This window comes from Ovis canadensis, chromosome 25, assembly GCF_042477335.2.
Source record: "Ovis canadensis isolate MfBH-ARS-UI-01 breed Bighorn chromosome 25, ARS-UI_OviCan_v2, whole genome shotgun sequence".
Classification (NCBI taxonomy): Eukaryota; Metazoa; Chordata; class Mammalia; order Artiodactyla; family Bovidae; genus Ovis; species Ovis canadensis.
The window spans coordinates 24,203,483-24,347,661 of NC_091269.1; the positions used below are offsets into that span (position 1 = coordinate 24,203,483).

The 144,179-nt window shown below is 43.1% G+C and overlaps 1 protein-coding gene and 1 long non-coding RNA gene across 2 annotated transcripts; one reads left to right on the forward strand and one right to left on the reverse strand.

The window, feature by feature from the left end:
• Positions 1-19,924: 19,924 nt before the first annotated feature.
• On the reverse strand, positions 19,925-23,215 carry LOC138429976 (uncharacterized). The gene is made up of 2 exons (XR_011252937.1): positions 21,057-23,215; positions 19,925-20,097 (listed from the first exon to the last, which is right to left on the reverse strand). It is a non-coding gene; the product is annotated as an uncharacterized lncRNA (long non-coding RNA).
• KCNK1 (potassium two pore domain channel subfamily K member 1) lies at positions 21,605-88,121 on the forward strand. Its single transcript, XM_069571567.1, has 3 exons — positions 21,605-22,294; positions 82,652-83,047; positions 87,230-88,121. Exons 1-3 carry the CDS (start codon positions 21,940-21,942, stop codon positions 87,487-87,489), a joined length of 1,011 nt encoding a protein of 336 aa, XP_069427668.1. The 5' UTR covers positions 21,605-21,939; the 3' UTR covers positions 87,490-88,121.
• The last annotated feature ends 56,058 nt before the right edge of the window (positions 88,122-144,179 follow it).

Sequence of the window (144,179 nt, forward strand, 5' to 3'; positions counted from 1 at the left end):
TGGTGTGATCACTCACCTAAAGCCAGACATCCTGGAATGCAAAGTCAAGTGGGCCTTAGGAAGCATCACTATGAACATAGGTTGTGGAGGTGATGGAATCCCAGTTGAGCTATTTCAAATCCTCAAAGACAATGCTATTAAAGTGCTGCACTCAGTATGCCAGCAAATTTGGAAAACTCAGCAGTGGCCACAGGACTGGAAAAGGTCAGTTTCCATTCCAATCCCAAAGAAAGGCAATGCCAAAGAATGCTCAAATTACCACACAATTGCACTCATCTCACACGCTAGGACGGTAATGCTCAAAATTCTCCAAGCCAGGCTTTAGCAACATGTGAACCGTGAACTTCTAGATGTTCAAGGTGGTTTTAGAAAATGCAGAGGAACCAGAGATCAAATTGCCAACGTCCACTGGATCACCAAAAAGCAAGAGAGTTCCAGAAAAACATCTATTTCTGCTTTATTGACTAGGCCAAAACCTTTGACTGTGTAGATCACAATAAACTGTGGAAAATTCTTCAAGAGATGGGAATACCAGACCACCTGACCTGCCTCTTGAGAAACCTGTATGCAGGTCAGGAAGCCACATGGAACAACAAACTGGTTCCAAATAGGAAACGGTGTACGTCAAGGCTGTATATTGTCACCCTACTTATTTAACTTCTATGAAGAGTACATCATGAGAAACGCTGGGCTGAAGGAAGCACAAGCTGGAATCAAGATTGCCAGGAGAAATATCAGTAACCTCAGATATGCAGATGACACCACCCTTATGGCAGAAAGTGAAGAACTAAAGAGCCTCTTGATAAAAGTGAAAGAGGAGAGTGAAAAAGTTGGCTTAAAGCTCAACATTCAGAAAACGAAGATCATGGCATCTGGTCCCATCACTTCATGGGAAATAGATGGGGAAACAGTGGAAACAGTGTCTGACTTTATTTTTTTGAGCTCCAAAATCACTGCAGATGCTGACTGCAGCCATGAAATTAAAAGACGCTTACTCCTTGGAAGGAAAGTTATGACCAACCAAGATAGCATATTCAAAAGCAGAGACATTACTTTGCTGACTAAGGTCCATCTAGTCAAGGCTATGGTTTTTCCAGTGGTCATGTATGGATGTGAGAGTTGGACTTTGAAGAAAGCTGAGCACTGAAGAATTGATGCTTTTGAACTGTGTTGGAGAAGACTCCTGACAGTCCCTTGGACTGCAAGGAGATCCAACCAGTCCATTCTAAAGGAGATCAGTCCTGGATGTTCTTTGGAAGGAATGATGCTAAAGCTGAAACTCCAGTACTTTGGCCACCTCATGCGAAGAGTTGACTCATTGGAAAAGACTTTGATACTGGGAGGGATTGGGGGCAGGAGAAGGGGTCGACAGAGGATGAGATGGCTGGATGGCATCATCGACTCGATGGAGGTGAGTTTTTGTGAACTGCGGGAGTTGGTGATGGACAGGGAGGCCTGGCTTGCTGCAATTCATGGGGTCGCAAAGAGTTGGACAGGACTGAGCGAACTGAACTGAACTCTAGAAAAGCAAAGAAAGGAAAGGACTTAATATTTTTTAAGTGAAGTATAGTTGATTTACAATGTTTTGTTAATTTTTGCTACATTTTAAAATATATATTCTTTTCCATGGTTTATTATAAGATTGAATGTACTTTATGCTACACAATAGGACCTTGTTGTTTATCCACATAATATATAAAAGCTTACATCCCCAAACTCCTGCTCCATCCCTACCCTCCCACCTGCCCCCTGCAACCACAAGTCTGTTCTCTATGGAGAGGACAAAGTTTTTCATGCTTATTTACCTCTTAAATCACTATGGGTGATTAGCTGATACAGAACAATAAGGTATAAGTTAATCATAGTTGGGTCAAGAATTTCTTCAGGAAGGGACTTTGGGGTTTTAGGTCATCTTTTCACTTCTGTCGCAGTCTCTTTCCTCTTGGAAACAGCTCAGACAGCATGAGCTGGGTGGGGATGAGTATCAGCCTGAAAAATTAAGAGCTGAAGTGCAGAGAAGGCCCTTGGGTTTTAGCGGTTACCTGCTTCAAAGAACGAAGAGACTGACCAAGGAGAAAAACCGAAGCTTTTATTTTTTCAAGGTTTCCGTAGGAGAGTGTGAATCACAGTGTAGGTTCCAACCATCTGATATTTTAGATAAATATTACTTTGACCATATAAAATTGCTTATATTTAACCATCATCTTATGCATAAAAACTGCAGTTTCATATGATTCAACTGAATATCTTAGAGTGTAAAATGCTTGCTAGAAAACCCAAGTAAATATTTGGGGTCATTACATGTTTATAAGGATTTATATATCAAATTCTTCATCTTAACCTGTTTTGCTTGAAGGCATGAACATTTGGGGCATTTTTACTTCTTATCATTCTGGCCAAGTTTGTTTGCATAAGACTGAAAATCAATTCAAAAATCTCTCCTTCCCTGATCTTCAAACACTTAAGTGCGGCATCCATTCTAAGAGTTGCTCATTCAGGAAGGTTTTGCCATTCTGAAATCTGGATTGAAAGGCAGTCTGTCAGAATGATAAAAAATCTTAGAAGCACTGAGGTCTATCAATGCTTATTTTTTTCCCAGTGACTATTTTGTGCTAACGAGACACCAAAACATGCTCATTGTTTCCAATGCAGCCACCGCCATTAATCATTCTCATTATTGATTATCTGTCACTTTCATCTGCATTTATGTGTTTTTCAGCAAAGAATAAATATATTTCTCAGCGATTTAAAAAGTCCTTGAAAGATGACAAAGTATAGTGACAGGAAACTATTATTACCAAGTCCTTGGGTTTCATTTTTAAATATATCACAAAGCACATCACCATCATTTTATAGGCATGTTTCGAGCAACCTTATAAACCATGCTCTATGACATTGCAATTCAAAGGACAGGGCTCCTCTAGGACACTGAAAGAGCATTGACCAAAGATGCTCTTGAAAAAGCATTTTCCCTTATTCTTTATTTACTCATCAGTAAAAATTGGATAATAATGCCTTACGTACTTCTACAGATATTGTAATGAAATTCCTGTAATGAATGTATCTGATGAATGATCCATATGGAAATGATCTACAGACTTTATTTATTTATTTGCTCTTTGGCCATACCATGACATATGTGGGATCTCCCCTGACCAGGGATCGAACCCATGCCCCTTGCATTGGAAGTGTGGAGTTGACCACTGGACCACCAGGGAAAACTCTATCTACAAACTTTAAAGCAGGAAATTAAGGTGAAGTTATTTAGGGAAAAGTAAAAGGAAAAATGAAAGGTGTTTAAAAGAAAAAAAGTGCTCTGAAATTAAGTTAATGGCCAAGCAAGAATGAAAACACGTACTCTATTTTCAGAGTAGAACAAAGATGGGGCAAGGCTGGTGCTGGTTTCCTGTGACAACGTTTTCCAAGTTGACAGTGACAGACTTCCCTGGTGGTCCAGTGGTTAAGACTCCATGCTTCAGCTCCAAGGGGGCATGGGTTTGATTCCTGATCAGGGAACTAAGATCCCACATGCCCCTCAGCACAGCCAAAAACATTCTTTTAATATTAATAGTAATAAAAGAGTTGGACACGACTGAGCGACTTCACTTTCACTTTTCACTTGCATGCATTGGAGAAGGAAATGGTAACCCACTCCAGTGTTCTTGCCTGGAGAATCCCAAGGATGAGGGAACCTGTTGGGCTGCCATCTATGGGGTTGCACAGAGTCAGACACGACTGAAGCGACTTAGCAGCAGCAGTAGTAGCAGCAATAATAATAGAAAGTGACTGTGTTCTTGCTTTGGCGAGCCGTGGGGGAGGGGTAGAGGGTAATGGGAAGGTGAGCAGAAGCAGAAAGCATTGCCTGGTGGCCAGGGTGACCACCAGCAGAACCAGCCAACCTCTGAGATTCAGTTGCACCTTCCCCCGAGCTTCTTGGCACTAGTTTGGAAACCTTGAGATCAGTTAGTTCTCCTCTAACTGATTCTGTCAGGTGGGATAGATAGAATCCTCTAACTAGTTCTGTCAGATGTGGTTCTCGATCTTCTTCGTCACCTTGCCAGATGTAGGCTCCTCTGTGTGTCCTTCCTCTCCGCTGCTCTTACCTGCAGGAAGGCCTTCTTGCTGCGGGCAAGTCTGGGCTTCCTCTCCTGTAACTGTGGTGTGCATTGCTACTCTCCGGTGCAAAGTCCCCCACCTGTCTTTTGGGATTTTCACTAAAGCCACTTTCCCTACTTCCTTATTCCAATCAGAGAACACCCTCTGCCTTCTTCCCTTCCTGAAGCCCAGACCTCTTGGTATATTCTTGACAGTCCATGGCAGATGCTGCCCATTCTACTACATCTCAGGGCTGGAGACGGGATCGGTGTCATTCTTAAGTTCCTCAATCAATTTGTCTCTTCAGAAAGAGGAATGGCAGCTGGGGAGTCAGTCTTTATGGTGATGCTTCTTCTTTTAATCATCATCTCTGCTATCTACTAACCTCCCACTCACTCCTGAAACTGAAGATTTCTGCTACTGGCACCCACTCTCTTTCTTGACCCCTGTCCTGGCATCGTCTTGTTTGTCTTCAATGTCAGCATACACAATCCTAGACTCAAGGCTCATCAGTGACTTAAAAAATTCTTTTTGGTCACACTGAATGGCATGTAAGATATTAGATTCCTAAGTAAAGATTGAACTTTTGCCCCCTGTATTGGAAGCATGGAATCTTAACCATTGGACCTCCAGGGAAGTCCCTACTCCAGTGACTTTCTTCCCTTCACTTTATCAATGGCCCTTGGACAGCAAGAAGATCAACCAAGAAACCCTAAAGGAAATCAACCCCGTATATTCATTGAAAGGACTGATGCTAAAGCTCCAATACTTTGGCCAGCTGATGCCAAGAGTCCACTCACTGAAAAACACCTTGATGCTGGGAAAGATTGAGGGCAAGAGAAGAAGGGGGTGATAGGGAATGAGACGGTTGGTGGCATCATTGATTCTATGGGAATGAGTTTGAGCAAACTCCAGGAGTTAGTGAGGGACAGGGAGGCCTGATATGCTGCAGTCCATGGGGTCACAGAGATTTGGACATGACTTAGCAACTAAAAAAACAACAAGTTCTACAAATTCATCACCCAGAGCTGCACGCTTCTGAAATAAATACCCTTCTCTGTAATTACAGTGTCCCCTCCTTTCATTCCTCACCACCATGTTTCAACTATTTTCAGCCTTTTATCTTATGGAGACCCCTAGTTGCTCAATTCTTCCATTGACATCGGATTTTTAGCATCTAATACCTTCATTTCCTTCCCTGTGAAAGTAAAAGTAGCTCAGTCATGTCCAACTCTTGGCAACCCCATGGACTATACAGTCCATGGACGTCTCCAGGCCAGAATATTAGAGTGGGTAGCCTTTCTCTTCTCCAGGGGATCTTCCCATCCCAGGGACTGAACCCAGGTCTCCCACATTGCAGGTGGATTTTTTTTACCAGCTGAGCCACAAGGGAAGCCCATTTCCTTCCCTCAGCAGCCTAGATTTCATGGTTCAGCTTTTAAACTGATCTGCTTACGATTCTACTTTTGATCCTCTTGTTTTTTTTACCCTTTTCTACAACTGGCAAAATCGTACTTCCGCATCACTCGGGAAACTGACTGTAGAAAAACAGTGCTGTAAACAATGGCAAAACTCAGTGGGCCACTGCCACCACTGACATAAAATCTCTAATCTCAGTGGTATTCAGAAAAGGTCTCAATAGTCTCCTTGGCTGCTTCTTTTGTTTTTTCCTTTTATGGATTTGAGACTGGTTTAATCATTATTTTGAAGGGCTTCTATAATTGATTCGTATGTCTTTATTTCCTCACATTCATTTTGTATTGGGGTTTAGTTGATTAACAATGTTGTGTTAGTTCTGCTGTCGTATACATTTATCTATTCTTTTTCTAATTCTTTCTTCCTGGGCTTCTGTAATCCGTTTTCCTTCCTGCTTATCTTTCCCCAAACTCACTGCTCATTATCTTCCAAATCACACATAACAACCTATCTCGCCTTCTATATGGCAGATAAAATAGAAGTCTCCTTCCACTTCCACTAGCTCTTTATGGTGGACATCACTTATCTTTGCTGCCTAGTATCCGTTTTTTATTCTTTTCATGAAAATATCTTGCCAGAGATCCTCAGCCAGGGGGAAGGGACCAAGAGACAAAAAGGTTCTATACAAGGTGAGAATCACAGTGCTGAATGAATGACTGCCCAGAGCATTATATTATTCAGGGCAGAAACTTTAGACACCTAGAGAAGCCCTCCTGCAGGAGCTTGTCCTTAGACGGGGGATGAGAGACGGGAAGGACAGTCGTTTCAGGTAGAGGGACGGATCTGAGTTAAAAGAGGAAGAGTGGAAATGTGTGTGATGCTCCTGAAGGTGGTGAAACCATAGACAGGAAGAACTGGGCCAGGGGAAGAAAGGTGTCACAGCCAGAGGGGAAGACATAGCAAAGTCAGCGTTCCCGCTGGGCAACACAGCTCTGCCTTCCCTACCCCAGTCCCAGCTCTGCCTTCCCTACCCCAGCCCCAGCTCTGCCTTCCCTACCCCAGTCCCAGCTCTGCCTTCCCTACCCCAGCCCCAGCTCTGCCTTCCCTACCCCAGCCCCAGCTCTGCCTTCCCTACCCCAGTCCCAGCTCTGCCTTCCCTACCCCAGTCCCAGCTCTGCCTTCCCTACCCCAGCCCCAGCTCTGCCTTCCCTACCCCAGCCCCAGCTCTGCCTTCCCTACCCATGGCCTCCTCCTGGAACCTCCACTCACTCATCCCACAAATGTTTCTTTCACACCTACTCCCTGACAGGCACTATGTAAGGTATGATTTTCAGGCCTTCAGCAGTGAAAGTGCAGAGTTCTAACAACTGGATCGCCAGGGAATTCCCTCTTATTCATTTCTAAATACCCAGAATATTGCCTTCTATCAGGAACAGGATAGATATTTAATACAGCTTTTTCTGTCACTTTTTTCTGCCACATTATTGCTGTGGCATAATTTACATTTCACCATTCATATTTTTTAAGTGAACAGATTATAACTTTTGCAGAGCACACACCTGTGTAACCACCAATCCAACCAGGACATCAAATATTTCCCTCTCCCCAGAAAATTTTTCTTGACACTTTTCAATCTGTCTCCCACCACAGGCCACTACCAAGCTGATTACTACTTTAGATTACTTCTGCCTGCTAGAATTTCGTATTAATGAAATCATATGGTACATGGTATTTTGTGTCTGACTTCTCCACAGAACACATTGCTGTTAGATTCATCCCTATTGTGTGTATCAGGAATTGATTTATTTTCATTACTTGTATACATACATTGTATGAGTTTATACAATTTAAACAAGCTGAATAATGGATAAAGCTACAATAAACATTTGAAAACAAACATTGTGGTAATTGTTTTCTTTTTCTTCTTTTTGAAGCTTTCTTGTTTTTTTCAGTTTTATTAAGCTATAATCAACATATATATTGTAAGATTTAAGGGGCATAATATATGATTTGATAAACAAATATATTGTGAATGGCTTCCCCCATCCAGTTAATTAACACATTCATCAATCACCTCACATATTTACCCTTTTTAGGGGGAAAACATTTAAGTCCTGGTGTCTTAGAAAATTTCAACAATACAGTACAGTGTTATCAACTATAGCTGATGATCATTTTCATCTCTCTTAGATACACTTAGAAAATGAATTGCTAGGTCACATGATAATTTACATGATTAACTTAATGAGAAAATACCGTACTTTTGTCCAGCTATAAAGTTGTTTATGTTAGGAAGGCTAGTCTGGTAGTTATGACATCAGGGCTAGAAGTAGAATAGACTTACTACATCTTTGTGAATGAATTAATGAGTGAGTAAAATAAAAGGAGGGTCTGATAAAAGATAAGTCTCTTTTTTACAAGTTACCACAAAGACACACAAGTAAGGTGAGTGTTGATGAGTTTTGGAGGAAGGTTATAAATATTCTGAGCATATAGTTACCAAAACTTTAATTTCTTCATTTTATATGTGAGAAAAATCAAGACCCAGAAGTTGAGTAATTTTTTCAGGTATTCAACGACCTGAGTCAATTAGGTCCAATTAGGCAGAGTAAGGACCGACACCTAGGATGATGGCGTTTTAGACCAGGTCTATTTCTGTACTAAGCTGCTCTCAATTGTGAATGAGTCCTTTAACCGGTGGGACCTTCTGGAACACTGGGAGTCACTTTTATTTCAGTCTTAGCCCACTGGTTTGAAGTTCTGGAATATTACCAGTCACGATACGACTGAAAAGATTTTATAGCTCTCAGTGACACAAGCACCCTCAACGCCCACACTGTGAGCTGTTCAGAACATTTCCTGGGCAGTCTCTTCTTCCTGCCTAGATGTTCCAAATTGGAACTGTCTCAGCCAAACTGAGATATCCAGTCATTTAGCTGATTCAAACTTGGTAGCTGTGCCTTGAATATAATATATAGAACAGGAATATATTCTATCAGGAAGCTGAAGAGTTCCTTAATATTGTATTTTGTTAGAAGTTCTGAGTTAGGTCTCGTGAAAGATACAAAGATTGGAAAGTTACCTTCTCTGCCAACCAGGAACTTGACAATCAAAAAGAAGACAAATCGTAAAATCAGACTGAAGCCTACAAAACCACAAAATGTCGAAGTAATGTAATCAACTGTCCTTTAAAAACCAATACAAAATTAAGAACAGAAAGCAAAGAGTCCTTTGGATGAACACAATCAATACAAATATACCTTAGCTTTATGTTATAGCCTGTAAAGAGAAAGATCAGAGAGGAAAGAGGAGAGGAAAAATAGGTTGGAGAAGAATTAAATAGAAAATGTGAAAGAAAGAGGCACTCAGGGAAAAAAAATCTGTGTGTCTGGCTACACATAGTTGTGTGGGATTTTGTTTATTTGTTTGGTTGGTTTTTGGCTGTGCTGGGTCTTCATGGGGGCACAGGGGTTCTCTAATTGCTGCGATGCATGTGGCATCTTGGGGCTTCCCAGGTGGTGCCAGTGGTAAAGAATCCCCCAGCTAGTGCAGGAGACGCAAGAGACACAGGGGTGTGGAAGATCCCCTGGAGTAGGAAGTGGCAACCCACTCCAGTATTCTTGCCTGGAGAATCCCATGGACAGAGGAGCCTAGCTGAGCACGCACGCACACAAAAGGCATCTTAGTTCCCCAGCCAGGGATCAGATCAACCTTCCCTGCATTGACAGGCAGATTGTTAACAACTGGACCACCAGAGGAGTCCGTCCATTTGTTAAATAAAGCAATAGATCTCTTTTCCTGTGTCCAGCTTCTATGCTATTGATCATAGTCATGCATGCTTCCTCTGGAACCATTCTTTATCAGTTGTCTCCCCTCTTCCCTCGTTTCTAATCCAGTTTCTCCACCAGTTCCTTCCCTGCAGTAAACAATCCTGTTCAAGTCTCAAACACACATGTCCACACCCGTAACCACACACCCACCCACACCCCTTCTACTCTATATGCCCATCAGTGAGCTTCCTTTCCTTCCATGGAGTCACTTGAACGAATGTTCTGGGCTTATGGATTTCACATCTCTGTCTCTTTCTCCTTAACTGGGCTAACTCTTGCACCCTTTAAAACTGCACTAGGTAAGGTTCTCAGCAGCTTCTTGGTTAAAACTTTTTAAATTTTACTGAAGAATAGTTGATTATAATGTTTCAGGTATACAATAAAGTGATTGTTTTATATGTATATATACATATATGTGTGTGTATATGTCTGTGTATACTTTTTCAGATTCTTTTCCTTAGCACAGTCTTGCTTTTTCTAGAATATGTAAAAGGGTATTTTGCTTTGTTTTTCAAGGTTATGGGAACAGAGAACTTTACTCGATATTTTGTAATAATCTATATAGAAAAAGAATTTGAAAAAGAATTGATAGATGTATACATATGACTGAATCACTTTGCTGTATGCTTGAGACTAACACAATATTGCTTTGTTGATTTGCAAACAAAATATACCCCAATATAAAATTAAAAACTTAAGCTTAAAAAAATGATTAACTTGATGGGTAGGACAGATATTCAAAATTAAAAGTCTAGTAGAGTATCTTTGCCTTCCATGGTAAAATAGCACCTGAAAAGTCTTCTTTATGTAAGGAAAAATCCTAGAATCCAATAGAACAAATTTACTCTCAAATAAATCACTGTCTAGGGCCCCTGGGGCAGGTCCTTGTGCTGAGAACCAGTTTCCTCACATTGAAAGCAATAACAGATATTTATTGTATAAACAAAGGGTGGTTGACCATCATTCTAAAAATATTTCACTCTAAATAATTTGCTGCCACCTGGGGAAAGTATAATCACTGCATTTATTCATTAATCAAACAATCAAAGATGTTTACTGTACATATATCATGTGAGAGAATAATCCTGAGTGCTAGCGAAGGTACAAAGAACTAAGAGACACAGGGATCCCTCCTAAGAAGGTACAGTCCTGCAGGGAGACAGAGTGTACTCATAAAATGAATGACACTATGGGGTAAACGTTAGGAACCAGTGACTCATACAGCTAATGTCTGAAGCGTGAATTCAGAGAGAGAGGGAGAGATAGGCTTTTGTGTTTTGTTAAGGAAAGAGACCTGAAAGGAGGATTTGCATGAGGTGTTGAAATAGAGGAAGGTTTATGAGGAAGTGGCCTGTGATATGGAGGAAAACTAAAGATTCTAAGATCTAGGGGAGGTCCGGACACAGCAAACTCAGCAGTGTACCAGGTGAACATTTGTAGACTTCACCTGGAGTCCTAGCCCTAGCATTCAGTGGGAGTAGGCAGGGAATCTCAGTGTGCCCAGACCTGAAATTTTTCTGAGTAGATGAGTTCTTGAAAAGGTAAAGCATGAAGCTTCAGCATGAAGCCACTCTGTGTGGGAAGCTTCCTGGATGCCAGTTGGCATCTGGGTCTCTGCTGCTGACGTGCTGGCTTGTATCACATGCAAACACAATGGTTTATGAGGGTATTGTCCTGGGCTATCAAGGAGCTTGCAGTTCGAGTGTCTCACTTTGGTAGAAATGAGACACAGCAGCCCCAGTGATGGCCAGCAACCTGGCCTGGACACTCCAGGAGGCAAAAAAGTTATTGTCCTGCTCTTTTTTCTCTCTCTTTCTTACACTAGGGCCATAACCCCCACATGGTGTAAAGGTCTGAAATCATGGACTAACTAAGCTTAAGGGAGTCCATTTCAAGCTGCTGAGACAAATGGCCTGATTTTGGAAGGAGTGAATGAGGTGGCTACAGGCTCTTTCCAGCTCACCTGCATGTGCGCACTCTGGGACCCTGGGTGGAAAGTAAGAGGAGGCACTGCCTTCCATGCAGGTGGGACCCGCTTCCAACCTCATTTGGCAGCCAGATTCTTGGACATCATTAGAATTTTTGTGTTGCTCTGTTCATTTTTAAAATTTTTTCAAACTTTACCTCCACCTTGTTTTACTTTCTTACTTTTAAGTTCTTTCTTCTGGTCCTTTCCCTACTTATCTTTTGTACTTCTGGAAATGAAGTGAAAGTGCTAGTTGCAACCGGCCTTTGGTGACCCCATGGACTGCAGCCAGTCAAGCTCTTATGTCCATGGAATTCTCTAGTCAAGTATACCAGAGTAGGTTGCCAATCCCTTCTCCAGGGGATCATCCAGACCCAGGGATCAAACCTGGGTCTCTTGCATTGCAGGTGGATTCTTTACTGTCTAAGCCACTAGGAAAGCCCAGTACTCCTGTAGGGCATGTTGAATAAGAGGTGAGCAGAGAACCCACTCCAGTGTTCTTGCCTGGAGAATCCCAGGGACGGGGGAGCCTGGTGGGCTGCCGTCTATGGGGTCGCACAGAGTCGGACATGACTGAAGTGACTTAGCAGCAGCAGCAGAGATTTGGAGGCACTGTTGGAAGACTGAGGGGAGGGCAGGAAAATTAGGAACATCCCCTCACCACGGGTGGACAGACTCTCACAGGCTTGTGTGGCCAGAAGGACCCTAATGGGAGTCATCTGTCACTTGCTACCCTTCCAGCAGATGCTGAGCATGTCTAGAGGCTGAGCCCTATCTGCTCTCTTCTCAGGATGGACGTCTCCACCACAACGGGGGAGGGTGCAGGGAATGGCAATACCCTTTGCCAAAGATGACAGAGAAGCTCCCTGACACCTGGGCATGGCCCCACCTGGAGTTAGGTGCTCCAGGGTTGGAGTACTGTGGGCATCCCTGGTTAGGAATCCAGCATTTTTCAAGCTGCTCCTCAGGGCATCTTTGTGCTTCATTTGCTTCACCACTTTCTCCCCATACCCTTGACCTTATAAATGCTGCAACCATAAATCTCAAACTTGGAAAGTGCCTTAAATGACCCAAGGCCCCCCATTTTTCCTTTCGAATCTGTAACTGTTTGCTTTCTGCTTGAACAGTCATGGCAGGGACGTTTCTAGAAGTGTCTCATCCCGTTGATAGTCTCATTATATGATTAGAATGTTCTCTCTTGCAGATGACATTACCGTTATGGCAGAAAGTGAAGAGGAACTAAAAAGCCTCTTGATGAAAGTGAACGAGGAGAGTGAAAAAGTTGGCTTAACGCTCAACTGCCAGGGTCCAGCCCCAGTGGATCCAGGGAATTCGGAGGGTGGACGGAGACAGCAAGGAAAAAGTTACTTATTTAGAAATATAAAGAGAGATTAGGAAAGAGTAGTATAGTAGGAAAATTAGTGTAGAAAAGATGCTGAATAACTTGGTTTATGCGGAAAGCTAATAAAACCTCAAGACAAGAGGTTTGCACTATCTACGTTAGGCCACAGGTGCCTGCTTGAATAGCGGAGGGTACCCTGCCTTGGCTCCCTCTCACGTGAGTCTTAGAAGCCCGGGCAAGTAAGTAGACTCGGAGAGCCTCCTCGCTCCAAGGGATCAGCCTGAAAAGGAGAGGGAGGGAGAGGGAGAAAGAGAGAGAGAGAGTCAACATGGGGGAAACCAGTCTTCCCAGAAACTGGCCCATTCTTTATTGTTCAGGAAAGCTTTTTATACTTTTGGTTGTACATGGAGATCAATGGATAATACAAAATTATGCAGTGTCAGCAGCCTTGACTCTTTTCAAGACCAGGCTTTCACTCTGCATACCTAGCTGTATACACAAGTCTTAGGTGATTTACATCATCTTATGGCCAGAAGGCCTATTAGCATTTTACGGCCCTTTTCTGATAAGGGTCTGTCAACCAGAAAAGTTATTTGCCTTAATAGTGTTGTTCTTTTCCAAAATCTGGTGCCACTCTCAGAAAGCACTAAATAAAGTTACATTCTTACATAGCAAGGACACAACAATTTATAACAAAGAAAGAGGAGTACAGTGATTTATAACAAAGAGAAAGTTCACCAACTCAAAAGTCTAGTGTTGCTAACATCAAAACTACTATATTCCTTTTTCTATATCCCAATTACATTGATTAATATTCTTCAGGTGCCTAAAAGATAAAGAATATGGAGGCCTGGCAGCAAACATTAACTCAACAATGAAACCCTTCACCAAACTAATTCTTAGCTCTAAAAGGCTCTATATCTTTAAGATGCTTTAAGCTTCGTGCCTCTCTTGGTTGGGGGGCTGTAAGCAATCACAAGTTGTAAAAGTCTCCAACTGTCAGGCAAGTTAGAGAGCCATCAGAGGGATTTGAGCTGAGACACTCCTTTCATATGCAGGAGACCAGTTGGAGCTCTGTTAACTTTTTCCAGAGAAAGGTGGCCGGGGATAGCCCCCTGTAATGTCAGAAGAGTATAGTATAGCAGACAGTAAACAGACAGATTTTGGTTTCAGGGTAGATGCTCAGGCAGAGGACTCCTTGAGACCTAACTCGCCTTGCCCCGTCAGGTCTCTCCGCATGACCTTGTCATGGGTGGGATCTCCCGTGCTGGCTCCTAGCACTCAACATTCAGAAAACTAAGATCATGGCATCTGGTCCCATCACTTCATTGGAAATAGATGGGGAAACAGTGGAAACAGTGTCAGACTTTATTTTGGGGGACTCCAAAATCACTGCAGATGCTGATTGCAGCCATGAAATTAAAAGACACTTACTCCTTGGAAGGAAAGTTATGACCAACCTAGATAGCATATTCAAAAGCAGAGACATTATTTTGCCAACAAAGGTCCATCTAGTTAAGGCTATGGTTTTTCCAGTGGTCATGTATGGATGTGAGAGTTGGACTGTGAAGAAAGCTGAGTGCCAAAGAATTCATGCGTTTGAACTGTGGTGTTGGAGAAGACTCTTGAGAGTCCCTTGGAATGCAGGGAGATCCAACCAGTCCATTCTAAAGGAGATCAGTCCTGGGTGTTCATTGGAAGGACTGATGCTAAAGCTGAAACTCCAATACTCTGGCCACCTCATGTGAAGAGTTGACTCATTGGAAAAGACTCTGATGCTGGGAGGGATTGGGGGCAGGAGGAGAAGGGGACAACAGAGGATGAGATGACTGGATGGCATCACCGACTTGATGGACATGGGTTTGGGTGAACTCCGGGAGTTGGTGATGGACAGGGAGGCCTGGTGTGCTGTGGTTCATGGGGTCGCAGAGAGTCGGACACAACTGAGCGACTGAACTGAACTGAACTCTTGCAATGATTTTTAAATCTTATGCCCTAAATCTTCCACCTGTTAATCCTAGCTCTGCCCTGTGAAGATTTACAAAATGAATTCACATACTGTTTTTTCTCTGCAGGCAGCTATCAGATCATCTTCAACTGTCTTTCCTCTGGGCAAATGCCTGGAATATTCCTGCCATTTCTCCAAGCTGAGTTTCCAGACCTGTCACTAGTCAGGCAGTCTCACCTGTCTACGTGCCAGGTCACTGAGGTCCTTGTCCTGTGTCCCACCTGGACTGTCCAACACCCTCCAGAAGTGAAGGATGTCTACTTCTTCAAGGGCCCACATCAGCAATACAGCCTGGAGCTGGTTGGAGGATGGGGAAGCTTCAACTCATTCTTAAGGCCTGTACCCTGCTGTCAACTCAAATGGGGATTTTTTTTTTTTAATTGTGATAAAATACACATAACACAAAATCGACCATCTTAGCCAATTTTTTTTTGGCTGCACCAGAAGGCATGCAAGATCCTAGTTCCCCACCAGGGATCACACCTGCACCCCCTGCATTTGGAAGTGCGGAGTCTTAACCACTGGACTGCCAGGATAGTCCCTGTCTTAGCCATTTTTGAGTGCAGAGTTCAGTGGCATTAAGTACATTCATATTGCTGTGCAACCGTCACCACCAGCCATCTCCAGAACTTTTTCATCTTGCAAAACTGAAACTCTGAACACATCAAACAAGAACTCTCCATTTCCCTCCCCCACCCCACCTCCCTCCAGGCCCTGACAACTATGAGATTCATCCTGCTTTCTGTCTCTATGAATTTAACTAGCCTAGGTACCTCACGTAAGTGGGATCATATGTTATTTGCCCTTGTGTGATTGATTTATTTCACTTAATAAGTGAAAGTTATTCACTTTCACTGAAGTGAAAGAACTTCAAAGTTCTTTTGTATTATACTGTGTGTATAATATAAAGAATTTCATCCCTTTTTAAGGCTGAAAAATATTCTGTTGCCTGTACATACTACATTTTGCTTATCTGTTCATTCATTGATGAATTCTGGAGTTGCTTTCATCCCTTGGCTATTGTTGACAATGCTAGGAACATGGGTGTACCTCTTTGAGTTCCTGCTTTTAACTCTTTTGAGTATAAACCCAAAGGTGGAATTGCAAATATTAACATTTTGTGTTTTTTGCTGCTGATCTATTGGTTTTTCCCAACCCTGTGCTTGTGAATTTCACTTTTTGATCCCCTGGTGAAAGACTTTCCTATAGAACTCCTGTCTCTACAAATGGTTCACATCATCTCAACCTGCTGAGATAATTAAAGCCATTTACATGAACTATTTGCCACTTATACCTAATTATCCTACAGTACAATGATCTTTTGCATCATTTGCTCCTTGTAAGATTGACTTGCAAGCTCTGTGCCAAGTGCTAAGTCAAGTTTGTCTCTCACAAAGCTTGGTCACCTGTTTCAAAATTATGTCAATTAATGAGAACACTGACGTAGAAAGCAACCTCGATATTGTGACATACTGCCTCTCTCATTTCCCACCCACTTCACCCTGGCCCCCTGCCCACTTCCCTTTCTACTTTGCTTCCTTCTTGGGAATCTGCACTCTTCTCTGATGTTTCGTCCACATTCCCCCCACCTCCCTCTTTTTTCCTGAGAAATACTTGGGAGGGCCTCTGGCAGGCTGGGTGGGGGTAGCTCCAGCTTGGATGGTCCCAGGAGGCCAGAAGGGAAAAGGCTTCTCAGCAGTGTGGTACCTAGAAATCATGTGGAGTAGAGGTTTAACAGAAGGAAAAATCCTAACATCACTAAGATCATTAACTAGCTCATCCCCTCCCCTACCCCCAGCTCCAGGTTCCACCCAACTGATGTCACATGTATGGCAATTTCATTTCTATATGTAGTGTGAAGGCAACAGGTTATTTTATTTTTTTGGTTTTTTAATTTAACACTTATGTTATTTTAGAATATAGTGGATTTACAATGGGGAGAAGGCAATGGCAACCCACTCCAGTACTCTTGCCTGCAAAATCCTATGGACGGAGGAGGCTGGTAGGCTGCAGTCCATGGGGTCACTAAGAGTCAGACACAGCTGAGCAACTTCACTTTCACTTTTCACTTGCATGCATTGGAGAAGGAAATGGCAACCCACTCCCGTGTTCTTGCCTGGAGAATCCCAGGGATGGGGGAGCCTGGTGGGCTGCCGTCTATGGGGTCGCACAGAGTCGGATACGACTGAAGTGACTTAGCAGTAGAGAAGACTCTTGAGAGTCTCTTGGGCTGCAAGGAGATCAAACTAGTCAATCCTAAAGGAAATCAACCCTGAATGTTCATTGGAAGGACTGATGCTGAAACTGAAGCTCCAATACTTTGGCCACCTGATGCAAAGAGCCAACTCATTGGAAAAGACCTTGATACTGGGAAAGACTGAGGGCAGGAGAAGGGGGCAACAGAGAATGAAATGGTTGGATAGCATCACTGATTTAATGAACATGAGTTTGAGCAAACTTCAGGAGATAGTGAAGGACAGGGAAGCCTGGTGTGCTGCAATCCATGAGGTTGCAAAGAGTCTGATATTACTTAGCAATTGAGCAATTCTTTTTCAGATTCTTTTCCCACATATGTTATTACATAATGTTAAGTAGAGTTCTCTGTGCAGTAAATCCTTGCTCTTTATCTATTTTATATATGTAATAGTGTGTATCTGTTAACCCCTAAACTCCAGAAAAAAACATAATCCGAAAAGATACCTGCACCCCAGTGTTCACTGCAGTGAAGACATGGAAGCAATCTAAATGTTCATCGATGGAGAAAAGGATAAAGAAGATGTACATATATACAATGGAATAAAACAGGTAGCTTTAAAAATTTTTTGTTGCTGAAGATTTCTTTTTGATATAGATCATTTTTAAAGTCTTTATTGCATTTGTTACAACATCGCTTCTGTTTCATGCTTTGCTTTTTGGCCACAGGGATGTCGGATCTTAGCTCCTCGACCAGGGATTGAACCCACACCCCATGCACTGGAAGGAGAAGTCCCCACCACTGGAAGGCCAGGGAAGTCCCCAAAGAGATGATTTTAAAGTATCAATATTTGGTATCCCTGGTCTGGTTGTTATACGAAACTGGGCAAGAGTCTCAGCCAGATTAGTGAAATATGTGAAAAGAACAGCCAACACATTGGAAGAAAACATCTCAAGACAAGTTTTAAAGTTTGGTATAGTCCAGATGCATGCTGTCCAGGGTTTTCTATCATTACCTGAAAAGCTCCCCCAAAACATCATGGCTGAAAACAACACCCACTTCATTACAGCTCATGATTGAAACCAAGTTCAGCTGGGGGATTTTTCTGTTGCCGGGGGTGGTGTTCAGGCAGATCTGGAGGGCTGAGCCTGGCTGCACTCGTGTCCCACGCCTCAGTGAGGATGGTGGAAAAGCTGGTTTAGCTCGAACTGTCTCCTGGAACACCTCCATGTGGCTTCTCCAGCTTGGCAGTTTACCTTGACTAACCTCAAGGAAACAAGAGACCTTAAGTGGTGGCTTCAGGCTTTGAGAGAGGAGTGTTCCAGTGAATGATGCCCAAAGCTGGGGGCTTTTATGTGCCAACCTTGAAATCACCGAGCGTCATCTTTGTTGACTGAGTTACAAGCCCACACAATTTCAAGAGTAGGAAACACAAAACCCTACCCTTTGATGAGAAAAGGGTCCAAGAATTTGCAACCATGTGTCAAAGCAGGCATACATGCGTATGTATATTGGAGTGTGCAGTGATCAAACCACACTTGTGTTATGCAGTTGTTAACACCATGTATGCCACAAAATGCGGCGTTCAAAGGGTCCTAGGGACTTCCCTGGTGGTCCAGCTGCCCAGAAACTCCCAATGCAGGGGGCCTGGGTTCGATCCTTGGTCAGGGAACTAGATCCCACATGCCGCAACTAGGAGTTTGCAAGCTGCAACTAAAGATCCTGCATGTTGAAAATAGGACTGAAGATCCCATGCACAGCAACTAAGAGCTGGTGTGGCCAAATAAATATTTGACAACAAAAAAAGGATTCTGTGGATTGGGTTGTTGTTCACTCAGTTGTGTCCAACTCTTTGTGACCCCATGGACTGAGGCACACCAGGCTTCGCTGTCCATCACCATCTCCTGGAACTTGCTCAAACTCACATTCATTGAGTCAGTGATGTCATGCAACCATCTCATCCTCTGTTGTCCCCTTCTCCACCTGCCTTCAGTCTTTCCCAGCATCAGGGGCTTTTCTAATGAGTCAGCTCTTCACATAAGGTGGCCAAAGTATTGGAGCTTCAGCTTTAGCATCAGGCCTTCCAATAAATATTCAGAATTGATTTCCTTTAGGATTGACTGGTTTGATTTTCCTTGCCGTCCAAGGGACTCTCAAAAGTCTTCTCCAACACCACAGTTCAAAAGCATGAATTCTCTGGTGCTCAGCCTTCTTTATGAGGAGGAAGAAATCACATCCCCTCAGGGCACTGGCAGTGTTGAGGATGAGGTATGGCATTTAAGCTGGGCACTGAAGGACAGGTACATGCAGTACGTTACAGGTTGGGGCAGGGACTGTCTGAAATACATGAGCAGAGACATTGAGGCCAAACAAGACAAAGAAACAAAAACCAAGAAAATAATGACACTGGGAGAAAAGCCATCATGATACACAGAAGGACAATGAGTGTGCTGCAGGAGAAGGTGACCTCAGGAGCAAGGAGGTCCCCTGATATGTCACACTGGCAGTGATCAAGAAGAATGGGGCAGGAAGAGCAAGCATTGCAAAGCAAGTTGGAGAGCATGTTGTAAGATAGCGTAGGCTGGAGGTGATATTTTGCAGAGAAAGGAGCTAGTAGACCAGGAGGGAATCGGGTTCTAAAAGAGCAGGGGACTGACCGGGGAGATCACGGTTCCTAGAGACTGAGGAGCTCAGAGTGGTGGGTTAAAGACGTCACCTTGAAAATAAGCAGGAGCTGTTTTCCTCAGGGGTAAGAGGACAGAGGAGCCTGGAGGGCTACACTCCATGGGGCCACAGAGAGTCAGGCATGACTTAGTTTTTAAACAAGAGGAAAGAAAAGAAGTGGATCACTGATTAAGACATTTTGAAGTACAAAGAAGTAAAGGGGAGAGATCTTTTCAATCCTCTGAGTAAAGTAGGAGGTAAAGCTCATTTATTGGAAGCAAAAAAAACAACAATAATAACAATTTAAAAAAACTGATGAGGATGTTAAAGATTTCCATGAAAATTTCTAAGTGAACACAAAATGTTTTTCATTTTTAAATTTTTTAAAATTTCTTAAAATAGGCAGACAGGAATTCTAAATAATTTTGTTTATTTTTAATGTTTCTTTGAATTATAAAAATAGGTCCACTGTCAGGAATTCCCTGGTGGTCCAGTGGTTAGGACTCTGCCCTTTCATTGTTAAGGGTGCAAATTCAATCCCTGGTCAAGGAACTAAGATCCCAAAAGTCACGTAGCACATAGCTTAAAAAAAAAAAAAAAGGTTCATTCTAGAAAATTTGAAAAATAAAAAAATGTCAAAGAAATAAATGTCACCTATATACTCCACTGTCATACAAAGACAACTATTAGGGGATGGTTTGATTTATCTATTATACAGACAGTTCTGTTTCCTAATATAAAATATAACTATTTTACATATTTGATATTCTATACGTAAGACTGTATACACTCTCTATATGAGATTGTTTACGTTTCAATAATCTTCATGCTGTAGAGATACCATAATTTATTTACTTTATTTTATTGAAGTATAGCTGACTTACAACGTTGTGTTAGTTCCTGGTATATAGTAAAGTGATTCAGTTATACGTATATATACTCTTTTTCATATTCTTTTCCACTATGGTTTAAGCACAGGATATTGAATGGAGTTCCCTGTGCCACACAGTAGGACCTTATTTGTCCGTCCTATATATAACAGTTTGCATCTGCTAATCCCAAACTCAGAGTCTAACCCTCCCTCACACCCTCTCCTCCTTGGCAACCACAAGTCTGTTCTCTGTGAGTCTGTTCCTGTTTCTAGATAAGCTCATCTGTGTCATATTTTAGATTCCACATGCACGTGATATCACATGGTATTTGTCTTTCTCTGACACGTCATTTAGTCTGATAATCTCTGGTTGCATCCATGTCGCTGCACATAGCATTACTTCATTCTTTTTTAGAGACACCGTAATGTATTTAACCATTCCTCTATTTTGGAATAGTTCAATTGTTCCCGACTCTTCATTATTTCATACATAATATAGATACACATTGTTTATATATCTATATATAGCCTTGTCTATAAATCTTTGCCTGCCAGGTTATTTTTTTCTTAGGACACATCATGCAGTCAGAGCACAGAAACTCTTTCAAAGCTCCTGAAACCTCTCTTCAAAGGGCGTTTGTCAAAACGATAGGCGGACTTTGACTCTCACCCACAGTAAGGGCGTTCCCGTGAAAAGAAATGCCACTTGGGAAAGCTCGGTTGCTTCTGGGAGTTGGCATACTGGGACTTTTCTTCACTCTTCATGTTTTAAAGAATTAGGATTCAGAAGTGTGACGTCCAAAAGTCTGACTTACTCTTCAGGTTCAAGGTGCCTGCCAACCTTGAGATTCCAGGATTCCGGTATTTTCACCGTCATCAGATTGCTCAATCCTTAGGCCAGTAAAAGAAGATGGAAAGTATCCCAGCACTTGCTTTGTAGAAACTGTGGCTTTGATTAAGAATAGGTGGGAAACTGTGTAGCTGGGGACAAGGGGCTTGGGTCCACAGCGCACAGCCCAGAGGTGTACACGCACCCACACACACACACACACACACACACACAATGGCCTTCAGCGCATAGCCTATGAATGTACCCCACGCACACTCCCTCCCTTCGTTGCTCCCACCCCGCCGGGTGCACTCTCGTGCCCCAGGTGGGTGAACCCCGGCGGGTAGCTGGAGGAGCCCGGGGGCGGGGCGAGAAAGGGCGGGGCTCCCAGAGGCCCGGGGGGCGGAGCCCAGGGCGGACGCTGCCAGGCAGCGCGCGCAGCCCCCGGCTCAGCCTCCAAGTTTGCCCGGCGGTTTGGGGCGACTCTCTGGTTACCTGAGCCAGTCACCACGTCAGCGCCACATCATCTGGGCCCTTTCTGTTAGAAAGGAAACAGGAAAAGAAGGGAGCAAAAGCTCTCCGGAGCGGCAAGCCAATCGCAGGCAGCAGGCGCTGCGGGCGGAGCGCGCGCGCGTGCAGCGAGGCGGGCCCGAGGGGGCGGCGGGCATCCGGCGAGCGGCGGGCCGGTGTGCGGCGCGGGCCTTGCGGCCGGGCGGCGGGGAAGATGCTGCAGTCCCTGGCCGGCAGCTCGTGCGTGCGCCTGGTGGAGCGGCACCGCTCGGCCTGGTGCTTCGGCTTCCTGGTGCTCGGCTACCTGCTGTACCTGGTCTTCGGCGCCGTGGTCTTCTCGTCGGTAGAGCTGCCCTATGAGGACCTGCTGCGCCAGGAGCTGCGCAAGCTGAAGCGGCGCTTCTTGGAGGAGCACGAGTGCCTGTCGGAGCCGCAGCTCGAGCAGTTCCTGGGCCGGGTGCTGGAGGCCAGCAACTACGGCGTGTCGGTGCTCAGCAACGCCTCGGGGAACTGGAACTGGGACTTCACCTCCGCGCTCTTCTTCGCCAGCACCGTGCTCTCCACCACAGGTAGGAGGCCCGCCCCGCGCCCCCGACCCCCGATCGGCCTTTCGATCCGCCCGCCCCCTTCCGCCCTCTGTCCCTGTGCCCCTCCGGCGCTGCTCGCGGGGGACCGGCTCCGCGGCGCAGGAAGCCGGCGAGGTGGCCTTAGAGCTTGGGGGTGGCCTCCCGGAGCTCTTGGATCGTGGTCCCTAAACCTTAGGCCTGGGCAGCAGCAGGGGTCCCCCTCCCTGGGCTGCCTTCTTTGGTTCGCGACACTCTACCTCGAACTGCCCTCTTGGAGTCGTGCAGTCCTGGCGGCCGCGCGGTGAGGCCCGGGCTGATGGAAACTCTCGGGTGCTCCGAGGGCGCTCACCTTCCTCCCGCTCGCGTCTCGGCGGGGGAGGGCTGCCGAACCTTTAACGCGCTGAAGGGTCACTTTCCGGAGGGAGCCTGTCTTTTCATGATACGGTGGTGTTTCGGCTCTTTTCTATGTGGGGGCCCTTTCGGGGTAAGCCGAGTGACATCATTCTGCTCTTCGCAGGTGACCTTTGAGCGCAAAGGCGGATCCGATTGCTTTTCGGAGCGGGAGGAGGGGTGAGGGAAAGGAGCATCCGATCCCCGGTGAGCAGGCAAAATGGGGGCACCCTGATTCAGCAGTTTTTGGTTTTCGCAACTTTTCGTGTCCGAGGCCACCCTTCAGCTTCCAAGCACCACTTGGCTCGCACGGCTCACCTGGCAGCACATTCGCTAAAGGCGGGTGTCCTGGGGGCGGGCGAAGGCCGTCCCTGCGCCTCAGGGCGTCGTAACTGTGCCACTTTGGGTGGCGAAGGCTGAGTTGTCCCAGCCATGGCTAACTGGTGCACAGACACCTGAGGGGAGTTGTTATCCATTGGAATTTGGACCCCGGAAAGTGGCCTCGAGCATCCAGCGCAGATCAGTTCTCTGAACAGTCCGTCTCGGCTTCCACAAGGTCACCGGCTTCCTAGTTGCCAGCGACGTCCTGGAACCTAAGCCTTGTGATTTCCCTGCCAGGGGCGTGTGGCACCCCACCCCCACCTTTACAGGTGAATCAGCTTTCTGTTTCTCGGACTCTTCCTTCTCCCCACCCCCTCTCTGCCTCTCGCGGTTTATTTCTTTATAATCCCCTTGGGCTAAACCCAGTTGATTGTTCTGGTAATTATTTGGTAATGAATAATGGTAAGCCATCCAGGTATCCTGTGAAACAGTGATTCGCAAGTGTGGGGTGAATTACTAAACTGACTTGAATTTGCCCTGCAATAAAAAGAAGTAGAATTCTAGTTTGCATTGAGACACTTTTAAAAGTAGCCTTAAGGCAGACCTGTTATTTTACTTTTTAACTTTTCCAACACTCCTCTTGAGCTTTTTTTTTCCTCCCTCCCCTCCTCGACCAGTTCTGCTTTCTCTGTCTTTCCTGGCTCTGTTCCCCAGAACTCAGGGTGCCTTTCCTTGGAGTATGTGCTAAATTGGGAATCGTTTTTTTCCCTGCAAAAGCAAGTGGTTTCACAGAGCTGCAGAAGATCCACAACTGGGTCACAATGTTGGGTAAATATTATGGAGAATGATGGTAACTTTTAGTACTTTCTAAGTAACAGAGTAAGGACAGTGTTATGAGGAAAAGGACAGGTTTGCTGCTCCTGGGCAACACACTTCCATCACTGACAGCCCATATACAATTTCAACATCACGGGCACGTAGTTAAATGTCAAATATATTAGTTTACATCTTGAACAGACTATTATTCCCGAGATTCCCTGCTGTCCCTTTTTGCAATTACAAAAATCCACAGTTCTTGTTAAAAAAAAAAAAAAGATGGGGAAAGATGTCTTATTATATTGGTATTCAAATTGCATTGTGGTTCCTAAGAAAGTGTGTATTCAGGCAAAACAAGAGTTCATTTAGGAAATCAGTGCAAGGAGCACTTAAGGATAAACTAGATGAAAAAGGATTGCCTCTTGGTTTGTAAAATTAGCAAAGCAATGAATTCTTGTTACTGATAAAATAGAAATTATTGATTCAGATAGAATTCTATTAAAATGTAGAACTGTATTCTGAATCAAGGATACTCTTCTCTTGGTTTTGTATTGACCCATCCCCTGGTTTTGTATTGACTCATCCTCTTCCATGTTTGATGTTCAATGTGTTTATTGGTTTTGTAGCAGAGGATCAGGTGATTTTTGGTCAATACATTATACTTCCTTACCAGCAAAGTGTTTTCCAGAAAAGTACCAGGCAACTCAAATCAGCTGGAATTGTGGTTTATGCTTTTCTTCAGGTAGATTTTTTTTTAATTTTAATTTTAAAAATTTATTTTTTATTTTTGCTGTGCTAGGTCTTTTTTAAGGCACTTGGGCGTAGTTGCCTCATGCCGTGTGGGATCTTAGTTCCCTAACCAGGGATTGAACCTGCATCCCCTGCGTTGGAAGGCAGATTCTTAATGACTTGTCCATCCCCTAGACATGCTGTAATTTTTTTTTTAACTCTTCCCCCATAGTGGATGGCAACTCACAGAGATTATCATTGCCCAGTCAATCAGTGTGGTCAGCTCTTGGCCTGGCCAGAATGATAACAATTCCTGTTACAAAAATGTGGTTCTTGGTAGTCATCGTCATAATACGGAACATGAACATTTTATGGCAGAACCTTCTCATCCCAGAAAGCACAAGCTTCCATTTATGGAAATAAGTGGGTAAAGTCTTCGTGGTCTGTTTATAAGAAGCCTTGAATTGATAATTCAGTCATATTCTTTTCATTCTCTCCTCTGCCAAAGACTCTGAATAATTTCCAGAAAATCATGTCACATCTCTTTACTTTTTGATTAAAAAAAAAAAAAGATATAGCAACGTCCACGTAGAAATCATGAAGATGGAAGAAAGTACAGTTTCACTTTTTCAAAGGGAAGGAGATGTGGGCTTAAGAAATATTCAGAATCTAAAAGTTGAGACTTATGTTTCACTTGGTGGGAATTTTTAAGACTTCAAGCCCAGGAGACAGCATCTCAAGCGACCGTGAGAGAACTGCTCTGAGGAGGCGAGAGGGGGAGCCAGGTTATGTAGAAGTTTTGCAACCAAGGGCCTTGAACATCAAAAGATTAACGCTGAGAATTAAAGGAAACCCAGATGATATCTCAGGTTAAAGAATTTAGTGCTTGTCTAGGTATGGGAAGATGGAAGAGTCTGGGCTCACGGAAATCATTGCTTCGATATGTGCCTCATCTGTCTCGGGCCAGTACCCTGTACTCCTGTCCTGAGTTTCCTCATCAGCTCACGCTCCACGGCGGCGGCAGTGGCTGATGATGTCCTCGTTTACTGTTACAGGAGGAAAAATTCCGTTTCTCACAGGTTATTTTAGACTCAGCTATTTCCCACTTAGAACTTCCCAGGTGGTACAGCGTTAAAGAATCTGCCTGCCAGTGCAGGAGATGCAACAGACAGAGGTTCCATTCTTGGGTCAGGAAGAACTCCAGGAATAGGAAATGGCAGTATTCTTGCCTGGGAAATTCCATGGACAGAGGAGCCTGGCAGGCTACAGTCCATGGGATTGCAAAGAGTTTAACATGACTGTGTGCATGCATGTGTTAAGGTGCACACACCTTGAGGTGATGCTTGGAGAGTGAGAAGTCACTTTATTAAAGTTGTCTTTAGTAGCCAGATAAAATGATGATTGATCTCATTCATTCTTAAGAGTTTGTCATGTCAGTTACTATGATTTGCTTCTTTTTCTAAAAATTTTATTTGTTTATTTGTTTATTTATTTGGATAATAGGGTCTTAGCAGCACGTGGGATCTTCTTTTCATCATGCAGGATCTTTCCCTGCTTCCCATGGACTCTCTAGTTGTGGCACATGGACTCAGTAGTGCGGTATTTGGGTTTTGTTGCTCCTCATGTGGAATCTTAGTTCTTTGACCAGGGATCGAACCCCAGTCTCCTGCATTGCAAGGCAACTTCTTACCCACTGGACCATCAGGGAAGTCCCGGATTTGTTTCTTTATTTATTCCCCTAAACAGGGGTCTATCATGATGGTGGATGATGGAAATGCAGTTTATGACCTTTGCTGCTTTGTGAGCATGGGGCTCACACGATTGCTGAGTCCCCCTTTCTGCCATTGGGAGCATGCTGTCTTATCAGTGTTTATGAAGAGATGTTTTGAAACTTGTATTTAAAGAACTCAGAAAAGGAACATAATTTACCTTGTTTTACAGTGGCCTTTGTTTTAGCCAGGTTGGTAGCATTGGTATTTTTCACAAAGAGAAAGAGGGAAAAGGTAATAGGAGATACCTGACAGATCCTTAGTCTTCAGATTATTTTCAGAAGGAGAAATGTATTATCACTAACAGCAAATACTAAATTGAGCTTTTAGAGTAGAATCAGTTCAGTTCAGTTCAGTCACTCAGTTGTGTCCGACTCTTTGCGACCCCATGATGCTGGGGTCTTTGATGCTGGGAGGGATTAGGGGCAGGTGGAGAAGGGGACAACAGAGGATGAGATGGCTGGATGGCATCACCGACCCGATGGAGGTGAGCCTGAGTGAGCTCCGGGAGTTGGTGATGGACAGGAAGGCCTGGCGTGCTGCAATTCATGGGGTCGCAAAGAGTCGGACAAGACTGAGCGACTGAACTGAAGAATGGTTTTTACATTTTCAAATAGCTTTCTAAAAAGTCAAAAGGAAAAAAGTACTTCCTGATCTGTTAAAGTTCTATGAAAAACACATCTCAGCATCCATAAACAAATTTTATTGATGCACAGACACACACCTGTTTTCTTCTGAATTACAGTTGTTTTCTACCATGAGTAGTTGTGACAGAAACCAGAGGGCTGCGGGACCTGAAATATTTACTGTCCAAACTTTTGTAGAAAGTTTGCTGCTGCCACTAAGTCGCTTCAGTCATGTCTGACTCTGTGCGACCCCATAGACGGCAGCCCACCAGGCTCCCCTGTCCCTGGGATTCTCCAGGCAAGAACACTGGAGTGGGTTGCCATTTCCTTCTCCAATGCATGAAAATGAAAAGTAGAAGTGGAGTCGCTCAGTCGTGTCTGACTCTTAGCGACCCCATGGACTGCAGTCCACTAGGCTCCTCCGTCCATGGGATTTCCCAGGCAAGAGTGCTGGAGTGAGGTGCCATTGCCGAAAGTTTGCTAACATCTGCTTAAGATAATGCTTGGAAGAAACCGTTCAGTCAGAGGAGTTCTAAGTGCCTGACTAATTTTTAGAAAACTTTCTAGAAGACAGTTTAGCTCTTCAGGTTTCTTTGTGGTTTTTTAAAGTGGTTTGCAACATTTAAATTAGGTACTGCCACCCACAGCTGCTTCTAGAACACATGATTATTATAGGATGTCACTAGTTTTGGTCAAACTTGTGACACTTTTTTTTAATGGTAACAAAGTTACACTTCACATTGGGATTACTTTATTTAAAATGTGTTCAGTTCAGTTCGGTTCAGTTGCTCAGTAGTGTCTGACTCTTTGCAACCCCATGAATCGCAGCACGCCAGGCCTCCTTGTCCATCATCAAATCCCAGAGTTCACTCAGACTCACCTCCATCGAGTCGGTGATGCCATCCAGCCATCTCATCCTCTGTCGTCCCCTTCTCCTCCTGCCCCCAATCCCTCCCAGCATCAGAGTCTTTTCCAGTGAGTCAACTCTTCGCATGAGGTGGCCAAAGTACTGGAGTTTCAGCTTCAGCATCATTCCCTCCAAAGAATACCCAGGGCTGATCTCCTTCAGAATGGACTGGTTGGATCTCCTTGCAGTGATGAATCCATATATTGTGTCTAGAGAAGAAATGACAACAATGAAGGGAATTCCACCAGAAACAAGAAAGTAAACTGGTCAGAAGAGAGATCCGACATCCCACACGCAGAAGTTTCCATTCTTTCTTTGCAGGAAAGGCTTTGGCCTTGCTTCTGAGCCTTTATACTAATTCTAACAAATTAAATGACCTGGTTTTCAAGCCTATAACAGCTAAAGTAAGGAAAGGCACAGCTCTAGGCAAGCCTAAGTGAAAGGTCATGAAAAGGCATATACCTTAAAAACCAGGAAAATAAAAGGATCCTATGTGCCAGGCAGTGTTTCCACGTGTTACCTTCTGTGTATTGCCAGGAAGTGATGAGGTGTAGTCATTATCCTCACTTTACAGAGGCTGAGGCAGAAGTTTTGCTTGAGTGACTTCTCTAACTAGACCACAGAGCTAGAAGTGATTGGCCTTGATTTGAATCTAGTGTCCCACTCTTTGGACCCCATGGACTGTAGCCCACCAAGCTCCTCTGTCCATGGAATTCTCTAGGCAAGAATAATGCTCACATTGCAGGCAGATTCTTTATCATCTGAGCCACCAGGGAGGCCTGTTGAATCCAGACATGTCTGAATTAAGAACTTGAGTTACACCTAGTATCTGGGCATAGGAGATTGTTTCTAGATGCATCTGATTTCCCCAGATTTGGAAGTCGAAGTCATCACCGCCATAGTTCAACATGTATGTTTAGAGGTAGGGCCTTTAAAGAGGTAATGAAGTTAAAATGAGGAGCCAGTGAGAAGATGGCTGTCTATAAGCTGAGGGAAGAGGCCTCAGAAGAAACCAACTTTGTAGACCCTTTGATCTTGCACTTCCAGCCCTTAGAAAAAGTGAAAGTGAAGTCGCTCAGTCGTGTCCTACTCTTAGCGACGACACGATGGACGGTAGCCTACGAGGCTCCGCGGTCCATGGGATTTTCCAGGCAAGAATACTGGAGGGGGCTGCCATTTCCTTCTCCAGGGGATCTTCCCAACCCAGGGATTGAACCCAGGTCTCCTGCATTGCTTTACCGTTTGAGCCACTAGGGACAGAACTGGGAGCAAATACATTTCTTGGTTAAAATCACCCAGTCTGTGGTACTTTGTTGTGGAGGCCTGAGCAAACTGATATAGAATTACTCAGGTAATTATTGTTTAGTTCCATAAACAGAAATAACACCCCTCCCATGAGGAAATCAACCTTGAATATTCGCTGGGAGGACTAAAGCTGAAGCTCCAATACTTTGGCCACCTGTTGTGAAGAGCTGACTCATTGGAAAAGACCCTGATGCTGGGAAAGGTCAAGGGCAGGAGAAGGGGACAACAGAGGATGAGATGGTTGGATCACATCACCAGCTCAATGGACATGAGTTTGAGCAAACTCTGGGAGATAGTGAAGGACAGGTAAGCCTGCAGTGCTACAGTCTATGGGATTGCAATGTATTGGACATGACTTAGTGACTGAACAGTACAGATACAGGAGTACAAAGATAATTTTTTTAAACTTATCTTTTTATTGAAGGATAATTGCTGTACAGAATTTTGTTGTTTTCTGTCAAGCCTCAACATGAATCAGCGATAGGTATACATACACCCACTCCCTTTTGAACTTGCATCCCAATCCTACTCCTCTAGCTTGATACAGAGCCCCTGTTTGAGTTTCCTGAGCCATACAACAAATTCCCATTGGCTATCTATTTTCCATATGGTAATGTAAATTTCCAGGTTACTTTTTCCATACATCTCACCCTCTCCTCCCCTCTCCCCAAGTCCTCAAGTCTATTCTCTTTGTCCGTTTTTCCACTGCTGCCCTGTAAGTAAATTCTTCAGGACCATTTTTCTAGATTCTGTATATATGCGTTAGAATATGATATTTATCTTTCTCTTTCTGACTCACTTCACTCTGTATAATAGGTTCTATGTTCATCCACCTCACTAGAACTGACTCAAATGTGTTTCTTATATGTACCACAACTTTTTTACCCATTCATCTGTTGATGGACATCTAGGTTGCTTCCATGTTCTAGCTGTTGGAAATAGTGCTGCAGTGAATAGTGGGATACATGTGTCTTTTTCAGTTTTGGTTTCCTCAGGGTATATGCCTAGGAGTGGGATTGCTGGGTCATACGGTGGTTTTATCCCTAGTTTTTTAAGGAATCTCTATAATGTCTTCCATAGTGGCTGTATCAATTTTCATTCCCACCAACAGTGCAAGAGCTTTCCCTTTTCTCCACACCCTGTCCAGCATTTACTGTTTGTAGACTTTTTGATGAGGGCCATGCTGACCAGGGTGAGGTGATATCACATTGTGGTTTTGATTTGCATTCTCTAATAATGAGCAATGTTGAGCATCTTCTCATGTGTTTGTTAGCCATCTGTGTGTCTTCTTTGGAGAAGTGTCTGTTTAGGTCTTTTTCCCACTTTGTGATTGGGTTGTTTGTTTGTCTGTCATTGAGTTGTATAAACTGCTTGTATATTTTGGAAATTAATCCTTTGTCAGTTGTTTCATTTGCTATTATTTTCTCCCATTCTGAGGGTTGTTGTTTCGCCTTGCGTATAGTTCCCTTTGTTATGCAAAAGCTTTTAAGTTTAATCAGGTCCCACTTGTTTACTTTTGTTTTTATTTACATTACTCTAGGAGGTGGATCGTAGAGGATCTTGCTTTGATTTGTGTCAGCAAGTGTTCTGCCTGTGTATTCCTCTGAGAGTTTTATAGTTTCTGGTCTTACATTTAGGTCTTTAATCCGTTTTGAGTTTATCTTTGTGTACGCTATTAGAAAGTGTTCTAATTTCATTCTTTTACATGTAGCTGTTCAGTTTTTCCAGCACCATTTATTGAAGAGGCTGTCTTTGCTCAAGAGGCTGCTTTTGCCTCCTTCGTCAAAAATAAGGTACCCATAGGTGCATGGGTTTATTTCTGGGCTTTCTATCTTGTTCCATTGGTCTATGTTTCTGTTTTTGTGCCAGTACCATACTGTCTTGATGACTGTAGCTTTGTAGTATCATCTGAAGTCAGGAAGGATGATTCCTCCAGCTCCATTCTTTTTTCTCAAGACTGCTTTGGCTATTCTGGGTCTTCTGTGTTTCCATATGAATTGTGAAATTTTTTGTTCTAGTTCTGTGAAAAATGTCATTGGTAATTTGATAGGGGTCACATTGAATTTATAGATTGTGTTTGGTAGTATAGTCATTTTCACCATATTGATTCTTTCTACCCAGGGACGTGGAATATGTCTCCATCTGTTTATGTTGTCTTAGATTTTTTTCATTAGTGTCTTATAATTTTCTGTGTACAGTTCTCTTGTCTCCGGAGGTAAGTTTATTCCTATATATTTAATTCTTTTTGTTACAGTGGTGAATGGGATTGAGTCTTTAATTTTCTTAATCTTTCTGGTATTTCTTTCTTAGTATATAGAAATGAAAGTGATTTCTGTGTATTGATTTTGCATCCTATAACTTTTTAAAATTCACTGATTAGCTCTAGTAATTTTCTGATACTATCTTTAGGGTTTTCTATGTACAGTGTCATGTCATCTGCAAATAGTGAGAGCTTTACTTCTTCTTGTCCAATCTGGATTCCTTTTGTTTCTTTTTCTTCTCTGATTGTTGTAGCTAGGACTTCCAGAACTATGTTGAATAATAGTAATAAAATAATAATAAAAGTGGAAACCTTTGTCTTCTTCCTGATCTTAGGGGGAATGTGTTCAGTTTTTCACCATTGAGAATAATTGCTGTAGGCTTATCATCTATGGCTTTTATTATGTTGAGGTAGATTCCTTCTATGCCCATTTTTTTAAAGAGTTTTAATCATAAATGGGTGCTGAATTTTGTCAAAGGCTTTTTCTGCATCTGTTGAGATGATCATATGGTTTTTATCTTTCAGTTTGTTAATATGGTGTATCACATTGATTGATTTGCATATGTTGAATAATCCTTGCATCCCTGGAATAAACCCAACTTGATCATGATGTATGAGCTTTTTGAAGTGTTGCTGAATTCTGTTTGCTCAAATTTTATTCAGGATTTTTGCATCTATGTTCAACATTGATATTGGCCTGCAGTTTTCTTTGCTTGTGTTGTCTTTGGTTTTGGTATCAGGGTGATGGTGGCCTCGTAGAATGAGTTTGGAAATGTTCCTTCCTCTGTAATTTTTTGAAAGAGTTTTAGAAGGATAGGCATTTGCTCTTCTCTGAATCTTTGATATAATTCTCCTGTGAAGCCATCTGATCCTGGGCTTTTGCTCCTTGGGAGATTTTTTTAAAATCACAGCTTCAATTTCAGTGCTTGTAATTAGGTTTTTCATAATTTCTGTTTCTTCCTGATTCATTCTTGGAAGATTGAATTTTTCTAAGAATCTGTCCATTTCTTCCAGGTTATCCGTTTTATCGCCATATAGTTGTTCATAATAGCCTCTTATAATCCTTTGTATTTCTGCATTGTCTGTTGTAACCTCGCCTTTTTCATTTCTAATTTTGTTGATTTGATTCTTCTCTCTTTTGTTCCTGATGACTCTGGTTAAAGGTTTGCCAATTTTGTTTATCTTCTTAAAGAACCACTTTTAGTTTTATTAATCTTTACTATTGTTTCTTTCATTTCCTTTCCTTTTATTTGTGCTCGGATCTTCATGATTTCTTTCCTTCTACTAATTTTGGGGCTTTCTGTTCTTCTTCCAGTCGTTTTAGGTGTAAGGTTAGGTTGTCTGTTCAATGTTTTTCTTGTTTCTCGGGGTAGGATTGTATTGCTGTAAACTTCCTAGAACTGCTTTTGCTGCATCCCATAGGTTTTGAGTTATCGTATTTTCTTTGTCATTTGTTTCTAGAAAGTTTTTGATTTCCCTTTTGATTTCTTCAGTAACCTGTTGGTTATTTAGAAACGTATTGTTTAATCTCCATGAGTTTGTGTTTCTTACAATTTTTTCTAGTAATTGATATCTAGTCTCAAAGCGTTGTGGTTGGAGAAGATGCTTGATATGATTTCAACTTTCTTAAATTTACTGAGATTTGATTTGTGACCTAGGATGTGGTCTTTGAGAAAGTTCCATGTGCATTTGAGAAAGTGTATTCTTCTGCATTTGGGGGGAATGTCCTGAAGATATCAATGAGATCCATCTCATCTAATGTATCATTTAAGACTTGTGTTTCCTTATTCATTTTCTGTTTTGATGATCTGTCCGTTAGTGTGAGTGGGGTGTTAATGTCACCTACTATTTTTGTGTTACTTTCAGTTTCTCCCTTTATATCTCTTAGTGTTTGTCTTATGTATTGAGGTGCTCTTGTGTTGGATAGATATTTACAATTGCTATGCCTCCCTCTTGGACTGATCCCTTGACCATTATATAGTGTCCTTCCTTATCTCTGATAATCTTTTTTAAGGTCTATTTTGTCTGATATGAGGATTGCTACTCCAACTTTCTTTTGCTTCCCATTTGCATGGAATATATTTTTCCATCCTCTCACTTTCAGCCTATATGTATCTTTAGGTCTGAAGTGGGTTTCTTGTAGACAGCGTATATATGGATCTTTTTTGTTTGTATCCATTCAACCAGTCTGTGTCTTTTGGTTGGAGCATCTAATCCATTTACATTTAAGGTAATTATTGATATATATGTTCCTGTTGCCATTTTCTTAATTGTTTGGGGTTGATTTTGTAGATCTTTTTCCTTCTCTTGTATTTCTTGGGTATATAAGTCCCTTTAACATTTGTTGTAAAGCTGGTTTGGTGGTACTGAGTTCTCTTAACGTTTGCTTGTCTGGCAAGCTTTTGATTTCTCCATCAATTTCGAATGAGATCTTTGACGGGTACAGTAATCTTAGTTGTAGATTATTCCCTTTCAGTGGTTTAAATATATCCTGCCATTCCCTTCTGGCCTGCAGTGTTTCTGCTGAAAGATCAGCTGTTACACGTATGGAGTTTCCCTTATATGTTACTTGTTGCTTTTCCCTTCTGCCTTTAGTATTCTTTCTTTGCATTTAGTCTTTGTTAGTTTGATTAGTATGTACCTTGGCGTGTTTCTCCTTGTTCTTACCCTGTATGGGAGCTTTTGCACCTCTTGGACTTGACTGGGGAAATTTTCAACTATAATCTAATACCCTTTTTTTTTTCTCATACCCTTTTCTCATACCCCAGAATTTTTTCATACGTAATTCGAAGGTTGGTGCATTTGATATTGTCCCAGAAGTCTCTGAGACTGTCCTCAGTTCTTTTCATTCTTTTTACTTTATTCTGCTCTTCAGAAGTTATTTCCACCATTTTATTTCCAGCTCACTGATTTGTTTTTCTGCTTCAGATATTCTGCTATTAATTCCTTCCAGAGTATTTTTAATTTCAGTAATTGTGTTGTTTGTCCCTGTATGTTTATTCTTTAATTCTTCTTGGTCTTTGTTAATTGATTCTTGTATATTCTCCATTTTGTTTTCGATCATCTTCAGTACCATGATTCTGAATTCTTTTTCAGGTAGTTTCCCTATTTCCTCTTCATTTATTTGGACTTCTGTGTTTCTAGTTTGTTCCTTCATTTGTGTAATATTTCTCTGCCTTTTCGTTATATATATATATATATATTTTTTTTTTTTTTTAACTTATTGTGTTTGAGGTCTCCTTTTCCCAGGCTTCTAGGTTAAATTCTTACTTTCTTTTGGTTTTTGCCCTCCTAAAGTTGGTCCAGTGGTTTATGGAAGCTTCCTATAGGGTGAGATTTGTGCTGAGTTTGTTTGTTTGCTTTTCCTCTGATGGGCAAGGCTGAGTGAGGTGGTAATCCTGTCTGCTGATGGTTGGGTCTGTATTTTTGTTTTGTTTGTTGTTTAGATGAGGCATCCTGCCTGGGTGCTACTGGTGGTTGGGTGATGCCAGGTCTTGTATTCACGTGGTTTCCTTTGTCTGAGTTCTCACTATTTGATACTCCCTAGGGTTAGTTCTCTGGCAGTCTAGGATCTTGGAGTCAGTGCTCCCAGTCCAAAGGCTCAGGACTTGATCTCTGGTCAGGATCGAAGATTCCACAAGTGGTTTATTATGGCATTAAGTGAGATTAAAACAAATACCCCAAAATGAGAAACTAAAGATGAACCTCAGACAAATGGCAGTTACAAAATCAGGCAAATAGTAATTAAAATAAGGGAATATACGCATATACACCCATAAGCAAAGTCAAAACAGTCCAACAAAAATAAAGTACAGTAGATTGATGCATCGAACAGAGAAATCAAAAATCACATCTACCAGTTAAGAACAAAACTAACTAAAGCACAAATCAGAAAACGAAAATAAACCAAAGTGCCAAGTGGGGAATAAAGCAATGAAAACAAAACTAACAAATATGTTGAGAGGAAAGGAAAGAATGAAAAGAGAGAAAGAATACATATGCAAAGTTAAATAGAGGTAGAAGAAGATTTATGTACATTAAAGATTAACTGCAAGGGGAAAAGTACAGTAGGAAAGGTGAACAAAGGAATAAAATGTAGAAAAAATATAATAGACTTTTAAAAATTAAAATTAAAAAAAGGAAAACTCCACAGAACTGCAAAAGCCCAACATAGGGGCAGATGTTTATAACAACAATAAAAATTGTATCTGAATATACACATATACATGTACACCCATAAGCAAAATCAAAACAGTCCAACAAAAATAAAGTATAATAGATTGACCCAGCAAACAAGGGAAACCAAAAATTATATCTACCAGTTAAGAACAAAACTAACTAAAGCACAAAGTGGAGAACAAAACTAAAGCAAGGTGCCAAGTGGGGAATAAAACCATGAAAATAAAACTGACAAATATGTTAAGAGGAAAGCAAAGAAAGAAAAGAAAGGAAAAATATATGTGCAAAGTTAAACAGAAGTAGATAAAGAAAGTTTATATACATTAAATGTTAGCTGCAAGTGGGAAAGAATAGTAGGAAAAGCAAACAAAGGAATATAGAAAAAATAATAAGAGGTTTAAAACTTAAAAAAAGAGAAAGAAAAGAAAAAAAAAAATAGGAAAACTCCACAGAGCTGCAAAAGCCCAACACAGAGGCAGAGTTTTATAACTACAATAAAAAAATGTGGGGGGAAAAAAAAGGTGCAAAAGTTCAATTAGATTTCATAGTGCCAAGAAAATCGACAACTACAACAGAGGGGGAAAAAAAAGAAAAAATCCAAAAGAATCTACAGAACAAGTACAAACATAAGAATAGTAAATATTTTTCTTGAGTCACTGCTATCAGGGTCCTTCCCCTCGCTGGGAGTCACAGTCCACCTCACCTCCCTAGGATGCCCTCCAAAACTGTGATCTCTGGACTTGCTGTGGGGGCAGCTCAGATTCTAGTCTGGTCTTACTCCTGTGTGTTCTTGCCTCCAATGTCCACAGCTATCAGAACTAGTGCATTTTCTTTTGTGGGAGCTCTCAATGGCCTTTTATATATTCCGTAGACACAGAGTCTGCCTAGTTGATTGTATGGATTTAATCTGCAGCTTGTACAGCTGGTGGGAGGGTTTTGGGTCTTCTTCCTTAGCCACACTGCACCTGGGTTTCAATTGTGGTTTTATTTCCACCTCTACATGTGGGTCATCCACTGGAGTTTGTGCCTGAGGCTGCCTTGGAGGCCTTGGATTTGCCCCTGTGAGGGCCAGGTGTGGAGGTGGTGCAGCTGGTTGGGTTGCAGGGGTTCTGGCAGCACCAGGTACTCAGGGGTGTTGGCAGCTATGGCAGCAGGAAATAATAGTGTTCTAGAAGGGTATGGCAACCAGTATTGGCCAGTGCACTCCAGTATTCTTGCCTGGAGAAAACCCCTGACAGAGAAGCCTGGCAGGCCACAGTCTACAGGGTTGGAAAGAGTTGGACACGACCGAAGCAACCCTGTGAGCATAGACACAAGGTTTTTCTTTGTTGCCTGTGGCAGCTCTGCATGAAGGTGGTGCAGCTGCTTGGCCTGCAGGGACCCTGGCGGTGCGAAGTGTGCAGGGACATGGACTGCCTCCGCTGCAGGAGTTATGGCCCTTTTTTTGACCCTCTTGTAGCTGGCGATCAGAAGGCCTCTTTGGCCAGTCTTTCTCTGTAGCTACCCCCTATTCAGACACTTAGGGGGCTCCCTTGCCTGCGGTCCTTCTCTGTTGTTCGGCGCATCAGGCACTTAAAGGGGCAGCCTGGCTGGGGTCCTGCTCTGCAGTTCAGTGCTAGCATGTGGGGAGAGAGAGGCTGTGGTGGTAGCTCGTGACTCAGCAGTATCGCCTGGCTTCCATGGCTGCCTGGCTTTCCTCCACAGGCATTTCCCACCGCTGTCTCCTCCCTCACATCCCCTCCATCTGTCTCTCTGCAGTCAACAGCAGCGCTCGCCCTGGGATTGCTCCACAATCACTAAACTCCAGCTCCCAGCCCTTGTGCCTTCCAGGGGACCTGCATCCCTGTCCGGTGTATGTATGGCTGCGGAGGACTGTCTGATTCTCATTCCATTTAGGCTGCCACAGATCAGCTGTTTCACTCTGAGCTTTGAATGTTCCTCCTCTGACTCAGACCAGTTGGCCCGATGTGGAGGTCAGACCCCTGCTTCCATTCCCCCACCCGCCGAGGGCAGGTCCGGTCCTCCTAACACTCCTGTTTCTCCCCCAGTTCCTTCCTCCTACTGAGTTTTGCGTGGTTCTATGTATTCTTTCCACTGGTCAGGTACTCCTGTCTGCTCTCAGCTGGTGTTCTGCATGCACTTCTGTGTCTGAAGGTTTACTCCTGATGTATCCGTGGAGAGATGTACTCCACGTTCACCTACTCCTCCACCATCTTGTTCTCCCTCAGAAATAACTTTTAACGTCCTTAGTATTGTGGCCAACGTTTTCATATGCTTGGTTTGGACATCCTTGTTGTATTATAGAACACAATCTCGTAGTTGATAGAACTGAAATATATTGAGTTGATTATTGAAATCTCAGGAGCAATACTACAACATGCTTAAGAAAGCAGAGATGCGTGTGATAAATTTTAGAACTATTTCCCAGTGATGATCAAAGAGTAGATACCAGTGTTTAATGTGTAAACTCAGACCTGTCTACAGAACATCAGTCCTTTAGTATTTTTTTTCAAGACTATAAATATGCTGTTATCTGTACCTATTTTATGACACCTGTGACATACTATTATGGTTATAAATGACAGTATCTTCAAAGAAATGATGTGTTGCTTTTATGACATAACTGTATGTCTTGTGAAGAATACAATCTTCAGTTTTCCCAGGAGCCTCGGCGGAAGTCTGATGCATGTTAGGGCAAGTAGTTTTATGGAGCCACTTTTCAGATGACAGCTGGGGCAGTGCACCTGTTGTGTGTGGAGGAGGAGTGTGCTGGACGGTTGAAGCAAGTGGAGTTGCTGATGCTGAACTGTTTGGACCCATAACAACGTCCACTTCACATAGGTCGACTCACTACAATGTGGTTTCAAGCATAGAAACGAATCATCCACGCTGTACTCTCCCCTTGGCTGAGTGTCTCTCCCCGAGTGTCCCAGGCTAGATTTTGTCCTCAAGAGACATTATCTGATCCCAGCTGTGGCCAAATACATGAAATACTGAGCCGCTTTGCTTCTCCGTTGACTGCTGTGTCATCACACTGCCTGTTACTGGCGGGAGACAAAGGCTCTCTCTCTTTTGAAAAGCAGGCAGCTGTGAAGGTGTCTTCTTCACCCTATGATGTTTCTTTTCCTCTCTGGGACTCAGTTGGTGCTCTGACTTTCTTTGTTTCTTCGGGATGGACTCCTTGTCCTTAGAGTTGGTGGCCACTCTGTGTCAGGGCAGGGCTATGCTCCTAACCTGAGGCTAAAATGGAGAAGGGGGGGAGGTTGTCAGATTACCTGTTCCACATTTTCAACAAATAAAAACTGTAGTTTTCTAAAAAGATACCATATTTTTGCTTTACTCTCCTGGGTTTCTACTTGCTCTTTTCCGATAAATTTCTTTAATCATTTAAGTCAGGATCAGTTCAGTTCAGTTCAGTTCAGTCGCTCAGCCGTGTCCAACTCATTGCGACCCCATGAATCTCAGCACGCCAGGCCTCCCTGTCCATCACCAACTCCCGGAGTTCACTCAGACTCACGTCCATCGAGTCAGTGATGCCATCCAGCCATCTCATCCTCTGTCGTCCCCTTCTCCTTCTGTCCCCAATCCCTCCCAGCATCAGAGTCTTTTCCAATGAGTCAACTCTTCGCATGAGGTGGCCAAAGTACTGGAGTTTCAGCTTTAGCATCATTCCTTCCAAAGAAATCCCAGGGCTGATCTCCTTTAGAATGGACTGGTTGGATCTCCTTGCAGTCCAAGGGACCCTCAAGAGTCTTCTCCAACACCACAGTTCAAAAGCATCAATTCTTCAGTGCTCAGCCTTCTTCACAGTCCAACTCTCACATCCATACATGACCACAGGAAAAACCATAGCCTTGACTAGACGGACCTTAGTCGGCAAAGTAATGTGTCTGCTTTTGAATATGCTATCTAGGTTAGTGGAGGTATAATTTACATATGGGAAAATATATCCTTTTTTAAAAACTGGAGTATAACTGCCTTACAATGTTGTGTTAATTTCTGCTGTACGGCCAAGTGAATCAGCTGTATGTATACATATATCCCCTCCCCCTTGGACCTCCATGCCGTCCCCTTAGGTCATCACAGAGCACCCAGCTGAGCTTCCTGCGCTGCATATATATAGCAGCTTCCCGCTAGCTATCTGAACCTTCCATTCTTCTGTTACAGCGCTTACCACCTGGTATTGACATCATTTGTTTTCCTGTCTGACCTCCCCCAAGAGCCGTCTTGAGGATAAGCACATTCTCAGTCTCCTTTGCATCCCAGCCTCAGTAAGTCCTGAGAAGCCCGCTCCAGTATTTTTGCCTGGGGACTCCCATGGACAGAGGAGCCTGGCAGGCTACAGTGACTTAGCAGAAGCATGTGCAATTTAAGGCACACTTCCTCACGCATCAGAGCCTGTTTCCTCTTCTGGAAAATGAGGAAGGTTCTGAAGATGTTTCAAGAGACCTTAGATATAATCTTGTTGCCTTAATGGGGAAACAGAGTCCCAAAGTGCTTTAATAACTTTTGAAGTTATTCATATTGTTGACTGAAAAGTTTTACACCATCTAAAAATTGAGAGTTGTAATACTGTACCTATTATAATACTGTATCTTATGTCTACTCAGTGCCCTGTGGAGGGCCTTAGCTTATCTATAGGAAAGACAAGGGGATTCTTCACCCAGAGTCTTTTGTTTCTTGGGTTTTTTTTTTTTTTTTTTTTTGTGGCTGTGCTAGGTCTTGGTTGCAGCTCTCAAGCTTACTCTAGTTGGAACATGGGCTTAGTTGCCCCGCTGCGTGTGGGATCTTAGTTCCCCGACCAGGGATCAAATCCACATCTCCTGCATTGGGGATCTTGCCTTCCTAGATGTGTCTGTCTAGCAGGGGGAGAAATGCAGGAAACAAGATAACTAAAATACATAGCACTTCCTGTGGGGAAATCCGAGGAGAGCCACCCTGCAGCAGAGGAGACCAGGGTGCAGGGAGAGTGCATTAGTGCGTGCTCGAGGCGGACTGTGGTCTAGGAAAGGGGGTCTTGTTTGTGAGGAAGCCAAACAAAGCCTTACCGAGGAGATAGCATTTGAGTAAAGAGCTGAAGGAGGTGGGAGGGCATTATACAGCATGGCGAACTGTTTCAGGACCAGGTCCCCATGTTGGAGACCACTGTGACTGGAGCCCAGTGCGCAGGGAGTGATGGGCACATGGTGAAGGATGTCATGTTAATGTTTAATTGCCAAGTTGTGTCCAACTCTTTTGTGTCCCCAGGGACTGTAGTCTGCCAGGCTTCTCTGTCCGTGAGATTTCCCAGGCAAGAATACTGGAGTGAGTTGCCATTTCCTTCTCCAGGGGATCTTCCCGACCCAGGGATCGGACCCGTGCCTTCTGCATTGGCAGGTGGATTCTTGACCCCTGAGCCACCATGGCACCCCTGCAGGATGTCACAGGCCACTGCCCAGCCTTGGGCTGTTCTCTCAGCCAGGTGGAGAGCCCTGGGAGATTTTGAGCAAAGGGCAGTGGAAGTTGGTGGTGAGACTGGTTGGATTTCGTGTACCTATTGATAATAGAACCAAGAGGATTTGCTGATGGATTGGACATGATTTGTGAGATAGAGTGGTCAAGAGGTACCCCAGGGTTTTTGGTCTTAGCCGCTGACCATATGGAGATGGAAGGAAAGCTGGGGAAGGATCAGGTGTTGGGTAGAGCTCAGATGTTGGCCTGCTGAACTTAAAATCTCTCCTGGGTGTCCAGGGGTCCCCAGGAAGCATGCTCCCACCCTAGCGTGGTGGTCCTGGGGAGACTGTAACTGTGTTTGCTCAGTGGGCCAAGATTTTAGGTTATGTCGATTTATCTGATGGCAAGAGGTTGTAGACTTGCATGGGGCGATATCTGAACTTGTCCTCGAAGGAGAGAGAGTATCCTTAAATAGGAAAGAGGGAAAAGAACTCAGATTGAAAATGTGAATTCTTTGGGCTGAGTTGTCCTTTGATGATTGCATTTAACCTTAGTTTAAACTCTGTACTTCAACCTCCAGGCTAGGAAAGAGCATCTAAATTATCATATTGTTTTCTTTTTTTTTTTAATTTATTTATTTTCTACTTTAGTATTGCATGTGGAAAACTGAGGGGGAAAGGGCAGAAGGATTTGCTTCATATTTTCTGAAGTTTAACAATAGTATATTTAGTACTTGATAATAGTTCAATGTAAAATTTATGTTATATATTTTCAAAGAAACAACACATACAATGTACAATCTTTAGTACATTTTTTTTCTTTTAGGAGCAGCTAACATCAAAGTTTGGAGAAGGCAATGGCAACCCACTCCAGTACTCTTGCCTGGAAAATCCCATGGACGGAGGAGCCTGGTAGGCTGCAGTCCATGGGGTCGCTAGGAGTTGAACATGACTGAGTGACTTCACTTTCACTTTTCACTTTCATGCACTGGAGACGGAAATGGCAATCCACTCCAGTGTTCTTGCCTGGAGAAAATCCCAGGGATGGGGGAGACTGATGGGCTGCCATCCCTGGGGTCGCACAGAGTCGGACACGACTGAAGCGACTTAGCAGCAGCAGCAGCAACCTCAAAGTTAGATGATGTTGACTAACATCAAAGTTAGATTATGTTAACCAACAGTCAGCTCCCGGTCTTGTTTTTGCTAGTTAAGGCTATGGTTTTTCCAGTAGTCATGTATGGATGTGAGAGTTGGACTATAAAGAAAGCTGGGCATTGAAGAATTGATGCTTTTGAACTGTGGTGTTGAAGAAGACTCTTGAGAATCCCTTGGACTGCAAGGAGACCCAACCAGTCCATCCTAAAGGAAATCAGTCCTGAATATTCATTGGAAGAACTGATGTTGAAGCTGAAACAACAGTACTTTGGCCACCTGATGCAAAGAGCTGCTCATTTGAAAAGACCCTGATGCTGGGAAAGATTGAAGGCAGGAGGAGAAGGGGCAACAGAGGATGAGATGGTTGGATGGCATCACCGACTCAATGGACATGAATTTGAGTAAACTGCAGAACTTGGTGATGGGCAGGGAGGCCTGGCGTGCTGCAGTCCATGGGGTCACAAAGAGTCCGACATGACTGAGCTGAACTGAACTGAGCATCAAAGTTACTGTTCTATCAAGGTTACTAGGTCGTTTCTGTTTTTAGGAACTAAATAAGAAAAACGTGAATTTTTTTTTTCCCCACAAGGGATCTAGACATTTTAGGAGTCTATCAGCTTCAAATAAACACATTTATAGTTTGTAACAGATGGGAAAATTATCATGTGACTCTGAAAACCACTTAAGTAATTTTCACTTCTTGAGAGTATTTTGTTTTTTATATTTACTGAATTACCACTCAAAATGATCAAGTATCATTTTCTTTTTCTAAAAAAAAAAAAAAAATTTATTTGGATGTCTCCTTCACTTGTGCATAGCAGGAAGGGAAGTGGAAAGTTTGAAACTAGAATTAAAAGGTGAAAACAGTCTTGTAACTAAAATTCTTCAAATATTTGAATACCAGTTGCCAAGGCATTCAATTATTTAAAGACTGGTTAGGTGGATTCCGTTAATTAAAGCAGCAGGAGAGGGCTGCCTGGGTGTCTGACGCCCCACTGAGAAGTTCTGGAGCCACCAGGTCACAACCTACCTACCCCTAGTGCTGTGACATGAGTCACAGCCGGTGACTCATGCAGTGCCCAGCGGGGTATGCAGAGCCCGACCTCACCCCCACCAAGGGGACTGGCAGTCTGCCACCTCCTGTGCTCCACCTCCATGATGCATCTCGTGTTTAAAGATGGAGAAAAAGGACAAAACTGAAATTAACAACAGCAACAAAAATGCAAACTCCTGTTAGTAGTTTATGGAACACGATCTAAATCTGCATTTGTTCTCGCGGCTCTGGCTAAACACCTGTGACTTGAAAAAATCATCTAAAAGAGGCTAAAAAGACACATTTGCCACCTGAATTTCCTCTCTTACTTCAGTCACAACTGTGTTTTGTGTGTTGATCGTTGCTGGCCATCCCCTGCCCTCTCAGGGATGTTTCATGCCACGTAGGGCTGGTGGGGGGAGTATGTGCTCAGGGCTGTTTCATGCCACGTAGGGCTGGTGGGGGAAGTATGTGTCCAGGAGTTTTTCTTGCTGACCCTGTGTGGCCCTCTGCAGTGTCCACATGGCCAGCCGAGGGCGGGGGCACCTCTGGGCAGGGTCCCTCCTCGTCGCGAGCAGGGCTGGCTTTCCCTCACTGGCCCGGGGAGTGGAGCTGTGGAATAGGATTCTCCTCAGTGATATCGGACTGGATGAATACGACAGAGTATAGACAAATGAGTGAAAAAGTGAGAATCGTGAATTATTTAATATTTTTAGGGTTTTTCCGATGTACTGAGTGACTCAATATAGACTTCAGTCAGTGTTACTAAAAGTGTTCCTTGAAGAACTTTAAAAAGTGAGCCCAGGGGCTTGAGTGAAAGGTGATGGGATAGGTGGTGCAGAAACCTTGATCAGGAGAACAGAAGGAGTCATCTTTAGCAGGACCCACTGATGATTTCTCCAGAGGTCAGTTGTTTCTCTGTGCAACGAAGGGGCTGAGCTTCTCCTCCAGCTCTGAAGTCCTATATGGTCCTAGGTCTTGGGAGTGTCTACTGAATGCTTATATACTGCGCCCCACATATGGAGCCACATACAAATCCTAAAAGTCGGGACTTCTCTGGTGGTCCAGCGGTTAAGACTTTGCCTTCCAGTGCATAGGGTGCAGGTTCAGTCCCTGGTTGGGCAGCTGAGATCCCACATGCCTTAGGGCCAGAATCCAGAACATAAGCAATAGAAGTAACGTGGTAACAAATTCATTAAAGGCTTAAGAAAGATCTTAAATGGTCCACATCACACAAAATTCTGAAGAAATGAAAAAGACCTAAAAGGGATAACCACTGATCTCACAGAGCCTGCAGCCCAGCTACAGAGGCAAAACTCAAACATAAAACCCTCAGAGAGCCATACTGGTGTAGACACCTAACTACTGAATTGGGTGGGCCCCTGGGGGCATCTGGGCTTTTCCAGTGGCTCAGCTGTAAAGAATCGCCCTGCAATGCAGGAGCCACAGGAGATGCTGGTTTGATATCTGGGTTAGGAAGATTCCCTGGAGGAGGGCATGGCAACCTACTCCAGTATGCTGGCCTGGAGAATTCCATGGACAGAGGCCTGGTGGGCTACAATCCATAGGGTCACAGAGTCGGAGACGACTGAGCAGCTGCAAGATTTTGAGGAGGAGAACAGGTTGGGCTTAGGTGTTCAGAGAAGCCGCATGTAGGGGACTGAGATGAACAAGCACGTTGTGTGGCACAGAGGAAAGGGGATCAGAAGGAAAGGCGTGTGTGCTCAGTGCAGGTGCCCAAAGAGGAACTGAGCCTGGCCTTCAAGAGAGCGTGGGTGGCCAGTCTCTCCCAGTCCAGAGCCATCTGTGGGCAAGGGGCTGAGAAGGACCTGCAGGTGGAGGCAAGAGCCTCAGATGCGAGAAGCTGAGTTTGCTCTGGACTCTGGGGGTTAATAGGGAGCCACTGCAGGTTCCTGAGCCTGCACTATGATGAACAGCCTGGTCTGCAGACTGGCTTACAATGGGGGAAGCTAGATGTGGGGACCATGGCTCTGAGGCTTCTGCAGACATTCAGACGCAGGTAGATTGTACTAAAGCAGAGACAGAAGTATCCAAAGGACCACCAGAGCATGGGGAGTTGCAGGCATGTGGTATCTTCCTGGACCACGGATTGAACTGATGTCCCCTGCATTGGCAGGTGAATTGTGAACCCCTGGACCATTGTGGAAGTCCGCTCATAAATGCCTGGAGGCAAATGCACCCCTTAGTATACAACTTTAAATTCATGATCTTACTCTGTTTTCTTCCTCATCAGATGTGATACATATACATATGTGATACATATATTTTTTAACCACACACATGACCACATTTGCCGCATCTGCTTTTCCTTACTGCTGCCTTATTGGAAAGCTGTGAACTCAAGAAATGAGTTCCATGTTGAACTCACAATTGTTCTTGTAGCCAAGATACTTCCACAGTTCCTAGGTGAGTCTGAGAGAGATTTCCATACATGGAAATGTTAAAAAGTAAAGCAAAATTTATCACATTTTTTTATTCTCTTAAAAGTCTGCCAAGACAAAGTTATGGTTACTAAGGGGGGCAGGGATGGATGGGGGGAGGATAAACTGAGAGTCTGGGATTAACCTATGCAAGCTACTACATATAAAATAGATAGACAGCAAGGACCTACTGTCTAGCACAGGGACTTCTACTCAGCACTCTGTAATGACCTATATGGGAACAGAATCTAAAAAAGAGAGGACATATGTATATGTATAAACAATTCACTTTGTCATACAGCAGAAGTTAATACAACATTGTAAACCAACTATACTCCAATAAAAATTAATTTTAAAAAAGAATCTGCCATTTAACCCCTGAGGATCCACTCTGGTGCATTTCAGGGTTAGACACCACTTCAGCTGCACCTCCCCACCCCACCCCCAGCCCCACCAGCTCTCCTTTCTCAGATGTGCTCTCAGGACAGTAAGAGCCCAATAGGAAGTCAATGGAGAGCTCTCCTGGGACTTCTTTGGTGGTCCAGTGGCTACAACTCCATGCTGCCAACACAGAGGGTTCGGGTTGGATCCCTGGTTGAGGAACTAAGATCCCACATGCTACACAGCGTGGCCAAAGCACACACACAGAAATAAAAGTCCAGAGCTCTCGTGCAGCAAATGAGAGGCAGGGCTTGCTCGTTTCCAGGAGACTAAATTAGCATAGGTTAAATATTATTCTTACAATGATGTCACCCTTACTTCCATTCTAATATGCTTTCTTGAATAGGAAAAAAAAAAAAAGTGTTACCTCTGGCCCGGAGAATTTTGCACCACCCGCAGTCTGTTTTGTTTATACCAGTGTTGAGAATTCGAAATTCTAAAAGACACAGTGGTTACTGTTTCCTTCCCCGTGTCACCAATTGGATATCACGTCAGGATGTATGCCCATGAGAGTGTGCTGCTCATTGGGTAGCTGATGTCTGTTTAGCTGTAGGGGGAAAGGAGAAGAATCATTGCTGGAAGACATGAAGTTTAATTAGCCCCACATCATTATGTTTCTTCTTAATGCATAGGCTTTTAAACCCAAAAGTTATCAGCTCAAAAGCAGAAAATATTAACTCTAGCTTGTGCCCTGTTACCTTAAAGAGGGTACGCAATGTGTTAACTCAGTGTGAATGTAATTGAATTCCCCCTTGCTTGTACACATGATGGTTTTCAGAGCTACTTTCTCTTTTACCAAAAAGTGCAATAAAGCCACCCATCTCCCTCTACCCACTTGGCATGTTTTAGAAGGTGAGCACATTCAGGAACCCAGTGAGACGATTCCTTTGTTTTTGAGTATTTCCAGCTTCCTGTCTTTCCCGCTCACCTGTGCAATGAGTCTGGGCTGGGATCTAGCGATGTGTTCCTATAGAAGCATCCTCACCCTTCTCACACAGCCTGCTCATTCCTATGTGTGGTCTCATCAAAGGCTGATGTTGTTGTTCAGTTACTAAGTTGTGTCCAACTCTTTGTGACCCCATGGACTGCAGCACACCAGGCTCCTCATCCTCCACTGTCTCCTAGAGTTTGTTCGAATTCATGTCCATTGAGTTGGTGATACCATCCAAGCACCTCATCCTCTGCCACCGCCTTCTCCTGCCCTCAAACTTTCCCAGCATCAGGGTCTTTTCCAACGAGTTGGCTCTTTGCATCAAGTGGCCAAAGTGTTGGACCTTCAGCTTTAGCATCAGTCCTTCCAGTGAATATTCAGGGTTTCTTTCTTTTAGGATGACTGATTTGATCTCCCTACAGTCCAAGGGACTCTCAAGTCTTTTCCAGCACCACAGTTTGAAAGCATCACTTCTTTGGCATGCAGCCTTTATGGTCCAACTCTTATATCCATACATGACTACAGGAAAAACCATGGCTTGGACTACACAGGTTTCATAAAAGGCTGATAGGTTCAGCCTTTTCCCTAGCAGGTAATCTGCATTTCCTCTTCAATGCAGAGGTAGTGAGAGTGTGTCTTCCAGAAGCTTCAGTGACTAATACTGTCTTCTGGTTTGATGATCCCCTCAGATTCAGGCAGAGCCCTGTCCTGGACCCTGGAGAGGGATTGTAGCTCAGCTTGGCTCTGCACCTGAAGCCCACTCTGACTTCCAGTCCCATAGACCAGTGTCTGCCCAAGATGCCAGGACCCTCGAATCCTGGCTCTGTATGTGTGCTGCTGAGCTCATTGCAGGAGGAAAGTATAGCTTTGTGGACTAAGTAGGAACCAGACATTTTGCTGACAAACTTGAAACAGTTAATATGTGTTTTGTCTGCTTAGTTCAGGCAAGGTTCTTTTTGTTCCCCTCAGGCCTCCTGCCAAAGTTAATGATTCCTCTCATGATATGTTCTGCATGAATTCACTTTTACATGGACATACTTGACCTGTTTCCCACTTTTTTCCCCTAAAAATACTAACTCTAACTTGAAGCTAATGAGTTTTGACATGCATACAACCCAATCAGGATGATATCAGGAGAATGTTTCATTGGTGCTATTGACCATGTAGGATGAGAAGGTCAATTCATAGACGAGAAGCCTCAAGGGTCCATTTTTTCATAATCCTACAGTACTGGCACTCATCTTTTTTTTTCTTTTAATTGCCTGTAGTCCCTGTTGAGATCCACTGGCGACATTGCTGTGGGCCCTCCTGGCAATGATTTGTCCTCTGTTTGCTGCTTGGACTTCACCAGTGGATCTGGTTTGATGGTCCCGGTAACTACTACTGCTTGCTGACCACATTCTGCAGGCCGTACACAGAATGTGGCTTGTCTTGCACTTAATTGGGTCCTTCTGCTGTTCTACTTGGTGGTCTTGGTCACCTTTCCTGATTATCCTGGGTTTACACCTCATCCCAGAAGCAACTCACTGTTTCACTGTCCTGACCTGCCTGCCAGCTGCTCTCTCTGTCCTCCAGGTTTTCTTCCACATCAGGATCTTTTACAGTTCAGCTTTCAGAACTTAGCTTTTGGAAGCTTCTCATCTCTTACAGGCAATGGCACCCCACTCCAGTACTCTTGCCTGGGAAATCCCATGGACGGAGGAGCCTAGTGGGCTGCAGTCCATGGGGTCGCTAAGAGTCAGACACGACTGAGCAACTTCACTTTCACTTTTCACTTGCATACATTGGAGAAGGAAATGGCAACCCACTCCAGTGTTCTTGCCTGGAGAATCCCAGGGACGGGGGAGCCTGGTGGGCTGCCGTCTATGGGGTCGCACAGAGTTGGACACGACTGAAGCGACTTAGCAGCAGCAGCAGCATCTCTTAAAACAGTCTTTGCATTTGAAGATAAGAGCTGGGAGACCATACTGTCTATTCTTAGAGATATTTTTAAACCTGTCTTTCCAGGGTCCAGTGTCTGCCTGTAGCTCAGTGTCAGAGCTTCCTCCTTGGCCTTTACAGAGTTAGCTCTTTCTAACTTTGGTTTAATTCCATGTGTCATTTCAGTGGAAACTCTATTCCTTGCCAGTGAGTGAACTGTATGAAAATAGTTGTGGGATCCTTGAGACATGAGGGTGCAGGGTTAGGGGGTGGGAGGTGGAGAGAAGGTTGTAAGCAATTCAGGTTCATTTTGTGACTCTTAGAAATCTGCCCTGTGGTAGAGGGACTTGTCATTTGCATCCTCTGTCAAGTATGAAACAGTAAAAGTACTGTAATGAAAATTAACATTTTAAGAGGAAAACTCCATTTAGAGTGTGTATTTTAGGGCTCTTCCCCAGGGCATTCTCATGTAGGTCAGTACATTTTAAAAAACCAGATTAACATAATGTACTTGGGAAATGTTGATGGCTCATTAAACCTACTGTTTGGTTTTCTGAGGAATTCAGAAATATTCTTGAATCTAAGAATATTTACTGCTTTCCTTAAGCTGCCAATTTTATAAGACAATTTGGATGCCCATTTGATCCTTCTCTATAGAAGAACTAAAGTGTGCTGCCAATTTGTCTAAAATCTTGAATAATACCCAGTAAAATATTAAATTTACTTAGTGTTTAGGGACAGTCTGAGAAGGAGACACATTTTGGTAGTTTCTAGTGTCAAAAATTCTGTTTTGTTTTTTGGGGCATACATTTTTTGTTTGTTTTTGTTTGAGAGTGGGAAAGACGATTTGAAATGAGATGATATCAGATGCACACAATTTACAAAGAAAACACCCAGCCTCATTAATGGTAGGTGCCAAGGGAGAACCATTATAGCTTTTTGTAACCAGAAGGAGTTTTAGAATAGTCCAGTACACAGCAAAACAATAGTTCCCTTTATTCATTCATTTACTGAGTGTTTGCTGGTACAAGAAATTGTAAAGACCAGTGTTCAGCAGTGACAATGAATTAAATCTGGAGACAGCAAGAAACACAAACACTCAATAAGGATATTTACATTTTTCCTTTGCAATTTGTATATCGTTTTGCGGTTTTTTAGAATTGTTCTCACTGTGTTGCCTCCTTAAGCCTGGGTCCTATAGACTTAAAGATGTGAATGTAAATATCCTGTTTAACTGGAAGCAGTTGGGAATGGAGTATGGGACTCAAACTCCAGTGCCCAGACAGTCCTGGGGGCTCTTTGAGAGAGTGAGGTGTGAGCGCCTGAGTGTCCAGAAGTAGGACTCATGGGATTGTTACAGCCATGCACTACCTTGCGTATAGTGACTTTAAGTTCCTCCGGTTCTTCTTTGGAAACTTCTGCTAAAGATCCCGTGTTTACCCTTCCTTCAAATCACAGGCTTCCCTAGTGGCTCAGCTGGTCAATAATCCACCTGCAGTGCAGGGGACCCCGGTTCAGTTCTTGGGTTGGGAAAATCTTCTGGAGAAGGGAAGGGCTACCCACTCCAGTATTCTTGGGCTTCCTTGGTGGCTCAGCTGATAAAGAATTCGTCCGTAATTCGGGAGACCTGGGTTCGATGCCTGGGTTGGGAAGATCCCCTGGAGAAGGGAAAGGCTACCCACTCCATTATTCTGGCCTGGAGAATTCCATGGGCTGTATAGTCCCTGGAGTCACAAAGAGTTGGACACAACTGAGCAACTTTCACTTTCACGCTTTCACTTTGGAATCACTTAATGCAAAGCTGAAAGAAAATCCAGACCATCTCTTGAGCATCTGAGTCTGAAATGGTCACTTTGTCCAGATGGGACACTTTAAATATTGATAGAGAGAAAGAATTGTTTCTTTCCAAAGTTAAATTGATGTTTCATAACCCTTATTGGTACTTAAGGCTTCTACCCTTTGTTCTAATGCCGAAGGAAGAATGTTTAAATGGAAATGGTTCTCCAGTCCAACCTATCCATTGTTTAGGCCAAGTCTTTAGAATGGAGCTGTCTTTTGGTAGGGGGAGGGGTGAATGCAGCAAAGCACAGAGGCTTTTTAGGACAAGTAAACTACTCCGTGTGGCCCTCTAATGATGGATGCGTGCCCAAACCACAGAACGTACAGCGCCAAGAGTGAGCCCTAGCATAAACAGTGGGCCCGGGGTGGTGGTTTTATGTGAGGGATGATGATGCTTGGGGGGCTGTGCATGTGTCAGGGCAGGGGGCATGTGAGAATCTTTGTACCTTACGCTCAATGTTTGCTGTGAATCAGAAGCTAACAGCTTTTTCTAAAAAAAAAAATTTTTAATGGAATTCTCAACATCTGAAGTAAGTAAACACCCATATTTTATTCTTTTTCAGGGACCACTTTAATATTCTGTTAATAGCAGTTACCAATTTGTGAATGGAAAAATAATCACCTTTTCCATATAAATGGTTTGCGTATATACCTACTGGGGTGAGAGTACCCCTGAGGTTGTATTCACCCTGACATAGCTCAATAAATAATGACACTGTATTGTAAAATAAAAGCCTTATTTATTTTTCATTCAGGCCACAGATACCTTTTGAGTTCCTGCTGTGAGCCATCCTCTGCTAGGCTTGAAATATGGGGGAGAAACAGAGTAAATACAATCCTTGCCCAAAGGGAACCCAGAGTCTGTCTCCAGGACCATTACATTTTGTAGCTTTTCATATTTTTGAGTGGTTGAATTAAAATGGAAAATCTAAGCCAGTAGAACATCACAGCTATGTATTTTTTACTTGACATTTTGAAACATCACATATGATTTAGTTAATAATGAACTAAGGAGCCAACAAAACCAGTACTTTGGGTTTTTGTTCAAGATTAATCTATAAATTTGCTTCTGCCAAGTGAAGTATTATTTCATTCACTCATTTATTCATATTGAATAAATTATTCATACTGAACGAAATACCTTTTGATACCTGCCATGTCCCAGGAACATTTTTAGGTGCTGAAGGAACGTCAGGAAACAATGTAGACTGAAATTCTTACTGTAGGGTATACAGTCCAAAAAGGAATGATAATAATTACTATAAGTGACTTACAAAATTATAAGATATTTTACATAAAATAAGTAAGAAGCAAAAATGAAGTAGAGCAGAGAAGGATGATACAAGGTTTTCATTGAGAGAAGATTGATATTTTATTTTTTAAATATTCATTTAATTTATTTATTATGGCTGCACTGGGTGTTGGTTGCGGCCTGCAGGATCTGGTTCCTTAACCAGGAATTGAACTCAGGCCCCCTACATTGGAAACATGGAGTCTTAGCTACTGGACCACCAGAGAATTCCCCGCATTAGTTTATATAAGGTGCTTTGCTGAGGCTCCTCGAATAGGCCACTTTTGAATAAAGACCTGAAGTTGGTGACTACGCCAGCCAAATGGATACTAGAGGAAAGACCATCCAGGCAGCCGGGACAGCATATGCAAAAGCCCTGAGCCCCGACTGAGCCTGTCCTGGAGCTAGGCGGCTGGTCTGGCTGGAGCTAAGTAAAAGTAGCAGATGAAATTGGAGCGATATGGGAGTCATATCAGGCAGGACCATATGGGCCACAATAAAGACTTGGGTGTTATTGTGAGAGAATGAGGCAAAGCACTGCTGGAGGATTGGAAGCAGGAAAAAACACCATGTGACTCATTTCCCAGGGTCGCTGTACTGCTGTTTGAAGAGCGGAGTGTCTGAGGCTGCACAGAGCAGGGAGTCCAGTTGGTGGACCATTACTGTGATCATCAGGGAGGTTTTGGTGACTTGGACTGTAGTAGTAGAGTGGAGACGTGAGACGTGGTCCAATATGGACATGCTTTAATGAAGAGACATATGTAAGATTTGCTGTTAGATTGGATGCATGTGAAAGGGAACAAGAAGAGATGAGCATGACTGTAGGGCTTTTGGCCTGGATACAGGGAAGGAGAGTTGCAGCTGCCACCAACAGAGGGGGTAAACCCATGTAGAAGCAAGATGGAGCTCAGCTATGGAAGTGTTAAGTTTGGATGCCTGTGTAATGGCCAAGTGGAGATACTGAGTAGGGGGCTGGATGTATGAGTCTGGGCTGTTCCACAGGAGAGGTCAGAAAGAGAAGTCGAATGAAAGACTCAGGTGGTCAGTGATGTCCCAGGAAAACCAGGTGGTTGTCGTGGCCTGGAGGACAAGCGATCAGTGATAGAGTTGTTGCGAGGAGGTGAAGGCTGAGACTGGCTGTCGTATTTAGCAATGGCAAGGTCAGTGAGTCAGTGTGGAGCCCAACCTGAGTAAGATTGGAAAGAAAATGAGAGCGTGTCCTTCAGTGGGTGAATGGATAAATCGTGGAACCTCCAGACAATGGAACATGGCTCAGTACTAAGAAGAAATGAGCTATCGAGGCATGGAGAGACATAGAAGAACCTTAACTACATATTGCTGAGTGAAAGAAGCTAATCTGAAAAGGCTACATACTGTATGATTCCAGCTATAGGACATTCTGGAAAAGATGACACTATGGAGACAGCAAAAAGTAGTGTCCAGGGGATGGGAAAGCGGTGAATAGGTGAAACACAGAATTTTTAGGGCAAGGAGCAGCTCTTCTGTATGGGCCTATAATGATGCATACATTTGTCAAACCCATAGAATGCACAACACCAAGAGTGAACCCCAAGGTAAACTGTGGACATCTGGTCATAATGATATGTTGGCGTAGGTCCATCAGTTGTAATAAATACATCATTCTGATAAGGGATGCTGATCACGGGGGAGCTGTGTGGAGTCAGGGCATCTATGGGGACTCTCTGTACCTTCTGCTCAAATTTGCTGTGAATGGTCCTGCTCTACAAAGTAAAGTCTATTAAACGGAGAGAGAGGATAGGAATTGGAGGTAGGCAGTGGATAATGGTTTATGGTTTTGCTACAGAGAGGAGCAGGAAACTGAGCAGTAGCTGGCAGGGAAGTGGAGGATCAGGGGAACGGCTACCTGCTTCTTTAAGATGAGAGAGCAGCACTGTCTGTGGAAAGAAGGAAAACCTGCTGCGGTGGGTACTGGTAGGTGCATGGGGCTGCGACCTCCTACCTGGGTGCAAAGCTAGCCTTAAAAACAGAAAAGTCGGCAGTCATTTTCCAGGTAACGAAATATGCTTCTGGGTTTTTGTGGGAAGTCTTTTCTGTTGGCTTATGTTTGCTCAGTGGGATGAAAATGTAAGGAAAATTTGAAACAAAAGAACTTAAAAACCCATACTTAACCAGTGTTTCTGCCTATCTCTCAGTTTTCACCAAGCTAGCCCCCTCAGGTCATTCAAATTAAAATTTCCATTTGGCATTGTTTGTTTGTCTTTTCATAAGCACAGAATTACCAAGCTTGCAGTGGGACCTCTGTGACTGTGGTGTATTTCCCAGGGCTGACCAGCGATGAGATTTCACCTGTACAAAACCTGCACAGTAGGAATTCTGCTTTATTAGTTAGTTAGGAATAGTTAGAATGTAATGTTGCTTTGGGAAAATCTGGATTAAAAGTAAATAAATTCAGGACTTCCCTGGTGGTCCAGTGGTCACGACTCCTCCTGCCAATGCAGAGGACATGGGTTCAATCCCTGCTTCAGGAAGATTCCACATGCTATGGGACAACCAAGCCCATGTGCCACAACTGCAGAGCCCGCGCTGTACAGCCCGTGAGCCACAACTACTGAATCTCATGAGCCCTTGAGCTGGTGCTCTGCAAGAAGAGAAGCAACCGCAGTGAAAAGCCTGTACACCGCAACTAGAGAATAGCCTCCAGTCACCACAACTAGAAAAGGCCACACGCAGCAAAGAAGACCCAGTGCAGGCAAAAAGAAAATATATATGTACACAAATACATAAATTCAGTTCAGTCATGTGGGGAGCAGAAATTCATTTTGCATTTTAAATGGTTCTATTTATTGGAAACAACATTTAAGGCCTTTAGGAGCAGAGATTCTCAGTGGCTACATCGGGAGAGGGATATAGTTTGAATACTATTATATTTTATAATTATTATTTATCATGCTGTTCACCAACTCAAAGCTCATTCTACTCACCACACAACAAGGCATTAAATTGAGAGAGAAGTTGTTGGGACAAGGAACATTGACTTTATTCGGAAAGTCAGCAGACTGAGAAGATGGTCGACTAGTGTCCCAAAGAGATGTTGATTCAATTGATTAAGTTAGAATTCAGGCTTCTTTTATACCAAAAGGGAGTGGGATGGCTGGTTGGTGCAAACTTCTTGGTGTGGAAATCCTTTGTTCTTGCAGCAATCCACATAGGTCAGGTCAGAATGTTCCTGTAAACCTCCAACAAGGCAAATGTTGTGTTTTGCAACTTTTTGTCTCTTTAGAAATGGGAAAGTATTAGCTTTTAAGGGTCAGAGCCTTGGGTTGTCCTGTGTATTTCAGGTTATGAGACAACATTCTTTAACTTGTAGCAAAAGCAATAGGAGACAAAGCTGAAAGCAAAAAACAAAAACAAAACGCCCAGGTCCAGATGGAGTCAGATTTGTTCTTCCCTGTTACAATACAGATGACAGAAATTAATGTTTGAGGGAATATTCTGGGCTGTGGAAAAACACAGTTATCCCTTCCCTCCCCACTCCATGATGGAAATTACTCTAGTTTTGTTTATCCAAAGAGGGCATTGATTTTTAAAATTAATAAAACCCTGATTTGGATATTCACTCTTACTGTCTTAAACAGTAAAACAAAGCCAAGTTAGCATTAGATTTGAGGTGCTTAAAAGGCGGGGGAGGGGACTGCACATGCCTTCACTTTCCCGCAGACTATGGTGAGTGTGCTCACCCTAAGCAGGAGGCTCTCTGCTTCTCTTTAATGAGGTCATACAAAGATGCGGGTTAGGAAAACAAAGTGACTCTTTCTCTCTTTGTGTTTTATTTAATGGTGTTTCCAAAACAGAAATCTGTTGAGGAAATGATGGCTTAGTAGAAGTGAGTATGTTTGCTAAGACAGATGGGCGGAAGCGCTGCAGAAGGAACTCTGTTGCGCAGTGCTGTGCAGCGACGGCGGATTCTGGAGGCCGCTGTGCAGCGGGGCGCCGAGGCCCCAGCCTCCACCGCTCCTGGCCTCCCAGCCTCCTCCCCTCCTGGCCTCCCAGCCTCCTCCCCTCCTGGCCTCCCAGCCTCCTCCCCTCCTGGCCTCCCAGCCTCCTCGCCTCGAGGCGCTCTGTGCGCTTTCTGGCTGAGCCGCCCTACTGCGCAGGCGCAGGCTGTGGGGCCCCAGCTGGTGGGAGGCAGGACGTGATGACTATCCCAGCTCTGCTCCGTCGGCTCCGTGACTAAGCTGAACCACACTCGGGAAAGTGTTTTATGCCAGGAAGTAATATTTTTAGAAAGGGAAGAATTCGTGTGATTCTATCAAGCAGCTTGTCCTTCCTACGTCTGGCTCTGTGCGGTAGCATGTGTCCACAGAAATGGCAGATACATCTTCCTGCTCCCTCAGGGTAATTGCCCATAAAACAAATGATGCCAGTCTCTTTTTGGGAAAATAAAATAGAAACCCAGTGATGATTAGTGTCTTCTGACCAAAGTCTTCCAAAGTCTTTATATATTTCACCCTGGTATATATTTACTCAAGACCGTTGACGCTGGGATTGGGCTTCAGTCCTGAGGCACCAAAAGAAGAGGCAAATGTATAGGATTTGAGCTTTTCAGCCACATAACCCTAAATCGAGTTTCCCAGGTGGCACAGTGGGAAAGAATCCGCCTGCCAGTTCATGAGACCTGGGAGTTGAGGGTTCAATTCCTGGGTCAAGCAGATCCTCTGGAGGAGGAAATGGCAACCCACTCCAGTATTCTTGCCTGGAAAATCCCATGGACAGAGCATCCTGGTGGGCTACAGTCCATTGGGTTGCAGAGTCGGACACAACTGAGCGACTGAGCGTGTCATTGGCTTCACATGCCTACCTCTTTTTTTTTACATAGAGCATTTCTAACCACTCACTGTTCCCCTAATAATAGTTTTTTGTTTTAAATGTTCTCTTTTGTTTCAACAACTATATCTTTCATAAGACAAGAAGAGCGTAGTCGGTCCTGTGTCTCTTTGAACAACCTGCAGCATCTCTGTGTGTTTGGCATATAATAGGTGTGTCATATTTTGAGCCATTTATAAGAAGGGTTGATTTTCCACCTTTTATGTTGCTTGGTTGAATTGCTTTCTCCCATTGCATAGATATACCTTGTATTTTAACACTAAATTGCCTTCTCATTTATCTCCCAATAATATTTAAAGTAGGAGAATCTGACAGATTATAAACATTCCCTGTGTGTTTGTGTTGAACATTTGATCCTTTTCCCGATAATATCTAGGGGGAGAATCAGTGCTTTTTAGACTGTCCAGTGTTTAAAAGAACAGAGGCAGTCAACTCATGAACTTGGTATTGTGTTCATGACTCAGCTGACAGGGGTCTTGGCCTCCTTAATCAATAGAAATTGATCAGAGACCAGACAAATTCAGGCAAGGCTTTATTGGGGCCCCTGCTGAAGCCGGTGGAGTGGGGAGCAAGAAGAAACAACATGTTCTCTTGTTTGCTCACTCGCCAAAGGACGATGAGGGTAGGGGTCTCCGGGAGTGTCCAGTGTGCAGTGTCCAGGGGTCGAGCTGGAGGGCTGACTTAGATTGTTTGCCCACCTTTAGGTGGTGGTGTGTGCAGGGGGCATGAGAGGTACCCTGCTTTTGCTCCTGGCTCCTCAGAAGTGGCAGTTGGGTTTTTGGTCTTTTTGTATCTTGTTGTCCCTAATTTGCCCTTACTCTGCAGGGTGCAGGCAGGTATTTTTATTCACTTATAGTTTCTTTGTATTCTATCTCTCGGGGAGCCCAGGAGACATCTGTCCAGATGCAAGCACTGCAGCAAAGCATCCCAGGTCCCAGCCAGTCTCAGTTTGTTCGTGTTCACTACTAGGTCGTGGTTTGGGTTTAGTTTTAGTACTCCTAACATTTATCCTGAAAAATCCTTCCTGAAAAGTACTGAATGCTGGTTCCTTCCTCTAGTTCACACTCCTCTGCCCAGATCCTCTGTGCCACTCTCCCTCTGCCTCATTCTTGCCCTCTGCAGCTGCTGACCTGGGGTTTCAGGGTGAATGGGAAAAAACGGATTAGAAATTGAGCTCTGGCTGGGGAGGAGTAGGTGATGAGTCCTGCTATTTTTTCACCAGTCTCATCTTTTCAAGGAGGATTTGCAAAAGGGACTGTAAGCTCTCTTTCCAAAGAGAGATCTGAGATAAGAATTCTCTTGTCCAAATAGAAAAACAAGTCTCCCAGGTTTGTGGAAAGCAATAGAGAGAGAAAACCATATGATACTGGTTGGAAGAGTTTTTGGTAACATTGGAAATATGCTCCTCTGATAACATAGAACTTTCTTGGCACCATGAATAGTTTTGAAAAGGTGAGAAAACACGTATAAGAACTAGCTGTTGTGCAGTATTGTCAGTGTGGGCTGAACTCTGAGCCTGATTTATTGTAGGTGAGCAGATAAAGGTGAGGAACAAAGGAGCAGTTGAAATTCTCAGTGCTGAACTCTCAGGAACAGTGTGGAAGTCCAGCTTGGCTTCTGACCTAGTAGATTCATTCTAGTTCTTATTTCTTCTCCATGGAAAGACAGAACAGACTTGGAAGTCATTAATTAGAGCTAATGAATTGGCTCCAAAAGTTGTTTTCTTATCCAGTGAACTAATATCCCTATGATGGAAATTTGGTAATAGTTTACATACATATTTTTAAAATTTATTTTATTGAAGTATAATTGATTTACAATGTTGTGTTAATTTCTATTACAGCAAAGTGGTTCAGTTATACATATACATTCTTATTCTTTTCCATTACACTTTATCACAGGATATTGAGTGTAACCTGTGCTGTATAGTAGGACCTGGTTGTTTATCCATCTTATATATAATAGTTTGCATCTGCTCACCCTAAAGTCCCAATTCATCCCTCCCCTACTTCTGTCCTCCCTTTTGGCAACCACAAGTCTGTTGTCTGCATATGAATTTTTAATCTCTGAAAGTGCTCTTGGAAATTGCTCTGAAAGAGGTGATTTTCTGGGAAAATGTTGAGAATAAGTGTCAGTTCTGTCTCGTGTCTGCCTGGAACAGCCTCTTCTAACTGCTTTCCCCATAAGCAACACCTCTGAGGTTAAAGCCTTCATTAGCTTGCCTTATGCAAGGCCCTGTGCTAGGATTTCAGAATTAGAAGAAATCAAACATATCTTAGAGAAACATGTAGACCATTATTATAATACAAGTGACTATCAATTAAGATTGCTTTCAGCTTCAGTAAATAAAAATCCCAGTTTATAGTGGCTTAAAGTGGTGTGTTGGTTGCGGGGGTGGGGGGGTGATTTTTCTCCTAGCATCTGGCAGTGAGCAATTGGTCTAGCTGGCACTGGTCTAAGCTCTTCAGCATGGCAGATCCTTCCTGCCTGTCGCCCATCACCCTCGAGCCAGGCCCTCAGCATCACAGGATGGCTACCAACTATTGGTGATAAAGCAGGAACAAAGGTCACCCAGACCAACTTCCCTCCAGCACATTTCCATGTAGATCTGATTATCCAGAACTATGCTATGAGGTCACTCCTGGCTTGCAGGGTGATGAGGACAAGAACTGGGTGCCTCTGCCAGCCTCTGGTAGGGATGGTAGTGGGGGAAGGGCTGTGTGCCTTGGGGGTTGTCACAGCAATGCTGCGGGCACAGAGCAGAGACAGGGAGTATGGGGACAGTTCAGAAAGACGAAAGGGAGCAGCCATGTGAAACTGGGCAAGCATGAAGGGCAGGAGATGTTCTGGGAGCATCTCCAGATTCCCTTTGATCAGCCCTGAGCAGGCAGTGAGGCTGACTGACGGGCCCCAAGCATTCACCTCGGGGTCTGAGCCTTCGCCTTTTGCAGTGAGAAATGGCAGCGAGAGGGGTGCAGAGCGGGAGGAAAGCCGCTGAGGGCCCTGAGCACAGAGCAGGGATGATGAACCCTCAACCTGATGACGACAGAAAAAGCAAGGAGCCGGAGCAGTTCTCCCAAAGCCAGGGGCTCTGGGTGCCCCCTGCATGGCAGTGGCAGGCTATGAGTTGGGGATTATTCTCAGGTAGCTGGTGGGTGGACAGTGGAGCCGTCCCCAAGCTGGTTTGAGGGGTGAGCTTTCTGGTTCATTCGTGCATTTGCTGGGTCAGAGGTAGTCCCAATCTATTTGCCCCTGGGTGGTTGGGAACTGGCGACTGGGTCTGATGAGGGATATGTTGGGGTGGAATATATACAGACATGAGGGGCTTTGTGGGGCATGGGTGGGTGGGGAGTAGGTACTCGTTGAAATAAATATCTTGTTGGAGTCCAGGGTGACAGGGTGCTGCACTCACTTTACCCCATTGTAGTTCAGTCGCTCAGTCGTGTGTCTCTTTGCGAGCACATGGACTGCAGCACACACGCAGGCCTCCCTGTCCTTCACCATCTCCCGGGGCTTGCTTAAACTCCTGTCCTTGCAGTTGGTGATGCCATCCAGCCATCTCAACCTCTGTCATCCCCTTCTCCTCCTGCCTTCAATCTTTCCCAGCATCAGGGTTTTATTTTAATGAGTCGGCTCTTCCCGTTAGGTGGCCAAAGTTTGGATCTTCAGCTTCATCATCAGTCCTCCCAATGAATATTCAAAATTTATTTCCTTTGGGATGGACTGGTTGGATCTCCTTGCAGTCCAAGGGACTCTCAAGAGTCTTCTCCAACACCACAGTTCAAAAGCATCAATTCTTCAGTGCTCAGCTTTCTTCACAGTCCAACTCTCACACCCATACATGACTACTGGAAAAACCATGGCCTTGACTAGATGGACCTTAGTTGGCAAAGTAGTGTCTGCTTTTTAATATGCTGTCTAGGTTGGTCATAGCTTTTCTTCCAAGGAGGAGGCGTCTTTTAATTTCATGGCTGCGGTCACCATCTGCAGTGATTTTGGAGCCCAAGAAATATAAGGTCTGTCACTCTTTCCATTGTTTCCCCATCTATTTGCCATGAAGTGATGGGACTGGATGCCCTGATCTTCAGTTTTTGAATGTTGAGTTTTAAGCCAGCTTTTTCACTCTCCTGTTTCACCTTCATCAAGATTTGTACATTGATGGAATTCATGTCAACCTTAGTTCATAGTTTGACATTGCACTCCAGAGTATAAGGTCTTCTGATGCACCCCTGTTAGCAAACACTTTCCCCAGAGTGGGTTCCCTTTAAGCACTGCACCTCCGCCCTAGCCATGCTTCTCTTTCCTTACCGAGTACTCGGGCTGTGAAACCTGTCACTCCTTGTTTGCAGAATTCCTCTTTTACAGAGGAGGAGGCATGGAGACCTGGACTTCATAGCTGGGTTCCGGCTGCTGATGGGGTGTTGGACCAGCGTGGCAGGAACCGTCATGACTCCTCCACACCCCTCCCCTTTGCGTGATGTGATGTCGAATTCATATACATCACAGCTCTGTGTCAACCCACTCCAGTATTCTTGCCTGGAGAATTCCATGGACAGAGGAGCCTGGTAGGCTACAGTCCATAGGATCACAAAGAGTTGGACACAACTGAGCAACTAACACACACACATAGCTCACATCATCATCTGAGTTCACCTGCTCTCCCCAGCCACTCTCAGTGTAGACTGTTTAGACTGCGGAGGGAAAGAATAAGACAACAGAATCATCTGTGCTGTCCCAATCCCAAAGGAGCTTTCGCAGTTCACATGTCTTGACAATAAAACTGCCAGCCGTATCAGGGACATTCATGGTGCTTTTTAAACAGATACGCTGTGAACTCTTATATATAGTCCACAAACAGTTATTCAGTGCTCCCTACTGATCAAGTGGCTCTTCTAGGCACTTAGGCTTGAAACAGTTGATAAGACATCTTAGTTAGTATGTAATTAAGTAAGGTGATATTTGGTGCGACGGGAAACTGAGATGGGGTAGTGGCATCAGAGCCTTGAGAGGGGATGGGACCGTGTTAGCGAGGGTGCCCTGAAGCCCTTTCTTGAGGCAGTGGTATTGGTCTGAGACCTGAGTGAAGAAAAGGAGTCGCTCCTATGATAGACCTTGGACTTTTTGAAGAGCAGACAAAGGCCGGTGTGTCTAGAGGGTAGTATGTTAGGGAAGTATAGTAGGAAGTTTGCTCAGAGAAGTACTCGAGGTTCACGTCCCATACAGTCCTATGAAAGTGAAAGTGTTAGTCGTTCAGGCGTGTCTCTTTGTGACCCCATGGACCATACAGCCTGCCAGGCTCCTCTGTCTGTGGAATTCTTCAGGCAAGAATGCTGGAGTGGGTTGCCGTTTCCTCTCCAGGGGATCGTCACGACCCAAAGATCTAACCCAGGTCTCCTGCACTGCAGGTGGTCTCTACCATCTGAACCACCGGGGAAGTCCGTGCGGTCCTATATATCATGGCCATGAGTCTAGATTGTGCTGTATTTCCAATATTTGCACTGAAAAGTCGTTGGAGGATTTTAATCTGAAGAAAGATGGGATTTGGTTTTCATTACAGAAAAGTAACCTTGGGACTTCCCTCATGATCCAGGGGCCAAGGCGCTGCTCTCCCAATGCAGGGAGCCCCGGTGCGGTCCCTGGTCAGGGAACTAGGTCGCACGTGTAGAAACGAAAAGATCCTGTGTGCCACAACTAAGACCCAGCACAGCCAAGTAAATAGTCAATACTTGAAAAAGACAGCCTTAGAGTACTGAAGTGGGATGAATGGTGGTCCCCAAGCCGATGTCAGTGTCTTAAGCCTGGATCCTATCACCTTATTTGGAAAGAGTCCTTGCAGGTGTCACTGGGTTACACATCTCCCGGTGAGATCACCTGGATGGGCCCTAACTGCCATGAGAGGTGTCCTGATAACGAGACAGAAGAGGGGATGTGCAGATGATGCGGAGGGAAGGCCCGATGGAGCTGTAGGCAGACACTGGGGTGACGTGGCCATGAACCTCCAGGAGGCTGCCTTCCTGGAGGCCTAGGACCACCAGAATCTGGGAGAGCAAGGAGGGAGCCTTCCCTGGAGCCTTCGGAGACTGTACAACCCTGGCAGCATCTTGGTTTCAGACTTCTGGCTCCCCCCCAAAAATTACTTTTCTGCCGTTTTGAGCCACCAGGTTGGTGGGAACGTGTGAAGGCAGCTACGGGAAAGGAACCCAAGTGTCTCACAGCCTGGGCATACATCCGGGGCTGGAGCAGTGGAAGTGTGGGGAGGGCTGGGAGGTGGGTAAAAAGGGCTCCCGGAGAGTAACCACGTGGCGTGGATCGGCAGCAGGGAGGATGATGAAGAGTGCTCTGATGTAGAACCTATTTGGGAAGTAGAACCAATCAGATTTGCTGATCGATTAGAGGTTGGAGACACAGGAAAAAAAAAAATTTTTTTTAAAGATCTCCATGGTGTTTGGGCTGAAGAACCAGATGTCAGTACTGTTAACTGCAACCAGGAAGACTAGACTAGGGGAGGGCCTCCCAGGTGGCACTAGTGGTAAAGAACCCACCTGCAAATGCAAGAGACGTAAGAGACACAGGTTTCGTCCCTGGGTTGGGAAGAGCCCCTGGAGGGGGGCGTGGCAACCCACTCCAGTATTCTTCCCTGGGGAATCCAACCCCATGGACAGAGGAGCCCGGCGGGCTACAGTTCATAGGGTCACAAAGAGTTGGACACGACTGGAGCAACGTGGCATGCGTGCAGACTAGGGGAGGGGCCAGTGTGGGCTGAGTTTTTCAGAGAGGTGATGGTCGGGGCAGAGATGGTTCTGAGTATGACATAATGGAGACACCTTTTCGGATATATTAACTGAGACACCTGTGTCACACCTCTAAAGATGGGACTTCGAATAGGACGTCAGGCATGAATTTAAAAGCTCAGAATAGATGGGCTAAGTCTCTTCATTTGTGTCCGACTCTTTGTGACCCCATGGACTGTAGCCCGCCAGGCTCCTCTGTCTATGGGGTTCTCCAGGCAAGAATAACTAGAGTGGGTTGACATGCCCTTCTCCAGGGGATCTTCCCAACCCAGGGATTGAACCCGCGTCTCTTATGTCTCCTACATTAGCAGGTGAGTTCTTTACCACTAGCGCCACCTGGGAAGTGACCAAAATAGAGGGGAGGACAAGTAAACTTGGGAGTCATTACAATAGTGAAAAAACATATACCAGCATCTGCACTCCTTCCCAGACCAACTGAAATGAAATCTCTAAGGCATTTAAGAGTTCCCCAGGTGAAGCTAATGTGCAGCCAGGTCGAAGAGCCGTAGGTATAAAGATGGAACTTACAACCTTGTGTCTGGATGAGCTCATCCAAGACAGAACGCCTCAAAGATGAGATGCTGCTGATGAGTCATAAGCAGACTTGGCTTATGGCTCTTGGGTGGCCATAGTCTGGGGTTGGTAGTGAGTATAGTTGAGGGGTAAGTCCTGGAGGTCTCAAGTCAGGCAGGCTCACCACAGAGAAGGACCCTGAGGAGGGTCTGTGAGCTGGGAGACACTGAATGGAAGGGAGAAGCCGAGAGAAGAGAGTGTTTCAGGAGGGGTTAGTCAGGGGGTGGGGGAGGGGGCTGTCAGCTTGTTCCAGTGATGGTTAGAGGTTGAGAAGCGTGAGAATGATGCTACTTGGGGATTTTCACAAAATGAAAGCCACTGGCGACCTAAAGGAGACGGACTCATTTGAACACAATGGTTTGGTTGGAGCTCATGTTGAATCACAGTTCAAAAGCATCAATTCTTTGGCATTCTGCCTTCTTTATGGTCCAAATCTCACATCCATACATGACTACTGGAAAGAACTGATGCTTTCTAACTGTGGTGCTGGAGAAGACTCTTGAGAGTCCCTTGAACAGCAAGGAGATCAAACCAGTCCATCTTAAAGGAAATCAGTCCTGAATATTCATTGGAAGGACTAACGCTGACGCTGAAGTTCCAATACTTCGGTTACCTGATGGGAAGAGCTAACTCATTGGAAAAGACCGTGATGCTGGGACAGATTGAAGACAGAAGGAGAAGAGGCTGACAGGATGAGACGGTTGGATGGTATCACCGGTTCAATGGACATGAACTTGTGCAAACTCCAGGAGATGATGAGAGACAGGGAGGCCTAGAGTGCTACAGTCCATGGCATCACAAAGAGTCAGATACAACTTGGCAACTGAACAACAGCATATTGAACCAGTAGAAAGAAGTGCATGTTTTTGTTTGTTTCTTTGTTTGCTTTCACGTTTATTTGGCTGCACCGGGTCTCAGTTGCAGCACGTGAGATATAGTTCCCTGACCAGGGATCAAACCCTGGCCCCCTGCATTGGGAGCGTGGAGTCTTAGCGACTGGACCACCAGGGAAGTCCCGGAGATCTTAGACTGGGCCCATAGATCTTCCCACTAAACCTGGAGGGAGTGAGGGAGCCTCTGATAGGCTTGTTCCTTCTGCTTTTCCCTCCTAAAATCCAGCATATTATCTGTGAGCTAGAAAATTCTATTTAAGATGAGTCTATTGAGCCAAGTATTTCATCTTTGAGAATGTGGCACCTGAATCCCCTTATGAAGACGTCATCTTTATAAACGGTATGTCATCTGTTTCTGTTCATTTATATCTTTTTCTTTTCCATCTGCCTGAGCTACAGAGGGAGCCTCTTTGGGGGCTGGGGAATTGGTGAGCTTTGAGTGATTTCTTTTGAGTGAGATGGTTCGAGCTGAATGAATTCATACCTGAATGTAAATGGAGTTGTCAAACCTCATTGCCTGGAACACAGAGCTCAGCAAACATTAGTTGAAACTTAGAGCTAAAATCACCTTAAAGGCCACCACAGCTGCCCCAGGGACAGCCAGTGCACACCTGAGGGTGCCCTGGGGGGAGGGCCTCCAAGCTGCCGTGGGGGGTGGGGGAGGCTGACCCTTCATATGCCCCCTGGTCCCAACGCCCTCACCCCTCCTCTCCTCTGCTCTGCCCTCAGGGGTCCCACTCCCCTTGATGATGCGTTGGTAGGGCTGCCATGCCTTTGGTTTCCGGCTTCAACTCCTCTTGTTTCCTTCTGGCACTCAGCGCCCCAAGACCCTGTTCTGCCTCCTCCCCGCACCCTGGTAGTCTCACAGGATGATGAAGTCAGGCCCAGCATGTGTGTTGGAGCAGACTGCACTTCCTCCAGCCTCAAGGAAATAGCATTTTCCGGAACACTGCTCATTAGTGACAGGTTGGCAGGACCAGGAGGTGCTCCCTGGGCTGTGATCCACCCCCACCCTCAGCCTGGCAGATGGACCTGGGAATTGTGTTCCCACATGTAGGAGCAGACAGCGGATGTACATGGACCCCTGGAAGCTCACCTAAGGAAGCCCTGGAATTGAACCCTCCTCCTCATTTCAGCCCCTGCACATCTGAGTTGCCTACAGCCTGGGATTCTATGCTCTCGAAGAACAATTGGAGGTGTCAACCCCTTTATCTGAGGATATTAAGGAATTGTTGTTTAGTTGCTAAGTGGTGTCTGACTCTTTGCAAAGCTATGGAGTGTAACCCACCAGGCTCCTTTGTCCATGAGATTCTTCAGGCAAGAATACTGGACTGGGTTGCCATTTTCTTCTCCAGGAGACCTTCTCGACCCAGGGATCGAACCTTCATCTCCTGCCTTGTGGGCAGATTCTTTACCACTGCACCACCTGGGAAGCCCAAGAAACTGTTACAGATCTGTTAGCAATTTAAAAAGTACATGTGACTGAATCTTAATGTTTGTGAGTGCCACACCTTGGTGTCGTAATTGATCTTCTGGTTCATGTGCTAACTTCCTGCACTGTCCTATACCAAAGCAGGATTTCAAGCAGTAAAGAAAGATCTAGAATGTCCTTCTTCATGTTGTGTAGCTGGAAAACAGTTCTCACACCCACAAGTCAAAGCCCTAACTTTTAAGTGTGTTCGTTCCAGGTTATTTTCAACTATTGACAGAATTAGAGTTGCATAATGCATCCTCCATGTGCCCACAAGCCAGCTGTCAGCACACTGACTCTTCCCATTCTTGTCTCCTCCATCCCACATGCCTCCCTCGCCTGCTTTTGAGTTTTCCCGGGCATATTGTGTTAGTAAATTTTGGCCAAGCAATGTTGTGGTGATGTGACTCCAATCTCTGTGGCTTCCAGTAACCAAGGCACGTGTTCTTGGTGATCACACGTGGCTTTACTCTGCAGCCAAAGCAGCAAGATGAGCCTCACCCTGTGGAAGAGTTCCTGAGGCAGATCCCACACCCACTGGGCCATGACCCAGAGCTGAGAGAAGCGAAATTTCCTAGAAGGAAAAGTCAGTCACGTTGTCAGACCCTAAGAGGAGTAAAAAGATGTTTTTGTATTCCCACATCATGGTGTGGTAGTGTTCCTATAAATTAATCTGTAGTCCAATGGCAGAGTTACCATATAAAGTTCCCTGGTTAGGAATTAAAGAAAACTTTGACAAACCTAGATAGCATATTAAAAAGTGAAGACATCACTTTGCTGACAAAGGTCCGTGTAATCAAAGCTATGGTTTTTCCAGTAGTCACGTGCAGATATGAGAGTCAGACCATAAAGAATTCTTTGGCTGAGCACCAAAGAATTGATGCTTTCAAATTGTGGTGTTGGAGAAGACTCTTGAAGAGTCTCGGACTGCAAGGAGATCAAATCAGTCTATCCTGGAGAAAATCAACCCTGAGTATTCATTGGAAGGACTGATTTTGAACCTGAAGCGCCAGTATTTTGGCCACCTGAAGCTAAGAGCCAACTCATTGGAAAAGACCCTGATGCTGGGAAAGATTGAAGGAGAAGGGGACAACAGAGAATGAGATGGTTGAATGGCATCATTAACTCAGTGGACATGAATGAATTTGGGGAGACTCTAGGAGATAGTGAAGGACAGAGGAACCTGTCATGCTTCAATCCATGGGGTCACAAAGGGTCAGACACCGCTTTAGCAACGGAACAACAGCAATAACAACTCCAGGAGAAGTTAGCATTTGAAAGACTCTAGCCTGGTGGGAGGCCGGAAATGGAGTCGCACAGAGTCGGACATGACTGAAGCCACTTAGCAGCAGCAGCAGCTTGGAATTCATTCTCCTGAAGAGGTAGCAGCAAGGGCCTAAATATAGACTAGAGTCCATCAGTCAGCATAAGGGAGACTAGATATATTTTCAGGGATAGGATGGATGGTTCTTCATTCTAGTTATGAAGATTGACAAGATGTTTTTCTGCTCTTGCATGAAGAGGTATAAACATTTTTGTGAATCCAGCAAATGGATATCCTTCACTGAGACATTCCAGCTCAAGGATTCTGTCACCTGATTGGACCAGAAGGTGCTTGATATCTGGCTTCTAAAAAACTGTGGCATCTACCTCCATGCAACCTTTCAACCTTACTGCTTGTCGCAGTACCTATAGGAAAGAGAACTGAAACTTCCCTAAGCTTGTAACAGATTGTGTGACTATTTTGTGCCTCGTTTCATTGTAATATACCACCTAGTAGAGAAATTTTATGGGACCTACAGTTCTCTCCAACCTTCTTTTAAATTAATTTTTATTGGGATGTATTAGATGCTTTACAATGTTGTGTTAGTTTCTACTGTACAGCAAAATGAATCAGCTATACATATACCCCCTCTTTTTTGGATTTCCTTCCCATTTTGGTCACTACAGAGAAGTAAGAGTTCATAGTGCTATACAGTAGGTTCTCATTAGTGATCTGTTTCGTGAGTAGTATCTTTAGTGTGTGTTTATGTATATATATATATATATATATATATATATATATATATCAACCCCAGTCTCCCAATTAATCCCACCCCCTTTCTCCCTTAGTATCCATATGTTTGTCTTCTATGTCTGTGTCTGTATTTTTGCTTTGCAAATAAGATCATCCTCTGGATCATGGAAAAAGCAAGAGAGTTCCAGAAAAACATCTATTTCTGCTTTATTGACTATGCCAAAGCCTTTGACTGTGTGGATCACAATAAACTGTGGAAAATTCTGAGAGAGATGGGAATACCAGGCCACCGGACCTGCCTCTTGAGAAATCTGTATGCAGATCACGAAGCAACAGTTAGAACTGGACATGGAACAATAGACTGGTTCCAAATAGGAAAAGGAGTACGTCAAGGCTGTATATTGTCACCCTGCTTATTTAACTTCTATGCAGAGTACATCATGGGAAATGCTGGACTGGATGTAGCACAAGCTGGAATCAAGATTGCCAGGAGAAATATCAATCACCTCAGATATGCAGATGACACCACCCTTATGGCAGAAAGTGAAGAGGAACTAAAAAGCCTCTTGATGAAAGTGAAAGAGGAGAGCGAAAAAGTTGGCTTAAAGCTCAACATTCAGAAAACAAAGATCATGGCATCCGGTCCCATCACTTCATGGGAAATAGATGGGAAACAGTGGAAACAGTGTCAGACTTTATTTTTTTGGGCTCCAAAATCACTGCAGATGGTGACTGCAGCCATGACATTAAAAGACGTTACTCCTTGGAAGAAAAGTTATGACCAACCTAGACAGCATATTCAAAAGCAGAGACATTACTTTGCCAACAAAGGTCTATCTAGTCAAGGCTATAGTTTTTCTAGTGATCATGTATGGATGTGAGAGTTAGACTGTGAAGAAGGCTGAGTGCCGAACTATTGATGCTTTTGAACTGTGGTGTTGGAGAAGACTCTTGAGAGTCCCTTGGACTGCAAGGAGATCCAAACAGTCCATTCTGAAGGAGATCAACCCTGGGATTTCTTTGGAAAGAATGATGCTAAAGTTGAAACTCCAGTACTTTGGCCACCTCATGCGAAGAGTTGACTCATTGGAAAAGACTCTGATGCTGGGAGGGATTGAGGGCAGGAGGAGAAGGGGACGACAGAGGATGAGATGGCTGGATGGCATCACCGACTCAATGGATGTGAGTCTGAGTGAACTCCGGAAGTTGGTGATGGACAGGGAGGCCTGGCGTGCTGCAATTCATGGGGTCACAAAGAGTCGGACACGACTGAGCGACTGAACTGAACTGAACTGATACCATATTTTGGGTTTCCCTGGTGGTTCAGACAGTAAAGAATCTGCGCATGGTGCTGGAGATGTAGGTCAGGAAGATCCCCTGGAGAAAGCAATGGCAATCCACTCTAGTATTCTTACCTGGAAAATTCCATAGACAGAGGAGCCTGGTGGGCTACAGTCCATGGGGTCACAAAAGAGTTGGACACGACTTGGTGACTTAAGCAACAATACCGTTTTCTAGATTCCATACATATACATTAATATATAATATTTGTTTTTTTGACTTACTTTACTCTGTAGGACAGTTTCTAGGTCCATCCACGACTCTACAAATGACCCAGTTTCATTCCTTTTAATGGCTAAATAGGATTCCATTATATATATGTACCATCCCTCTTTATCCATCTCTCTGCTGATAGACATTTAGGTTGCTTCCATGTCCTGGCTGTTGTGAATCACATAATTTTAATCATGGAAATCCGGTAATATCTACCCATAGGAATGCAACTGTTGTGAGTGGCCACCTTATTGGATCTCTACAATGAAGGGACTGAGAAATTGTGAGGGGCCCTTTGGATTTTTCTGTTGGTATTGGGGTAATCAGTGTTCTCCCCAACCACAGAGAGGCCACAAAGTTCCTGTGTATCAGTTTGTTCCCTGAGTGCTCTTGTTAGGTCTTTGGATGTTACCCGGAACTGCTTTAACCACCAGTTTGGAAGCTACCTTGAAGGATAGAGGGAAGATTAAAATGTGTGCAGAAGACAGAGGAGAGAATACTCATCTTCTAGCTAGGATGCCTGGTGGCCAGTCTGGAACAGTGTACACATTGACAAGATAATTCAGCTAGTTCCTTCAACATGCATAGGAGAGTTTACTCTCTCTGCTTCTTATATACCGGCAACTGTACTTTCATGTAACCCTCACAACACCTGCTGGAGGTAGGAAGTGTTATTCATATTTGACAAATGAAGAAATGAAGGCATACAGTTTTGCAGGCCCAAACAACCAGTAAGAAGCAAAGCCAACAAGAATTTCACAGTGTAGAAAAGATATTTTTATTGTGACTCAAAGAAAATCTCAGGAAATTTAACTATATTAAAATAATTTACCCAGCTTACTTAGCTTAACTTAAATATGACATGGTTCGACTCCTTGTGACCCTGTAGACTAACCTGCTAGGCTCCTCTGTCCACGGGATTTCCCAGGCAAGAATAATTGAAGTGGGTTGCCATTTCCTTCTCCAGGGGATCTTCTGACCCAGGGAGTAACCTGCGTCTCCTGCGTTGCAGGTGGATTCTTCACGATCTGAGCCACCTGGGAAGCCCAACTATTAAATGGTGTATTTGTCCAGTTTCTTTTATGATTGGATTCTGCATAAGGTGCAAAACATAGGGTACAAATAAAATTAATACTAAACTCCAATATTCTTTTTTTTTTTTAAGTAGAGCCAGGATTCAACTTTAGGACATCATATTCCTTGGCCCATTCCCCTAAGCCTCACCTTTAGTTTCAGTTCAGTTCCGTCGCTCAGTCAGTCCTACTCTTTGCGACCCCATGGTCTGCAGCACGCCAGACTTCCCTGTCCATCACCAACTCCCAGAACTTCCTCAAACTCATATCCATTGAGTCGGTCATGCCACCCAGCCATCTCATCCTCTGTCATCCCCTTCTCCTCCTGCCTTCAATTATTCCCAGCATCAGGGTCTTTTCCAATGAGTCAGTTCTTTGCATCAGGTGGTCAAAGTATTGGAGTTTAAGCTTCAGCATCAGTCCTTCCAATGAATATTCAGGACTGATTTCCTTTAGGATTGACTGGTTTGATCTCCTTGCTGTCCAAGGGACTCTCAAGAGTCTTCTTCATGAACACCACAGTTCCAAAGCATCAATTCTTCGGCGCTCAGCTTTCTTTATGATCCAGCTCTCACATCTATACATGACTACTGAAAAAACCATGGCCTTTAGTTTACATGTGTGATACTGTAAAGGACTTTTTTGTTTGCACCTTCCTCCCTGTGTTCTCAATGTTCGAGAGCCTCTAAGTCTTTAAAGTCTGATGGAAGAGAAAAAGAACTTTGTCCCAGGAACCTCTGCCTTTCAAAAGTACAGAGATTTTCCTATTAAGGGGAAGTGGACACCTGTGTTTTCCTTACATAAAACCTTAGGACATCACTGCTTAGTTGGATACGACTGAGTGATTAACACTTTTTAGTTCTTCACTGGTAGCTCAGATGATAAAGAATCTGCCTGCAATGCAGGAGACCCTGGCTTGGTCCCTGGGGATCCCCTGAAGAAGAGAATGGTTACCCTGTCCAGTATTTTTGCCTGGCGAATTCCATGGACAGAGGAGTCTAGTGAGCTACAGTCCGTGGGGTCGCAAGCAGTTGGACATGACTTAGGAATTAACACTTTCACACTTTTTTCAAAGGGAGGAGTGGTTTAGTCCAGCAGGTGCCCACAGCTCCCACACCTTTATACCATACAACAGTTTAGAACCACTGATAGTCTGGAGTCAAAGTGAAAGTGACTCAGTTGTGTCCGACTCTTTGCAACCCCATGGACTGGGGCCTGCCAGGCTCCTCTGTCCATGGAATTCTCCAGGCAAGAGTATTGAAGTAGGTAGCCATTTCCTTCTCCACGGGATCTTCCCAACTCAGGCTTCAAACCCAGGTCTCCCGATTGCAGGCAGATTCTTTACTGTCTGAGCCACAGTCTGGAGTCAAGCTTGGGATCAAGTAAGACCAGTGCTGATTACCTGGAGGGATAGGGGTTGGAAATTCAGAGCCAGGTAAATGGGTGTGTTGTCTCCTTGTCATCCAGCACTTCTTCCGTTACCTTTTGAGCCTGCCTTCCACAGGGCAAGGTACCCACTTGCCCTGTGGGTAAAAGAAACTGAAATCTGGATGTCTGCACAGCATCCATGCCCGGGGGAAATGCCTACAGCACAGATTTTCAAACCCTGTTGTAAAGGCACATGACTGGGAAGCCTTTACAGTCTAAGAATTTTAAACCTCAGGGAAGTGATGGCCGCAAGATAATTATGTCAAACCTGAAGGCACACGTGAAGGAAGTGGCAGGTGGAAAAATCAATGCTTTGGTGAACAGATCCGAAAGCCTTCTTTAACATATTAGAACTTTTGGAAGAACCAGACTCTTGTTCTGATGCTTTCTTTGGTTTTTCTTCATCTTATTGTCTCGTTGTCACTAATTTCTAAGACATGGTCAAAATGAGGGAGAGAGGAAACTAACAATAATAAACAAGACTAACTAGGGACTTCCCTTGTGGTCTAGTGGTTAAGAAGCCACCTTCCAGTGAAGGGGACACACGTTGATTCCCTGGTGTAGGAAGATTCCACATGCCAAGGGGCAACTAAACTCATGTGCCACAACTATGGAAACCCAGTCCCCCAGAGCTTGTGCGCCTCCAAAAAGAAGCCTCCACAATGAGAAGCCTGAGCACATGCTAGAGAGGAGCCCCTGCTTGCCACAACTGGAGAAGGCCCTCATGCAGCAACAAAGACTCAGTGTAGCCAAAAATAAACAAGTAAATAATTGAAATAAATAAATAAAAGATCAGTAAACAAATAAACAAGTAAATAATTGAAATAAATAAATAAAAGATCAGTAAACACATAGTTCAAATCCTGCCTCCCTTTTGCACTTACTGTTAGGACTTTGGTAAACAATTTAATCTCAGAGTTTCTTTTTCTGTTAGAAAAGTATTAGTCACTCAGTCGTGTCTGACTCTTTGCGACCCCATGGAGTATAACTCTCTAGGTGTCTCTGTCCATGGAATTCTCCAGGCAAACATACTGGAATGGGTAGCCATTCCCATCTCCAGGAGATCTTCCTGACCTAGGGATCTTCCTGACCTGGGTCTCCTGCACTGTAGGCGGATTCTGTACCATATAATCCACCAGGGAAGCCCTAGGTAAAATAGAAACTTACGTGCTTATCTCAAAATCTGATATAAAGATGAAAGAAGATGATGCTTGTAAAGCAAATGCCTGGGTCAGAACATCCCAAATGTTTTACATTCATTTTCTCTTTGGAACACTCTTCCCAGGACTAGAGGGGAGATAAGAGTTAACGAGGAACAAAAATGAGGGCATTTTAAAGATTCTGTAATTGTGTGTATTCCCTGACTCTTTCTACAGATTCCCAAGCTCATCTAGATTCTTCCTGGTTTGGTTGCTAGAATAAGTTCAAACTTACTACTGCTTGTAAGTTAGCCCAATGGGCATGCTTTCCTAGAGCTAAGCTCTGGTTTTGTTCTCCTCCTGCAGGAAGTGTCCTTTTATTGTGCTGCTCCGGTATCTTGGGGCCTTGCTGACCCTGCAGAAACTGCCCCTCTCAGGCTTAGCCAATTCCTAGATGGTAAAAGGCCGACCTGTTAGCGTGCTTTCAAATTCCAACTAGCCAATCCAGAACCTCTTTTATCAGGCTGTTGCTCTGAGATCCTGTCCCTCTGCCCTAGTGCCAGAGGATTACTTAAGAGCTGGACGCCAGACAGCTGGGCCCCCTGAAAGTATGTTGACTAGCCAGTCCTAAGCCTGTTTCCCCTGCCTTGTCTGCTCCCTCCTATCAGAACCCACAGTACAGGGAGCTGCTTGGAATTCTGGGAAAGCCATACTAAAAACCCAGACCAGTCTGGTGATGATCTCATATCGGATAATGGGCCATGTGCTCCCTTCTTCTGCCTCTGGTAACCTAACAAGGGCATGGAGTGACAGTGTTCAGTGGATGGCCACTTGAGCAAGCTGGTGTTGGGAAACATGTAGAGAGATTATGACCTGATGCTTTTTCACAGGAAACAGGTAGAGCTCTGATGGTTAGTGAAAAAATTGCCCTTGGCCACTGTTTCCTGGGCAGCACTACTATAGCATGTATTTAACGTGTTCCTGCAAGTTTACCGAACGATGGCTGACCAGTGGAGCAGACCTGCTAGCATCTTGACCAAGTAAGGCTCAAGCTGAGCGCCAGGTGGGGCAGAAGCTAGGCTACAGCCGGGTATCCACCAACTCAGCGAGAATAGTGGAAAGGAGGAGGAACAGTTGCAAAAGTGTCTGCAGCGTATTTATTCCTCTGAGAAATTCATTTTCATGAAGCAGGGCTTCATAAGGTGATCTTGGCTGGGGAGGATGTGCAGAGGCATGTGGGAGAAGACGTTATAAGGATCTGTGTCTTAAAAATAGATTGAGGAACAAATCTGAAAATACGAAAAAGGGAATACGGAAAAGATCATTGTAATGTGAACTTTAGAGCTAAAAAGACCATTCAAGAAATTTAAAAATTAAAATAAGCAGTACAAGGGAAAAGAAATGAAATGGTTGGCATCTTAGATAGAATCCATATTCTATCTAAGCAGCTCCCATATTACTAGTGTGAGGGTAAAATGAATAAGCACATGCTTATTTTTATATGTTTTAAAATTTCATCAGCATGTAGTTGATTTGCTGTGTTGCTGTGTTAGTTTCAGGCGTGTCTGACTCTTTGCAACCCCACGGATTGCAGCACACCAGTCTTCCCTGTCCTTCACTATCTCCCAGAGTTTGCTCAAACTCATGTTCATGGATGGTGATGCCATCCAACCATCTCCTCCTCTGTCACCCCTTTGTCCTCCTACCCTCAATTTTTCCCAGCATCAGGGACTTTTCCAGTGAGTCAGCTCCTCACATCAGGTGGCCAAAGTACAAGCTTCAAGCCTCACTCCTTCCAGTGAATGTTCAGAGTTGATTTCCTTTAGGATTGACTGACAGTTGTTAATGCTTAGAAAAGAAAGCATTCATAATAGGAATCCCTAAGTTGGCCAGGTGGCTCAATAAAAAATTTAAATTGGAAAATTGAACATTTTTGATTGGACAATTCAGAACAAATGGTCAATAAGCGGGTAGTAAACAGTGAAAAATTGCTTGTTGAAGCAGTCATCAGAAAGAAGACAATAGAACAACCATACATGCAATATACTGTTTATGACAGAAACCAGCTCAGACTGTTTTTCTGGAAGTCTATATCTATGAAGCTAAAGGCTTAGAACAATTTCAGGAACTGTTGGCTGCAAACTCATAATAATAATCCTCTGGAGACCTAGAGCTGAAGAGACGGTAGGTGGTTGAAAAGACCTTGGCTTCATTGGTATTCTTTAAAGTTTCCTAGTGTGCTTTTTACAATGTACAATTTTGATTGAAATGTTCAGCTGACATTTATATTAGCCTCTTAGGAACCGAACTCATGCTCTGGGCCAGTGGACAGCCTGTCTCATTCGACCAGTGCCTCTGCCATTGTGTGTTTATTTGCAGACAGAATGCCAGGTGGAGTTACCCACATCTAACAGTTAAGGGACTTCCTGGTGGCCCAGGGGTTAAAAATCCACCTTCTGATACAGAGGTTGTGGGTCTGATTCTGGTTCGGGAGCTAAGATGCCACAGGCTGGAAAGTGAAAAAAAAAAAAAAAAGTTTTAGCAATTAAGCAGGAATATAGGAGTTCTATTGGACCTTATTCTGTGTTTATATCACTGTTAGTGCCACAAAAAGTTATGATTTCATGGTTTCATGTCCTATTCTTCATTGATGACCATTTATCATAATGGTTCACCCATATGGCTTCTAAGTTGAATTCAAGAATCTGGGGCTCATGTGGCTTGATGGTTTATGTGCTGACCTGCCTCTTGACTCTAGCGTCACCGATGGCTCTGCACTCCCCTGCCATCTTTGTGTGTGGGTCACACAGTCCTTTGTCTGTCCCCTTCCTTTCAGAGTCTCATCTCATGTTCAGGTCCACAGAATCACTGGGGAAAAAACCCAGTGAGCTCAGGCGGCTCACAGTCTAGTGGGAAAAAGAGATGTGAATAAGCTAAAGTCCAGGATTGCAAATGAAAGTCTTTTTAGGAAACATTGAGACCCACTTCAGTCTCTCTACCGGGGCTGACTTCAGAGGTGGATATTCTTCTTGTGTAGTTTTCTTTTTTTTTAAGCATGTGTCAAGCTAACTTAATGGGAAATGAATATGTTGTATCATAGTAAATAATGTGACTAAATGACAGGTTTTTTTTTTTTTTTTTTGGCCACGCCGCATGGCTTGTGGGAGTTGAAGCCTGGCCCAGGGCAGTGAGAACTTGGGAGTCCTAAACTGGATTGAGAGGAAAGTCCTAAGGCTATTTTTCATTTGGGCAGGTTAATGGTGAGCATTACTTCTCTCAAAAGTATCAGATACACGTGGCAAAATTACACATTTGTGACTTGCTGTAGTGAACAAAATAGGAGCCCACAGAGAGCCCTGATTCAGGAGGGTGTAAACACAAGAACAGCCAGCAGGCCCTCTCTCCAGCACAGTGGGGCCCAGACTGGATGGTAGCTAGCCTCCTGTCAGGGCTATTCTAGTGAAAGTGACAGACGCCAATAGAAAGCCCAGAGATAAGTCCACGCACCTATGGACACCTTACCTTTGACAAAGGAGGCAAGAATATACAGTGGAGAAAAGACAATCTCTTTAACAAGTGGTGCTGGGAAAACTGGTCAACCACTTGTAAAAGAATGAAACTAGAACACTTTATAACACCATACACAAAAACAAACTCAAAATGGATTAAACATCTAAACATAAGACCAGACACTATAAAACCCCTAGAGGAGAACATAGGCAAAACACTCTCTGATGTAAATCATAGCAGGATCCTCTATGACCCACCTCCCAGAATAATGGAAGTAAAAGTAAAAATAAACAAGTGGGACCTAATTAAACTTAAAAGCTTTTGCACAACAAAGGAAATTATAAGCAAGGTGAAAAGACAGCCTTCAGAATGGGAGAAAATAATAGCAAATGAAGCAACTGACAAAGAATTAATCTAAAAAATATACAGGCAACTCCTGCAGCTCAATTCCAGAAAAATAAATGACCCAATCAAAAAATGAGTCAAAGAACTAAACGGACATTTCTCCAAAGAAGACATAGAGATGGCTAACAAACACATGAAAAAATGCTCAACATCACTCATTATCAGAGAAATGCAAATCAAAACCACAATGAGGTACCATCTCACGCCGGTCAGAATGGCTGCTATCCAAAAGTCTACAAGCAATAAATGCTGGAGAGGGTATGGAGAAAAGGGAACTCTCTTACACTGTTGGTGGAAATGCAAGCTAGTACTGCCACTACGGAGAACAGTGTGGAGATTCCTTAAAAAACTGGAAATAGAACTGCCATACGACCCAGCAATCCCTTTGCTGGGCATACACACTGAGGAAACCAGAATTGAAAGAGACACGTATACCCCAGTGTTCATCGCAGCACTGTTTATAATAGCCAGGACATGGAAGCAACCTAGATGTCCATCAGCAGATGAATGGATAAGAAAGCTGTGGTACATATACACAATGGAATATTACTCAAGTATAAAAAAAAAGAATGCATTTGAATCAGTTCTAATGAGGTGGATGAAACTGGAGCCTATTATACAGAGTGAAGTAAGTCAGAAAGAAAAACAGTACAGTGTACTAACGCATATATATGGAATTTAGAAACATGATAACAATGACCCTATATGCGAGACACCAAGAGAGACACAGATGTAAAGAATAGACTTTTGGACTATGTGGGAGAAGGAGAGGGTGGGATGATTTGAGAGAATAGCACTGAAACATGTATATTATCACATGAGAAATAGATCACCAGTCCAGGTTCGATGCATGAGAAGGGTGCTCAGGGCTGGTGCACTGGGATGACCCAGAGGGATGGGGTGGGGAGGGAGGTGGGAAGGGGGGTTCATGATGGGGAACACATGTACACCCATGGCTGATTCACGTCAATGTATGGCAAAAAAACACACAATATTGTAAAGTAATTAGTCTCCAATTAAAATAAATAAATAAAGTGACAGAAGCTAGTCTGGGAAACTGTCATCAATTTTACCCCTACATCCTACCCTCCCCTACAGGTACAGAATCATAACAGGAAACCTAGACATCGGAATTTCATTCCAGAACCCTGTTTTTCCTTTTTTTTTAATTAAAAAAATTATTGGCATATAGTTGATTTATTATACAATGTTAGTTTCTGCTATATAGTGAAGCAAATCAATTATCAGTTCAGTTCAGTTCAGTTCAGTCGCTCAGTTGTGTCTGACTGTTTGCGACCTCATGAATTGCAGCACGCCAGGCCTCCCTGTCCATCACCAACTCCCGGAGTTCACTCAGACTCACGTCCATCGAGTCAGTGATGCCATCCAGCCATCTCATCCTCTGTCGTCGCCTTCCCCTCCTGCCCCCAATCCCTCCCAGCATCAGAGTCTTTTCCAATGAGTCAACTCTTCGCATGAGGTGGCCAAAGTATTGGAGCTTCAGCTTTAGCATCATTCCTTCCAAAGAAATCCCAAGGTTGATCTCCTTCAGAATGGACTGGTTGGATCTCCTTGCAGTCCAAGGGACTCTCAAGAGTCTTCTCCAACACCACAGTTCAAAGGCATCAATTCTTTGGCACTCAGCCTTCTTCACAGTCCAACTCTCACATCAATACATGACCACTGGAAAAACCATAGCCTTGACTAGACGAACCTTTGTTGGCAAAGTAATGTCTCTGCTTTTGAATATGCTGTCTAGGTTGGTCATAACTTTTCTTCCAAGGAGTAAGTGTTTTTTAATTTCATGGCTGCAGTCACCATCTGCAGTGATTTTGGAGCCCCAAAAAATAAAGTCTGACACTGTTTCCACTGTGTCCCCATCTATTTCCCATGAAGTGATGGGACCAGATGCCATGATCTTTGTTTTCTGAATGTTGAGCTTTAAGCCAACTTTTTCACTCTCCTCTATCACTTTCATCAGGAGGCTTTTTAGTTCCTCTTCACTTTCTGCCATAAGGGTGGTGTCATCTGCATATCTCAGGTTATTGATGTTTCTCCCGGCAATCTTGATTCCAGCTTGTGTTTCTTCCAGTCCAGCGTTTCTCATGATGTACTCTGCATAGAAGTTAAATAAGCAGGGTGACAATATACAGCCTTGACGTACTCCATTTCCTATTTGGAACCAGTCTGTTGTTCCATGTTCAGTTCTAACTGTGGCTTCGTGACCTGCATACAGATTTCTCAAGAGGCAGGTCAGGTGGTCTGGTATTCCCATCTCTCTCAGAATTTTCCACAGTTTATTGTGATCCCCACATTCAAAGGCTTTGGCATAGTCAATAAAGCAGAAATAGATGTTTTTCTGGAACTCTCTTGCTTTTTCCATGATCCAGTGGATGTTGGCAATTTGATCTCTGGTTCCTCTGCCTTTTCTAAAACCAGCTTGAACATCAGGAAGTTCACGGTTCACATATTGTTGAAGCCTGGCTTGGAAAATTTTGAGCATTACTGTCCTAGCATGTGAGATGAGTGCAATTGTGTGGTATTTTGCGCATTCTTTGGCATTGCCTTTCTTTGAGAGCATCAGTTCTTCAACGGTCAGCTTTCATTATGGTCCAACTCTCACATCCATACATGACTGCTGGAAAAACCATAGTTTTGACTATATGGACCTTTGTCAGCAAAGTAATATCTCTGCTTTTTAAAATGCTGTCTAAGTTTGTCATAGGTTTTCTTGCAAAAGGAGCAAGCATCTTTTAATGTCATGGCTGCAGTCACCATCTGCAGTGATTTTGGAGCCTAAGAAAATAGTCTCTCACTGTTTCCATTGTTTCCCCATCTATTTGCCATAAAGTGATGGGACCAGATGCCATGATCGTAGTATTTTGAATGCTGAGTTTTAAGCCAGCATTTTCACTCTTGTCTTTCACTTTCATCAAGAGGCTGTTTAGTTCCTCTTCACTTTCTGCCACAACGGTGGTAGAGATGTTCAAACTGATGCAAATTCAGTAGTTCCTCAGACTCCCTATTCATCCATAACCTTCTAGGATTAACCACACTGACTATTGTGCTGAGGTCATGCATGGGAATAACCAGAGCAATCTCTTAGGGGCCACATAGACCAGGGCCTCACCTGGAAATTGATAGAAAGCAGACAACCAGGAGGTCTGAAGCTGAAGGTTTTTATGAGTTCCTCTCTAAGCAGGATGTATTTTAGAATTCAGATTTGAAAACCACTTTTCAGTTATAACCCCATGAGTGGCGTTTTGTTTTTGTTTTTTGCCCAGAAGCCTATTTCACAAAAAAGAAAATGCATTTAGTTGGCTTTTTCCCGAACTGACTTGTCAGACATGTTAGTCCTTTCAGGATGAGGGCCTTGTGAGATTTTAAAAACAGCCCACTGGCTTCTCTTTTGCTAGCGTTTATCAGATGAAGCGTCTCTTGACTGGCTTGATTTGGGAATGTCTCAATTCTAGTAGAAAATAAAAGAGAACTATGTTGTGACCACTGGTCCTAATATGTGGGTTTTGGGGAATCTATGGCATCTTAGAACCTACAGAAATGACAAGGGGGAGACACAGTACAGTTTCTAAATGTGCCATTTAACCAGATAATTGAACGAAATATTTGGGAAGAAGTGCTCAGCCCTGTGACCCAGCATCCTTTGATGTTCATTTATCTTCCTCTTTCTCTTTCTTTTTTAAAAGTATTGTTTATTTATGGCTGCGCTGGGTCTTTGTTGCACCCGGGCTTTCTCTAGCCTTGGTGGGTGGGGCTACTCTCGAGTTGCGGTGCAGGGCTTCTCATTGTGGTGCCCTCTCTTGCTGTGGAGCACGGGCCGTAGCATGCGTTGGCTTTAGTACTTGGAGCACGGGGGCTCAGGAGTTGTGGCTCTTGGGCTCTAGGGCACGAGCTCAGTAGTTGTGGCCCACAGGTTTAGCTGCTCCACAGCGTATGGCATCTTTGACCAGGGAGCAGAGTTGTGTCCTCTGCATTGGCAGGGGGATTCTTAACCACTGGACCACCAGGGAAGTCCTGTCTTTCTCTTTTTCCATGTCTGTATTCTCCTCGAGTCTTCCCTGTCTTCCCACTGTCCCCTCGTCTGCCTGGTACTAGTGTTTTGGAAGCAAATGTGTACTGGCTTTGGATCCTAATGAGGCTCCTCGGGTGGGGGAATGGAGGGGGAGCAGGCTGGGGAGGGGAACATCCTCCTGGCAAAGTAGGTACCCCTGTCATGAATTTTCCCTGATGGCCCAAGACAGGGAGGAGTTAGCTCCTTCACACACAGAGCTTCTGCTTCAGCCTAGCAGTGAACTCAAAACAAGGCTTGATGCGTCAGGAAGAGCTGGGAAGATTTGATCCAGATCAAATGTATGGCACCCACTGTTGAATTATACTGCAGTGACAGGATAGCACCTTTGTGTTTGCTTGTTGTTTGGGGCTGTGCTGGATGTTCATTGTGTGCACAGACTTCTCTAGTTGAGGCACACAGGTTTAGTTGCCTCACGGCATGTGGAATCTTAGTTACTGGTGCAGGGATTGGTCCCCTGCATTGGAACGTGCATTCTTTACCACTGGACTTTCAGAGAAGTCCCAACAGGATAGAGCCTTTGAAGCACCAATCTGAATTTGATCTGGCTTTTCTCTTGGGTGTGAGGGGCAGAGGAGTGAACGAGAGGCATGTGTTTTGTTTTTCTATTTTTGGCCATGCCGTGGAGCATGCGAGGTCTTGGTTCCCCAACCAGGGATCGAACCCTTGCCCCCTGCAGTGGAAGCTTGATGTCTTAACCACTGGACTGCCAGGGAATCCCAGGTGTGTGCTATTTACGAAGGTGTTTTCTACCTCCTCTCCTTGCAGGTTACGGCCACACCGTGCCCCTGTCCGATGGGGGCAAGGCCTTCTGCATCATCTACTCCGTCATCGGCATACCTTTCACCCTTCTGTTCCTGACGGCAGTGGTCCAGCGTGTCACCATCCATGTCACCCGCAGGCCAGTCCTCTACTTCCATGTCCGCTGGGGTTTCTCCAAGCAGGCAGTGGCCATCGTCCACGCGGTCCTCCTCGGTGTGGTCACTGTGTCCTGCTTCTTCTTCATCCCGGCCGCGGTGTTCTCTGTCCTGGAAGAAGACTGGAACTTCCTGGAGTCCTTTTACTTTTGTTTCATCTCCCTGAGCACCATTGGCCTCGGAGATTATGTTCCTGGGGAGGGCTACAATCAAAAATTCAGAGAGCTCTACAAGATCGGGATCACATGTGAGTATCCAAGTTCACGGACTCTGTCCCAGGGCTCTGTACTTCCACGCTTTGCCTCACCCACTCAGTGATGAGAGTCACTTGTCAGAGCCCTGACTGCTTTCCATGGGTGAATTTTCCATTTTGCCGCCTTCCCATAACTTTGGTTTCATCATGATTTCCTTCAAAATTCTGTATGAAAACGTCTTGTTATTATTGAGAGTTACTTTTCCCAGGCACAGAAAAGTACTGATCAGTTTCTTACTAGTAATGTAATAGTCATTTTAAGTGACAGTAGAGTACTGCACCTAAGCACACAAGTAAGAATGCACCACACAAAGTAAGTTGCTGCTGAACTTTTTAACAAAGTTGCTCTACTTTATTAAATATTTTAAGCTCAAGGACACCAGAGCTAGGATAGCCTGTTAACAAACCATTACGTTCTTTCATTAACCAGGAAAATCGTAAAGAAGTTGCTTATCTCGTTCGCCCATCTGGTTCTTTTTTGAAGTTAGAATACGTTTGCTGCTTTCAGAATTTTTATATTTGTAGGAACAAAACAGTGAATTCATTGTTCAATGAAGTTCTTGGTGAAAATGAAAAAGAAAAAAGAATTTTATACGTGGAAAATAGGCATTGAAATTCAGATGTCCAGTGACATTAAATTTTGAAGCAATTTTTTTAACTTCAATATAATACCATGGGAAACTTATAAATCCATTCATAGAAAAATATTTATTTTTGTGTGTTCCTTTCCTGTGTTTTCACAATGCATAAAATTACATCATACTGTACATACAGTTTCCATTTCTGCCTTCCTAAGTATTTTTCAAGACTCCGCTCGTGGCCATGTCTTCTAGGAAATCAGAGTACATAACGCAGGCAGTCAGATGTTCTGTCCTGGCCCCATCCTGTGGTCTTAATGACAACAAAATGTGTAGTTGAACTACGTGTATTTTTAGCATTTCCATTAAACCATGCTCACTCAGGACACAGCCTTCACTCATAAGTGCCCAGTGCTTTCAGTAATGCCTGGCTACCATGCAAGTTCAATAAATATTTACCGAATGGTTACCAGGGTGATTTCGAATTTCTTCTAGTTACCATATTTATCTTTACTATCCACATATTATTTTACCAGGTGACTGTACCATCATCTGGGGCTTCCCAGGTGGTGCTAGTGGTAAAGAATCTTCGTGCCAGTGTAGGAAACGTAAGAGACGTGGATTTGATCCCTGGGTCAGGAAGATAGCCTAGAGGAGGGCATCACTCCAGTATTCTGCCTGGAGAATTTCACGGACAGAGGACCCTGGCAGGCTGCAGTCCAGGGGGTCACACAGAGTCGGATACGACTGAAGCAACTTGGCGTGCACGCATCCATACTATCATCTAGTCCTACTTCTGTTGCCAAATATTCAGATTGCTTCCGATCTAAATATTAGGAGGCATTGTAAATTACACTGCAGTAAATACTTTCATGTGTTTAACTCGTTTTTCTAGTTTATTATCTTTCCAAGAAGTGGACCAGCTGACCCAAAGTGAACATGCCCTTTGACGACTCACAGATCGAGTTGACCTAGTGTTTTCCGAATGGCATCATGAGTTTACGGTGTCATCAGAATTACCTAATGCAAGTCTTTCTTGTCTTGCATTAGGGTAAAATGTTACCTCCTTATGTGAATTTAGTTTTTTTATGACTTGAGGCTTTCTTGATGGCTCAAATGATACAGTCTGCCTAGTGTATGAGACCTGGGTTTGATTCCTGGGTTGAGAAGATCCCCGGGAAAAGTGAATGGCAACCCAGTCCAGTACCATTACCTGGAGATTTCCATGGACAGAGGAGCCTAGTGGACTGCAGTCCATGGGGTCTCAAAGAGTCAGACACAACTGAGCATGCGCATACAGCACATAAACTTACCTAAAACACATTTTCTCCTTCTGCATCACCACATATACCTTCACAGTGATCTGAAGACCAGGCTGGTCCTGAGGATGCTCGGTGTCCTGGGCTAGATGATGGGGCGGGAAAAACTGGCCCCATCCTGCACCTTTCTCTTCCCACCTTTCGTTCCACTCAGCCCTACAAGGCCCTTACATGGATGTGTGGACACACTGCCTCGGTAATACGGCCATGTTCCATCAATGTCCTCTTACAAACATTTGCCCCTGGGCCTGGGTGCATGTAGGGGAGCACACCAGTGATGCAATGCCCTTTTGGGATGGTGGACCCAGGATAGAGACCCTTGCAGGTACCATCACCCCTATGAGGTGGGGACATTGTACAGAGAATTTCCAAGTTTTAAATACATGGAACATAATCTGGGGTGGGGGTTGGCATGGGGTCCCAGAGAGCAAGCCCCACTGGCCCTGCAGACTCCTCATTCCGTAGAAGAGGCATGATCAGAGTGAAAGGCCCAATTTAAGTCCATCTGCATTGGAAGGCAGATTCTTAACCACTGGACCACCAGGGAAGTCTGGGAAAATAGTAATTTTAAGTTGGTTCCAACATGTTTAAAATCAGTTTTCAGAAAAAAAAATTCATCAGAGACAGCAACAAAAAAGTGAAAGTGAAAACTCTAAGAATAACAGAAGTCCCAATTTCATGTCCCAGTGGTAAAATGTTTGAAGATTTTCAGAAAATAAATGAACTTGGGAAGCCAGAATTGGTAGCAAAATAGGAACAAGGAAGTCATTCATGGATGCAAAGTGGCAGGTTTCTTAGGCTTTAATAATAACATAGCATATTAGAAATAGCAGTGACATTGTTAGCTGAACTAATCCACAAATCTCCTTTTCCTTTATTCATTATTTAGTCAAACTCTTCAGTGCTGACAAAAATATCCATGGGATTTCAGACAAAAGCTGTGGAATTCTAGCCTATCCACAAACTAACATACCTTTGGAACATTTATTTGTTCCACCCAGTACATCCCCTATGTAGAAATCCTTAAAACACACACACACACACACACACACACACACAGCAAAGTGATCTTTTACATACATGCACGTATGTGCTAAGTCACTTCAGTAGTGTTAGATTCTTTATGATCCTATTGATTGTAGCCTGCTAGGCTCCTCTGTGCATGGGATTTCCCAGGCAAGAATACTGGCGTAAGTTGCCTTTCCCTCCTCCAGGGTATCTTCCCAACCCAGGGATCGAACTTACATCTCCTGCATTGGTAGGCGGGTTCTTTACCACTAGCACCACCTACATATATACGTGTGTATACACACACATACACACATTCATTTCTATTGTGGTTTATCACAGGATATTGAATATAGTTCCCTGTGCTGTACAGTAGGACCTTGTTGTATATACTAGTTTGCATCTGCGAATCCCAAACTCCCAATCCATCCCTCCCCCAACCCCCCTTCCCCAACCTCCCCACCCCCCCCTCCCCGCCCCTTGGCAACAAGTCTGTTCTCTATTATGGGTCTGTCTGTTTTGCAGATAAATTCATTTGTGCCCTATTTTAGATTCCATGTATAAGCGATATACGGTATTTGTCTTCCTTGTTCTGATTTACTTCAGTTTGCGTGATAATCTCTAGGTCCATCTGTGAAATGGATCTGTGGAACTGCAGATGAGAGTTTCATTCTTTTTGATGGCTGAGTGGTATCCCATTGTGTGTATGTATCACATCTGCTTTACCCATTCATCTGCTGATGAACATTTAGCTTGTTTCCATGTCGTGGCTATTGTGAACAGTGCTGCTATGAACACTGGAGCGCATGCAACTTTTCAAATTATAGTTTTCTCTAGACTATAAGCCCAAGAGTGGGATTGCAGGGTTATATGGTAGCTCTGTTTTTAGTTATTTGAGGAACCCTCATACCGTTTTCCAGTTGTACCAATTTACATGTTCTCAAACAATGTAGGAGGGTTGCCTTTTCCCCTCACCCTCTCCAGCATTTGTTATCTGCAGACGTCTTAATGATGATGATTCTGACTGGTGTGAGGTGGTACCTCATTGTAATCTTTTCATGTGCCTGTTGGCTCTCTGTATGTCGTCTTTGGAGATATGTCTCTTTAGGTCTAGAAGGTTAAGTCCATCTTCATTTTCCTCTGGATCATCCCTCTGAGCCATGGAATTCAAAACATGCCCAGAAATCAGAGGAGGCAATGGCTTGACTCATCAGCAGAAAGGTTGTGTCATGACTGGATCTCACTGAGTCACTGTCACTTCTCTCACACAGGTTACCTGCTCCTTGGTCTTATCGCCATGTTGGTGGTTCTGGAAACCTTCTGTGAGCTCCACGAACTGAAGAAGTTCAGAAAAATGTTCTACGTGAAGAAGGACAAGGAAGAGGATCAAATGCACATCATAGAACACGACCAGCTGTCCTTCTCCTCCATCATGGACCAAGCGGCTGGGGTGAAGGAGGACCAGAAGCAGAACGAGCCCTTTGTGTCCCCCCAGCCGCCCGCCTTGGCCGATGGCGCCGCAGACCACTAGAATAGGGCTTTGCTGGACCGTGCCAGGGCACAGGCTCAGGGCGGTGCGAGGAAGCTTCGCTTGTTCATTTTGATGAGGATGTAAAAGCAGTACTTTTTGTAAAATGGAACAAAAGAAGCTTTTATTCCAGAAGACTGTCTAAAATATGAGAAAATGGCATCTGTACCTGTAATTCATCTGTGACAAAATTATCTCGACTTTACTAATAGTAGAAGAAGAATACTTGAAGCAGGTTGCCGTTGTGGATAGAAACAGATTTTATACTTTTCATTGGGAACTTTGGGATTTGCATTTGAATTGTTTAGCTGATAGTTAAATAGTGACATTTATATTTAGAGCAAAAAAAGGCATAGAGATGTGTTTTATAAATAAGTTTATGTGTGCTGGTTTTGCATGTACCCATCTGAAAATCATTATTTTTGTAGACTCTTAAGTTAAACCTACTATTTATAATGACTAGATAACCATGAAGTGTACATACAGATATAAATATGTTTATATTCTGTACATACGGTTTAGGTCACCAGTTCCTGGTATACTTCTTAACCCAAGATTGTAGAGATTTTCCCTTTTGATTTCTCTTTATACTGAAGAATCAGAAGTTGCTGCAATAAAATGAGTGGATTAACACATTGATGCGTGAATTACTTTAGTGTTCTGTTACAATAAATATTTCTGCTCACTTGGAATAGCATGATCTCAAATGTCTACAATGTTTGTAAACATTTCTCTGCAGGTAAACAGGTAATGAAGCATATGATTTTGTTAAAAAGTTAGGATACTTTATTTTGAAAGTACGTGATGATTTACAGTCAGCTAATACTAAAGCATAGGACCCAAACACAGAAGCCCCAAATGAACATATTCTGTCAGATTAGTCTGAGAGGTTTTTTTAGTTTATAAGCTGAAATAAGTAAAATTGTAGCTGGTTGCAGTCTTACGCTTTAATATATCAAGAAAAGGTTCCCCCCACATAGATAATATGTATGCACTCCTGTGTAGAAACCATAAAGGCAGCATTCAAATACTGTACACAGTCCAAATGCAGGACGCTATTGGGATTTTTTTTCCTCATCTTTTGGCTGAGGCATGCAGGCATGTTAGTTCCCTTACCTGGGACGGAACTCATGCCCCCTGCAGTGAAAGCATGGTGTCTTAACCACTGGACCACTAGGGAAGACCCTGCTAGGAATTTTAGAAGAGAAAATTAGGCCTTGTATGATAATGAATGTTCAGTGACCCGCTAACCAAGTCCTGTCTCCTGTTGGAGCTGCCCAGGAGGTGGTACTTGAAGTGTTGGTAAAATTCAGCATCCTGCAGGTGAACAACTGAGCAGAGCATCCTTGCCTTGGGGCCACTTTGGCAACCTCTCTACTGCCTCCTTAGCCATCAAACATCGTATCCCCTGACTTAGAACACGGGCCTTCTTTATAGTATAAAATCCCGTCTGAGAGCAACAAAACCACAGGAAGGAATGACATCCCCTCTGTAGCGCCTGGGACCCCAGCTCCTGTGATGGGGAGCGGTCCTCAGTGGATCCTTTCTAGTGTTTAATTCAAAACATGTCCTCCTGTCCCTCTGACCTGGGTTGTGCTGCCTGTTAGCATATTTTGCCTATGTTCCTGGCTGTCTCCACAGTGGGAGACTGCTCACACTGGGTGGGTAATTGGTAAAGGGAGGAACTAGAGACACCTGAGAGGATACATACTTCATGGGCAGGCCTGAATTTGAGAAGTTCATGGGATCAGAATGCTTGGTACCGTGCAAAGATGCTGAAGAATAAAATTGGAAAAAAAGGTAGATTATACCCACGGAATGTCATTACATTTTGGTCCAAGCAGGAAACTGATGGGCCACCACTGCTTGACTCTAATCTGAGAGGGGAGTGCAAAATATAAAACACAAGAGCCTGAAGGGAAAGTTCTGAGTCAGGGTGTCAATAAGCAGTATAATACTTCACTTTGAAAGCTTCTGTGAATCTGCAAAGAATATACTTACTGGGCCTTAATACCCTTCACATTGTTTTGTTTTTTAGTATCTGTTGCTCCCCTGGTGGCTCAGATTGTAAAGAATCTGCCTGCAATGCGGGAGACCTGGGTTCGATCCCTAGGTCAGGAAGATCCCTGGAGAAGGGCATGGCAACACACTCCAGTATTCTTCCATGGAGAATTCCATGGACAGAGGAGCCCAGCAGTCTACAGTTCGTGGAGTCTCAGAGTCGAACACAGCTGAGCGACTAACAGGCAGTATTTATTTTTCTGGCTGTGTCACGTCTTAGCTGCAGCACACAGGATCTTGGCTACATCAAGTGGGATCTTGTTTGCAGTGCAGACTCTAGTTGTGGCTCATGAGCTCAGGAGTTGTGGGGCATGGGCTTAGTTGCTTCCTTGCATGGGGGATCTTAGTTGCCTAACTGGGGATTGAATCCACGTCGCCTGCATTGCACGGTGGGCTCTTAACCACTGGACCACTAGAGAGGCTTCCTGTTTTTATTGTTTTTAATGTGAAACATAAGGTTTAAAATGGAACAGGTTTTGCCTCCCTGTCAGATATGAAATGTAAGGGGAAGTGCATTCCCCAGACTTTATTTCTGTCACTGGCCGGGGGACAGACGATGCACTGACTGGGCTTCTGAGGGAGGGGGAAGCTGTGTCCTGGAGAACAGAAGCACGATCCCCTGGGCATGGGGTAAGGAAGTGGGAGGCTGGGCAGAGAGGCTCCGTCAGAACTATCATTGGAACCTTCTGGTTGGAGATGAGCCACTGTGAAGTCGAAGGTCAAAGAAGGTGGATTCTGAAAAAAAGAAAAGAATCAAAGCATGAAAGAGTATAAACTGAAGGACTGAAGTCCTGGCAGTATTTGAAGCTGAGTTCTGAAGAATCCCACGGAACACCCTGAGGATAGAGATATGGGAGGAATCATTGTCCTTTCTTGTGTGAATTTAACTTGTGTGTGCATTTAAAGTCACATGTGTCCAGTAGGTATGTTGATTTTGGAGCAGCAGATACACTGAACATTAGGAGAGAACTGTGTCTCAGAAAAATAGCTGCCCAGAAATCAAAGAGACTAGAGACCCAAGCTTCTCCTGTGGCTCAGCAGTAAAGAATCAACTTGCAACGCAGGAAATACAGGAGACTTGGGTTCGATCCCTGGGTGAGGAAGATCTCCTGGAGAAGGGAATGGCAACCCACTCCAGTATTCTTGCCTGGAGAATGCATGCACAGAGGAGGCTGGTGGGCTACAGTCCGTGGGATCGAAATGAAACAGACACAATTGAAGCGACTTTGCACTCACATAGACCAAGGCATTAGAGTCTCCAAAAGAGGTTTTTTTTCCCCCATGGATAAAAGTGTTTTTGCTGTTGTTGTTGTATTTCTCTTTATTTTATTTTTTTAATAAATAAATTGGAGGCTAATTACTTTACAATATTGTATTGGTTTTGCCATACATTGACATGAATCTGCCACGGGTGTACATGTGTTCCTCATCCTGAACTCCCCTCCCGCCTCCCTCCCCATACCATCCCTCAGGGTCATCCCAGTGCACCAGCCCCGAGCATCCTGTATCATGCATTGAACCTGGACTGGCAATTCATTTCTCATATGATAATATACGTGTTTCAATGCCATTCTCCCAAATTATCCCACCCTCTCCCTCTCCCACAGAGTCCAAAAGACTGTTCTATACGTCTGTGTCTCTTTTGCTGTCTTGCATACAGGGTTATCGTTACCATCTTTCTAAATTCCATATATATGTGCTAGTATACTGTATTAGTGTTTTTCTTTCTGGTTTACTTCACTCTGTATAATAGGTTCCAGTTTCATCCACCTCATTAGAACTGATTCAAATGTATTCTTTTTAATGGCTAATACTCCACTGTGTATATGTACCACAGCTTTCTTATCCATTCGTCTGCTGATGGACATCTAGGTTGCTTCCATGTCCTGGCTATTGTAAACAGTGCTGCAATGAACATTGGGGTATACATGTCTCTTTCAATTCTGGCTTCCTCTGTATGTATGCCCAGGAGTGGGACTGCTGGGTCATATGACAATTCTATTTCCAGTTTTTTAAGGAATCTCCACACTGTTCTCCATAGTGGCAGTACTAGTTTGCATTCCCACCAACAGTGTAAGAGGGTTCCCTTTTCTCCACACCCTCTCCAGCATTTATTGCTTGTAGACTTCTGGATAGCAGCCATTCTGACTGGTGTGAAATGGTACCTCATTGTGGCTTTGATTTGCATTTCTCTAATAATGAGTGATGTTGAGCATCTTTCTGTGTGTTTGTTAGCCATCTGTATGTCTTCTTTGGAGAAATGTCTATTTAGTTCTTTGGCCCATTTTTTGATTAGGTCATTTATTTTTCTGGAATTAAGATGCAGGAGTTGCTTGTGTATTTTTTAGATTAATTCTTTGTCAGTTGCTTCATTTGCTATTATTTTCTCCCATTCTGAAGGCTGTCTTTTCACCTTGCTTATAGTTTCCTTTGTTATGCAGAAGCTTTTAATTTTAATTAGGTCCAATTTGTTTATTTTTGCTTTTATTTCCAATATTCTGGGAGTGGGTCATAGAGGATCCTGCTGTGATTTATGTTGGAGAGTGTTTTGCCTATGTTCTCTAAGAGTTTTATATTTTCTGGTCTTGCATTTAGTCTTTAATCCATTTTGAGTTTATTTTTGTGTGTGGTGTTAGAAAGTGTTCTGGTTTCATTCTTTTACAAGTGGTTGACTAGTTTTCTCAGCACCACTTGTTAAAGAGATTTTCTTTTCTCCTCTGTATATTCTTGCCTCCTTTGTCAAAGATAAGGTGTCCATAGGTGCATGGATTTATCTCTGGGCTTTCTATTTTGTTCCATTGATCTATAATCAATAGATCTATGATCCAAAGATCTATATTGTCTTTGTGCCGGTCCCATACTGTCTTGATGACTGTGGCTTTGTAGTAGAGCCTGAAGTCAGGCAGGTTGATTCCTCCAGTTCCATTCTTCTTTCTCAAGATTGCTTTGGCTATTCGAAGTTTTTTGTATTTCTATACAAATTGTGAAATTATTTGTTCTAGCTCTGTGAAAAATACCGTTGGTAGCTTGATAGGGATTGCATTGAATCTATACATTGCTTTGGGTAGTATACTCATTTTCACTACATTGATTCTTCCAATCCATGAACATGGTATATTTCTCCATCTATTAGTGTCCTCTTTGATTTCTTTCACCAGTGTTTTATAATTTTCTATATATAGGTCTTTAGTTTCTTTAGGTAGATATATTCCTAAGTATTTTATTTTCATTGCAATGGTATAATGGAATTGTTTCCTCAATTTCTCTATTTTCTCATTATTAGTGCATAGGAATGCAAGGGATTTCTGTGTGTTGATTTTATATCCTGCTACTTTACTATATTCATTGATTAGCTCTAGCAATTTTCTGGTGGAGTCTTTAGGGTTTTCATGTAGAGGATCATGTCATCTGCAAACAGTGAGCGTTTTACTTCTTCTTTTCCAATTTGGATTCCTTTTATTTCTTTTTCTGCTGTGATTGCTATGGCCAAAACTTCCAAAACTATGTTGAATAGTAGTGGTGAGAGTAGGCATCCTTGTCTTGTTCCTGACTTTAGGGGAAATGCTTTCCACTTTTCACCATTGAGGATAATGTTTGCTGTGGGTTTGTCATATATAGCTTTTATTATGTTGAGGTATGTCCCTCCTATTCCTGCTTTCTGGAGGGTTTTTATTATGAATGGATGGTGAATTTTGTCAAAAGCTTTCTCTGCATTTATTGAGATAATCATATGGCTTTTATTTTTCAATTTGTGAATGTGGTGTATTACATTGATTGATTTGTGGATATTGAAGAATCCTTGCATCCCTGGGATAAAGCCCACTTGGTCATGATGTATGATCTTTTAAATATGTTGCTGGATTCTGATTGCTATAATTTTGTTAAGGATTTTTGCATCTATGTTCATCAGTGATATTGGCCTGTAGTTTTTTCTTATTTTGTGACATCTTTTTCAGGTTTTGGTATTAGGATGATGGTGGCCTCATAGAATGAGTTTGGAAGTTTACCTTCCTCTGCAATTTTCTGGAAGAGTTTGAGTAGGATAAGTATTAGCTCTTCTCTAAATTTTTGGTAGAATTCAGCTGTGAAGCCGTCTGGACCTGGGCTTTTGTTTGCTGGAAGATTTCTGATTACAGTTTCAATTTCCATGCTTGTGATGGGTCTGTTAAGATTTTCTCTTTCTTCCTGGTTCAGTTTTGGAAAGTTGTACTTTTCCAAGAATTTTAAAAAGAAACCCATGGGACAGATGAAGTTTGGCCCAGATGACTGCATTGATGAGTGGCTTCAGGGAAAAAATGCTTGCAAATGCCTGGAAAACAGTCAGTCATGCTCACACTTCCTACAGACCAGCCTTAAGTGCCTTTTGGGAAATGAATGAGGAGATATTTACAAATCTGGTCAAGAAATGGTAACTGAAACAGTCTATGCAAAACATTTTTAACCTTTTACAACTATCAATAGCACACTGGTTTCTTACTAAAAGCAGCTATTATTTGCTCCAAATAAGAATTCATTTTAAATTGGCACAAGTGTGCACTAGAGGGTGATCTCTTACTCTGAATTCGGTGAGTAGAGTTTCCCCACTTGTGTGGCAAGGTACATCCACTTGGAAATCTGCTGCTAAATCTTCCATGCTGAGGAGAGCTGTGATGTCCTGATATCCTCAATTCAGGAAGGCAATCTTTTAGGGGTGTACTTTCAGAAATATGTACATAGTCAAGCAGATTTAAAAACAACCCTTCCTTAGGAAGCTGAAACTGAAATAATACAATAGTTACTATTTACTTTATTCAGCTGTACCCAGTAAGATTGCAGATCTGTCTCTTTAATACATTTAAATTTTTCCCTCTAAGTGATGTATTATTTTCCAAGAATTTTATTTATGAATATTTGGTACATCAAAGGCTTCTCAGTGAGGTGAAACATGAGGTTGTTTGCTAAAGACTATATTCCAGTATCTCACTTGTACTCCAGTATCTAACTGGTACTGTCAGATGTATCCCAACTGTAATATGTTGGGAGCCGCATTAGGCATTACTGACAAAATGGAGGCACGGCCCCCAGCCCCCTCTCCTCATTCCGCAGGCACGGACCCAGGATGAAGGAGTTAGGCCTTGTAATTCTGACTTGTCTTTTCCTTTCCTCGGCTGAGTTGACTGAAAAGGAATATTAAGGTGCTTATTCTTCTTGAGAGGAGCATGAGAAGGCACAAAGCCTTCTGCAGCTGTGCTCAGATAATAATTCATAAAGTTAATCATTGACATTTGTTTAAGGACTTTTACAAAAGAGTGTTCCAGGATGAGCACATAGGCCGCAGCTTGAGGCCATGGGAGGGATTGCTATCTGAAGCTTATTTGTGAGGAAAATGTTTATGGCAAAGGAGTTTGCCGAATTCAAGGCTTAGAAATAATTAAAATAGTTAGAAGTTTGGGGAGGGAAGAGGGAGGGGGGTTCATGTTTGGGAACGCATGTAAGAATTAAAGATATTAAAATTTAAAAAATAAAAAACTTAAAAAAACTTAAAAAAATTTAAAAAGACAAAAAAATTTAAGGAATGTTGTAAAGTTAGCATATTTTACTATAGCTTATAGAAGTTAGGAATTTTTAGAGACGCTATAGCTAGAAGCCTTTTTAGGAGATAATGAGCTCAGGATGCTAGGGGCAAACAGGAGTTAGGAAGATAAGTAGTAAACTGAGGCATGTAGCATGGGTTACAATGTAATCACAAGTTAACCATAGGACACTTAGAAGAGGTAGGTAATAGATGATAAGGCTGATTCCGAGAGAATCATTGAAGCAAGAACTGTGTTTGAAGAGCAACAGTGATTTATGGAGATAATAAATCTGAGAGAGGGGGAACTGAAAATGTCAAACCTCTGGCCTAATGTTTTTTGTAAAAGTTTAAAAGAGAATCTTAAACTTGAAATAAACAGGCAGTCCAAAGAAAATGGAGAGGCTGTCTCACTCACCAACACCATTCACCACTTCAGGTTGAATCCCTGGCTGCTGGAGCTGGACTCTGGCAGTAGTATGTACTGTCAGGCAATCTCAGCTTTCTAAAATGCAGTAATGAACCCAGAAGCAAAAATGATTTTAAATATTTTCCCAGCCTATCAGTCAAGTACACTTACTAAGTTCCCTCTTCTCTTCCCTCCAAGTGTATACTTACTTTACACACAGGTCTGGTAAAATTACTTCACTCTTTTCCCAACCAACTGAAAATAAAGCAACATCTTGCTTCCCAATAGTTCACAGATTTTGTGTTAGCATACTTTCCATGTTATAATTTTTGCTGGTTCACTACAAAAAAAAAAAAAAAAAACTCTCAAGATGCAAGTTGGCAATAATGACCATGTAATGGCTTGGGCAGCCTTAAATTAGCAGTTTCTCTGGTCCTATAAAAGCACTCTTAGTCCTTGGTCTCCCGTGCACTACACCTGGGAAGAAGCATTTGCTTCCTGGTGGTTCAGTGGTAAAGAATCTGCATACCACTGTAGGAGACTCACAGTCTACCCCTGGTCTAAAAAATTCCCTGAAGAGGGGAATGGCTACCCACTCCAGTATTCTTGCCATGGACAGAGGGGGCTGGTGGGCACTGTCCATGGGGTCACAAAGAGATGGACACAACTGAGTGAACAACAACAGCTCTTAGGAGGGCCACTTAGCAGGAAAAATGGTCAGACATTCCAGAAATTCGACAGTTTCTTTGCTGTTCATAGCAAGTTGTATTAATAAAAATCTGCTTGGCGCTTGTGTGAGGTTTGTGGCTCTGAGTGCATTACCACTCCAGCTGAGAACCTCGTGTTAATTGCTGGTAAGACAACCAAAGAGAGCAGGCCGCTGGGAGCTCGACACCAGGAACAGACCTGGATTAAGAAGAAAAGGCCTGCCTTCACAGGCTGAGGCAAATAGCTCCCGGGATGGTACAATATTTTTTTATTGATGTTATTTCAATCACACAATTCTCATAACAATGTTAACTGTGTTTAATATGCTCTGTTTAAGGAGATAAAGGAAAATGTATTCCCATACAATATGATTAGAATGAGTTTTTAAGAGGCTTGTTTTTCAAGTGATTATTTCCACTATCTAGGAAATCCACTTAGACTAAGGATCCAACATGAAATATGAAAGTCAGCGTGGTAACAAATGTATAGCTTCGCTGTCATTGACATGTGAAGATGAGATCACTGCTAACATCTTCTGTAAGTAAATTACATATCTGGGTTCGATCCCTAGGTTGGGAAGATCCCCTGGAGGAGTGCATGGCAACCCACTCCAGTGTTCTTGCCTACAGAATCCCATGGACAGAGGAGCCTGGCAGGCTACAGTGCTTGGGGCGGGGGTTGGGGGTGGGGTGGGGGCAGAGTCAGACATGACTGAGTGACTCATATACATAATACATCATTTATTCTAGTCATTTCCCTTTGTGAACTCTGTGTACCAACCACTACTGGGACACAAAGGCACACTGGGAGCCAGATGGGGTCCCAGTGAGAAGACACACCTCCCTGGTGAGGGCCTGCCTGCCCTCTGACATCCCACACTGGATCACTGCCAAGTTCACCCTGGCCTTGGATGGTTTCCCAGCTGCCTCCTTGCTGAGAGGTTCTCAAATGATCTTCCTCGCCAGGACAATGCTCAGGCATGTCCAGCCCAAGTGTACATCCCCAGGAGTTAATGGGAGCTGAAGGTATGTAGAGCAGATTCAAGTCTGTTAAATCACTTTCAGCCTGAAACTAACAGTGTGAGAGCCTCTACCTCAGATCCATCCCCTCTGCAGGCTCAGTTACTGGGGATGTTCCTCAAATACTCATAGTTTTCAAAAACACACTAAGGTCACTCCTCCAGGAAAACAGAAAGCCCTGCTGGAAGGGTGTAGGAATTAAGTGAAAAGAGAGGCATGGGTGAAGAAAAAATGTTGCTGCTCTTGCAGTAAATAGCCAATGATGCCCTCCATCAAGCCATCAGCCATTGCAGCTGTCCCCAGTGGTGGCCCTGAGAGGATTCAGGATAGAGAGAAACAGGATACTGGCCCTAGATAGTTAAGATGCCACACCATTATATTTAAAATAGATAGCCAACAGCACAGGGAACTCTGCTCAATATTCTGTAACAACCTAAATAGGAAAAAATATAGGAAAGAACAGACACGTGTATGTATAACTGAATCACTCTGCTGTACACCTGTAACTAACACATTGTAAATCAACTCTTGATACCTTCCAATATAAAGTAAAAGTTTTTAAAAAATCAAAGGAGTAATTTCAATGAGCCCAGGCTTACATATTCCCATACGTAGAGAAGTACTAAAATCATTACCTTGAGATGTCTGTCTTTTGTGACTAACAGTAATCTTTTCTAAATTAATTTTTACTGGAGTATAGTGAGCCACTGAGTTGCTTTACAGTGCTGCGTTAGTTTCTGCTGCATGGCAAAGTGGATCGGCCGTATGTATAAGCAGCAATCTTTTGGTGTTTGACTTCATGCTTTGTTTATTTTCAGTAAAAACTATGTATCCTGACTCCTCTCATCTCTCTTTGGATATATAGTTTTTGCTGGTTCCTCAAAGCAATCTAAGAGACTGACTCCAGGCTATAGTCCTCAGTAAGGTCCCCAAATATAACAGAACCTGCAATTTTCAGCTTGGGTGTTTTTCTTTAGTCGACACAGTTTAAGTCTGTAATTGAGCTGAGTAGTTTTCACAGAGATGAGTGGATTTGACTTTCTGTTTGTGAAGGAAAAGAGCTAGGAACATTTACCCTTCCAGGTCTGGAAAGATCTTAGCTTTCATAAGGTAAGGGAGGTATGTCTGATTGGGACACAGGTGTCAGGAAGGTGCAGCCATAGGAAGAAATGCAGGAGCAAGGGAAGATAAGGTTTTTAAAAAATGAAGCTTTGTTTGTTTGTTTTCTGGGCACAGTCTGATATTGCACTTTTTAAAAAATAATTATTTTCTGGGCACTACCACAAGATCTTGAAACAATTCATAAATATTCAATTTTGAGGTATACAATAATTATAATTTAGGAAGGAAAAAACAAAAGCAAAAAAGCAATGTGTAGTATAAGTACAATTAATGACATCAACAAAGAGAGCCATGTTTTCTGATTGACATCAAGATCTCCCTCCCTATGGAACTTGACTTGCCCTCAGCTGATGAAAAACACAGTAAGTGAAGAACTGTGTGTTTGTTGCCCAAATCAAATTGAAATTAGAATCTCGTCCGAGTGAGCAGTTCACATACCTTTTATTATAATTAATGCCCACAATATTTCCATGAGATAAGTCAGTGTACTTAGCTGTATAGGTAAAGATGTCCCCTGCCCCTCTCAAAAAAAAAAAAAAAAAAAAACAAGATAATGTAATCAGTAGAGACAGAATATGTGCGGTCTTGGCTTGGGCTGGTGGTTTAGAAGCAGCAGCATTTTGCCTAAGAGCTGTTTCCATCTGCATCACTGATGAAGTGGCACTCTCAAAGCTGAAGAAGTAGAAGGTGAACTTCTTAGATCTTCCAGCTCAACTATCTCCTGGAAATTGAATGAAAAAAAAGCTGTCACCTTTTTTTTTTTTCCTCCAAGTGAGGCATTATTCATTTTTTCCAAGCAGCTGTCTCAGTTCTGTACCATTCATTCCTCGCCTTACAGTAAAATTCTTTCCAGAAAATAAAATATCATGGAATATCCTTAGAGTAGGTATATTAGCCTATTTTAATGTAAGCCTTCCTTTGGTAAAAGCAAGAAACTCATGCTTTGGTGGGTTTTTTGTTTTTGTTTTGGTGTAACAAGAAGGTCAAAATATGAGTGGCTGTAATAAATAGAGAGTAAGATTGCTTCCAACCACAGAGGCTTCTGTAGGATCCCTACCCTAGCCTCTATCCGTCACCACTACCATGCTCTGCTTCTCTCCCCAGAGCGCTGAGACACTATTCCATAAGGCACTCAAGGAAAGTTTATTGTCACTGTCTTATATCTCAAAAAAGAACTCCAGATGTAGTAGAAAGTAAGGCTTAGGTTTCTATCTGTCAGCTCCCAAAACCACATCATGTCCTTTCTAGAAAAAGAACTTGGAATGGCTGGGGCCTCTGCCAAAGGGTGTTTGATGCAGTCAGTTTGTGACCTCTGCTCCTTGTGCTCCTGGAAACCTGGGGACCTGGGGGCTGTGATCCCACTTTGCTGGCCAATAGAGGGGACTCCAAACACTGTCTGGTCACTGCAGGCCATCTGTACAGCTCAGAGATGCAGAGACAGGGCTGTCAGATCACCTTCCCTTAACTCTGCTCCTGATCCAGCCAGAGGGCTTAAAGTGGGAGAAGATCTCATTAGAATTATTAAAACCCAAAGAGGCCATAGGGCTTCACAGGTGGCACAGTGGTAAAGAATCCACCTGCCAGTGCAGGAGATGCAAGAGACCTGGGTTCAATCCCTGGGTCAGGAAGATCCCCTAGAGTAGGATGGCAACCCACTCCAGTATTCTTGCCTAGAAAATTCCATGGACTGAGGAGACTGGTGGAAATTCCATGGACTGAGGGGACTGGTGAAAATTCCATGGACTGAGGAGACTGGTGGGCTATAATCCATAGGGTTGCAAAGAGTTGGACATGACTGAGAATGCATGCACACAAAAAAGAGGCCTTTTAGGGAAAATGTGCAGAAAAAGACTGCTTGTGCCATGGACATAAGTAAGTTGAAAGGTTAAAGGTAGGGGAGACACTAAAGGCAGTCTGAGTGCTTTGCTATGATGGCTGACATGGCTCAAGTCCTGTCCTGTGCTGGCTTCTGATTAAATAGAGCATTAACCATGTGCTCGCTTTCTTAAACATGGATGAAATCTGTTTAGCAGCTTGGATCCTCAAAACCTTTGATATGACTTTCTTTCCTCAATTTTAGGCTGTCTAACCATCTACTAGGAAACTGAAATGTTAGGTCCATGAATCAAGGTAAATTGGAAGTGGTCAAACAGGAGATGACAAGAGTGAACATTGATGTTTTAGGAATCAATGAACTAAAATGGACTGGAATGGGTGAATTTAATTCAGATGACCATTATATCTACTACTGTGGGCAAGAGTCCCTTAGAAGAAATGGAGTAGCCCTCAGAGTCAACAAAAGAGTCCAAAATGCAATACTTGGATGCAATCTCAAAAATGACAGAATGATCTCTGTTCGTTTCCAAGGCAAACCATTCAATATCAGAGTAATCCAAGTCTATACCCCAACCACTAATGCCAAAGAAGCTGAAGTTGAATGGTCCTATGATGACATACAAGTCCTTCTAAAACTAACACCAAAAAAAAATGTCCTCTTCATCATAGGGGACTGGAATGCAAAAGTACGAAGTCAAGAGATACCTGGAGTAACAGGCAATATGACCTTGTACAAAATGAAGCAGAGCAAAGGCTAACAGAGTTTTACCAAGAGAACGCACTGGTCATAGCAAACACCCTCTTCCAACAATACAAGAGATGACTCTACACATGGACATCACCAGATGGTCAACATCGAAATCAGATTGATTATATCCTTTGCAGCCAAAGATAGAGAAGCTCTATAGACAGTCAGCAAAAATAAGACTGGGAGCTGACTGTGGCTCAGATCATGAATTCATTACTGCAAAATTCAGACTTAAATTGAAGAAAGTAGGGAAAACCACTAGACCATTCAGGTATGACCTAAATCAAATCCCTTGTGATTATACGTGGAAGTCACAAATAGATTCAAGGGATTAGATCTGATAGACAGAGTGCCTGAAGAACTATGGACAAGTTTGTGACATCGTACAGGAATACAGGAGGTGGTGATCAAAACCATCCTCAAGACAAAGAAATGCAAAAAGGCAAAATGGTTCCTTACAAATAGCTGAAAAAAGAAGAGAAGCAAAAGGCAAAGGAGAAAAGGAAAGATATATCCATCTGAATGCAGAGTTCTGAAGAATAGCAAGGAGAGATAAGAAAGCCTTCCTCAGTGATCAATGCAAAGAAATAGAGGAAAACAATAGAATGGGAAAGACTAGAGATCTCTTCAAGAAAATTAGAAATGTCAAAGGAATATTTCATGCAAAGTTGGGCACAATAAAGGACAGAAATGGTATGGATCTAAGAGAAGCAAAAGATATTAAGAAGAGGTGACAAGAATACACAGAAGAACTATACAGAAAAGATCTTCATGACCCAGATAATCATGACGGTGTGATCACTCACCTAGAGCCAGACATCCTGGAATTCGAAGTTAAGTGGGCCTTAGAAAGCATCACTACAAACAAAGCTAGTGGAGGTGATGGAATTCCAGTTGACCTATTTCAAATCCTCAAAGATGATGCTGTGAAAGTGCTGCACTCAATATACCAGCAAATTTAGAAAACTCAGCAGTGGCCACAGGACTGGAAAAGGTCAGTTTTCATTCCAATCCCAAAGAAAGGCAATGCCAAAGAATGCTCAAACTACCACACAATTGCACTCATCTCACATGGTAGCAAAGTAATTCTCAAAATTCTCCAAGACAGTCTTCAGCAGTATGTGAACCATGAACTTCCAGATGTTCAAGCTGGATTTAGAAAAGGCAGAGGAACCAGAGATCAAATTACCAACATCCATTGGATCATCGAAAAACCAAGGGAATTCCAGAAAAACATCTACTTCTGCTTTATTGACTAAGCCAAAGTCTTTGACTGTGTGGATCACAATAAACTGTGGAAAATTCTGAGAGAGATGGGAATACAAGACCACCTTACCTGCCTCCCGAGAAATCTGTATGTGGGTCAAAAGCACCAGTCAGAACCAGGCATGGAAAATGGACTGGTTCCAAATTGGGAAAGGAGTACGTCAAGGCTGTATATTGTCACCCTGCTTATTTAACTTAGGCATAGAGTAAATCATGAGAAATGCTGGGCTGGAGGAAGCACAAGCTGGAATCAAGATTGCTGGGAGAAATATCAATAACCTCAGATATGCAAATAACACCACCCTTATGGAAAAAAGTGAAGAGGAACTAAAGTGCCTCCTGATGAAAGTGAAAGAGGAGAGTGAAAAAGCTGACTTAAAACTCAGTATTCAAAAAATTATGATCATGGCATCCGGTCCCATCACTTCATGGCAAATAGATGGGGATGGAAATAGTGAGAGACTTTATTTTGGGGGCTCCAAAATCACTGCAGATGGTGACTGCAGCCATGAAATTAAAAGATATTTGCCCCTGAGAAGAAAAGTCATGACCAACCTAGACAGCATGTTAAAAAGCAGAGATGTTACTTTGCCAACAAAGTCCATCTAGTCAAAGCTATGGTTTTTCCAGTAGTCATGTATGGATGTGAGAGTCGGACCATGAAGAAAACTGAGGGCCAAAGAATTGATGATTTTGAACTGTGGTGTTGGAGAAAACTCTTGAGAGTCCCTTGGACTGCAAGGAGATAAACCTGTCAATCCTGAAGGAAATCAGTCTTGAATATTCATTGGAAGGACTGATGCTAAAGCTGAAGCTCCAATACTTTGGCCACCTGATGTGAAGAACTGACTCATTGGCAAAGACCCTGATGCTGGGAAAGATTGAAGGCAGGAAGAGAAGGTGATGACAGAGGTTGAGATGGTTGGATGGTATCACCGACTTGATGGGCATGTGTTTGAGCAAGCTCTGGGAGTTAGTGATGGACAGGGAATCCTGGTGGGCTGCAGTTCATGGAGTTGCAAAGAGTCGGGCAAGACTGAGTGACTGAACTGAGCCTCTTCATAGTGATAGTGAAGTCGCTCAGTCATGTCCGACTCTTTGCGACCCCACAGACAGTAGTCAACCAAGCTCCTCCATCCATGGGATTTTCCAAGCAAGAATACTGGAGTGGGTTGCCATTTCCTTCATAACTCCAGACAAAATTAGAACTTTAAAAGATATATGCACCCCTATGTTCATAGCAGCACTATTTAAAACAACCAAGGTATGGAAACAACCTAAATGTCCATCAATAGATGAAGGCATGGTACATATATGCAGTAGAATATTACTTGGTTATAAAAAGTAATGAAATAATGCCATGTGCATAAATATGGGTGGACCTGGAGATTATCATATTAAGTGAAATAAACCAGACAGAGAAAGACAAATACTACATAGTATCACTTACATATGGAATCTAAAATACAACACAAATGAACTTATCTGTGAAACAGACTCATAGACACAGAGAACAGACCTGTGGTTGCCAAGGAGTAGGAGGGAGAGGGGAGGGGAGGATTGGGAGTTTGGGATTAGCAGATACAAACTACTATATATGGGATGGATAAACAACAATATCCCATTGTATAACAGAGGAAGATATATTCAGTTCCACAACAGAAAACAATATGAAAAACAATGTATGCGTATAACTGAATCACTTTGCTTGTCATCAGAAATTAATGCAACACTGCAAGTCAACTATACTTTAATAAAATTTAAACAACTCCTTGGAAGAAAAGTTATGACCAACGTAGATAGCATATTCAAAAGCAGAGACATTACTTTGCCGACTAAGGTCCGTCTAGTCAAGGCTATGGTTTTTCCAGTAGTCATGTATGATGTGAGAATTGGACTGTGAAGAAAGCTGAGCACTGAAGAATTGATGCTTTTGAACTGTTGTGTTGGGTAAGACTCTTGAGAGTCCCTTGGACTGCAAGGAGATCCAACCAGTCCATTTTGAAGGAGATCAGCCCTGGGATTTCTTTGGAAGGAATGATGCTAAAGCTGAAACTCCAGTACTTTGGCCACCTCATGCAAAGAGTTGACTCATTGGAAAAGACTCTGATGCTGGGAGGGATTGAGGGCAGGAGGAGAAGGGGATGACAGAGGATAAGATGGCTGGATGGCATCACTGACTACATGGACATGAGTCTGAGTGTACTCCGGGAGATGGTGATGGACAGGGAGGCCTGGTGTGCTGCGATTCATGGTGTCACAAAGAGTCGGACACGACTGAGCAACTGAACTGAACTGAACTGAAACAATCTACTGTCTTGGCAAGTCAAAATAACTTAGAATTCTGTGTCCAGAAAAATGAAATAGAGGTACTTTTCCCCACTCCTCCCATTAATTCAACCCTGCACATAACATATAAAATAAACACAAGAAGATTCTGAGCATTGGAGCCTGCTATGGAACTTCACCAACCAAATACCATAGGGGAAAAAAAAAAAAAAAAATATATATATATATATATATATATATATATGTATGTATGTATGTATGTAAACTGTGGTCCCACCTCTTCCATGCCATACATGCCAGCAAAGGCAGAGTAGGGAGCCTAAATGTCTACCCTCGCCAGGCTATAACAAGGCACCCCATGCCCTCACTCAGGTATTGTCAGAAAAGGCCAAGCAGGGGCTACAGACTGCTCACCAAACAGAAAAGAGCCTCCATTTCTGCCCAGTCGCCCTGCCACACACACAGGATTGGCAGACTTAAGACACATCAGTTCTTCAGTGTCAGGAAGTAGCACTCCACAGACATTTTCAGATTTGTACACAGTATGAGCCTTCTGAGAAAAACCTACTGGCAACGTGAGTCATGTTGCTAGAACAGCAAACATGCTTTGAAACTGAGAGCTTATGTATTGCTCTGTGCTTAGTCACTCTGTCATGAGTACAGAAGTGGGTTGCCATGCAACCTCCTCCAGGGTGTTTTCCCAACTCAGGGATCAAGCCCAGGACTCCCACACTGCAGGCGGATTCTTTTCCATCTGAGGTACCAGGGAAGCCCAAGAATACTGGAGTAGGGAGCTTATCCCTTACTCCAAGGGAACTTTCCGACCAAGGAATCAAACTGGGTTTCTCCTGCACTGCAGCTGGATTCTTTACCAGCTGAGCTACCAGGGAAGCCAAACAAGGAGCTGAACCCTTCATTGAAGTCCCCTCCACCAAAGTATCTGTGAGTAGAGCCTTAGGAAGGGACTGGACCTACAAATTACAAGACTGGGCTGTGAAGCAAGATGGTTCAGCCCAGAGATGCTACAAGGGGGAGGAATTTAAAGTCTTCTCTTATCAGGAGACATTTGAAAAGTGAAAGTGTTAGTTGCTCAGTTGTGTCAGACTTTTTGCTACCCCATAGATTGCAGCCCACCAGGCTCCTCTGTCCATGGAGTTTTCCAGGCAAGAATACTAGAGTGGGTTGCCATTTCCTTCTCCAGGGGATCTTCCTGACCCAGGGATCAAACCCAGGTCTCCTGCATTATAGGTAGAATGTTTACTGTCTCTGCCACCAGGAAAGCCCTGGAATGCATAGCTATCCCCTTCTCCAGGATATCTTCTTGATCCAGGGATGGAACCTGCATCTCCTGCATTGCAGGCAGACTCTTTACTGTGTCTGAACCACCAGGGAAGGCCCCTGGAGACATGTGCTTACATTCAAAAAGGTGAAAGAAAAAAAAAAGCTGGGGGAATCTCTCGGCTCCCCAGAGAGTATTTGTTTGCAATGCAAAGCAAAGACTTTTCTAGCTCTTTCCCTCTCTTCCTCCTCTCCCAGCTTTCTTACCTTGCCCAGAGAAAGAAAGGACTGATGCTCCAGCCACCATGCCACCACACAGATGCTCTGAGTTTCATAGTTTGGAGGTTCCTCTCCTGTGGTTTAATCCTGCATGTGCAGGTGCATCGTGGGAAGCTGGTCCTGCTACCATGCTCTGTGAGCAACAATCTGTCCTGTGACCCATAGACCTCGTGTTTCCTGTTCTGATAAATAAAGATATAAAAACTTAACAGACTGGTTCTTTTGCAAGGCAAGTCTCACCTTCTGACAGCAATGCTTTTTCTAATGTCTTATTTTCTTTTTTCCAAAGTTGAGGGTTAGCAATCCAATTCTCTAGCAGGTGGCATGTTCTCATTGATCACACCCTGTAGACCTCCTCCTTCCTCCCGTTTCTTTGAAGCTCTGACACACTTTGTGATTCATCCCCTAGAGATCTGCCCCTAGAGAGTCCTGTTATGGATACAGAGACATCCTATTAGAGGGTCTTGCTTTTCCTACAGAAACAACTTAGTATTTGACATCCCCCTCAAAACTGTCATTTCTTCTTTTGTTTACTTCTTTTAGATATTTAGGGGAAATATATGCCTGCTGTTGAGAGAGAAAGAACATGCCACGTAAACCCTTCAACTCTATCTTTTTAAAAAATTATTTTATTTGTTCATTTTGGCTGTGCTTGGTCTTTGTTGCTGTGCATGCGCTTCCCTTATGTGGAGCACAGGCCCTCGGGCACTGGGGCTTCAGTAGGTGAGATTCCCAGGACCGAGAGCTCTGGCTCAGTAGTTAGGCCTAGTAGGCTTAGTTGCTCTGAGGCATGTGGAATCTCCTTGAACCAGAGATCAAACCCATCCATTGGCAGATGGATTTTTAACCATTAGACCACCAGGGAAGTCCTCAACTCTATGGATTATCAATAAAGTTCCAGATCCCCTGCAGGACGGGCCGCCGTATTACTATTGAATATGCACCACCTGTATGCATGAATGGGTCTTAGGCTTCACGTTCAGCCCTCTAACTTTACTTTTACTGCCACTTCAAGTTTTCCTTGTTTCCTGTTTTATTTATTGACATTGTAGGCACCAGCTCGGTGCCCATTTGTCTTGACTGCAGTCAGCTGCTGTTCTAACAGCCCTTTCTGCTAAAGCGCCAGCCTTCAGCCCAGTGCTTGTGCTGGTGCCAGGCATAACTCTGTCCCTGCTGTTTCTAATTTTCTCTCCCTTCCTCCTTTTTCCTACCCCACCACCTGCTACATACCAATATGGCATTCACTTCTCGACTCTTCTGTTGTTTCAAAACTGCTCCCGTGAGTCACGCTATTCCATCACAACCTTTTTTCGTGTCTTCTTTCCCTCCATGGCTTGGCAACATCTCACACTCTGTCTTCCTTTTTATCCCAGATGGATTTTTATATTTTGCTATTAAGTGATTTTGTCAGGCCGTTGAACAGGAGCCGTGGCTAATCCTGCCTTATTTCTAGTGTCTGGCAGAAGTGAGCTGAATATATGCCCAAGACAGGTGAGCTACGTGGAGAGTAGAAACTTTTTGTTTAATTTATTGATTGGCTGAGTCTTTGTTGCCGCACATGGGCTTTCTCTAGTTTCAGTGAGAGGGGGCCGTGCTGTAGTCGCGGTGCACATGTTTTCATTGCGGTGGCGGAGCGCAGGCTCTAGGCGTGCAGGCTTCAGTGGTTCCAGCACATGGGCTCAGAAACTGTGGTTCACAGGCTTAGTTGCTCCATGGGATCCTCCCAGATCAGGGATCAAACACATGTCCTCTCATCGGAAGGTGGATTCTTAACCACTGGAACACCAGGGAACTCCCAGAAACTTCTTAATGCTTTGTTTATAGTGAGTAAAAATGTGGAAGTGAGGTTAGGGAACTAACATTTATTTTACAACACATCGTGTCTTGAGTTCTTACAATGCAGCAGGCACAAGTCTAGGCGTTTGGGACAGATCAATGAACAGAAGACAAAAATCCCAATACTTGCCCCCTCAGAGAGCTTACTTTAAGAGGATGCTTACTCTGCACCAGGTCCCATTTAGAGAATTACATACATTATCTCATTTTATCCTCTCAGCAACCCCATAAGCTAGGTACCAAGCCCAAACTGGCATTGGGAGTGTTCTTTTATTGTTTGAGTCTTTGTTCTCTCATCTTTGGGAAGTGGTTCACGCCTGTCTCATAATGTAAATATTAGGTAAGGACACTAACAATTATTGAGCACCTACTGTGTGCTTGGCATTTTTTTTTCTGGTTACTTTGTAAGCTTTTCCTCACAAACTCTACATCAAGTTTTAGGTTTAAAAAAAATCTCAATTATCAGAATAATAGAATAACCTGTCTAAAGTTACATAGCTACTAAGTGGCAGAGATGAACTCAACGCAACTTCTGTCAGATTCTGTATGCTTACTCAGAAATAATTCAGGAGTAGAGGTGGAGGAGGAGGGATAAATTAGGAATTTGCTAGAGTAGTGAGATATAGTAATGTGTACTATATCTTATACATACTATACTATATTGTGTGTACTACATAAAATATATAAACAAAAAGGTCCTACTGGGCAGCACAGGGAAATACATTCAACACACTGTAATAAATCATAATGGAAAGGAATATAAAAATTCCTTTCCCATGAAAATATACGTGTGTGGGTGCTCAGTCACTTCAGTCATGTCCAACTCTTTGCAACACATGGACTGCAGCCCACCAGATTCCTCTGTCCATGGTGCTTTCCAGGCAAGACTACAAGAGTGGGTTGCCATTCCCTTCTTCAAGGGATCTTCCCAACCCAGGGATCAAACCTGAGTCTTTACAGGTGGATTTTTTACTGCTAAGTCACAGGGGAAACATATATATACATATATATAACAAAATCATTTTGCTATACAGCAGAAATTAACATACCATTGTTAATCAAGTATACTTTAAAAAAGCACACCATTCAGGTGGGAAGTTATTGGTTTATCAAGTATCTTTTGTATAAAAAGTAACAATGCAGTGCAAGGTAGATTTGTTGCTGTTCAGTTGCTCACTCCCATGTTCAGTTGTTCAGTCCCATTCTTTGCAACCCCATGGACTGCAGCACACCAGGCTTCCCTGTCCATCACCAACTCCTGGAGTTCACTCAAACTCATGTCCATTGAGTCAGCGATGCCATCCAACCATCTCATGCTCTGTTGTCGCCTTCTCTTCCTGCCTTCAATTTTTCCCAGCATCAGGGTCTTTTCCAATGAGTTGCCTCTTCTCATCAAGTGGCCAAGGTATTGGAGCTTCCACTTCAGCATCAATCCTTCCAGTGAATATTCAGGACTGATTTCCTTTAGGATGGACTGGTTGGATCTCCTTGCAGTCCAAGGGACTCTCAAGAGTCTTCTCCAACACCACAGGTCAAAAGCATCAATTCTTCGGCACTTAACTTTATTTATGGCCCAACTCTCACACCCATACATGACTATTGGAAAGACCATAGCTCTGACTAGATGGACCTTTGTCAGCAAAGTAATGTCTCTGCTTTTTAATATGCTGTCTAGATTGTTCATGGCTTTTCTTCCCAGGAGCAAGCGTCTTTTAATTTCATGGCTGCAATCACCATCTGCAGTGATTTTGATTTTGGAACCCAAGTAAATAAAGTCTCTCACTGTTTCCATTGTTTCTCCATCTATTTGCCATGAAGTGATGGAACCAGATGCCATGATTGTAGGTTTTTTTTTTTTTATTGTAGGTTTTTGAATGATGAGTTTTAAGCCACCTTTTCCACTTTCCTCTTTCTCTTTCATTAAGAGGCTCTTTAGTTGCTCTTTGCTTTCTGCCATAAGGGTGGTATCATCTGCATATCTGAGGTTATTCATATTTCTCCCAGCAATCTTGATTCCAGCTTGTGCTACATCCAGTCTGGCATTTCCCATGATGTACTCTGCATAGAAGTTAAATAAGCAGTGTGACAATATACAGCCTTGATGTACTTATTTCCCGATTTGGAACCAGTCCATTGTTCCATGTCTGGTTCTGACTGTGGCTTCTTGACCTGCATACAGATTTCTCAGGAGACAGGTAAGATGGTCTGGTATTCCCATCTCCTGAAGAATGTTCAACAGTTTGTTGTGATCCACACAGACAAAGGTTTTAGCATAGTCAACGAAGCAGAAACAGATGTTTTTCTGGAATTCTCTTGTTTATCGATGATCCAATGAATACTGGCAATTTGATCTCTGGTTCCTTTGCCTTTTCTAAATCCAGCTTGAACATCTAAAAGTTCTCAGTTCATGTACTGTTGAAGCCTAACTAGCATTACTTTGCTAGCATGTGAAATGAGTTCAATTGTGCAGCAGCTTGCAGAAATTAAGTTCCTGCCATAAATAACTTCACAACCTATTGGGGAGATAAATTTCATCCAACTGTTACAATTAAAGCAAATTTTGAGACTATGGAAAGTAAGATAGAATCCAGATAAGCTGATTTGGGGCACATGGAGATTTGTCTTCCATTCTGGGACTGATGCATCTCGGTTTTAGGGACCCTTGAGACATTTAATAGTTGACGGCCACAGGGCAATTAGACATGTGGTTGTAGATTTCAGACAGGAGAGCCAGGTAGAGCTGTGGCTATGGGCATTGGAGCTGTGAGGTGGGTGGGATGGTCCCAGACAATTCTGTAGAGTAGTAAGAAAAGATCCTGGCCAGGACAGGAGAATCCAAGGGACAGCAGCATTCAAGGCAGCAGTCTTCAAACTTGATTGTGCACAAAAATTACTTCAGGTATTGCTTCCCAAACTCTCTCACCTCTTGGCATCCAGAGAAATGATCCTATTGATAAGAAACCTGGGATCAGTGAATGAAGCCATTCTTGTAGGAGGACAACCAGCCCAGAGCCTGTGACTTCCTTTGCCACTAGCCTTAAAAAGCTGGGGGGAGGCGGAACTACATCTCATTTAATTCATCTGTGGTTCACTGGTTGGGAAGTTCTGATGGACAATGTATGCTAAAAACTCAGATTCTCAATCTGTTTCCCCTGCAATTTTGGTTTAGTAGATCCAGGGCTCTAGATTTTCCATTAGCACCTGCCAGGAGTCTGATTCAGGTAGGCTGATGGTCTTCCTTTAAGAGATATAATTCTCAGGATCAGAAGGAAGAGGAATGGCCAATTCTCTGAGAAGCAGTGTCCAAAAAAAAAAGGGGGGGGGGACAGATAGAGGGATGTGGTATTGTGAGCCAAACAAAGAGTGTTCCAAAATAGAAGGAGAGGCCAAGAGTTATGATGCTGCCAAGAAGCCTGGGAAGGTATGAGCTGAAAGGATGCACTCAGTTAAGAGTAAAGGGTAGGGATTGTGAGCTTGGAGAGCCTGGCGGAGCAGAACACAGAATAAAGAAATAGAGACAGGGATTTCCCTGGCGGTCCAGTGGTTAAGACTCTGTCTTCCAATGCAGGTGGTGTAGGTTCCAACCCTGGTCAGGGAAATTAAGGTCCCACATGCCTTAGGCTGTGGCCAAAAAAACCAGTAGACAGTGGAGAGAGGTATAAGTTTGAGGAAAGATTTTTTTAACTGCTTTTAAAAGATGCAAGACACTTGAACACCTTCAATATTTGAGAAGGAACCAGTAAAAGGGAGGCGGTTATCACTTATGAGAATGATGGGATAATTTGATCTCTCAAAGTCTCTGAGGGAGATGAGAGGTGGGGAAGGTTGAAGGAGCATAATTTCAGAGAACAGCTGTAATCATTTCAAGAGAGCTGTTCAAACTTGTACTTTTCCCCAAATGTATAATCATCAGAATTACTAAGGAATCTAGAAAAAAATTAAATTTTTCTCATTCTCCCCACTCCTGGAGAGTCTAATTTAATAAATATGAAGATTTCAATATAATAAAAACATAATAACCATGTTCTTTAAAAGCCCTGTAAGGAAGTCTGATAAATAGTCAGGCTCTAAAACTACTGACAATGTTCATTAACTCATGAAAAATCACTTTCCCTTAGTCCTTCCCAGAAAATAAAGACTGGAACACTTTATTGGGATGAAAACAAAATATTCTGGGTTTGAGTATTTGGAGGTTGAGAGTAGGTTCAGTTACTCTTTGTCCAAACAGCTTGCAAAGTGACCAAGGCTCATGTCTTTTCAAAACTTGGTAACAGCTTTTCATTATCTGAGATGCTGCTGACCTTGAGTATTGCTTGTATTTTGTCATTTATAGTGGTGGGAATATAAGAGATTAGGAAAGTCTATTTCAGAAAGTAGAGGATGCAGATGAACTTACTCTTACTTTCACTTTAGAAACACAAATAGGGCATAGGGGTTGGACAGTGACAATACAGAAATCAGAGTCAAGGGCGTGAACAACTGGAACAAAGAACCAGGACTGAGATTGCAGATATCTGGTTCAATTTACAGTTCTGGAGTATCTGCATGTGTCATTAGGAGCCAGACATCAGTTTTCTGATCTATATAATTGTAGGTAATAGTTCCAGTCCCTAAATGCCTTTTGGAAAGGTCCTAGCATTAAAATGACATAATAGATGCAATGGCATTTGGTATAAACATACCATACAGACACAATTATTGCACTGGCCAATGACCTCAATGAAAAATGTATCACCATAAATAGTTTGTCTGAAAAATTGGGCTATAAATCGTGAAGGAACTTGGCTTCCTACGTGACACTCCAATTCCATTTACTTCCTATTAGAATGAAAATAATGGAGCAGTATTTTCTGGCACTTTAGATGGCAATCAGTTTACTGATTATGGTGACATGATACGTGGATGACATAAAAATGTGTGTAAAACAGCAATGTTAACCTTACTCAATGTTTTAAGCTATCAATTTCAGAGATCCCTAGTTTCCCAATACACATGGAACAAAAGCCTTTTTTTATATAAGCCCTGAGTTTTAAATGGGTATTAAATCCCCTTTTAACCCTCCTCCTCTTAGTTGCCACTTAAAATTTATGAGAGGTCTAAAATGGACATCTTGTCAACCCCAAAGCCTCTCTTATCTCAGCAAAGGGCACCATTATCATCCCTTGCTGCTTAAACCCCAAACCCAAGATTTATCCTTTTACCTCCTGAAATCTTATACCTTTCTGTCCTTCAATTCACTAGCTACAAACATATCAGACTCTTTTCAGGTGCTCAAACAAGACAAACCTTTTTTCATGCCTAGGCTTTTGAATTGATACATTACATTGATGCCAAGGCATATATTTTAACACATTTTAATATCTCTGGAATCAAAATGTGTTTTACATCAATGAGGATTTACAATGAAAATTACACTGTCACTTTTCTTTCTTAGAAGTGCAATGCATGCATGCTCGCTCCATCGCTTCTATTGTGTCTGACTCTTTGTGACCCTATGGACTGTACCCTGCCAGGCTCCTCTGTCCGTGGGATTCTCCAGGCAAGAACTCTGGAGTGGGTTGCCATGCCCTCCTCCAGGGGATCTCCCCAATCTAGGGACTGAACCCACGTCTCTTATGTCTCCTGCATTGGTAGGCACTTTCTTTACCCCTATTCCCCTCTGGGAAGCCAAAGGTACTATAGTGGTGTTTTAAAATCCAATAGAAAAACAAGAGCACCAGTGTCCTCCCCTTCCCCTAGATTCTGTGCTCTAGCTCAGTCCTAGCCTCTTGTTACAACTCCAGCTAACTCACCTCCTGCTCAGGCAGATGCTCTGGAGCCATTTTCCCTGAAATCCCCCTCTACCTCCCATCTCATCACAAGTTCAATCCCATTGCAGAGGGCCCAGGTTCCATCCCTGGTCAGGGAAATAAATGCCATGTGCCGCAACTAAGACCTGGCATAGCCAAGTAAGATTTATTTTTAATTTACTATTTGAAATATCTCTATCTTTAAACCCATCATTGGGATGAAGGGCAAGGGAGTCTCAATTCCAAGGCTTGGCTAGCAGCATGGGTGAGAATAAATTTCCTCCTCTAATTTTGTGGTATTGTGACAGAGAAGAACAAACCTGACTCCACATTGAATCCAGTCCTTTAGCTCTAACCCTTCTGCTCTGTTGCCTATACTTAGTCATGCTGGCTCTGCACGTTTGTAAAAGAATGTTGCCTATAGCCTGAAATATACCTAATAGCTCTTTTTCAACTGCTCTGCCTCCCAAGTTTGACCTTTAAAGGTAGCAAAAATATTTTTCCATTCAATAGAGATAAAGAGTTCAATAGAGATCAGAAAATAACAGCCTTGAAGGTATACAGGAGCTTCCTGACCAGAGGTACATGGACAGCTGCAAGAACAAAGGATTCAGCACCAAGAAGTCTGCAACGAACAGTCATACCTCCTTCCCTTTAGTATAAAAGAAACCTGCATTCTAACTCAGGTCAGATGGTGCTTTGGGACAGCTCTCTGCCGTCTTCTCTGTCTTCTGGCTCTCTGAGTATAGTCACTATTTCTGGCCCCAGCCACCTGTCTCTCAGTGCGTTCACAGCTGTACTAGAAATACTAGCTTGAACTCAGTAACAGTGTGTCAGTGTAAAGAAATGTTGCTCACCATTCCAGTTCTACAAGGATCAAGCCATTACAGCTGCCCACTGACACTGCACCCTGGGGGGAATTCAAGACGGAAAAAACAGGAAACTCTCTGCTTTGGATAAATGGGCCCCTGGTAATTAAGATGCATATTTAAGGAAGAATTGCAATGGCCTTAGATCCTTGCATCTTTCTATGTGTAGAGGAGACTGAAATCATTAAGCTGATGTATCTGTTCTTTGTTTTAGCAGTAATCTTATATATATATAATTGTTTATACATATAAAATCTTTTGTGTGTATATATATATATATATATATATGCTGCTGCTAAGTCACTTCAATCGTGTCCGACTCTGTGCAACCCCGTAGACAGCAGCCCACCAGGCTCGCCTGTCCCTGGGATTCTCCAGGCAAGAACACGGGAGTGGGTTGCCATTTCCTTCCCCAATGCATGAGAGGGAAAAGTGAAAGTGAAGTCATTCAGTCGTGTCCGACTCTTAACGACCCCATGGACTGTAGCCCACCAGGCTCCTCCATCTATGGGATTTTCCAGGCAAGAGTACTGGAGTGGGGTACATATAATATATCTCACATATAAAAATATGATCATATATATCTACTGGCTTCTCCCCTACCTCTGCAGAACAGTTCCTCAACCATATAAGAGAACTGTCTCCCAGACTATAGTCTTCAGTGAGATCCCTGAATAAAACTGAATCTCACTGCTCTATTTTTTTTTCTTACATGTTTTTAAATTCAGTAACAATTTTGATGGCCGTGAAGAGATCCAGAACATCTTTTCCACCATCTGAACTCTAGGAAGACCTGGAGCCTTGGTGCCAGCAAGGGCCCTCATGCCTGTCTATCTTCTTGGCAAGCTCAGATGAATTTGGTTGAGTCTCTCCCTCTTTTGAATCTCCCATGATTGGTTGACAATCCTGAGTTTTTTTCAGTGGTGGATAAACTCCTCTCTGTGAGGATTAGATTTTCTTTGTGCTTATGTTCCAAAAGGGGTACCTGTATCCACCAGTTGGGAGACACCAGGAGACTTTGCTCAGCTGAGAGGCCCTGAGGTGGTGGGATTGGGTGATATGGTAGGAGGCTGACCTGACATCTTTCATCAGTTCAGCTACCTTAATGGAGTTTGTTGGAATAAAAGTGAAAATGCCATAGGAGAGGGCTTCCCTGGTGGCTCAGGGTAGAGAATCTGCCTGCAATGCAGAAGACCTGGGTTCGATCCCTGCATCTGGAAGATTCCCTGGAGAAGGAAGTGGTTACCCACTCCAGTATTCTTGCCTGGGAAATCCCATGGACAGAGGAGCCTGGCAGACTACAGTCCATAGAGTCGCTGGGGCTCCAAGTGTGCCTGGTAGTATCAGACTGCCTGAGGGAGAAACAGAGATCAGAAAAAAAAAAAAAAAAAAAAAAAAAAAAGAGCTGACATGACTCTGTGGTGACACCTAGAGGAGCTAAGCTCAAAACAGCACACTGGCTCACCACAAAATTTCGTTAGCAATTTTATTTTGATAAAACAACTCTAAAGGGGGAATAGAGATTCCTAAACAGAGAAACAAGGGATGCCAGATAACCTCTGACAACACCCCAGATGCGTGCATGTTTGTGCTCAGTGGCTCATTTGTATCCAACTCTTGTGACCCCATAGACTGTAGCCCATCAAGCTTCTCTGTCCATGAAATTCTCCAGGCAAGAATACTGGAGTGGGTTGCCATTCCCTTCTCCAGGAGATCTTCCCTACACGGGGATTGAACACGGTTCTCCAGCATTGCAGATTCTTTACCAGCTGAGTCACCCGGAAAGCTCCACATCCCAGACCGGTTTATGGAATTTACACTAGCAAGTGCTTGCTGGATTTGGAACTAAAGAAATCTCACCCTAAAAATGGCCAAGATGAGAGTCTTTTGACATCCCCAAACTGGTTTTTTGTACACAGTTACAGAAAACCAGACTGATAAAACATCAGTTCAAAATTTTGACCCTAAGCGAACAAAAGTTCTTCTAGGAGCATGCCTTTGAGATGTAAATATCCTACCAAAGCTCTCAGAAACTCTTAACTTCCTCTTATCTAGACCACCTATGGGCTTCCCTGCTAGCTCAGTTGGTAAAGAATCCACCTGCAATGCAGGAGACCTGAGTTCCATCCCTGGGTTAGGAAGATCCCCTGGAGAAGGGAAAGGCTACTCACTCTCCAGTATTCTGGTCTGGAGAATTCCATGAGCTGTATAGTCCATGGGGTCACAAAGAATTGGACACAACTGAACGACTTTCACTCAGACCAGCTCCAATTTCTGAGACTGAGAAGGAAAAAAAAAGAGAGAGAAAAGATCTTTTTAAATTCAAGTGAGTAAGGTTAACTTAACTTAACTATTTATTTTTGAACTAGCAAGTTTTCTATTGTGATACCTAATTCATTACTATATTTTTAAAATTTTATTTTACTTTTAATTGGAGATAACTACTTTACAATACTGTGTTGGTTTCAGTTGTATACCAACATGAATCAGCTATGGGTATGCATATGTCCCTCCCTCTTGAAGCTCCCTCCTACCTTCCACCCCATCCCACCCTTCTAGGCTGTCACAGAGCACCTGATTTGTGTTCCTGGCACTGTATAGTAAATTCCCACTGGTGATCTACCTATTTTAAGGGTTTCCCAGGTGGTAAGAACCCACCTGCCAATTCAGGAGACGTAAGAGACATGGGTTTGATCCCTGGGTGGGTAAGATCCCCTGGAGAAGGGCGTGGCAACCCATTCCAATATTCATGCCTGGAGAATGTCATGGACAGAGGAGCTTGGTGGGCTACAGTCCATAGGTGTCAGGAAGCATTTAACAGGAGGCTTCCTGTGTGCTGTTTTGGATCTGTCAGGAATTTTCTGTTCCTTATTAATTCCTGAATATTCAGGAATGAAGAGGGGAGGCAAGCCTCTCCGGGGGCTGAGGAATCTAGGCATTTCCTTCATTAGTTTTTCTACACCGTGATAAGTACCCTCTTTCTTTTTATGAACCATAGGGTAAAAGTGATTATTTACAACTCTCTCTCTCTTTAATATGGATCACCTATGTTTTATAAGTCTGGAATTGTAATCTTTATCTTTGCTGAGAATAACTACAGTATATATGCCCATACCATGTTGATTAAAACACCTTTGCTCCATCAGAGCTTTGGTCCCCATGTCTTGCTTTCTCTCTCTTTCCCTCTCTCTCTTTTTCAGGCTGATCCCCTGGAGTGCAGAGGCTCTCTGAGTTCACTTTCCTGCCCAGGCTTCTAAGACCCTCTCGAGAAGGCGCTCTGCACCTTTACCCCATCAAGAGGGCGCCTGAGGCCTTTGTGAACAGAGCAAGGCCCGTGCAGGAGATTTATTGGCTTTCTGTGTAAACAAAGGCATATCAGCCTCTTTCTCTCTCCTTTACTTTCTCATCGGTGGACTCTGGACCATCAGGTTCTGGTCTATTAAAGGACTTCAACACATAGGGTCACAAAAAATCAGACACAAACAAAGCACAGCACAGCACATTTGTTTTGCATATGGAAATGTATATGTTTCAGTGCTACTCTCTCAAATCACCCAACCCTCTCCTTTCCCCACTGTGTCCAAGTCTGTTCTTTATGTCTGCATCTCCCAGGCTGCCCTGAAAATAGATTCATCAGTACCATTTTTCTAGATTTAATATATATGCATTTAGTCAGTTCAGTTCAGTTGCTCAGTCATGTCCAACTCTTTGCGACCCCAAGGACTGCAGCACGCCAGGCTTCTCTGCCCATCACCAACTCCCAGAGCTTGCTCAAACTCATGCCCATCAATCAAGTCGGTGATGTCATCCAACCATCTCATCCTCTGTCGTCCCTTTTTCCTTCTGCCTTTAATCTTTCCCAGCATCAGGATCTTTTTCAATGAGTCAGTTCTTTGCATCAGGGGGCCAAAGTATTGGAGTTTCAGCTTCAACAGCAGTCCTTCCAATGAATATTCAGGACTGATTTCCCTTAGGATTGACTGGTTTGATCTCCTTGCCGTCCAAGGGACTCTCAAGAGTCGTCTCCAACACCACAGTTCAAAAACATCAATGCTTTGGCTCTCAGCTTTCTTTATGGTCCAGTTCTCATATCCATACATGACTACTGGAAATACCATAGCCTTGACTAGACGGACCTTGTCAGCAAAGTAATGTCTCTGCTTTTGAATATACTGTCTAGGTTGGTCATAGCTTTTTTCCAAGGAGAAAATGTCTTTTACTTTCATGGCTGCAGTCATCATCTGCAGTGATTTTGGAGCCCAAGAAAATAAAGTTTCTCACTGTTTCAGTTGTTTCCCATCTATTTGGCGTGAAGTGATGGAACCAGATGCCATGATCTTCATTTTTTGAATGTTGAGTTTTAAACCAGCTTTTTCACTCTCCTCTTTCACTTTTATCAAGAGGCTATTCATTTCCTCTTCACTTTCTGCCATAAGGGTGGTGTCATCTGCATATCTGAGGTTATTGATATTTATCCCAGCAATCTTGATTCCAGCTTGTGCTTCATCCAACCTGGCATTCCCCATGATGTACTCTGCATATAAGTTAAATAAGCAGGGTAACAATATACAGCCTTGACGTACTCCTTTCCCAATTTGGAACCAGTCTGTTGTTCCACGTTTGGTTCTGTTACTTCTTGACCTGTGTACAGATTTCTCAGGAGGCAGGTAAGGTGGTCTTGTATTCCCATCTCCTTAAGAATTTTCCACAGTTTGTTGTGATCCACACAGTCAAAGGCTTTGGCGTACTCAATGAAGCAGAAGTAGATGCGTTACTATACGGCATTTGTCCTTCTCTTTCTGACTTACTTCTTTCTGTGTAATGGGTTCTAGGTTCATCCACCTCATTAGAAGTGACTCAGATGTGTTCCTTTTTATGGCTGAGTAATATTCCATTGTGTATTTGTACCATATCTTCTTTATCCATTCATCTGTCAATGGACATCTAAGTTGCTTCCATATCCTCCTATTGTAAACAGTACTGCGATGAACAGTGGGGTACATGTGAATGACTACATTTTAAAATAAAGCTAAAAGATTTATGGTAGTGTCTATTTATATTCTTTGTGGATGTTTTAGATATGACATATTCCACCTTTGGAATGTATTTCCAAAATTAATTTATAAAAGAACTCTATTTGATTGGCTTAAAGAAAATTAGAACTTCTCTGATGTCTCAGTAGGTAAAGAATCTGCCTGCAGTGCAGGAGACACAGGATTCGATCCCTTGGCCAGGAAGATCCCCTGAAAAAGGAAATGGCAACCCACTCCAGTGTTCTTGCCTGGGAAATCCCATGGATAGAGGAGCCTGGCGGGCTACAGTCCAAAGGGTTTTAAACAGTTGGATGTGACTGAACAATTAAGCTCACAAAGAAAATTAAGTGTTTATATAACTTCTCAAAAATAAAAATTTACCAAAAAAACTAACTTAAATGAATTTCAGTTTCACGTGATCTGGGAAACATTCAGTATTAAATTAATATTTGGTATCAAAGTTAGTTTAAATTTATTGATTTAGTTAATACAGACATGTTAAAGTCATCAACATTAAGTATTAAGTATTAAGTATAATGCTTTTATTGTACCTAGGTTTATTAGAAATCAAATATTGATCATATTTGTAATGAAAATAACAGAAATTCTGTAATCTTTGTTACAAAATTTATCATCAAGAAAATGAACTTGGTATGAAATTTTTATAAGTAAATTAAATATAAATAAATAAAATTTTTAGGTAAGCTCTTTAGGAATAATTATGTTTCATGGCATGTCTACTTCAAAATAGTTGCCCCAGATTTTTAGTAATTTGAAACTTTAAAGTTTTGCTAAATTAGTTAGATGATTAAAATGTATTGCTTTTCTAGATCATTCCCAGCCAAACACACCCAGAATTCCTGAGAAACAGGGGCCTGGCTGCAAGGCGAAGTGTCCAGAACCTAGAAATTGGGACCAGTCCTTGTGTAGACCAGAATTAAATAAGTGGACTAGAGCTGAAGGCAGAAAATCTAAGAAGGAAAGGAGTATTCCTGTCTCTAGACAAAGGGAAGGTCAGATGGGTGGCAATGAGGTCTCTTTATAAAGTTAGCAAAGGTGATGATGCTATGGTACGTGTCCATACTCCAAGGTACATGAAGGTGTCTCATCCTCAAAAGAAAAATGAGGAACTTTCCTGGTGGCCCAGTAGCTAAGACTCTGTGCTTCCAATGCCAGGGGCCCAAGTTCGATCCCTGGTCAGAGAACTAGGTTTTTCATCCTGCTACTGAGAGTTCAAATGACACAACTAAAAATCTTGCATGCTGCAGCAAAGACTGATGCACCCACGTGTCACAATGAAGATCAAAAATCCCATCTGCTGCAACTAAGACCTGGTGGAGCCAAATAAATAAATAATAATAATAATCAGTTTCCAAATTCCTTAGAGTGAACACTCTCAGGAGACAAGGCTGCATGCCTCTCATCCTTGCTGCTATCCTGTGGTGTGGAGTCAGTCCTCCCCATTCTCCTGTGTGTAACAAGTCACAAGGGCAGCTAGGAGCATCCAAGGCTCCCAGGCTGCAGGAGCTGCTCCCAGCACAGAGCTGCATGCTCCTTGTCTGGCTGGCCTGTTTCCCTCTGAGTCATTCTGAGTCCTATGAAATGTGCACTTAAGTCACATTTGAAAGGAAAATGCCCTGGGAATCGTGCCACATGTGAAGTCAAGCAAATGGTGCCCAGCCTGTGTGAGGGACCTGGGAAGGCTAACCTTCGGCCGGTGACACGCCAGGTTGACTCTTCATCCATTCACACCCCAACCCTCGGAGGCCCACAGCTGAGAAGTGCTGATTCTCACCCCCTGGGGCCCTTGTGTCAAACGTTTCCAGCTCTTGGATTTTCTTAACAAAACCACGTAGCAGCATTGCCTGCTATAGGTAGAGGGAAGCAATTCAAGCCTGATTTGTTTGTTTGTTTTTCAGCCGATGACATTTCTTCCCACCCCATGAAGTATTCAGACTCAGTCCTCTACTCTCCTTTACTGTCACCCTTAAAGTAAGTGTTTTTTGCTTTTTACCTTAAAGTAAAACATGTGAAGTTTTAACCTGACATTTAAAGTAAAATAATGTCAGACTTATAGACACAGAGGACAAACTTGTGTTTGCCAAGGGGGAGGAGGTTGAGGGAGGGATGGACTGGGAGTTTGGGATTAGCAGATGCAAATGATTATGTTATATACAGGAAGCATAAACAGCAAGGTCCTACTGTATAGCACAGAGAACTATATTCAATATCCTATGATAAACCATAATGAAAAAGAAAATTTTAAAAAGAATGTAGATATGTGTAAGAGTCACATTGCTGTATAGCAGAAATTAACACAACATTGTAAATCAACTACACTTCAATAAAAAATAAATAAAATATAATTTGTAAAAGAAAAAAATTTTTTAGAAACGAAGAACAAAAAAAAAAAAATTGATTTTGTCAAAACAGAAGCCCAGGATAGAAAAGGAAAAGAGTCATCTTGACCAAAAGCTTCGCTCGAGGCTTGGCAGGAATGTGACAGTTAGTCTAGGCTCTGGCGTAGTAACTAGAAGCTGTGCTTTTACATAAAATTAAATGAAGAATCTTCTTCTTGTAGCTGAATCACAAGCTTCTGCTAGCAGAAGCAGATGGAGTCTGGCAGTGCTGGGAAGAGGGCTTCCCAGATGGCGCTAGTGGTTATAAAGAACCTGTCTGCCAATGCAGGAGGCTTAAGAGGTTCGATCACAACAGGTTCGATCCCTGGGTTGGAAAGATCCCCTGGAGGAAGGCAGGGCAACTCACTCCAGTATTCTTGCCTGGAGAATCCCATGGAGAGAGGAGCCTGGTGGGCCACAGTCCATGGGGTCGCAAAGAATCGGATACAACTGAAGAGACTTTAGCACACACAGTGCTTGCTAGGAGGACTCCTGGTTCCTCTGAGACCCTTCACTTGGTCCTTAGCTCTGTGCTCCTTGAAGCCCAGACAAACTCTCCTGCTGATTACAGTGGACCCACATGCTTACAGAAGGAGTCAGTGGTGCTGCAGACCCAATAAAATCTTTCATTACATGGACCAAAAAAAACTTTAAATTCCTGACTCCCTTGTCACAGGGCTTCTACAACCCAGGAGCCACTGGGCAGTCAGTTCAGTTCAATGTCTCAGTCATGTCCAACTCTTTGTGACCTCATCGACTGCAGCACACCAGGCCTCCCTGTCCATCACCAAATCCTGGAGTTTACCCAAACCCATGTCCATTGAGTTGGTGATGCCATCCAACCATCTCATCCTCTATTGTCCCCTGTCTCCTCCTGATTTCAATCTTTCCCAGCATGAGGGTCTTTTCAAAAGAGTCATCTCTTCACATCAGGTAGCCAAAGTATTGGAGTTTCAGCTTCAACAGCAGTCCTTCCAATGAATATTCAGGACTGATCTCCTTTAGGATGGACTAGTTGAATCTCCTTGCAGTCCAAGGAACTCTCAAGAGTCTTCTCCAACACCACAGTTCAAAAGCATCAATTCTTCGGCACTTAGCTTTCTTTATGGTCCAATTCTCACATCCATACATGACTATTGAAAAAACCATAGCCTTGACTAGACGGACCTTTGTTGACAAAGTAATGTCTCTGCTTTTTAATAAACTGTCTAGGTTGGTCATCGCTTTTCTTCCAAGGAGTAAGCATCTTTTAATTTCATGGCTGCAGTCACCATCTGCAGTGATTTTGACCACCCAAAATAAAGTCTGACACTGTTTTCACTGTATCCCCATCTATTTGCCATGAAGTGATTGGGACCAGATGCCATGATCTTAATTTTCTGAAAGTAGAGTTTTAAGCCAACTTTTTCACTCTCCTCTTTCACTTTCATCAAGAAGCTCTTTAGTTCTTTACTTTCTGCCATAAGGTGGTATCATCTGCATATCTGAGGTGATTGATATTTCTCCCGGCAGTCTTGATTCCAGCTTGTGTTTCTTCCAGCCCAGCATTTCTCATGATGCACTCTGCATAGAAGTTAAATAAGCAGGGTGACAATATACAGCCTTGACGTACTCCTTTTCCTATTTGGAACCAGTCTGTTGTTCCATGCCCAGTTCTAACTGTGGCTTCCTGACCTGTATACAGATTTCTCAAGAGGGAGGTCAGGTGATCTGGTATTCCCATCTATTTCAGAATTTTCCACAGTTTATTGTGATCCACACAGTCAAAGGCTCTGGCATAGTCAATAAAGCAGAAATAGATGTTTTTCTGGAACTCTCTTGCTATTTTGATGATCCAGCGAATGTTGGGAATTTGATTTCTGGTTCCTTTGCCTTTTCTAAATCCAGCTTGAACATCAGGAAGTTCACAGTTCACATATTGCTGAAGCCTGGCTTGGAGAATTTTGAGCATTACTTTACTAGCGTGTGAGATGAGTGCAATTGTGCTGTAGTTTGAGCATTGTTTGGCATTGCCTTTCTTTGGGATTGGAATGGAAACTGACCTTTTCCAGTCCTGTGGCCATTGCTGAGTTTTCCCAATTTGCTGGCATATTGAGTGCAGCACTTTCACAGCATCATCTTTCAGGATTTGAAATAGCTCAACTGGAATTCACTGGCTAGTGCTCACTGAGCAGTGTTGCTGGCCAAAACCTTGGCTTTCTCTGTCCACTGAAGCCAAATAAAAAAAGCATGGAAACAGAGTTTGGAGGAAATAGAAAGATGGCTTTAGTTCTCAGCCAGCAGAGAGGGGAACACTGTAGGCTCATGCCTGAAAAACTGTGTGCTGCCCCCCTCAGTGCCCCCAGCTCCATGAAGAGTCTAGGGGACTTTACATAAGATGGGGGCTCGAAGTCAGGAGTCAGTGATGAGGAACAAAGGTGTTAGGATCTTGACAAAAACAGTTATAGGCTGGGAGTCAGTAACCCAGTAACTGAGTCCATTATTGGCAGTTTGGTGGCTCAGCAGCCTTCTTTCTGATCTGTAACTACAAGGGAAAGGGTGTTGTAAGGGTAAACACCAGATACAGGATACCTTTAGCCTAGAGTCAAAGCATCACTGCCAACAAAGCTAGTGGAGGCGATGGAATTCCAGCTGAGCTCTTTCAAATTCTAAAAGATGATGCTATGAAAGTGCTGCACTCAAAATACCAACTTGGAAAACTGAGCAGTGGCCACAGGACTGGAAAAGGTCAGTTTTCATCCCAATCCCAAAGAAAGGCAATGCCGAAGAATGCTCAAACTACCACACAATTGCACTCATCTCACACACTAGTAAAGTAATGCTCAAAATTCTCCAAGCCAGGCTTCAGCAATATGTGAACTGTGAACTTTCAGATGTTCAAGCTTGATTTAGAACAGGCAAAGGAACCAGAAATCAAATTCCCAACATCCATTGGATCATCAAAAAAGCAGGAGATTTCCAGAAAAACATCTATTTCTGCTTTATTGACTATGCCAAAGCCTTTGACTGTGTGGATCACAATAAACTGTGGAGAATTCTGAAAGAGATGGGAATACCAGACCATCTGACCTGCCTCTTAAGAAACCTGTATACAGGTCAGGAAGCCACAGTTAGAACTGGGCATGGAACAACAGACTGGTTCCAAATACGGAAAGGAGTACGTCAAGGCTGTATATTGTCACCCTGCTTATTTAACTTCCATTCAGAGTACATCATGAGAAACGCTGGGCTGGAGGAAGGACAAGCTGGAATCAAGATGGTCGGGAGAAATACCAATAACCTCAGATATGCAGATGGCACCACCCTTATGGCAGAAAGTGAAGAACTGAAGAGCCTCTTGATGAAAGTGAAAGAGGAGAGTGAAAAAGTTGGCTTAAAGCTCAACATACAGAAAACTAAGATCATGGCATCTGGTCCCATCACGTCATGGTAAATAGATGGGAAAACAGTGGAAACAATGGCTGACTTTATTTTTCTGGGCTCCAAAATCACTGCAGATGGTGACTGCAGCCATGAAATTAAAAGACGCTTGCTGCTTGCAAGGAAAGTTATGACCAACCTAGACAGCATATTAAAAAGCAGAGACATTACTTGGCCAACAAAGGTCTATTCTGTCAAGGCTATGGTTTTTCCAGTAGTCATGTATGGATGTGAGAGTTGGACTGTGAAGAAAGCTGAGCACAGAATTGATGCTTTTGGACTATGGTGTTGGAGAATACTCTTGAGAGTCCCTTGGACTGCGAGGAGATCCAACCAGTCCATCCTAAAGGAGATTAGTCCTGGGTGTTCATTTCAGGGAGTGATGTTGAGGCTGAAACTCCAATACTTTGGCCACTTGATGCGGAGAGCTGACTCATTTGAAAAGACCTTGATGCTGGGAAAGATTGAGGGCAGGAGAAGAAGGGGACGACAGAGGATGAGATGGTTGGATGGAATCACCAAGTCAGTGGGCATAGGTTTGGGTGGACTCTGGGAGTTGGTGATGGACAGGGAGGCCTGGTGTGCTGCAGTTCATGGGGTCGCAAAGAGTTGGACATGACTGAGCAACTGAACTGAACTGAACAAAGGAAAATTAGGTGTGAATTGTAGCTGCTGCAGAGCTGAAATGTGAAAGTTTTAGTCGCTTATTTGTGTCTGAGTTTTTGTGACCCCATGGACTGTAGCCCGCCAGGCTCTTCTTTCCATGGAGTTTTTCAGGCAAGAATACTGGAGTGAGTTCCCATTCCCTTCTACAGGAGATCGAACCGACCCAAGGACTGAGCTGACCAGGGATCCAACCTGGGTTTCCTAGATTGCAGGCAGTTTCTTTACTGTCTGAGCCAGCAGGGAAGCCAGGGGAGAGAAGCAAACTTATGTACAGACATGTAGAGTTAGGAGCAGTTAAAGTAAAAAAAAAAAAAACACACAAAAACCAAAACAGGAATGTTCAGGCCTGCTCACTGTTCTTTTTATCTTCTTTGTTCTCAAGAAAGGGAAAGAAAACATCTCTTCTCTCTTTTTTTCCTCTTCATTGCAACAGCAGGACATCAAAAAGCCTGTGTTTGCCACTACTTCCCGGGCAGAGTGGTCCCTTGAAGGCAGTTTCTGATCTGCTTAAACCCTGGATTCCCAGTAATAAATCATACCGTTACCATTTTAATTAAGTCATATGCGAATGAGTCATTTCTCTACAAGCTCATCAATCCCCTATGTCAGCAGGCAGATGGCAAGAGAAGGGCTGTCCACAGGCACAGAGCATTGACTGATAAAGGGCTTCTTGTTTAATGATGAAGGGGACCCAGGAGAGTCAGGCTTATAATGGTTGAGTAACAAGAGGCCTGTCTGCGCCTCAGTGACTGGTCGAGGTGACCAGGTAAGTATCCTGCTCTCCAGCAGCCACTCTGCAGCTGTGAGTCAAAGTCACCCTGCAAACCTAGATGTCCTTGGGAAAGGAAGCAGTAACTCTGAACAGATCCATCAGTCACTTCCACCTCCTGTTTTGTTTTTTGTTGTATCTTTGATAGGCTCTGAGATCAGAAAAATAAGAAAGTTGGAGGTGTGTAAGGGAAGGGTCTTGCCCTTGAGAAAGAAGCGGAGGTGATTACAGAACCAGCCAGACAGCCTGTGAGGCCAGATGCCTGGGGGAACAGGCTGGCATTTCGGTGGCTGCTCACACATTGGCAAACTGCATCAGATCACAGGTCTAACGGCCTCACGGGTGCACTCACCAGGAGTCCAGTTGAACAGGTAAGCCCCTGCTCACGTGCAGGCCAGCTGCTTCTCTGATCGTGGTCCTGTCCCGTCCTAAAGAGGACCCCAGTGTTGTCCTTGGAAACTTCCATGAATCTCCCATTACTCTGGCTGTTGTTCCCCAGACCAGACAATGCCTCCCCATAGGTCTCTTCTCAGAGTCCTGGCCCTCCTTGTTCCCCAACATTAAAGTAAAAATTTTAAGATGTTTCCATCTAGCTCAGGAAACCTCAGGGCTCCACAGGCCCTGGTGAGAAATGGAATATCTCCTGCCATATCAGGAAACAAACGTCATCGTCATCAGCGATTGCAGCCCTCCAGTGTGAGCCAGTGAGCCCTGAGGACACTCAACAAGGAAAAGAATACCCGCCATCTAGCAGCCATCAAAATACCTTCCCTCCCGGTGGTGAGCCCTAAGGATACTGGCCCCAGATAGCTGCGGTGTGTATCAAAGGAATGCTTTCCCTGAGTCCAGAATCTTTCATCTTCCCATACACAGAAATGCACTAAACTCCTTAATGTGAGATACTATCTGGTTTTCCTTTAATTTAAAATATTCTTTTGATGTTCAGACTACCTACCCTTTGTTGCAAAACTTCTATATAACTTGGCTCCTGCCCTCGCCTCCTCTGAGCATTTCTCTCAGGGTCACTTGAGATGCTACCTTTCAGGCTTAAGTCCTAAAAGTGAACATAATTCTCAACTTCTCGGTTCTGAATGTTTTTTAAGCCCATGCTGACACAGGAGGCTCAGGGCACCTTGCTCAGGTCTAGAGCGCAGGCTGCCTAACCTCACCCACATTGATTTTTCTTTCAAGCCCTCCTGAAGCGCACTGCTCACCTGTCATAATCCCTAACAGCAGGTGCCTAGACATAGCAAAGGATAGATCCATCACTCCCCCTGGGCTCTTGAACCCGGATGTAGAGGCCTCTGAAGGGGCTGAATCTGTGGCTGTGCTCAGGTACACTGGGAGCCAGAAACATATACAAAGATCCTTCTCTCACAGAGGACACAACTACTGCCTCCAGGATGGAAAGCTTGGCTTGCATAAACCCAGTCTCCCTTCTGAGTCCTGAGTTCCTGAATGTCTTTCCCTCTCTGTTCAAAGAGGAGGAAAACTTCCTCCAGGAATCGCCCTATTGCAACCTAATATGAAGAGACCAGCTCTCGGTCCTGAAGAAATGACTTTCCACTGCTTGGAAACAAAGTATTGGAGGTCTCCGGGTAATAATGTACCAATGGAATGATACTATTTGGAAAACAGAAGTTTGCTTTAAGGATAACACTCTTAAACCTGGTTCAGATGGAAAATTATTCCCTGAAAGTACAGGAAAAATATTTGATAAGGAAATGTAATATAATTTTAAATATATATATATACATATAATTTTGAATATGAGTTTCAATTAAGATGCTAACTAGGAAACTTCCCTCATGATCTGTTTGTATTCTAATTCTTTCTTTAAAATCTAAAGTTCTTCAAAATTATAAAATTTAGTTTAATTATTTAAAAAGTAAATTTCAGTTAAGTCACTCAGTCATGTCCAACTCTGCGACCTCATGCACTGCAGCATGCTACGCTTCCTTGTCCATCACCAACTCCCGGAGCTTACTCAAACTCATGTATATTGAGTCGGTGATGCCACCCAACCATCTATCTCATCCTCTGTCATCCCCTTCTCCTCCCACCTTCAATCATTTCCAGCATCAAGGTCTTTTGCAATGAGTCAGTTCTTCTCATCAGGTGGCCAAAGTATTGGAGTTTCAGCTTCAGCAGCAGTCCTTCCAATGAATATTCAGGACTGATTTCCTTTAGGATGGACTGGTTGGATCTCCTTGAAGTCTAAGAGACTCTCAAGAGTCTTCTTCAACACCACAGTTCAAAAGCATCAATTCTTCAGTGCTCAGTTTTCTTTATAGTCCAACTCTCACATCCATACATGACTACTGGAAACACCATAGATTTGACTAGATGGACCTTAGTTGGCAAAGTAATGTCTCTGCTTTAGAATATGCTATTTAGGTGGGGCATAGCTTCTCTTCCAAGGAGTAAGTGTCTTTTAATTTCATGGCTGCAGTCACCATCGGCAGTGACTTTGGAGCCTAAGAAAATAAAGTCTGTCACTGTTTTCACTGTTTCCCCATCTATTTCCCATGAAGTGATGGGACTAGATGCCACGATCTTAGTTTTCTGACTATTGAGCTTTAAGCCAACTTTTTCACTCTCCTCTTTCACTTTCATCAGGAGGTGCTTTAGTTCCTCTTCACTTTCTGCCATAAGGGTGGTGTCATCTGCATATCTGAGGTTATTGATATTTCTTCCAGCAATCTTGATTCCAGCTTGTGCTTCATCCAGCCCAGCATTTCCCATGATGCACTCCGTGTAAAGTTAAATAAGCAGGATGACAATATACAACCTTGAGGTACTCCTTTCCCAATTTGGAACCAGTCGGTTGTTCCATGTCTGTTTCTGTTGCTTCTTGACCTGCATACAGATTTCTCAAGAGGCAGGTCAGGTGGTTTTGTATTCCCATCTCCTTAAGAATTTTCCAGTTTGTTGTGATCCACACAGTCAAAGGCTTTGGCTTAGTCAATAAAGCAGAAATAGATGTTTTTTCTGGAAATCTCTCACTTTTTCAATGATCCAATGGATGTTGGCAATTTGATCTCTGGTTCCTCTGCCTTTTCTAAATCCAACTAGAAGTTCACAGTTCACATATTGCTGAAGGCTGGCTTGGAGAATTTTGAGCATTACTTTGCTAGTGTGTGAGATGAGTGTAATTGTGCAGCAGCTTGAAAATTCTTTGCATTGCCTTTCTTTGGGATTGGAATGATAACTGACCTTTTCCAGTCCTGAAAAATAGACTTTCCCATGGCTGAGTTTTCTAAATTTGCTGGTATATTGAGTGCAACACTTTAACAGCATCATCTTTTAGGATTTGAAATAGCTCAATGGGAATTCCATCACTTCCACTAGCTTTGTTTTTAGTGATGCTTCCTAACTCCCACTTGACTTCACATTCCGGGATATCTGGCCCTAGGTGAGTGATCACATGATTGTAGTTATCTGGATCATGAAGATCTTTTTTGTACAGTTCTTCTGTGTATTCTTGCCACCTCTTCTTAATATCTTCTGCTTCTGTTAGGTCCATACTATTTTTGTCCTTTATTGTGCCCATCTTTGCATGAAATGTTCCCTTGGTATCTCTAATTTTCTTGAAAATATCTCTAGTCTTTCCCATTCTATTGTTTTCCTCTATTTCTTTGCATTGATCACTGAAGAAGGCTTTCTTATCTCTTCTTGCTATTCTTTGGAACTCTGCATTCAAATGGGTATATCTTTTCTTCTTTTTTCAGCTATTTGTAAGACCTCCTCAGACAACCATTTTGCCTTTTTGCATTTCTTTTTCTTTTGGATGATCTTGATCACCGCCTCCTGTACAATGTCATGAACCTCCATCCATAGTTTTTCAGGCACTCTGTCTATCAGGTCTAATCCCTTGAATCTGTTTGTCACTTCCTCTGTATAGTTGTAAGGGATTTGATTTAGGTCATACCCAAGATGGGCAGGTCATGGTGGAGAGGTCTGACAGAATGTGGTCCCCTGGAGAAAGGAATGGCAAACCACTTCAGTATTCTTGCCTTGAGAACCCCATGAACAGTATGAAAAGGCAAAATGATAGGATACTGAAAGAGGAACTCCCTAGGTCAGAAGGTGCCCAATATGCGACTGGAGATCAGTGGAGAAATAACTCTAGAAAGAATGAAAGGATGGTGCCAAAGCAAAACCAATACCCAGTTGTGGATATGACTGGTGATAGAAGCAAGGTCCAATGCTGTAAAGAGCAATATTGCGTAGAAACCTGGAATGTCAGTTCCACGAATCAAGGCAAATTGGAAGTGGTCAAACAAGAGATGGCAAGGGTGAATGTCGACATTCTAGAAATCAGTGAGCTAAAATGGACTGGAATGGGTGAATTTAACTCAGATGACCATTATATATACTACTTTGGGCAGGAATCCCTCAGAAGAAATGGAGTAGCCATCATGGTCAACAAAAGAGTCTGAAATGCAGTACTTGGATGCAATCTCAAAAACGACAGAATGATCTCTGTTTGTCTCCAAGGCAAACCATTCAATATCACGGTAATCCAAGACTATGCCCCAACCAGTAACGCTGAAGAAGCTGAAGTTGAACAGTTCTGTGAAGACCTACAAGACCTTTTAGAACTAACACCCCAAAAAGATGTCCTTTTCATTATAGGGGACTGGAATGCAACAGTAGGAAGGCAAGAAACACCTGGAGTAACAGGCAAATTTGGCCTTGGAATGCGGAATGAAGCAGGGCAAAGACTAATAGAGTTTTGCCAAGAAAATGCACTGATCATAGCAAACACCCTCTTCCAACAACACAAGAGAAGACTACACATGGACATCACCAGATGGTCAACACTGAAATCAGATTGACTATATTCTTTGCAGCCAAAGATGGAGAAGCTCTATACAGTCAAGAAAAACAAGACCAGGAGCTCACTGTGGCTCAGATCATGAACTCCTTATTGCCAAATTCAGACTTAAATTGAAGAAAGTAGGGAAAACCGCTAGACCATTCAGGTATGACCTAAATCAAATCCCTTATGATTATACAGTGGAAATGAGAAATAGATTTAAGGGCCTAGATCTGATAGACAGAGTGCCTGATGAACTATGGAATGAGGTTCGTGACACTGTACAGGAGACAGGCATCAAGACCATCCCCATGGAAAAGAAATGCAAAAAAGCAAAATGGCTGTCTGGGGAGGCCTTACAAATAGCTGTGAAAAGAAGAGAAGTGAAAAGCAAAGGAGAAAAGGAAAGATATAAGCATCTGAATGCAGAGTTCCAAAGAATAGCAAGAAGAGATAAGAAAGCCTTCTTCAGTGATCAATGCAAAGAAATAGAGGAAAACAATAGAATGGGAAAGACTAGAGATCTCTTCAAGAAAATTAGAGATTCCAAGGGAACATTTCATGCAAAGATGGGCTCAATAAAGGACAGAAATGGTCTGGACCTAACAGAAACAGAAGATATTAAAGAGGGGCAAGAATACACAGAAGAACTGTACAAAAAAGATCTTCATGACCCAGATAATCACCATTGTGTGATCACTAATCTAGAGCCAGACATGCTGGAATGTGAAGTCAAGTGGGCCTTAGAAAGCATCACTACGAGCAAAGCTAGTGGAGGTGATGGAATTCCCGTTGAACTGTTTCAAATCCTGAAAGTGCTGCACTCAATATGCCAGCAAATGTGGAAAACTCAGCAGTGGCCATGGGACTGGAAAATGTCAGTTTCCATTCCAATCCCAAAGAAAGGCAATGCCAAACAATGCTCAATCTACCACACAATTGCACTCATCTCACACCCTAGTAAAGTAATGCTCAAAATTCTCCAAGCCAGCCTTCAGCAATACGTGAACTGTGAACTTCCTGATGTTCAAGCTGCTTTTAGAAAAAGCAGAGGAACGAGAGATCAAATTTCCAACATCCACTGGATCATGGTAAAAGCAAGAGAGTTCCAGAAAAACATCTATTTCTGCTTTATTGACTATGCCAAAGCCTTTGAATGTGGGGATCACAAGAAACTGTGGAAAATTCTGAAAGAGATGGGTTTACCAGACCACCTGACCTGCCTCTTGAGAAATCTGTATGCAGGTCAGGAAGCAACAGTTAGAACAGACATGGAACAACAGACTGGTTCCAAATAGGAAAAGGAGTTCATCAAGACTGTATATTGTCACCCTGCTTATTTAACTTCTATGCAGAGTACATCATGAGAAATGCTGGACTGGAAGAAACACAAGCTGGAATCAAGATTGCCAGGAGAAATATCAATCACCTCAGATATGCAGATGACACCACCCTTATGGCAGAAAGTGAAGAGGAACTAAAAAGCCTCTTGATGAAAGTGAAAGAAGAGAGTGAAAAAGTTGGCTTAAAGCTCAACATTCAGAAAATGAAGATCATGGCATCTGGTCCCATCACTTCATGGGAAATAGATGGGGAAACAGTGGAAACAGTGTCAGGCTTTATTTTGGGGGGCTCCAAAATCACTGCAGATGGTGACTGCAGCCATGAAATTAAAAGACACTCACTCCTTGGAAGAAAAGTTATGACCAACCTAGATAGCATATTCAAAAGCAGAGACATTACTTTGCCAACAAAGGTCCATCTAGTCAAGGCTATGGTTTTTCCTGTGGTCATGTATGGATGTCACAGTTGGACTGTGAAGAAGGCTGAGCGCCGAAGTATTGATGCTTTTGAACTGTGGTGTTGGAGAAGACTCTTGAGAGTCCCTTGGACTGCAAGGAGATCCAACCAGTCCATCCTAAAGAGATCAGCCCTGGGATTTCTTTGGAAGGAATGATGCTAAAGCTGAAACTCCAGTACTTTGGCCACCTCATGCAAAGAGTTGACTCATTGGAAAAGACTCTGATGCTGGGAGGGATTGGGGGCAGGAGGAGAAGGGGACGACAGAGGATGAGATGGCTGGATGGCATCACCAACTCAATGGACATGAGTCTGAGTGAACTCCGGGAGTTGGTGATGGACAGGGAAGCCTGGCATGCTGTGATTCATGGGGTCACAAAGGGTCGGACATGACTGAGCAGCTGAACTGAACTGAACTGTATGGTCTGGTGGCTTTCCCTGCTTTCTTCAATTTAAGTCTGAATTTGGTAATAAGGAGTTCATGATCTGAACTATAGTCAGCTTCTGGTCTCATTTTTGCTGACTGTATAGAGCTTCTCCATCTTTGGCTGCAAAGAATATAATCAATTTGATTTTGGAATTGACCATCTGGTAATGCCCATGTGTAGAGTCTCTCTTGTGTTGTTGGAAGAGGGTGTCTGCTATGACCAGTGTGTTCTCTTGGCAAAACTCTATTAGCCTTTACCCTGCTTTGTTTTGTACTCCACGGCCAAATTTGCCTGTTACTCCAGGTATCTCTTGACTTCCTACTTTTGCTTCCAGTCTCCTATAATGAAAAGGACATCTTTTGGGGGTGTTAGTTCTAGAAGGTCTTGTAGGTTTTCAGCTTCTTCAGCATTACTTGTCTGGGCATAGACTTGGATTACTGTAACACTGAGTGGTTTGCCTTGGAAACAAACAGATATCATTCTGTCATTTTTGAGATTGCATTCAAGTACTGCATTTCTGATACTTTTGTTGACTATGATGGCTACTCCATTTCTTCTAAGGGATTCTTGCCCACAGTATAGATACAATGGTCATCTTTGTTAAGTTCACCCATTCCAGTCCATTTTCATTCACTGATTCCTAAAATGTTGATCACTTTTGTCATTTCCTGTTTGACCACTTCCAATTTGCCTTGATTCATGGACCTAACAGTCCAGGTTCCTATGCAATATTGCTTTTTACAGCACTAGACTTTAATTTCATCACCAGTCACATCCACAGTTGGGTGTTGTTTTTGCTTTGGCTCCATCTCTTCATTCTGGAGTTATTTCTCCACTGATCTCCAGTAGCATATTTGAAACCTACTGACCTAGGGAGTTCATTTTTCAGTGTCTTATCTTTTTGCCTTTTCATACTGTTCATGGGATTCTCAAGGCAAGAACACTGAAGTGGTTTGCCATTCCCTTCTCCAGTGGACCACATCTTGCCAGAACTCTCCACCATGACCCATCCATCTAGGGTGGCCCTATGTGGCATGGCTCATAGTTTCATTGAGTTAGACAAGGCTGTGGTCCATGTGATCAGTTTGGTTAGTTTTCTGTGATCGTGGTTTCCATTCTGTAATTTAGCTTTTCAAAAAAAAAAAAGTGTTTTTGTGTTTTGTTTTAGCTTGAAGTGTTCTGGGCTTCCTGTTTTTATAGTGCATCAAAATTAAAACTTAAAACGTAACATGCTAGAGTTGAAAACCCCAAAATAGATATGCCTTGATATTATATCATAATAATGTGGCATTCTCAAAGCTCATTCATTAAGTGTCTAGAAATTTCCTAGAATGTATGACTTAAGAAAGCAAAACTGTTAAAGCGAAACCTCAGAGAAATTATAGCTTTATTATAAACATTAATAATTTCCTGTACAAGACATGAATTTGGAGCAGAACACAGTAGGGCAAGAGGCATCCATTTGGCTGCAGTAATTCTAGGAGCCCTCTGGAACTTTCTGTCCAAAGATTGCAGCCAAAGCAGTATTATCCTGAAGCTACCAATTAGGATTTTGGCTCCCTAATTCTCCAGTTTCCTGGCTGTGGCAGACTTAGCAGTTATTCGGGATGTTGTTCTGTCGGTCTTCCCAGCAATTCTGTAAGAACTTTGTTCCCTGTATTAAACCCCTTTTGATTAAAATCCCTGGAGTGGTTTGGAATCTCCTTCTGACTAATACAAAGCTAATCCTTCCCTTTATATCACAAAGTAGAGATTATTTCCCCCACATTATAGGGGAGGAATGTAAGGTTTCCTGATCATTTATTTCAGTGTTATTCCTACTTCTCTTACCCTCTTGACTTAAGGAAAAATACTTATATGAAGAAATGTGGCTTATCATTGTGAGAAGCATGGGAAGTACTTAATCATAGATAAGAAAATATGTGAGATGCTTATTAAATAAACTGAAGAAGGCAGTCTTGGACTTCCTCTTTATTAATCTTCGGGTCTACATATTTGTAAGATAATCATACCTGCCAAAACCCATGATGCAGGAATTGTTTTTGTTATATGTTGATGCAGAGCGATTACACATGCCGTGGGCTATGAGAATGCATCTCACAAGTCTCCAGTCACAGGGAGTTTAATTGGGCAAAGGATGTGGTTACTGTGCCCTAAAATCTATCTGATAGGTTTGCCCTGAAGCCATGATGCTCAGTCAATGACTGAGGGCAGCAGGGTCAATAAGCAGGGCGTGTCCAGGAGCCCCCTGATACTCTGACATCTGATTTGGCTTGAGTACTTCCTCATGGTCCAACTGAACCTTTCTCAGATGAGACCATCCTACAACCCTCTCTTCTCTCCTTCACTCAGCATTAGATTTGCATTAAGGTCCAGCAGTTTTCCTGGACTTCCTCCCATTTCCCCTCATGTGTATAGCTCCTAGTAAAGTCATTGGTGTTTAATCCCACTGTGGCATCAGCTTCTCAGAGGACCTGCACTAACACATATACTCAATACCAAAAAGAATACAATCTCCTTCTCTGCAGTTCACCCCTAGGAATAAAGACACACTTCTAGGATGAACTATATATTATAGTCCAGCAGAGGATGAGATGGTTAGATAGCATCATTGACTCAACAGACATGAGTTTGAACAAACTCCTGGAGATGGTGAAGGACATGGGAGCCTGACGTGCTTCAGTCCCTGGGGTCACAAAGTCCAGACATGACTGAGTAACTGAACAACAACAAATGCTTTAATACTTGTAGGAGATATCTTAAAATGCCTTTATAAGCATGTACTTGGCACCAGGTACTGATATAAAATTTTTTTATATATTTCTAGTGAGGTCATAATTTTACTAAAGCTGAAATTGTATAGGCAACATATACATGTTAATTTTGGTCTTTCTATTGAGCCCTGGCTTAAAGCTCAACATTCAGAAAACGAAGATCATGGCATCTGGTCCCATCACTTCATGGCAAATAGATGGGGAAACAGTGGAAACAGTGTCAGACTTTGTTTTTGGGGGCTCCAAAATCACTGCAGATGGTGACTGCAGCCATGAAATTAAAAGATGCTTACTCCTTGGAAGGAAAGTTATGACCAACCTAGATAGCATATTCAAAAGCAGAGACATTACTTTGCCAACAAAGGTCCTTCTAGTGAAGGCTATGGTTTTTCCAGTGGTCATGTATGGATGTGAGAGTTGGACTGTGAAGAAAGCTGAGAGCTGAAGAATTGAATCTTTTCAACTGTGGTTTAAAAGCTGTGGTTAAACTGTGGGCTCTCTCCTCTTGAGAGTTCCTTGGACAGCAAGGAGATCCAACCAGTCCATCCTAAAGAAGATCAGTCTTGGGTGTTCATTGGAAGGACTGACGCTGATGCTGAAACTCCAATACTTTGGCCACCTCATGCAAAGAGTTGACTCATTGGAAAAGACCCTGATGCTGGGAGGGATTGGGGGCAGGAGGAGAAGGTGACGACAGATGGCTGGATGGCATTACTGACTCGATGGATATGAGTTTGAGTGAACTCTGGGAGTTGGTGATGGACAGGGAGGCCTGGCGTGCTGCTATTCATGGGGTCACAAAGAGTCGGACATGACTGAACAACTGAACTGAATTGATTGAGCCCTACCTACCAAGTAGAAATAAAAATTTAACTTTATTCATGTTTTAAAATTTAGACTGATCTGACTATTTGTGTCATCCCATTAGTGCCAAATTTCTCTTGAATTAAAAGGAAAAAACCCAATGGTTTCTCTGACAGCTTCTCCTATTCCCCACCTCCAGTCCTGAAATGGTGGTCAGGTGCACAGAGGGGATGTCACAAGGGAGCCTGCAGAGGAGGCAGAGACTCTGGGTCCCCAGCTCCTCGCTTTCTGGTCTCTCCTGGCCTGCTCAGAATCCCGCGGGGCTAGTAGTGGCTGGCTTGCTCTCATCTTGGTTTCCACTGATTCGAGTCTCTGCCACATCCTCCATTCAGCCCCTAAGTGTGACAGTCCATTGCCGATATCTCCCATGGAGTTCACTTGGCCCTGCCACAGCTGGCATCATGATCAGACAATGGGTCTCATCTCAGTGTCCACACTGTGTGGGGATGAAGGGCGGCTGCAGCAGATAGTACTTCCAAAGTGACATGGCCATGCCCTAGTAGAAGAGGCAGGACTTTCAGGGTTTGAGTGGGAGACAGGAGCATCAATACCTCCAATCCCACCCTTTGTGAAAGTTTAAAAACTATTTACTTATTTAATTTCTTTGTCTGCGTCGGGTCTTAGTTGAGGCACATGCAGTCTTTGCTGCATCGTGGGGGACCCTTTGTTGCCATGCACAGGTTCTCTAGCTGTGGCTCACAGGTTTAATTGTTCTGGGTCATGTGGGATCTTAGTTCCTGGACCAGGGATTGACCTTCATCCCCTGCATTGTGAGGCAGATTCTTAACCACTGGACCACCAGGGAAGTCCCCCTCCACCTAAGTTTCACCTTCCTAAAGCTCCTCTCCCTGCCCCCCCACACCTCCTGCTCATGTACCCACACACACATAGCTGACCAAACCTCTGAAGGGTGATGTCTACTTTCTTCCTCCTTTACTCCTTTCTTCCACCGTGTCCCCAAGCTTTCTCTCATGTCATATCCTTTCCGGACTTGAGACATTCCACTAAGCCTTAATGGAGAGTGGGGGGCCCCAGCTTCAGGATGTACACTGTGGGGGAGTAGGGTGCAGAGCGTGCGGTCTGCATTCACAGGTCAGTACTGACGCAGAGTGTATTTGGAGCCGGTAGCTCCCATCCCTCACTTTGTCAGACAGCCTCCTGGTCCTACAGCTCCCTATTATGTCAGGGGACAGTCTTCACGGAAGCTCAGCTGGAGTCTGTTCTTCCATCAGTGAGTGAGTAAACCATGTAACTCCCTGAAATAAATCTCCTGCCACTTAGGATAGCAACAGTGGATTCTGTTATCTGCTGCTGAACACTGACGAAATCAACACTATGCAGAAATTGCTTAGTTGTCTGTCTTTCTCATTTCGCTGTGGAGTTCCTTAAAGACAGGGCAGTGATTTCATTTTGGTAGCATCACTGATGAGCATCACACCTGGGCTCTAGCAGGAACAACGAGGTGTCCTTCCTAAGGATGAGATAGCGTGGGGATGTGGGGCAGAGTCAACTAGCAGCTTTGTTGAAAGCCATAAACTTTTCATTCTTCATTCAAGGCCACCAGGATCACTGGGCCTCTCATTCATAGCTTTGCCTTAGCACTTGAAAAAAATATTTATTTTTATTAAAATATAGTTGAAATCAGTATAATACTTTTCACTTGAATGGTTAGTCAAATCAGATTTTAGATAACTTTTAAAAATATTTGAAGAAAATTCTGTGAAGAAGGGCATGGCAATCAACTCCAGTATTCTTGGTGGAGAATTCTCTGAACAGAGGAGCCTGTAGGCTAGTCCATGGGGTTGAAAAAGAGTTGGACATGACTGAGCCACGAAACAACAATAGCAACATAGCTGATTTACAATGTTGTGTTAATTTCAGGTGTACAGCAAAGTGATTCAGCTATACATACACATACATATATTTCAGACTCTTAACCTTTAGGTTATTACAGAATATTGAGTATAGTTCCTTATACAATTGGTCTTTGTTGGTTACCTGCTTTCTATATAGTGCCTTAGCATTTTATCGTTTACTGTCTATGTTCTAGCCATCATATTCTGGGTAAAAAGCCAATAAACTGTATTATTTCCATGATATGGTATTTGCTTATCATATTTCCTTGAAGTTGTGAATTTGTGATGCTTTATTTTCTGCTTTATTGACTATGCCAAAGCCTTTTACTATGTGGATCACAATAAACTGTGGAAAATTCTGAAAGAGATGGGAATACCAGACCACCTGACCTGCCTCTTGAGAAATATGTATGCAGGTCAGGAAGCAACAGTTAGAACTGGACATGGAACAACAAACTGGTTCCAAATAGGAAAAGGAGTGAGTCAAGGCTGTATACTGTCACCCTGCTTATTTAACTTCTATGCAGAGTACATCATGAGAAATGCTGGGCTGGAGGAAGCACAGCTGGAATCAAGATTGCCAGGAGAAATATCAATAACCTGATATGCAGATGACACCACCCTTATGGCAGAAAGTGAAGAAGAACTAAAGAGCCTCTTGATGAAAGAGAAAGAGGAGAGTGAAAAAGTTGGCTTAAAACCCAACATTCAGAAAAACTAAGATCATGGCATCTGGTCACATCATTTCATGGCAAATAGATGGGGACACAGTGGAAACAGTGACAGACTTTATTTTTAGGGGGCTCCAAAATCACTGCAGATGGTGATTGCAGCCATGAAATTAAAAGAGGCTTACTCCTTGGAAGGAAAGTTATGACCAACCTAGACAGCATATTAAAAAGCAGAGACATTACTTTGCTGACAAAGGTCTGTCTAGTCAAGGCTATGGTTTTTCCAGTAGTCATGTATGGATGTGAGAGTTGGACTATAAAGAAAGAACTGATGCTTTTGAACTGTGGTATTGGAGAAGACTCTTGAGAGTCTCTTGTAGTGCAAGGAGATCCAACCAGTCCATCCTAAAGGAAATCAGTCCTGAATATTCATTGGAAGGACTGCTGCTGAAGCTGAAACTCCAGTACTTTGGCCACATGATGTGAAGAACTGACTCATTTGAAAAGACCCTGATGCTGGGAAAGATTGAAGGCAGGAGGAGACAGAAGACAACAGAGGATGAGATGGTTGAATGACATCACTGACTCAATGGGCATGAGATTGAGTAAACTCCAGGAGTTGGTGATGGACAGGGAAGCCTGGTGTGCTGCAGTCCATGGGCTCACAAAGAGTCAGGCACGAATGAGCAACTGAACTGACTGACTGATTTTCCAGTATGGTGCTTTTTTTCCCCAGGATGTAAGAGTTGGACTATAAATAAAGCTGAGTGCCAAAGGACAGATGCCTTTGAAGTGTAGTGTTGGAGTAGACTCTTTAGAGTCCCTTGAACTGCAAGGAGATCAAATCAGTCAATCCTAAAGAAATAGTCATTGGAAGGACTGATGCTGAAACTGAAACTCCAATACTTTGGCCATCAGATGCGAAGAACTGACTCATTGGAAAAGATCCTGATTCTGGGAAAGATTGAAGGCAGAAGGAGAAGGGGATGACAGAGGATAAGACGGTTGGATGGCAACACCGACTTGATGGACATGAGTTTGAGCAAGCTCCGGGAATCCTGGCATGCTGCAGTCCATGGGGTTGCCAAGAGTGGGACAGGACTGAGCAACTGAACTGAACTGATGGTGCTTTAAGTAGATATGTTATTTATATGAATTTCTTTTGTCTTTTGTGGGGTTTTCAGTTTATCTAAAAGTGATTTTATCACAGTTGTATCAAGTGTTAATCTTTTTTGTAAGAAATGTCAAACTCAGATGAACAAACATGGTAAGAATTTCATATGGTGTAAGAATTTTTATGGAAACAGTCTGATACATTCTGGATTGTTGTTACTATCAAATGAAATTGTCCTCAAATTTTCTTTGAAGAAGACAGTTACTTTAGGGAAGCTCTAGGGACTTTTTTCTCTCTTTCTCTCTTTAAATATTTATTTATTTGTCTGTAGCAAGTCTTAGTTGCGGCACATGGGATCTAGTTCCCTGACCAGGGATTGAACCTGGGCACACAGCATTGGGGGAGTGCAGAGTCTTAGTCTTTGGGTCACCAGAGAAGTCCCAAGATTTTCTCTTTATTGGTGATAGATACAAGGGTCAGTCTTCTAGATGGTGGTTGAGTATGTTTTAAAACATTTCATCTTGAAGAAGAACATTTATTTGTTCTAAAACCGTATTAACAACAATCCTGTAACTTTAATCCTAAATCACTAGCTTTTAATCAAGACCAAATCCTCTGCTCAAAAGGCAGTCTTAAATCACCTTTCATGCTGCAATTTCAGATTTCTCCATTGTGTTGGGATTAGACTATGCTATTAAACTATGCTAATGGATTTAAAGATTTTAGAAGAGGGAGAGAAAAAAGGGAAAACATAGTAAGAAGTTTTTAGTAACTTCTTGGTCTCCTTCACTACACAATTCATGGTGCTAATCCCCTGACTACAAGGATAGTTGTTGCAACACTGATCTTATTGATACCTGCATGCATGCGTGTCAGTCTCGCTTGAGTCTGACTCCTTGCAGCCCCATGGCCCACCAGGCTCCTCTGTCCACGGAATTTTCCAGGCAAGAGTACTGGAGTGGGTTGTCATTTCATACCTGCATACTGTTAAGGAGAATGACTGAGTTTGTTATGTTTCTGTAGAGGAATTGATTATATTTGTGTCAAATTACACACATCCTTTACACATTTAGTCATGGAACGTCCACAGCCTTATCCCATCCTTCCCTCTCTGAGCTCCTCTTCCCTGCCCACTTCATCTTCCTTGCTTCCTTCTTTTTACTTTCAATCTTATTTTTTATTACAAAATATGATTTTACTAAGCCCCCTTCAGATCCTCAAACTAAGCAAATGAAATTTTGTCATCTTTATAGTTTGCCTACTCTCTGCCATTGATCAACAAAAAATTTTATAAAAAGGCGTATTTGCATATATATTGAAAACTAAACCCATAAAAGAATGTACAGTGGAAAAAAACACAAGTTTTTTCTTCAGGCCCCCTGACTTTCTCAGTATCGTTTACTAGAAATACCATTATTAACTTTAAAAATATATATTGCATATGTATATGTATACATATGAATGTCTGTGTATATTACATGTAAGGATTAGACATATATGTGTGTGTATATGTATATATAGGTAAGGAAATAGATTTTATTGTGTGTGTGTGTATAGATACAGATTTGGATCTATATACGCGTGTGCAAGGATTGATGTATATTTTAAAGTTAATAATGATTGTTATTATATAGCCCTGATGTTTTCATCTAAAATTATAGTTTGGACTGCTTTTAATTCTTCATAGTATCATTGTATAGATAGACCATAATGTGGGCTTCTACTTTGTTTTATTAGATGTTTTTTCTTGTTTTCAAGATTCATTTGTTTGTTATTGAAAAGTATTAATCATTTTTAGCTATCAAATTATGCTTGATTGTATTTATTATTAATTCATTGCCTAGGTTATATCATGGTTAATTATCTCCTGTTATTTTGAGTTCTACAGAGATTATGCTTTGTTCTTTACACACAGTGGACTGTATTGAATAGAAATTCTATCACTTACTGGGTAAGTAACTTGTTTGACACTGCTGCTGCTGCTGCTGCTGCTAAGTCGCTTCAGTCGTGTCTGACTCTGCGACTCCGTAGACGGTAGCCCACCAGGCTCCCCTGTCCCTGGTATTCTCCAGACAAGAACACTGGAGTGGATTGCCATTTCCTTCTCCACGTTTGATACTAGTGAAATCAAATCTATAAATTCTGTAATGATGTTATCTTAGAAAGACCCTTGATCTGTGAAGGATATTATCTAAGTTGGAATTTGTTCAGTTACTGAGTTGTGTCTGACTCTTTGCAACTCCATGGACTGCAGCTCACCGGGCTCCTCTGTCCTCCACTATCTCCTGTAGTTTGCTCAGAATCATGTGCGTTGACTCAGTGATGTTATCTAACAGTCTCATCCTCTGCCTCCCTCTTCTCCTTTTGCCCTCAATCTTTCTCAGCATTGGAGTCTTTTCCAATGAGTCAGCTCTTCAGCATTTTGGCCAAAGTATTGGAGCTTCAGCTTCAACATCAGTCCATCCAATAAATATTCAAGACTGATTTCCTTTAGGATTGACTGGTTGGATCTCCTTGCAGGCCAAGGGACACTTGAGAGTCTTCTCCAACATCCTAATTCAAAAGTATTAGCTCTTTGGTGCTCACCCTTCTTTATGGTCCAACTCTCACATCTGTACATAGCTACTGAAAAAACCATAGCTTTGACTACACAAACTTTTGTCAGCAAAATGATGTCTCTACTTTTAAATAGCTGGCTAGGTTTGTCATAAATTTCCTTCCAAGGATAAACATCTTTTAATTTCATGGCTGCAGTCACCATCTGCAGTGATTTTGGAGTCCCAGAAAAGAATATTTGTCACTGCTTCCACTTTTTCCCCTTCTATTTGCCATGAACTGATGCCATGATCTTAGCTTTTTGAATGTTGAATTTCTAGCCAGACTTTTCACTCTCCTCTTTTATCCTCAACAAGGGGCTCTTTAGTTCTTCTTCACTTTCTGCCATTAGTATGATATCATCTGCATATCTGAGGTTGTTGATATTTCTCCCAGCAAACTTGATTTCAGCTTGTGAGTCA

What these genes read in the sequence shown, in the direction of transcription:
- KCNK1 (XM_069571567.1), top strand. Translation starts at nt 21,940, where the DNA reads ATGCTGCAGTCCCTGGCCGGCAGCTCGTGCGTGCGCCTGGTGGAGCGG. An exon ending in CACCGTGCTCTCCACCACAG is followed by an intron (nt 22,295 to 82,651) that starts GTAGGAGGCCCG and finishes CTCTCCTTGCAG; the next exon opens with GTTACGGCCACACCGTGCCC. An exon ending in CTACAAGATCGGGATCACAT is followed by an intron (nt 83,048 to 87,229) that starts GTGAGTATCCAA and finishes TCTCTCACACAG; the next exon opens with GTTACCTGCTCCTTGGTCTT.